The following is a 137,901-nucleotide window of genomic DNA, read 5'->3' on the forward strand; positions in this document are numbered from 1 at the left end:
TGGGGAGGGTAGAGGACTTCTTGGCACAACAGGAGACTGGCAAATGCGAGCTGGCCTGAAGACCAGAATGCAATTCCCAACAAAGGTAGCATCCACAAACAAGCGACCTGACGTAGTGATCTGGTCTCGGGCAAGTAGGCAGTTCATAATAGTGAAGCTGACAGTTCCGTGGGAGGAAATAATGAAAGACGCATATGAGCGGAAAATGGGGAAATATCAGGAGCTTGTGGCAGATTGTCAGGGGAGAGGGTGGAGAGTATGGTGTTTCCCAGTGGGGGTTGGCGTGCTGGGCTTTGTTGGACAATCCTTGTGGCGAGTCGTGAGAGTCATTTGGGTTATTGGGTTGAAGAGAAGAAAGCTCATAGGGCGACTAAGCAGAGAGGCAGAAATGGCATCGCTATGGTTGTGGAGAAGAAGAGATGGACAGTGGGGAAAACAGTGAGAGACGGTTGTGAATGTAAGATCGGTACACAGGCGGATAGCTGGATGGTCCCGGAATGGGAGCTGATCACCCCAGTCAGCGCACCTCTGGAGGTTGTCGTGGACAGCACCGAAACAACCGAGGAAGGAGGATCCACCACCTGATGACGGGATCATCACGCACCTATAAGATGTTTACAGGTACAGTCATAAATAGATGCATGCAAAAGTTTTAAGGAGCCAATCACAATGCGACCTAAATTAATTCTTAGAACGAGAAAAATTAAGCAAGTTGACCTCTTGTCAGTAAGCGTATAAGCAAAGCTGGGCATATTTAATTTACTTGTTAGCATGTATGCATTTTATAACATGCTCGTTTTAAAATCGGATAACATTACTACATTTTGATGAAATAATAATTTACTTCAGATTGATAAGAAACGTTTACATAGAAGATACAATGTAATGCAATGTTTACTTATCGTGTTTTTTTAAAAGCAATAAGATAAAGAGCTTAAAAGTCGGTGTGGTTTTTTTTTAATGTTCCTCGTTTAGGTTTTAAATTTATTAATTTTGTTTAATAAAAATGCACAACTATCTTTTTTAAAAATAGCCTATATTCAGAGGTCAGTATTAAACTAAGCTAGGTAGTCTTGGTAAAAAAAAAATTAAATACATGGGTATATCGCTCTAACTATTTTTAGAATCGGTAGGACAACAAAGTAGTGCCTTTAAGCAAGTGTTTATTTTGAATTATCATTTGAAGAAAAGAATTGAAATTGTATGATTTACACCCTTTCTAAACCTGTGAAATTCCCTAGTACTTTCACTTTCATTTTCAGAGTTTTTCAATACAGACGCATTTTGCCGGAAAACGAACCACGAAACTTTAACAGGAAAGAGACAGTTTGATGAGCTTTCATACAAGAGTTCCCTCGTTGCTGATTGAAAATTAGGGCCAGAGCTATGAACCCTAACTTTAACACTACCGCCTATGGAAAATGCATTAGTGGATTATATACATGTACCCACATGTATATTTCTACCTACGCTCTATTGATTGATATAGTATCAATAATTTAACAGAAGTTAAATAATAAGTTATTCAACTGTGATAACGTGTCAATTATGATTAATGAAGTTCATGTAGTTAATATTAATTTGACGGTAAAGATCAATTGCTAACCAATCCTTTTAGCTCAGAGCAATGCTATTCTACAAAACGTGCCTAAATTCACCGCCTGTATGGCTTTGATGTTGTATAACTGACATACAAAGGATATAGGATTGTTCTTGGAGGCCAAACTACAGCTCACTTTCTTATGTATATCCTAGATCTGTCCTTCAGATCATCTTCTATCAGCAAGGACATTCTTTGAGTTTTAACATAAACAGAAATTGACTTCCGACATTTTGGATGAATAGCAATAACGAGCGATGCACGTGTAACTTATTCAGTGCACGGTTATCGATTCACCAATGCTGTCCCCCGGCAGAAGTGCTTACGATGATAATTTGTTTTTGTAATACAGATGATAATGAGATAGATGCGGTGATTTCAAACACAGACTAGAAAAATGGTATATTTCAAGTGCAGAACAGAAACTTTCATGAGTGTGAACAAATTAAGGAGACATATACGGTTCATACTCCTATGACACGCATACCGGAAGCAGCTGTTTGAGATGAAAGTCAGATCTCTGATACATAGTCAAACCATGACAAATTGGCAATTGTTATAATTCACTATTTACGAAGTTTTTGGTTTTCGCTTGTGTAAGAGGAACGAGGTTAGAATTCTGCGTTCAAGACTTTGGAAAAGAAGCTGATCCTTGCGTCGAATGGGGATGGTATGTTGTATGTTGATTAAATGCCCAGTGTTATTCCTCTCTGATGAATGACCATAAGCGCAAGTGGATATTTCTAAGAAAGGGAAATTAACCATAAATGAAATATATTTTCCAAAAAAAACCCCCTGAACTTTATTTATTTTACAACGATTGATAAACAAGTTAAAACTTATATTAATATTTCTCGTTGGCACGGGTGTTAGCGCGAGGAGGTCATTGATGTGTAAGCTAGAAAGCCGGAGTGCTCGGAGAAAACCCACGTGTCCAAGTTGGCGACCACAATACCCTTTCACATACAACCACTGTCGATCAAGCGGATCGAACTCTTGTCGTGAAAGCGAAAAAAGGAGTTACTTTAAAGGGGAAGATCACGATTTTCAAATTCTATATATCTATCTTTATTATTTACATGCTTCAGAAATGCATTTCTAATGATCAAATGAAATTTAAGAGTCAGTCTTAAAGTTTTAAGTAAGATACAGAGCTCACAAATCTGTGTCATGTAAACAAGGCTCGTGCCCTGTTTTGTTTTTGTTTAGGTTTAAAAACCTTTTCAAGCTGATTTTTCTATCTTCTTATTCATTGTAAGCATAGACAAACAGTTCCTAACGTTTTTAAATACATTCATTTTAGGTTAATTTAGGTTCATTTTTTGGAAATTTTCACTTCAACATTCAAAATGTAAACAAAAGCTTTGATTACATGTCAAAGAATTGTAAGCTTTGTTACTCGCATATAACTCCACGAATGACACTCAAATTTTGTTTGCCTATTAAGAATGCCTCTCTGAAGCATTGTAATTATTCAAATCGGAAAAATAATTTTTGACCAAAATCGTGACCATGCCCCCTTAAAAAGGCGTAATAATGAAAATAAAGGCGTTATAATGCCTTTATATTTAAGAAGGCCTTATAATGCGAAAAAGGCATTATAACGTCTTTCTAGAAGGCTTAAATACGCTTTGTTGAAAGGCATTTTAACGCTTTTCTAAAGGGCGTAATAGAACAATATAAATTCATACATGATAGTAATATCGACATGATTATGTTTCGTGCTTTGGATAATTTGAAAATATCGTTGTCGAGTTAACTTTGCGGGCGCGGGTATTATAACGTTAAGCCATCTTACTCTGAATTCTAGCCACAGGGGCCAAGCCCGTTTTAACATTAATTTCAATGTAACCATAAATAAAGAAAGGGGTCAAACTCTGACCCAGATAAAAAACTACCAGCTCGCTTCAAACGCCTAATAAATCAATTAATTCTTAAAACACTCGCAATATGCATGTATTTTTCAGAAAAGAAATGTATTAGATACACTCATGCCGAATTTCAAGTTGATGGGTCTTAAAATAGTGGAGATATACGTCATTATGTATTTTTACTCGGACATTTACCGGTCCAGGGCTCATGATGGGATTTTGCCTCTGACAACAGCAGTATTGCAACAAGTCAAGAAACATTCGCACTAATCTTTTAAAATCTTACATCAAACGTTATTACGTTACCTTAAGGTGTTATCATGTCTTTTGGGAAGGTGTTATTATGCATTTATAGCCTTAAAATGATTTTTGAAAAAAAAATGTATAACCGTTACGCCTCTATAAGCGAAAATTCGCCTTTCGCGTTATAACGCCTTTTGGCAAAGCGTTATAAAATGCTATAACGCCTTTTTTTCGCGTTGTACGTTATTACGCCATTTATTTTGCAGTTACATAAATGATACTGCTAGGCTTTCGTAGATATTTGGCGTTTCCGGCGTTTTCACTCTCAAATTAAAAAAATATCAAATGATTTGAGCACTTAAGCTAGGGCTATTTATACAATCCGTAAAATTATATTTGAAATAAAACAGGCGCACATGCAACCGTCTTTACTCACAAGAACTAAGACTGTTGCAGTGCTGGTTATGCAGACAGTTGTCTGATTCAACCATTTTGTACTTCTTAAGGAATGAATTCAATATTTATTTGTTTTATACGATATAAAATGGTTTGAGGCAGTTTACGCTTTATAAACCGCGAAGCGGTTTATAAAAAAGCGTAAACTGTTTCAAACCATTTTATATCGTATAAAACTAATAAATATTGAATTCATTGCTTATAATTTAAATTTTTTTTCTCTTCATTGTAGATAAATACGGTCATTTGACCTTTAAAATGACGTAAAACTGTACAAAATTCAAACGTAACGTCAGGCGTATTGATACGTTTTTGACGTTAGTCTTACTATGACGTAGGCAACATTCTTTATACGATATAAAATAATTTTTTAGCCAATCAGAAAGCGCGTTACAACCAGAATTAAATTATCCCCGAGTACCAAAACTCCGTCACCATAATCAGAAAACCTCCCGCGTTTCTCTGTAAATTATTTTTTGTGGTTTTTATCATTTGCAATCACTGAATATAATCTGAAACAATATAATTTATAACATTATTAACAAAAATATTTTTATTTTTATTTAAATAAGCCCTCTGAATACGACGTTCACCACGCGTGCCTATTATATCTTATGAACCTAACTCCGTCACCCACATGCTCTATGATATGACAGGGAATGAAGACCCATTAACAATTTAGTTAAAACTCCATTTGTATCTAGGCCAAGTTATAATAAGTAAAAATGATGCATACAATTTAGATTGTATTTAAAGCTGCTTGGTCCGATTTTTTTGTAATTACAGTATCAAAATTTTTTCCATACAAATCATTAATCTTAGAAAGTTATGGACTTTCTCCTATTTACACCACCAGAATCAGTCTCCTTTCAAAATTAGAAATATTCAAAGTAAATAAAAATAATTTCTCTTTGGGCAAACGAAAAAACAAACCAAAATGCATCACGGGGAAACCGCTTGGTTTCGTACCCCGAATGATTGGGGTTATTCAACCCGCATGCTATGCATCGATTGTAAAGAAAGCAGACTTTGGAAATATTAGCGAACAAAACGTACACATGTTTATTTGTAATTGTCTGATCATTTCGACCTTTATTTAAAGCGATGTCAAAGTCGTAATACAACCATACCCGTCTCGTCGTCAGGGGTGAAATTTAACATGAGGCGAAATAACGCGGTACCTTTTAATGTCGTTTGTTTTGTTAGCAAATTTTGTACGCATTTTTCTTCATTGAAATTTGGCATAATTGACGGGTAAAACTACTGCAATGTCTATTATTATACATATACTAAGCATAGCCATCGTTGAAAAGCGTGCATAAAATTTGATATAAAATCGGACCAAGCAGCTTTAATTTCATCGAAATGAAATGATCGCCAGGATAAAAAATGAGTCCATGTAACAACAATCACAATGGCCTTTTCGGAATGTATGGACGCCGTTTGATTTATGTCCTTACATTTTTCATATATTTTATATCATCAATTAATATAGTACTTATTATATTATTTATTTATTATATTTTTAGAAATGTAGCATATTCTAAATAGCGATATACCGGATATATCTATACCCTGTATAAGGCAAAAGTATCGGCATGAGCGATTTGACGTTATCATCAAGAGTAGTGCATAAAGGCTATTGCGGACTGAAAAAAATGCATTAATTACCTTAAACAAAAATGTTTTACATGTGAAATCTTTCATCTTGACCTCTCTAAACATGGCTGACCACCGTAAATGATCGAATGGGCCCACATGTCAGAAATATCGATATTTTAGTGCACCCGTGAAAAAGTTTTAGCTGATTTCACGCAATTAATGGTGCATAAAATGAACAATGTTTATTTCTGTTATTTTTTGACACATTCTTAATATTAACCGTTGCAAATTGTTGACATTTGATTCAAGATTTTTGACATGTAAAAAATGACGTCATAATCGTTCTTGATTTCAAACGGCGAGGAGTTTCCCGAAAGTGACGGAGTTAGGGTAGTGACGGAGTTAGGGGGCTATGCGATATATAGAAATAAACGGCATGGTTCTACAGAACAGTCGATCTGATTATCTTGGTTTGGCTTCCTTAGTTTGAATTCTTAGAAATCTATGAATATGATTTCGCTGGCTTAATCTTAAACAAAACAATAAATTATCGTTAATTTCGAACAGGTCTTTGAAAAATGACTGATTTCGACTCTCATTTCCGGAAATTAGAGATCATGCGTTTTAGCGGGCAATACGTCATTAAACATGTATACATTCATTAATATCGTATATTGCTCAGCAGTTGCCAGTAATGTGGCTTCTTTGTCCGGAAAATTAAATGCAAATGACGGATAATCCTAGCGGGAAACATGTCATTTGTATACATTAACGTAAAATGGAGGGCATTAAAGATCGGCTCTGTAATTACTTTGCAGATCGGCTTTCTGGTACATCGGATTGCCTTGGGCTATATCCTCTGTCAATGTTGTTTATCCCCATGTAAGACCATATTAAGCAAGTTTAAGTATAATCTGGCTAGACTTAAGTTTCTAATTACTTCTCAAAAAGATCATCTGAAGATATTAAGGAATAAAATGGTTTCTAGCTGTAGGCTGTATGAGCATTCATTCATTTTTTTTTCTTCTTCCATCGATTGAATTTGCAATGCTTCAGTGAAATAGTTGACATAATTGGTGGTTGGCATCGTAGTAGACAATTTTTTTTACTACATAGACAATTGACTATCACGTTTCACGTAAAATACATGTGAATTTCACATGAATGTTATGTTGAATTCAATTGATTTTAAAATGTAAACTTCGCGTGAATTCAAGTTGAGCTTTACTGCGCGAATTTCACTAGAGACACAATTAGCTGTGATTTATTATTTCAGTGTCTTAAAATAGGATAAATCGAATATGAAAAAAACAATATTAAATCTTTAAACATCCTTAAAATTCAGAGAAGTGTTCAAGCTGGGATCATTTGTCGAAAATCAATTTCAGTGGCTAGGTTCCATTATCTGGACAGACTTTTAGTACTCCTGTGTAAGGGGATTGATTTCAATGCTGACAATGCTGATTTATTCCATCATCCTGTTGTAACGCTTCTTCTATTTTATGGCTATAGATCGTTTTTACTAAATATGCACCGCGCTTTGGAGAATCGTATAAAGACTGTTACGAATGGATTGAAGTCTGTAGATTTCTGTGTACTCAATGCTATATTAAATCGACGTTCTGGGACTAAGATTTTCCTCACACTGTGTGAGCACAGTTCGGAGGAAGAACAGATGAACTCTCCTATCTCTTTAAAAACCAGCCCCATTTATCGTAAAACAGAGTAGACGTATAAGCGAATTATTTACTGGAATGATCCGTTCCAAATCAATATACTAGATTTTTTAACCCCTTTGCCAGCCCTCGGTGAGATTTGGTGATATTGGCGAGCTTTGTGTCAGAAGTTCGACCCAATCAAAAACATTCCATCGATATAACAACCCAGAGTCTCCTCGCGGTCTAATTATGGAATATCGACCTTGATCTGACGAAAATAGAAAAGAAATTCTCCTTCGTTTTTTCGATTTTCTTTATATACATGTACATTCATTTTTTCATAGGAAACTTGAAAAATCTACATATGTTTTATGAATGTGATTGCAACTTCCACCCCTCCCGAAAAATAATTAATTTTAAACTAATTCGTACACTGTAGCATCTATAACATCTATGTGATAAAGATGCCATCTTAATGAACATAAAATTGTTTTTTCAAGTAGTGTTTCTTCAAGAAAACATCGAACACAGTTCTGTTAAAATACATGTAACAGATTTAAGCATATATTCAAGATCAATCACCGAAAAATTCCTTGTCCAAAGTTACTCTTCGCGTTTTCCATCTAAATAGTAAACAGGTTGTCTCATTTTGATAAAGTAGCAATATTTCCGTCTACTGCTTTCATAAATAACAATAGTCAGACATTCTTTAATTTCTTGTAATGTCATTATATGGAGAATGCAATCGAATATTTACATATACTAGTCTCATTTCATTTTTAAGAATGATGAAACTTGTACTCGTCAGAGTATGCATATCTCTTATGATTCTTCATAATTGAATGATTGACGGTGTATCTGGAAATTTTTGCTCATATTTTATCTTATAATAATACCGGTGTCGTGAATTGGTTTGCTGAAAACGATCTCTTTTAAATAAATGACAAACTATATTAAGCTATAGGAATTTCATTAAACACCTCGCTATACGGCAATCAATACACGGATTAAGCACAGCAAATGTCATTGAAAGGTCCTGATGGAAATAAAATTCCAGTTGTGTTCTACCCCTCTCATTCGAAATTATGTTGAGACCCAGTTACATGTAATGCAATCAATTGTTAACTTTTAACCTTCACAAGTTTGAAAAAGATGATTGCATTTCTAATCGGAGAAATCCATATAATCTAAAAAAAAATAATAAAACTATGCGAACATGAAAATATTAGTCTTCCTGGTTGATTTTTTTTTTTGGCAATATGATATATATCATTCATTTATCTTGTTAAAGGGGGAATTATTCATTATAGCATTACATAGGAATATTGTAAAACCCGAAGTACACTCGCTATCAAATTGAAGATCTATAATATACCAATGTGGCTATACACACGAAGCTGAAGAAGATTATAAATATTTACCATGGAGTTTCTCATTTAACGTTTCATGTTTGCTTCCGTCAGAAAGAAGCCCATGCCAATCACCGTCTTATCTCTGTTTTCTCTCAAAAGATCATCCTTCCTAGAAAATAACCTAAGAACAAAACACTTTTTTTTTAACAAACGGTACAATTTAATTGGAATAAGCACTGCATTCAAATGTTTACTTCAGTGCGACCGCCTAAGTCTTCTGACGTTTTCTCATTGTCTAAGCTTCAAAGACCAGACCCTGATTCTGCGGAAATTTATTTCCCAATTGACGAATGTTATTTTAGCTTTCGCAGCATTTGAACGTGTTATTTTGGCAACAACAAAGCACGAGAGATCGTTGTTTCTACAGAATAACGCACCGGTTTCTTCTGAGTGCGGCCTGTACCCGGACGGAAGTGGGTTTATGTCCATGATCAATATAATCTATCGTCTTCATTAGTTCCTTGAACAACAGAATAATATGCCAATTGAATTTGGCCGAACATTCCACGTACCCACACTTCCACTGTTTCTTGACCACATTGGCCACCTCTCGCCGGGACAATCCCCTCTCGTCCGCCAAGTCATGTTTGTTTCCCACAACAAATATTGGAACATCGTGCATGTTCCTGCTCTCCAGAATTTGTTCACGCAATGTTTTAATGTACTGGAAACTGTCTTCCGATGTGATATCATACACGAGAATGTACGCGGTCGCGTTCCTGAGTCCATAGCCGCGGAAATCCGTCCATTCGTAGAGAGAGTTCACCGGGAAATAGGGAATGTAGGGACAGTCGATGATTTTGAGGTCATACAGGTGGTCGTTGATGATAATGGAGGGATAGTACAGCTCTCTCTGGTCCGTGGGCTCGTAGTCTTCCGTGAAATAGTTGTGGACAAACTGTTTAGCGATAGAGGTCTTTCCCACCCCTGGAGCTCCTAAGATGGCCAGCTTTATTTTTTGATTGTCTGGATCAATTTGACTTGAGGTCATAATTGGTCAGTGTCTGACCATCCTCTTCACCTGAGAAAAGAGAGCATTGATGACATGTTATACTAGGTAATGTACATGAAATACTAGGTAATACGAGTAATACTATTCATTAAGGGTCAACAAATAGTTACAATTTACATTTTCCATCGTAAAAAAATCGGCAACCTTTGGAATGTAAATTGAAACTTTCTTTCTTATTCGGGTTTTATTTTCTTTCTCTTCACATTGAAATTTTACATGCACATTTTATTCTTCCATAAATGACTTTACCAGAATGTAAATTGCAGGACTCAAATAAGCTCCTTTTACAGACAAAATATTGGAAGAAATTCACATCTGAGAAAACGTCACTTCGCGATTGACGAGTGTTGTCTGACACTTCTACTGGCAGAATCATTCACTGTTACAAACCTAGAGACTATATTCCATAGAATCCCCAATACTTCGCAACCATTAGATCGGGTTGACGTCTTGGACGTGAACTCAATGTAATTAAATCGGTAACAAACTCTAATGAAGAGCCTTGCTTGAATAGCGTGCACGGAAAAGGTTCAATAGGGATGGGACCAATCTCTAATAATCGTTTCATAAAACGATCGCAATCCAAGAGCTTTCACTATTTCAGAACCACCTTCCATCACAAATGGACTCCTCTGTAACTGCTTTTTATTCAAATTCCTTGTCTTTGTGCGCCAAATCGTTTTGTGAATTAGGAAAACTCGAGTGGAAAAAATCGATAAATCAAATTTCCCTAAGAAATAGGTTTTTTTGCTCCCTGAAGATGATGTATTTGCAATTGTAGCATTTTTTACCTATTATAATACCCTGTTTCCTGCACGTTCACGCCCCCGCCCTGAAATCAATCGATTGGAAAATCTGCAGAATAACTTTAAACCTTGCATTCGGTTTTATGTTTGTTTCTGGTTCTTTTAACTTTTTCTAATGGGATATTAATAGATTTTACCATCTTTAAAAGCGAATTGTGGTATCAGTAAATGCATATAGTAAAATAATAAAGAGAAAAGTGTACATCTTTATTTTGTTTCAAAAAAGGTCCAGTATACTTTTTTCCAAATTAGAAATTCAAAGTCGTTTATGTTTCATTTAAAAAAAACCTGACTAATGCGGTGACATATTTTATTGATTAGGGGAGTACAGAGGAAAAAATGTACGTCTCTCGGTGTTGAATTCCTCAGCTTCCTGAATTTGATGCATTTCGTTGTCTGAATAATTCAAGCATATATAGCTGTAATAGTTCAATCAATTAATATTTTTGAGTCGTTGTTTCAGCTAATGATCAAATCATATGTCATTCATAGATAATTTTTTGGATGTAAAATATGAAGAAAAAAAAATCTCCATCATACTTGCGTACTAACTCATGTTATATCGTCAAAGATTTATTGTAATTACAGAAAATATAAAACCACTTTAATTACGGTTTATAATTTATATTAGACAAAACTAGCATATGTCATACGGGCGTCTTTCAATATCAAAAATTATGAAAAAGGTGCGGTCGACAAACATTGCAAAGGCAGCGCAATGATAATGCGAAGGTATTTTTCCGATTTTGTACAAAATACATGCATTTCATTTATAACAAAGATCAAAAAGGACAAATAATAAAGATTGAAACTTATGGTAAATCCCATTCTGTCTGTGAGAGGATCGATTAGGAGAACGGCGTAATATTTGGCGTGCCTGTGCGTGACACTTGGACATTAGTGAGCAGCATTCAGCGATATCGCCACTTCTCACTCAAACTCTCCTCTGCTTTTCTGTTTTTTGAATTGTCTGCTCAGGCACTTTAGCAAATCCCCTAGAAGGTACTCTTACGAATGAAATTCAAAGGATAAGTCGATAATGGCCTATTTTTGATTAAGGCGTGTTGTTTTTCAGTTTTCATTTAAACGAAGCGGCCACAAAGACATGCTCATAAAACACTTTATACTACATGTACTTTGTAAAATTCGTGTCGTTCTCTCTGATATCACGGCAAAATAAAATCAATGAACTCACAAAAATATACATGTACAACATAATCTGTAAAAATATGTCATTTCCTTGTGTCCTTTTTCAATACCCCCCCCCCCCCCAGTTTTAATCCAATTTAGAGATATTGGATTTGGATAAAAATAACATTTTTTATAAAAACTTACTTCATTCATTTGAATTTGTGCATTATAGCGCGGTATAGAAAACCACGAATCTTCTTTCTCACTTTCGTTTCATTTTAATCAGTTAACTGGCACTGTGAACAATTAAGCGCCATCAATTCAATGATCTACAAAATGATATCACAATTAATAAAAACAACCACCGTATTTTGATCTGTACATTAGTTCATGTATATTTGTACATTATATCTAATACACGAGCTCGTAGCAATTCTCGACCCAGCCATTGTCGGAAACCACTGGCCAGTCTTGCGTATAACTAACCGGGGTCAATTCATTTAATTTTCTCCGTTTTTAAAATCATAAATTTATAATTATCAATCCTTCTTTAAGAAAACCCTTTGGTTTTTAGACGTTTGAAAACGATCATAAAAATTCAGTTGATAGAATATTAGTATTAGGCAACTGGTTTGATTCCTTCACAAGAGTGGAAGGAAACTAATAAGACTTCAGTTTAAATTATTCATGAGAACGAGAAAAGTTCAATGAGTTGGTCTGCAGTCATAATGTATATTAGAGATCGGGCTCGAGTTTTCGACAGTGCCATCCATCTAACTACAGGAAAATATAGCAATGAAGCCGTTTCGATGATAAAAAAACATATTGATTAGAAATTTGGTAAGAGCGATTTTTAACTCATGATTGCATGTCAAAACCATATCCAGACGAGGCAACTATAAACAAACAAGGCTAGTATGCTTAGTTCTGTTTACCCATGCGGGCTTTGTTCTACGATTTGGTCAGGAAAACAGTTCAAAGTATTCCAAATTACACTTCAGAAGAAACAAAACGTTTCAACATTCCCCATTTTGTAACAACAGTGATGTCGATGTATGTCTATTGATCATATAATTTGGATATCGTTAAAAGCAAGAAAACTACTCGTAAATGGTTTGATATTTCAGGGTAAGAATGTAAAAAACTCAAAGCAGATACATGTTTTTCAGAGGTTTGTGAATTTATTTTTATTTAGTCTCGAAAAAGGTTCAATGTTTATCATTCAACTGATATCCGTCTAATAATTTATAAACTGATAACATCATTCCTGAATGACATTTTTAAACTCTTTAATCTGTCAATTTTGTTGATTTCTAAGTTCTTGCAATACTTTCGTTAATTTAAAGATTTGAAAAATAAATATTGCATATACAGACATAATTGTGATATATAAAACCAAGAAAACACACTGCCACAAAAGCCTACATTTTTAATTATACATGTATATCAAATTGTATCGAATTATTAATTGCAATATCAATCATAACTGATTGCATTTAAAATTCTCAATTATTATTTAATGTTCTTAGACGAAAAACATTGACTGTTAGAAGTTCCAATCGTTTCCATCTAATTGAAATCAATAGTTCAATTTAAGCATTTAAACTAATTTCTTGTTTCCTGTCTGTAAATAAAACAATGAAGAATTACGTTATTTCCCAGTGATTTATTGAAAAGCGTTCGGAAATTCACAACTGACTCCCAACTCGCGATAGAATGCAATAAACAGAGTTTATGACTATTTCGGTTTATGATAGTCGTAAAAGCTAGAACCCGCAAAATCCCATACAGCACGTTAACAGATCATCTCTCAGAGGGCTTGTTATCCCAAGGATTTGTAGACCAACACGTAATAGATCATAGTTTATAATCTAATATGCCTTCTTCTTATTCAGAACCACGAGATATGGTGATGACCTTTCTATGTCATTTTATGACTTCGAGAGATGCTCATCTCTTGGATGAACTCATACTAGAAACGACAAATCAATAAAAAAAGACCAAGCTTTCTTGGAGATAAAGGCAATTCGGATTAGATTGTTTATATTTTTATGCAGTTATGGTTATTAATGACCAGTTCAGGAAACAACAACTGACAGTCATCTGGTTTGAAGATCTGAAGCCAATTAAGCTTCAGTTTGTTTTGATCAGAAGATTCAATATCCTTACCTTTATCTTATACTTTTGGTTGTACCAAGTCTGGATAGAGAAATCCATTAGCATCAACCGTACTATACAAAGTTTTTTGATATTATGCGATGGACTTTATCAATTTGACAGCAAGAGTGAGCGATTTGTACTGTACTGCGACTGACAAGCGTTGTGTACCCATTTAAGATAGTGACTTGTTATAATTTCCCACAATAACCTCTGACAGCTCAGATATTGTTCATTGAACTTATTGTGCTGTTATTGACACATTGAACCAAAAAATAACAACCTGTTGCGTGACACAGCATGATGCTGAGAGTACTCATCAAGTCCAGCACTTCTGTAGAACAAAACCTAGCCATCAGAACAGACGCAAAAAACAAACCTTAAAAAACCACCACAATTTGAAAATGTCACAACTTACCTTTTTTCTTCATCCGTTCCTGCAGTGACAGATCATTAATGAAGAGAGGTTCACCTCAGTAACCGGCGTGACAATGGACTGCGCGTATGCAATTATTATATTTCGCTCGATACCAGCAACACGTGAAATACCTGGAAGGCTTTAATGAAACACCCGCTTGAACCTGATAAAGCAATATCCCATTATAACAACTGTTAATAAGGAAGTGGCATTACTTAGATCGAGACTTGTATCAAATGGAAAAGTTCTAGCAGCCCTGGCTACCATCACGCCAAAAGAGTGCAGTTTGCTGCGGGTCTATCGATCCGACAAGGCGCGCTCCATTCTCATGGTCTCAGTCTTGGAGGACTGTCTAAGACATCATTTGATGTCAGCTTCTCTGATTTATTGCCCACTGTTGCTGATGACTTGTGCGTGATTGCAGACCACTCAATGATCACCTCTCTCTTTGTTTTATTTCATTGTATTAATCACTTAAAACGATTGCAGTCGAGAACGTTTTTTCGGTCATTGAAAGCTTAGCAAATCTCGCGACACTGCCAACATGTGCTTCAGAGCAGATAAAGTTGTTCATCGGATTAATTTATGTCATTTTCATAGCCGACATCAGCTGTTGTGTATGAAGGATTTTCACAACGTAGTAAAATGATACATAACAAAATAATTTCTGTGAATTTACCCTTGAAGCGAAATTGTTTCCTGTCTGCAATAAACCTAAAAACTCTGAATTATTATGTGGTACGCAAAGATTTTATATAATTCTCTTACTTTAGCACGTAGAAAATAAGGGTAAACATTTGCGCCAAACGAAAAGTTACATGTATGATAATCATTTAAAATATCAAAATAAGTACATCCAGCGATATAAAGATAAGACTGAAATTTTATTACATATTGTACATTTCTTTTATAAAGGGGTTTGCTTCTGCTTATGCAATCGAATAAGAAAGTAACGTTTTTTTCGTATACTGCAAAATTAAAAGATTGCTAAGAGCTACTGTGTCTTTGTAAAGATTGATTTTACTAAGTGTCATTAAAATTCTTGGATCCTGATAATAAGGGCACCATATAAATTAGGATTTGCTGGAAGCAAAGAAATGTTGACATTTCTGTCTTAAGCTAGGTCCAATGAATCACATATATTGTCCTTATCCCAATCAACAACTGTTTTGTTATACTTACAGTCTTAGCTAAAGATATGGGGCTAATTGCAAACAACATTAATTGATTTTGTGTATTTCCTTTCCGGCGAGAAAGCAGCATGTCCAACAATTGTCGTCTTTTTTTCTAACAAAGCTTAACCAATAGATTGATTCTTTTTCGAAATTTGTTAAATCTCCATTAATTCATGTATATCAAATTCATAGTTTTCAGCGAGTGCAAATTCCGATAACCCTTACCACCGGAGTTTTTATATATATATATATATATATATATATATATATATATATATATATATATATATATATATATATATATATATATATATATATATATATATATGTGTATGTATGGCTCGCCAAATTCACAAAAATGAGCTAATCATAGTTTCACAGTCAATATACTAGATTTAACGGTTGTAAACTATAGTTTACTGACAGAAAACTATAGTTAACAACGTTAGTCTCTATTTTACATCTGTAAACTATAGTTAACGTTAGTCTCTATTTTACATCTGTAAATTGTAATAGTTAACGCGAACATCCGTGTTTCAGATCGTGTGTTTATAACTATAATTGACACTGAAACAACCATTAGCGATCGCATGACATAGTTTATCTGATAAATAAAGCTTCATGATTGTGAAATATAGGATAAACAACTCTTAACTATTAAATTATAGTGTAGATTTCAGATCTTAACTAAAGTTTCCATAAGAAATAGAGGCAATCATACTCGGTATATGTAATTACATTACAACAAAGAAATATAACAATGTAATATGCGACGGAATCAAAATATACAACATGTATAATCAAAAAACTCAAGTTAACAGAAACAAGATTTATTATTATATAACTAAATCATCAAAATATGGCATCAACTTTAAAAAGCAATCATTGTGAGATTTGTGATGGATTTGTCAGAAAGTTGGTAGAGATCATGGTGATATTTATATACACGTATCCTCAACAACATGATAAGGAAGACCTTATGGGTCTCAATGTGAAAGGGGTTGGTATTCAGATGGAAAACGGGCGACAAGTAGTGTAAAGGAACTGGAGAATGAACATTTACCAAAATCAATGTAGAAACAGAATGTGTGTGAATTCCACCGAGATAAAATACAATACCCAACAGTAAGCACCCGGAAAAAAATCCGTTTACTTAAAAAACAAGGTATGCTACCTATGCTTGCAATTTTGAAAGACATAACACTATCATACACAAACAAAAACTTATTATTCGAATGGACGATCTTTAGAACAACTGTTTCCGACATGCAGTATACCATTACAGATATTAAACTTTACTTTACGTCATATCCTTTGTTTATCGTTATGAACTTTTCTTTAGTATGGCAGGGGAAGGGTTTTTGCGTGTGACGTACAGGAACACCTACAAACAAATGGACTTTTAATTTTATTTACATTACTCTTATATTTCTTAAGAAAAATGATTGTAATTCATAGCGCTATAGAAACTGACAGGGCTGAAATCTACACGATCTAGTTCTAACCATGAAGTTTATCAATTGGTCGAAACCTTTATAGCAAAAGATTGGCTGTTCGTTCGCTCTAAAACGCGTTCGCCCTTGACGCCGTTCGCTCTAGTTTTCGTTCGCCCTAGGTCCGTTCGCTCTTGACGCCGTTCGCACTGTGTCCGTTCGCCTTAATTTTATATAGGATTAATTTATATATTTTTCTGTATTCTGGTCGATTTAAACATTTTGAAAGATACATATATAATTAATGAAAACAATACCGCCCTTTCTACTTCTACATACATGTAATTATCACCATGGTTGACAGTAGTTTGATACAGTTAAATGTTCCATTTCCGTATATATAGAATATGTGATAATCATTTGCTAAGCTTCTGAATGAGCCAATTAACGTCCCAAATTCTTTAATTGTTCAAAAAACACCAAGCAAATCATTACAAAAACAAGAAGACGGTTATCGACAATTTACGGCAATAAAATCCTACAATTATACCAATTGCGTCTTTTTTGATGAAGGAAAACATATTATATACGAAAAATTAATAAAAGTTAACAAGTTTTAAGTTAAAAGTAAATGAAATAACTTATAATATGGTTTATTTAGAAACAAGGAGCGAACGAGGTTTAGGGCGAACGATTATTTGGGCGAACGATAATTAGAGCGAAGGGACCTAGAGCGAACGGACTTAGGCGAACATGTGGATAGGGCGAACGCACCCGATACCATATCAAAATAAGAAAAATTACGGACTGCACGAAATAATCCTGACGATGCTAGACTCAAATTCAAATGGAGACTTTGCTATTTATTTTATCTAACGTCCTGATGCACATTAACAATAATTTACTTACTTACCATTTATGATTAATTCAATAACTTTATTACAAGAAAGATGTAATATAAACAATAAAATGCTATCTGTGATGATTCATGCGGACTAATTAAGAAGGTAGCGATCATAGCAGAAAAAAATTTATATAACCACTAACGCCGGTTATGTTTTTTTTCTGCAATGTCCTACCTTCATATCCTACATGAATCACAAAAAAACCGGATTTTTTTTAAAACAAGGAAATATTATTATTTAGGGGCATTCATATACTATACAATGAAAGAATTTCAGAATTACATAGAGTGAAAGTTACAATGTTTTCTTCCTATTAAATTGATGTGTTCAAGTTCAAATTCAGTTTATTCACTCAAACCAAATGATAAATACACATTGAATTGTCAAAAGTATTTCATAGTCACAGAAAAATGTACATGTAGTAATAATGGACTTGCATGTACAACAGAAATCATATAAGAAATAAACAGCAGGTTAAAAATTTTATCGGGAAATAAATATGGTTGGTCACGTGATCAAATCCTGTGAAGCCCGAAGGGCTTCTCGGTTGATTTGCCATACAATATATATATAATAGGCATACAAAACAAAATAATACTAGTAACGTTAAACCACATTGTAAAAATCCTTTCCTCTTTCATGTGTAAAAAAATATTGTGTATATTTATATGCATTTTTAAAAATCAATTTTCATTAGATATAATGGTGCCTCAGACTTTTTATCTAAAAAAAAAGTTTTGTTTCGTCACAGAACCCTATTTTCCAGCTGGCTGAAAAGACCCAAAGCCGTTCTGAATACATCGAATACGAATAAGCTTTGGTACGATTTGCCTTGATTCTGTCAAACCGAAAATGGGAGATGAGGCTGTGACTCAAGACGATGGCAACGAAAGATGAATGTGAAAAATTGATGAAAACAAGCTTGTCTAAAGATGAACAGACGGCGTACAATTCTCTTATCGTTTTAAAGAAACGTGCAAACAACAGACAAAACCATTTGTTGATGATACAATGCAGAATTGTCCCAGTCTTCTTTCAACTTTTGGAGTTGGTGGAAGTGAAGAATTTGACGGATCGTCGACGTAAAACTGTTGATCTCTTGTTCAGTATTTTTGGTGATCTATGTAATCTGCAGGAATGTCGGGAAGAAGTATGTATCTATTGATTTTCTTAAATTAATTACTAATTACTGAACAAAAGATGACAATCTGCTTCACAATTATAGTCTCTCCATAGTTATTGCTTCCATCACTTTTTGATGATTTTTTTTATAAAAATACACATACCTGTGAAAGAAATTCAACTAAAATCGATAAAATGTAATATATCCAAGATATCTTCATTGAAAAATTATCATTTTTCACTCATAAAAGTTCACAGGAACGCAAACAAATTTCTTACGAAGATTTTATAATGGGAAATATTTACATCTTTTCTCCATTCGGAACTCACTCGGAATGCATCGCTCAATTTTTCAACGTTATCATCCCGGCTAATTTATGGCTGATGCAATGCAAAGTCCTTGTAGACCTATTTTGGGATATGTATTGAAACCAGAATCGGCAGAGGGGGTGTTTCACAAATCACTGCATAGGTGCATAAACCTAACTTGTATAACTTCATGAAGTTCATGTGTATATAAACCTCATACTACACACATCACTGCACATGTATGTAAACCTCGCATCACACTCATAAGTAAGGTTAAACGGTCCAAAACTAGCGCACAATTTTTTCAATGAGTGGCACTGTAGCTCCCAGGTCCATCCAAATTTTCAGACCGAGAGCTACGGACCTACAGACCTGCAGCTACAACAAAATCTGATACAGTTTCTCTTCTTTGGAGGAGCTGGTATTGTTTATAAACTATCAGTTTAAAAAATGATATTATTATAATAAAATTGGTCCTTCGTTAGTATACTACATGTACTTAATATTACATGATGTCTCGATAAATATAAATTTTGGTTAAATCAATTAATTTTTTTATTTCAGGTTTACAAACATTTGTATGGATTGGAATCTCTTGGTATGAAAAACTACATATAACTTTAATCTAAAAATTAAGATTACACCAAAAACTAAAGTCATGAAGTAGAAGTCAAGTACTGGTAATTTTTTTCATTTTGAATGAACCTAATCGATTAATACTACGTGAATATGAACATATCTTTTTTTCTTTTGATAGTCCTCTACTTTAGTGAATGCGACCATGAAAGCATTCAGAACAGAAGCTGCAGAACTTTAGCCAATCTTGCCAAACACTCTGGACTATGTGAAAATATTCACAAGACAGATTTTATGGAGACACTTGTCTCTAGGATGGAAGCCACTGAAAACATTCACCACCAACAGACATATTGTCGAGCAGTCAGGTACATAAGCATTCATTAAATCATTTGTACATGTATGCAGTATTTGGTGTATTCATCAATAAATTTCATTTTATTGATCATACAGTATACAATGTACATTATTGTATGTCCATATATTGGAATAAAAATTGTATGAATGATTTTTATACCAGTAGTTGTAATTCAGAGTAAGCACGTCTGGCCTGTAAGCTGTAGCAAGCTTAATGGATACTTTGTTGTCCCATGTCTTTATTGTTTGTTGAAACAGTTTATACCTTTGACCATTAACGGGACCCAGGAGGAAGGAAGAGTTAAAAAAAAAAGAAGAAATAGGATTTTTTTAAAAATTGTACACCCCTCTCCTTTCCTGAGCTCAAAGTTAAAAGAAAGTTTAGAATTCACTTGATAACTTTTACTAAGATGATGGGTACATTTGTATATGTACATGTATATGGCCCATTATATACAATTGAGCAGTTCATGCTTTACAAGGAATGTTCTTTTACAGATTACTAGGAAAAACACAACACCAGAAAGACAGAGTATTGTCACACAATGCTTTGTATCATATTGGTAAACTGATTGAATCTGAGGACTCGGCAGTCAGGAAGGAGGTGTATGAGGTGATTGAGGACTATGCCGTCCATAGGTACATATACCCAACACTACCACAACTCACATTAGTCCATAGGTATATATACCCCACACTACCACTACTCACATAAGTCCATAGGTACATATACCCCACACTACCACTACTCACATTAGTCCACAGGTACATATACCCCACACTACCACTACTCACATTAGTCCATTGGTACATACACCCCACACTACCACTACTCACATTAGTCCATAGGTATATATACCCCACACTACCACTACTCACATTAGTCCATAGGTACATATACCCCACACTACCACTACTCACATTAGTCCACAGGTACATATACCCCACACTACCACTACTCACATTAGTCCATAGGTACATATACCCCACACTACCACTACTCACATTAGTCCACAGGTATATATACCCCACACTACCACTACTCACATTAGTCCATAGGTATATATATCCCACACTACCACTACTCACATTAGTCCACAGGTACATATACCCCAAACTACCACTACTCACATTAGTCCATAGGTACATACACCCCACACTACCACTACTCACATTAGTCCATAGGTACATACACCCCACACTACCACTACTCACATTAGTCCTTAGGTACATATACCCCACATAACCCATACCCATATCACTGCACAGGTACATATACCCCACACTACCACTACTCATATTAGTCCACAGGTACATATACCCCACACTACCACTACTCACATTAGTCCAAAGGTATATATACCCCACAATAACACTACTCACATTAGTCCAAAGGTACATATACCCCACACAACCCATACTCATATCACTGCACAGGTACATATACCCCACACTACCACTACTCACATTAGTCCACAGGTACATATACCCCACACTACCACTACTCACATTAGTCCATAGGTATATATAACCCACAATACCACTACTCGCATTAGTCCAAAGGTACATATACCCCACACAACCCATACTCATATCACTGCACAGGTACATATACCCCACACTACCACTACTCACATTAGTCCACAGGTACATATACCCCACACTACCACTACTCACATTAGTCCATTGGTACATACACCCCACACTACCACTACTCACATTAGTCCATAGGTATATATACCCCACACTACCACTACTCACAATAGTCCATAGGTACATACACCCCACATTACCACTACACACATAAGTCTACAGGTACATATACCCCACACTACCACTACTCACATTAGTCCATAGGTACATACACCCGACACTACCACTACACACATTAGTCCATAGGTATATATACCCCACACTACCACTACTCACATTAGTCCATAGGTATATATACCCCACACTACCACTACTCACAATAGTCCATAGGTACATACACCCCACATTACCACTACACACATTAGTCTACAGGTACATATACCCCACACTACCACTACTCACATTAGTCCATAGGTATATACACCCCACACTACCACTACTCACATTAGTCCATAGGTATATATACCCCACACTACCACTACTCACAATAGTCCATAGGTACATACACCCCACATTACCACTACACACATTAGTCTACAGGTACATATACCCCACACTACCACTACTCACATTAGTCCAAAGGTACATATACCCCACACAACCCATACTCATATCACTGCACAGGTACATATACCCCACACTACCACTACTCACATTAGTCCACAGGTACATATACCCCACACTACCACTACTCACATTAGTCCATTGGTACATACACCCCAAACTACCACTACTCACATTAGTCCATAGGTATATATACCCCACACTACCACTACTCACAATAGTCCATAGGTACATACACCCCACATTACAACTACACACATTAGTCTACAGGTACATATACCCCACACTACCACTACTCACATTAGTCCATAGGTACACACACCCGACACTACCACTACACACATAAGTCCATAGGTACATATACCCCACACCTACCACTACTCACATTAGTCCATAGGTACATATACCCCACACTACCACTACTCACAATAGTCCATAGGTACATACACCCCACATTACCACTACACACATTAGTCTACAGGTACATATACCCCACACTACCACTACTCACAATAGTCCATAGGTACATACACCCCACATTACCACTACACACATTAGTCTACAGGTACATATACCCTTTACTACCACTACTCACATTAGTCCATAGGTACATACACCCGACACTACCACTACTCACATTAGTCCATAGGTATATATACCCCACACTACCATTACTCACAATAGTCCATAGGTACATACAGCCCACATTACCACTACACACATTAGTCCACAGGTACATATACCCCACACTACCACTACTCACATTAGTCCATAGGTATATATACCCACACTACCACTACTCACAATAGTCCATAGGTACATACACCCCACACTACCACTACACACATTAGTCTACAGGTACATATACCCTACACTACCACTACTCACATTAGTCCATAGGTATATACACCCCACATTACCACTACACACATTAGTCCACAGGTACATATACCCCACACTACCACTACTCACATTAGTCCATAGGTATATATACCCACACTACCACTACTCACAATAGTCCATAGGTACATACACCCCACACTACCACTACACACATTAGTCTACAGGTACATATACCCCACACTACCACTACTCACATTAGTCCATAGGTATATATACCCACACTACCACTACTCACATTAGTCCATAGGTACATATACCCCACACTACCACTACTCACATTAGTCCATAGGTATATATTTACATTCTACTGTGTTTTTCCATTAAATTCCGTGATGTTTAAATGCCTCTAAATGCAACACCTATTCACCGCGTATGAATTTACATGTCATTTACATAAGTAGTTCTCAAACAGTGATTTCTATGTAATCGGTTAAAAAATGTATTTCATAAATGTTGTCAAAACACCATGTTTTATAATTATTCAACAAAACAGTTGACTTTATTGTTAAAAGCAACATTTCAATAGGTATTTTTCATGGATTATATTTTCATGCTCGTCGATCTCATCTCAACGGTCTCTGTGAAAACCAGTTTAAACCGGTATTACAAATCAGCTGTTCTTGCTGTTACTAATTTACTCCCTCCGTGGTCTTCACTTTATATCGATTTATTTCAGTAAACAATTGATTTCTTCAGTAAGGGAATGTAAATATAAGCATTAAATGATTTATTTTTGACGTCGTCGTGTCAATAACTGCCGTCAGGTGAGCAGACAAATTATCATAACGCGCTAACGCGCGTTATTCAATTTGTCTGCTCACCTGACGGCAGTTATTGACACGACGACGTCAAAAATAAATCATTCAATGCTATAATATACCCCACACTACCACTACTCACATTAGTCCATAGGTACATACACCCCACACTACCACTACTCACATTAGTCCATAGGTATATATACCCCACACTACCACTACTCACATTTGTCAATAGGTATATATACCCCACACTACCACTACTCACATTTGTCAATAGGTACATATACCCCACAATACCACTACTCACATCACTGCACAGGTGCATAAACCTCATACTACACACATCATTGAACGTGTATGTAAACCTCACATCACACTCATCACTGCATAGTACTTATAGTTAATAATTGGTTCACTATCTCTGTGTTCACAATCTTCTTAAAACTGGATATGTTTTTAGTAATCTATTTCTTTTTACTCAGAAAAATATTATGATTTTACAATTAAAGCAAGAATATCATTAAAACAAAACACTAAAGCAATTGATATAACTTTTGGATCTTTTGATCTTTATAGCTTGTTGAATTTTACAATTAATATAAGAATGTTTTTGTAACTCACTCTGTACATCTTTAAGAAATATTTATCAAAATATCAATTTTCTTGATTGATTGATGTATTTCTTTTAGACCAACCTGTGAATTTGCCACCCAATTGATACGATCTGGAGCTTTTAAGGTTATTGTAGCAAAGCTTAGTGACAAGGAAGATAACTCCAGCTTCTCTCTCTTGTGCAAACTGAATCAAATACCCAATATAAGGCCAGAGTTTGGTTCCACCGGTGGATTACAAACATACATAGAAATGTTTAGTGAGGTGACGGATATACCCAAACAACTGGCGATCCTAAATATTGTGTGCTTGTGTTGTAAAGAATCTGTAAACAGAGTCAAAGTAAGAAATTTTGGGGGCTTGAAAATTTTCTGTGATACACTCAATAATGAAGAGTACCATAAAATACATGACCGAGTTATAAGTGCCCTACAGTGTTTTGTATTTGATGAAGCTGGCCTTGATGTGCTCCTTGAACATAACTTGGTTCCTATTCTTATGCATCACCTCAAAAGAGTAGCAGGGTTTAAATCTACGACAGTGAATTTGCTGGATTATTTTGGTACAGAGAAAAATGATTCTTCTCCATCTGCCTTTTCACCTGGCATTTTTGAAAGATTTTACCCACATTTACTTCATAAACAGGAATCTTATGAAAGTAAACAAGACTCAAATGCAAATAAAAATGTGTTCAGCATTGACAGTCCAACCTACGAACCAAAATCAGATTGGAATATGGAAGAATATAGATCAGGGGCTAAGTGTAAGGAGATGTTTAAGAACGGAGACACCAGGGCTTCCTCGGTTACCTCTATGAGTCCACTGAGTACAGTCTCGTTTAACTCACCAAGTCTCTCTTCCGCATCAGACTTCAGTCCCCCATCAAGTCCTGGTGAAATGGCTTCCTCTGCAGTGAACAGTGATCCCAGCTACCCTGTTGTGTTCAGCATGTCTTACAAAACAGATGCCAGCAGCCTAGGGGGCTACTCTCCAGGAAAAAGTGAATGTGGAAACTCTACCATTGAAGCAGAGGTTTACTCTGAGTCAGAGGATGGAGACGAAACAGGTACAACAGTATCAACACCAAAAATCAAGAAAGAAGTGAAGATAGCAGAAAACAAATCAAAATTGAGTGCAAAAGTCCCTAGAATCAACCTTTTCAAACACAAGAGGGCTGCTGTAGAGATGTCAGATGAAGATGAAGAAATGATGGAAACTTCTAACAAGAAGAGGAAATTGATTGCTTTGGAAGAGCCTGTTCAGACCACTGCTGCTTCAGCAAAAAAGAAAAGACATGGAGCCTGCATTACAGAGCAACACATTTTAATCATTTTGTCAAGAATTTCCCAGATGTATGATCCCAGTAAACATTTGATGACATCAGACACAATCTGTTGTTGCCTGGACTATTTGGCATTGGTGGACAAACCAGAGAAAAGAATGGCAAGGACTCTCTGTCGAATCATCTTAAATCCCCTGTGTTTGAAAAGCCTGCTAGATATTCACATGCCCTTATTGATATACCACAAACTATTGAAGAATGTAGCAATATCTTATGGGGAGAAAATTCTGAAGTCATTTCTTAGGTCAAAGCATGAAGGCCTTAAAAACATAGACAGGCGTGACCCGAGGGGTCGATCAAACAGTGTGGACTCCACTTCTTCACAGTTCTCCTTTCTAGACATTGAGGATTCGTGGTTAAATGATTGTCCAGCTACGGATAAAACCCCCGAACCTCAGAAAAATCACGATGCAAAGATGGTCAATACCAGTTCAAGTCCAAAGGAGAAGACTTGTTCTGAGGACTATGAGGACCTGTCTTTTCCTTTCCGAGTGGGACTTATTTTGCTTCAGGACGTCTCCACGCAAGTGGACAGTCCCTACGGACGTGGAGAGGTGGCACACTGCTTTCACAAGATGGACCCTGATGTAAGGAATATAACTATCTTCTCACTTCTCTTCGCCCTTTGGTAAGTAAAGCATCTCTGTTTTTAGATTGTATTTGCCACTGAAACTAGCACATTCAAGGAAAGATTCTCTTAAGGTCAAGATCTAGTAAATGAAAGGTGCCTACAGGTTTATGAAATTTAAGATATAAATTCTTTTAATGATGCTTCATAACAATAGCTTTGTTTGATAAGGTGTACCGGGGCTTAAATATTTGCTAAACACAATGAAAAATCATGTTTTGAAATGTCATTCAGTCAATGAAATATGAAGGAAATAGGTAACAAATTTCGGAGTTTTGTCTATTTTTGACTATAATGAAATATATCTAGAATGCCTAGTTTCTCCAAAAGCAGAATTAAACAAGCTTTTTGTCCCCTCTTTAAAATGATGTCAAAATGAATATAGGTAATGGAATTACTTTTCCAGTGATTTAAATTAGAATGTCAAGAAATTGATACATTTTGTATCTTATTCCTTTAAAGCCTTAAAGTATGGGAAAAGAATTATTAAAATCAATTATGACGTCATAATGGTTCAGCATCAAAAAGACACTCTGGAATCATTTACTAGATCTTGACCTAAAGATAATTATATATTTTGGTTTACTGCTAGGCTACATAATTGAAAATCTTTTCATTTTGTCCAATATTTAGATTATATACCAAAGGTACTTTAATATACCATGTGCTGATTTAATTAATAGTTTACTATTTGTATGAAAGCTACACATAAAATAAAAGAATAAAAAGAAATGAGTTGTAGTATTTTATACCAGTATATGCTTTTGTTCTATCTTTTAGGAATACAGGGATGACCAAACACTACTTCATAAAGCAGAACTTTATGGAAACCATTATGGAGCACTTGACCAGTGATGATAACAGACATTCCAGGAAAGCTTTCATTGAAGCTCTGTGTTTCGTGGGACACATTGTGTTCACATCGTATGAAGAACCAGAAAAGAGTAGTGACAGACCTGATTTACAGCCGGTCAAAAACATATCTACCTCAGATGCAGATTGCAAATTTGACAACATTGAATGCAAAAATATTTCTTTTCGTGTTCAAGACACAATTATCATGGGAAATCAGGAGGTGTTGGTGGAAAGTTCGGACTTATTCAAGGCCATGTTAGAGGGCCACTATTCAGAATCTAAGACACAGGAGATCTACCTGTCCAATACCACACCTTTTGCTGTGAGATTCATCCTTCATTATCTACATGGTTGTGATCAGTCCTGTGATGTTTTAGGATCGGTCTCCAAGGGAGATAAATCTGATGAAGCCCTGTGTAACCTGCTTGATGCAGCTGTTTTAAGTCACAGATACATGCTCAGCAGTGTGGTGGAGTTCTTGCTTTGTAGGCTGATTGATGTGCTCTCTCCAGAAAATGCCTGCCATGTTTTCCACTTTGCTTTGACGTATGATTTTCCAGAACTCATTTTTAGATGTGTTAAATTAATGTTTTCGTCACCTAGTGTTGCTCGAAAAGTGAGTGGATTTCAGAACTTTTTGACTGGACCAGATGCTGAGAATTTCATGAATGTATTATTTGATCTTTTACTAGAAAGAACCTATTGATTTACTTCTGTCTCAGCGTCTTGATACATATAATGCAATATCTATTTCAGAATGAAATTTAACAACAGTTCAGGAATGTAATTGTTAATGAATTTGAATATTCTTTATCTGTTATTTGCTTGTACTGTCATGATCTTAAATTACATGTACATATATTGTTTATGAAATGGAACAAAATTAAATAAATTTTTCAATTCACATGACCATATCTTTAATATTTGTAATTTATATGGTCTACGCTTTATATACGCGTTCAAAACTAATACCAGAGTTATCCCGCATTATTCGTAAAATATCAACACCAACCTAGCGACAAGTCATGAATTTTTTTCAAGGTGGGGTGTTATATCGAAGTAAAGTTTGGGGGGATGGGTGTACCGGAGCATATTTTGGTAATTTTACTACGTAAATTTAAGAAATTAAATCCGGACCCCCCCCCCCCCCCCGACCCCTTCATCTAGATCCGCGCATGACTTTGAAATAAAATGAATTCATCGATAAAGAATTTTCATATTTTACAATATTTGGCAAAAAAAAAGTTTTAAAATTTTTCGGAAATGGGAAAATTATAAAAGGTCCATCAGTATTGAGCAATGCCTTACAGATTCTTGGTTAACCCCTTAACCCATTGTACGCTGTTAGGTACTTGTAAATTTTCATGGAAAAAAAATAGGTAAAGTTATACTTGATTTTACTTGTCTATTTCGGTAGGAAGTACCGCCACAATATGGAAGTGTCCCATCGCGTTTTATTATTGATTTCTAGTAAACAAAGATTACCACTGATTGCAGTATTATAACTTCTGACAGGATACTAGCATAATATCACAGAAACCTGAAGTTATATATTTTCCTCATAACAAAATAATACACCTTCTACCTAATATTATTAGGTAGAGGGTATATATTAATTTTATTATGAGAAAAATATATAACTTCAGGTTTCTGTGCATAATTTGACAAAACAGAATTATTCAATGCTATTACCGGGTACCGGTAATAGTTAACCGATTACGTTGACGTTACATCCTGGAGATATTCAGGGTTGTACGTGTTTGCACAGCAATCGATTTTATTTTACAGCCAGCTCCTTATGGAAAAATAATCTTGGAGTGTCGCGGCGAATCACAATCAATGTATAATTTTACATAGAACAGAACATCCATTTATATATTTTTAAATTAGAGCCCGGAACAGACAAGAAACAATTAAAAAAAATAAAGAAAAGATTTGCCAATGGATAGCTAGCACAACAATTTAAATGATATTGCTCATTCTACCAATGATCTTGTACTGTTTCAGTTAAAAGAAAAACCTTGTATAAAAAGTGTATGACAACTCTAAAACGTTATCTGTTATAAATTTGCATGTATTTAATTGGAAACAGTTCCTTTTGTTACTTTTGTTATTTCACTATCCCACTTTGACCCGCTGATTCATTGGCCACGCGTACAAGGTCGGCCGTTAGCTCCGCCTCCATCAGCTGATGCCAGTATTCTGCCGGGAAATTTCCCATTCCCTTCCCATTGAAATGTGAAAGGGGTCGCGTCGTAGTAGTGCTGGAATCTGCTTATGTAATCTAGTTTATATTTAGAATTTATTTGTTATATTTGGACAAGATTACTACCAGTTATTTTGCCTCCACTCATGTGTTAAATTATCTTTTCTCAATAATTATTCATTTTTGACACGTAATAAAAAATATCAATTTTAACTGGATACACAATGTATAAAGCTAATCGCCTGGCACAAAGCGAGTCCTTGAATTCTTGAACCTAACATGTTCTTTTCTTCCTTGTGTACACACTGATAAATATATCAACGGCCTCTCATCAACGACATCTGGGGAATGCGGCAAGCTCGGGGAGGGGGGTCCTTCAAGACACGCTTCATCTGTTTATTTTTAGAAAGGGGGGGGGGTAGATCAGTCGTGTATGTTGTGCACTGCTTTATGATATTCTTGTCAATGTCTTGCCTTGCAGTACTTACCAAGTTAACCAAAGTTTCACCTCTTAATCATTGTGAACAGAATACTCCTAGCTGCTAGTCTTACGACAAATTAACATTTTATATATTGATTTTTGGGGGATGGGATAAAGGTTACAAATCACCATATATTCAGATCGATACAATTTTTTGACCCATTAATATGATACTAATCGCCTTATGATTCAACTTTTATTATTATGGCATTTTCAATAATCTCGTACCCTCTTATGATAATTCTTGATGCAAAAACGCACAAATAAATGTAATTTTGAAGCGTACTCCAATACAAAGGGTAGGATGTTTTTGGAAAGCATTTCCAATGTCCAATTGCGGAAAATTCAACTCATTGTATATTATTATTCTCTACAAATCAATTCTTAGTACTATGCACTGCAAGTCTTTAATTAGAGCAAGTCGCGCATGATGCACTCTTTTCCTTCCAATCTGCAAATGTTCCCATTGTCGTTCATCTCATTCTTAACAATCTGATTTTAAATTACCCATTGAAATAAGAGGTTTATGCCAAGTGTCACGTGAAATTTCTCGCACGTTTTTTTTTTTTATATATCTCCGCTACAAGACTTGCTCACTTATGGTATTCACACAACAACCTCGAATTAAAACATAATATCTTTTAAGGAATATTTTTTATTCTTTTCTCAATTTTTTCCAATGCATTTTTCACTATTTTTTTTTTTTTAATGTCTTTTTTCAGTTTTCTAATTCATAACAGTAACAACTCTTAAGAACAGTTTGCATGTACAGAATATCAACAATATATACATAGATCTGAACAGGAGACGAAATAAATATACAAATCAGTGAAACACAAGAAATAAATATGAGGGATGATTGGTGAAGAAATTCAATGTAATTGCCTCTTCATTTCAACAAAATGTCTTGTAATACATGTACTAATGAACGCCTATAAAACAGATAAAAGGACGAATTCAATGTAATCACTTGTTCGTTTTAGCAAATTGTCTCATAATAATTGACTTAAAACGGATGAAAGACTGTTTTGGTATTTGAACACTATTCTTAGAGATCTTTTCCTAGCCTATCAATTTCATCAACAACGAAATCCATGTCACTTTTCACAGTGTCCAAATTTGAGATGATCATCCTGAAGAAATTAACAAAGTCACCATCAGGCTGGTAACCGACCATCATGGAGCCTGCCTTCATCATTCCCTCCTTGACCTTTGGCCCCACCTTGGAGATTTCATTCCACCACTCTGGAGTTCTCTCTAGACCACGTAGTCTCTTGGGGATATAGTAGAAACACACGTTGGTGCACTGAGGCTGCAAAATACAAGAAACATCCATTTAATTTTTCTTCTTACATTATTACAGATTTTTTTTAAAGTTTCAACAAAATTAAAACTCTTGGAAAGAAGAAACATTTCCTTACCTCCAGCATAAGCTCGAATCCCTCCCTCTCCTGGACGAGCTGGGCCAGGTATTTGGCACATTCAAACTGATTGTCAATGTCTCTCTCAAAGCCTTCATCTCCCTTGTTCTTCCACATGATCCACAGCTTCAGGACGTCATTCTTGCGGCCACACTGAATGGACTTGTCGCCGGTATCGTAAGAGACATCGTAAAACTTGTCCTGTTGGAACAGGTACGAGGCATTGGCAGAGTGGCACTGCTCGAGCAAACCCTGGAAAAATTAAGAAACCTCCCATTATAATTCATGTTTAATGATTTTTTATAAAATTTTCTTTCCAGTTTCCTTTTTTAAGTGTTTCCTTCTTAAAACATAACTGTACCTTGTGTTTGGTAAAGACGAGCGAGCACTGCTGGGGAACACCCATGAGTTTATGGGGGTTCCAAGTCATGGAGTCGGCCCTTTCCACTCCCTTCAAAAGGGGACTGTAGGTCTTGGACAGGAGGGCGCCACCACCCCAGGCACCATCAACATGCATCCACAGATTGTATTTCTGGCAAATATCAGCAATTTCATCGATGGGATCAAATGCTCCAAAAACAGTTGTTCCAGCAGTGGCATTGACAAAGTATGGGGTCTTGCCCTCAGCTTTGGCCTCCAAGATTTTCTTTTCCAAGTCTTCTGGAATCATCTTTCCATTAGCATCAGTCTTGACATTGATGAGATTGTCAAGGCCCATTCCCATAAAAGCCACACCTTTGCCTATAGAATAGTGGCACTGGAAAAAAATTGCAAAACTGTTCAAGAATTGCTCAGTGCATAGATCTGTTAATTTGAAAAATACTTTATAATAGACAATTTCATTGGCTTTCAACAAAATATTAGAGATGAATTTTTACCTTTTCAGAGGTGAAGGCACATATGTCGGGAATGCCTTTGATCCCCTTCTTTTTGACTTCTGGGTATTTAAAATATCTGGCAATGTTGAGTGCATACATGTTGGAAATAGAACCACCAGGGCAGAACATGGCATCTCCATCCTCAAATCCGATTTTGCCGAGCATTTTGTCGATGACTACTCTCTCCATCAGGGAGAACACGGGGGACACTTCGTAGGTGTACAGGCTGGCATTCATCGTCTCCGTCAACCAACATCCTCCCAAACTGTACTCGTCAAGTCCTCCATACAACTGGTTAAAAAATCGGGGATGGGCTGCAAAAAGCAGAAAACATCAATGAAAGCATATTTAAATTTTATTGCATTTCACTTTACATTTTAATTTTAAATTTTTTTCCCTCTCTAATGCTATACTTACCAACTTTCACGCTGTACTTGATGATGTCTTGGCACAGGCTAAGTATTTTTTCATCAGATGTCTTGCTTCCAAGATCAAAGTCAATTTTCTGCTTTAGTTCTTCAGGATAGGAGAATTCCACTACTTTTTCACTGCGGTCACGAGCCTTCATAAACCCATCTTTTATCATCATTTCGTAGAGTTTGTCCAAGAATTCATGTTTTGCTTTTTCTTGTTTGGGGGCCTTTTTCTCATGTTTTTTGTGGTTCTCACTATGACTTTCTTTAGTCTTAATTGTCACATTACACATACTGTTCTCTTTGTTGGATTTCCTGACGGGCTTGTCAGAGAGCATTGTAATTCTCTGCTTCTCTGTGGGCTCCACTTCGAAGTCATTCTTGTCGTGGATTCTTTTGTGGGCACAACTGTGCACTTTAAATGATTCTGAAGAAAATAAAAATATTTTCAAAACACGTCTATTTCTTTTTTTCATCCTACCTCTAGCTGTACGTAACCGTTCGTCGAATATCAAGAATGTACGGGAAGGACAATACAAAATCAAACAAGAGTTACTTCCCTTATATACATTAGCGAACAGCTTATTTGGTATTATCGAGTTTATGCCGGCTCTGCAGGTTTTAACCGGCTGATTTGACATTAGGTGATCAGAAAGATCGCAATTAAAGTTTTTTGAAGGCAAACACAGTGATTATTAATTTGGGAAAGGGGAGAAGAGGGGAGTCTATGTTAACGTCTGTGTGTTTTCGTCGCTGTCATATGCCGACAGGCTTATTTGATTATCGGGAGAAACCCCCGACCGGAGAAGATCACAAAATTTTCCACGTCAATTTTACATTAATCGGGAAAAAACCCGAGAAACCAGTTATAATGCAGAGTTTGGTTCAGCTAGCGCGTCTCTAGCGGTTTATTGTGAATAATAATTACGAAATGTGGACCCCCCCCCCCCCCAAAAAAATAAAATAAAATCCAAACAAAAAACAAATAACCCTTCATTGATTTTAAACTCCACGTGTTTGGCCTGCGCGTGACGTTTAGGGTTAGGTAGAAGCAGCTGATCGTACACCGTAAATATTATCCTACTATCAGCTTATTAAATACTATATTTATCATGCTTGAATATAATACATAACAATGCGTACGAATATTAAACACATGTATAGGTAGTTATTAATTTATAAAACTGAAACCTTTCATGACAAACGTTAATTAACTTAAGGCCTGTTACAAAATGATGTCTTGCAATGAATATAATACCTGCATTTTGACATGGCTTAATCTTATTAATAATTTAAAAACGTTTCATATGCTACATATTGCAATATATTATATTTTTTAAATTACCAATTTAAAAGGCCATGACATGCGCGGATCCAGAAAATTTTTCCAGGGGGGGTCCGAAGGATAATTGTGTTTGCCAGGGGGGGTCCGAGGCATATTTTCGCGATAATTTTACTATGTAAATTTAATAAATTTTCATTTTCCATGGGGGGTCGGGACCCCCCCGACCCCCCCTCTAGATCCGCGCATGCATGAAATTTAAGCAATATTACATTTTAAACAAAAGTAGTCAATTAATTGAGAATGGTTCGGCGATAAATAATTTGAAATTAAAAAGATGAGTAAAAATGCAGACTCACCTGTCATACAACTGGCCATCTCTCTTCTCAAAAAGTTCTTCTTCTACTTTGTAATGCAATCGTTTGACTACATGCATGCTGAAAGTGTAGCATCTCTTTATAAAGAACGTGCATGGAATAACCTTTTTGACCTTTGAACCCCTGACATAAGGAATTTTTACATATCTTTCGGATATTTTTTCTCCGTTTCGCAGAAAAATACTTGTAAAACATGATTAATTTATGAAAATGAATCATAAAATCAGTCTAAAGTAGTTTTATTTGCTTCTGATCAAGATTTCAACAAATAATATGCATAATTGGAATTACACCACACAGTTGAAATAAATCCGTATTTATCCGCACAGGTGATTTCAAATGCACATGCATTTGGCTGTAATTGACCATCGGGAATTTTACCGGGAAGCTTTCATTGTGCGTATGTATGTAAAACCCCAAGGAAAGTTTGACCAGTGGATTAACCCAAAAATGAAAATAAAAAACAAATAAGAGAGATTTCATTTTTCGAATTTTATCACTAAGAACTGGATTCCTTTCCGATCAAAGCTTCTTGCTGTTTAATACTCTTTGAGTATATTATAATGAAATTAAGTTGAAATTTAATTAATTGTATGAAATTATATTGCTGTAAATTATAATTATTCTAGCAGAGAGGTTGATTATGGGCGTATACATGTTTAAGATTTCTATTACTAGATTTTTAAAATGGACTCATTTTAATTGTGTCTTTCATTAATTAATTATAATGACCCCCATATATCATATATATTTGTATAATGTATGTATATGACTTGTGCCACATGTGGTTTTTGTCAATAAATTGAACTGAATTGAATACATATATATCATGACCACGCATTTTTCTATCTGAGATATCAGTTATTTACCTTAAATTTTACAGCGGCTGATTAGCAGAATTAACCGTCGTAGGTATACATTACAATGATGTTTTGGAAATTATGTCACTCAGAATAAAACCGACGGAGCTTCATATTTATCAACTTTCTTGTGCATGGATCAATTTTATTTCATAATATCAGTTATTCTTTCGCTTAATTAAAAAAAAATATCAGAAGTTTTTTATCTTTCGGCATTCAAACTTGAAAATTTTTATTTTATATCTTTTTATTTCGAAATGTACTCTGACACAATCATACATGCAAATGCCAGGTTTTGTTAATTCATTGATCCAAATATTATAAATAAAATAAGAATTCAACATCAACAAATACACAATCAGATCAACTAGTATTTTTCAAACATCGCAGCTTAATATTTTTTCGAAGTTTGATAACACATTTAAGTATATTATACCTGTAAAAAGAAAACATCTTGAAGCTTGATTAATACCTATGATATTTCATATTCGCTAGCGAAAGCGTCGACTCGTTATATTGTCTTCTCAAAATGAGATTCAAAGGAATAGGATCGTTCACTAGCGAATCGAAGATGCTGAGAAACATATAACTTAATTAATTTGAACAACATTATATTATAAACGCGTTGTGCAGTTTATTCACACTATTTAAGTACGTGTATTTACCGAACTTTGCAAAGTTCACAGCTTACAAAATTATGTGTTCTCTAGCAATATACGTGTAAGGATCTTTACCTCTGATAAAACAGATAGTAATATAGTACATTGTTTGGCGTGTGAACATGTCTACAGCACGAGAAGGTAGTTCGGGAACGGCGTTGTGCCTACATACTATAAAATATATTGCGGCATGCATGCAATAACCCCCCCCCCCCTTCCACCTTTCCATGGCATGCTTCAGGAAACCGCTTTTGACTGGTGGAATACCTTTATCAACCTGTACCGTAGATCACGTGACTTAAGAATGAAATTCCTTTGACCAATCAAACGAGAGAGAATTTTTGCTATTTTAAGATTTTCCCACGGTTATGATCGATCTCGAGAAGCATTGTTTTGTTTCTTTTGATACTCCATGAACTTTGATAATGTTCTTTCAAATAAAATTGTAACAATGAAATATAAATAACTATGGTATAAACCACATCGCTTTGTCAGGCCGTGTATACTAGATATAAAAAGATATATGTTTTGTCTTTAGAACAAAACTATTATTATCTATTTTAATAGATATATACATTTTGTGGTAAGAGTTGTGTTGGAATTATTTTTTGTTTGATTTTGAGTCAAATAAAATGAGATTGTTTGAGCTACATATATATATATGTCCATTTGTCCATTAAATTCCTCCACGTGACATTTGTGTGCATGAGTCCGAAATTAGCGGTTCAAGGACTTGTGACCTCATTTTTATATACTCAGCCCCCCTCTCTCTCTCTCTCTCTCTCTCTCTCTCTCTCTCTCTCTCTCTCTCTCTCTCATGATTGATTGATTACTGTGTATGAAAAAAATATTGTAAATGTTAATTTAAATGTGTTTAACTTGAGAAAAGGATAACCCTTATTTTGAAAAAAAATGTAAAATGATCTTTATTATTTTTTGTGCATATCTCCCTCCCACATTAAATACTATATATAAGTTGTGTCGCATACTAGAATATAGGCGACTGCGCCGCAAAAATATGCATATATCATGAAACAGCTAAAGAATATTAACTATATCTTTAAATAAATATTACAAAAACAAGCATCGGTTTAAAGTTCATGCAAATAACTATAAACAAGTTTGTAATACAGAACTATCCCCCGCGGTGTACACCTCTGAAACTTTTCCATGTAAGTTTCTTTCGCTGTTATATAACATTATAAATCCACGTCTTGTTTTCTTAATCCGATTAACGTAAGTCTGGAACATTACAGCACTCAGGTACTGAATCGGTCTGTTGTGCTGGGAACTTTTTCAATGTTAAGAAGTTACACAACATGTTGTGAAAGTATGGTGTTCCGATGGGGCCACTTCGACCTTCGCACTTTCGCCTTTAGGTCGAGGTACGAGAGTGCGAAGTTGCGACGGCGAAAGTGCGAGAGTGCGACGGCGAAGGAGCGAAAGTGCGAAGATGCGACGGCGAAGCGCGAAGTTGCGACGGCGAGAGTGCGAAGTTGCGACGGCGAAGAAGCGATACTAATATCGCACTCTCGCCTTCGCAACTTCGCATTCTCGCCTTCGCATCTTCGCACTTTCGCCTTCGCCTTTTTATAATTATGGAGCTCTCTATCGTTTAAAGACAATTTTAGCTGTATAAAAGGACATCTGAGGCAGACGATGGACTTTTTAGAATTTATTTCCAACAGCCTGCGCAGATCCATAACTTTTTCTAGGGAGTGGGGTGGATAAATAATTATATTTGTCGGGGGTGGGGGAGGGTTCCGAGACATATTTTGGAGATTTTATTATATATAATTAATAAAATTAAATTTTCCGGGGGGATGAGATCCGGACCTTCTCTCTCCCTTTACTGCATGTGTGAAGTTATTAGTATTGAATTTTCGGGGGGGGGGGACCCCCTCTCCACCTCTAGATCCATAGACCAGCAAAAAGTGTCGCATAATGAAATTAGAATGTTACCGTGTTTGATCTACGGTAAACAGACAGCTGGTAAGTGACAGGAGTCTGGAAGTGCATATGTATACATTATGGCGGACCTTACATTTTATATGGAGTATATAACGATTAGGCATAGCCAGCACTGGTAAACATAAATGTCACATATACACATTAAAATATTTATAAACATCCATACTAAGCACAATGGCTTAGCGCATGCGTACCAATGATATCATGGATTAATCGGAAAACCTTTGCGAGTACGGTGCCTGCATCAAATTCTATGTAATAGACCGAGACTTTCTGAATGCTATCAAAAAAGGCGAAGGCGAAAGTGCGAAAGTGCGAAGGCGAGAGTGCGAAATTGCGAAGGCGAGGGAGCGATAGTAGTATCGCTCCTTCGCCTTCGCACCTTCGCGCTTTCGCCTTCGCATCTTCGCGCTTCGCCGTCGCATCTTCGCACTTTCGCTCCTTCGCCGTCGCACTCTCGCACTTTCGCCTTCGCAACTTCGCACTCTCGCATCTTCGACCTAAAGGCGAAAGTGCGAAGGTCGAAGTGGCCCCATCGGAACACCATATTATGAAAGGGAGGGATTACTCTCTCTCTCTCTCTCTCTCTCTCTCTCTCTCTCTCTCTCTCACTCACTCTCGTTTGGTGATTTGCAGAAAAGTAATGACCGAAATAACTCATAAATCATCAAACTCTTTCGATCGTTCTACCTACTACATGTACATGTAGAATATGATACGACAGTATACAATTATTTAATGCTTGAGCAGTCAATAGACCCGAATATTTTTCCCTTGGTGCAGCAAGGGAAAAAATTCGGGTCTATTGACTGTTCAAGCATTAAATAATTGTTTTATTACCTAATTCCGTTTTTAGTATTTTGTGTTCACATTTATGAATTACCATTATTCATTCAGGTCATTGTTAATCAATACTAAGATGACCTAAAAGATAAATTTTAAGAACAATAGTAAAATAAACATAATAAAGTTATCTTTTAATCTTATAGCAATTAAACTTTTTTTTCTAAAATACGTTGCCGGTCCAATAGATCGCAGTCTATTGACCGGCGGTCCAATAGATCACAGTCTATTGACCGGCAGTTCAATAGATCACTTTCAAACTTAGGTGATGAAATGAAACATTGACCAATACTGTGTGTTACCAACTGGTGTGTTTCTTTATGCATGGTGAATTTTAGATAAATTATGATATATCTATGTTCTGCTTTTTGCGGCATATTTTACAACAAAATCTTGATATATAGTGTTTATTCTCAGTGCTTGTTACATCTTTCAAAAAAACAAAAAAAACAAAACAAAAAACAAAAACAAAAGGCGGTTAATAAGAGCTTTAAACATAGAACATATTTTATACCAATCAAGGGACGGACAGAATTTCTTTTAATAGTATGATAGCAATTAACACCACTAAGAAACGGGCAACATGGTTTAAGTGTATGCAACCATATTTGCGCGTAAAGAGAAATAAATTTGGTCTATAAGATAATGTATTTTTTCCTCAAGTATTGATATAATGAAATCGATTGTAATTCATGCAGAAACTCAGTATGAGCTGTCCTCCTTATGTGTTTATTTTATGATTCTAGCACGGCACCTCACAATAATTTTTTTCACATGATAAAAATTATATACCCGTGTATAATAATACACGCATATTATTAGGTAGGAGATAAAAGCTATATACATGTAATTTTATTATGAGAAAAATACATAACGTCAGGTACCTGTGAATTCTAGCTACCTTCATACCCGATAAATCACGCAAAAAAAATGATTGAAATTTGGACTTAATTCATAAAATGCTGCAAAGCTTAAAGAAATAAAGAATGAATGACAAATCATTACTTTGTAACATAATTGCGTGCACACATTCTAATTAGTGGATCAATATTTAATTGAATTGAATAACAAAATGGTGTATGTAGTCCCAAATCCCGAACCCTTCCTCGATTCAAGCGTAATTGATAAATAGTGAAATTATTTTCATTTATTACGGCAAATATGTTTCAAATGAAACCAGAGTATCGAATAATCATCCTCATATTTATTTGATTCTTAAGAATACTAGAGCAATTAACTTATTTCCTAAAACTAATATCAAGTTGAAAAGATATATAATTATCATGAAAAAAAAGTCGAATTAAGAAATTATTCTTAATTATCGGGTACAAGCGAGATAATCCAGTTATAAGCTGATGAATATTTTCGCGTGACAGAGTAATATACCCTAACGGAACTCTTTTATGTTTGAAGTTACGATGGCGGCTACGAAAAATGGCCTCCAAATCTGAAATCGTTAGGATAACATACAAAGAACTGGAGTCTTCTGTTCAAGATAAAGACAGATCACATCGATATACCGACAAAAGTAGCAATGATGGTAATACAGAATGTTTATGTACCTGTTTTTTGTTCCTTATACAAGTTGAGAGTGCAATTGAGCTACTTTTGTTTTCATTTTAACAGTTTAAATTTCAAACAAGGCTTTTACGCCACATTTAAGAAATAACTTTTAGGTACTTTGTCGTTTTATGTTTTATGCAATTTTTGTAATTTATGCTCTGTTTATGATTACTTTAAGCGATCTTACAAGTGTGTCACCTTTCAGCGCAGTATTTAGGGAATATTTAATAAACTGAACAGCTGAAGGAGTATTCTGTTTTAAGAAGTGGACAGGCATAGCCTACATCCACTTCTCTTCGCAAGCCCTCATATTTTGATTCTGGAAAACGTGTAAATGTCGGAACCGAAGACGGTCTACACTTCGACCCATGTTTCGACTCCAGTTTTCCTGATTTTTCGTAACAGACCTATTATTTCTACATTTTAAACATTAATGCATGACAAAAATGGGGATCAATCTTACAAACTATAGACTTATAAGAAAACTTGCTAACCAAAAGTTGGTGGATTTAAAATGCATTAATGCAGAGTTATATAATTTAATTCTTGTTGTAAAGCGCTTTCTGATTTGCTAAAAAATTATTATATATCGTATAAAGACATAGTAACCTTTACAGAACAGTGATGTTTGCTGCAGACTTGCTGCAAATTTGCAGCAAGTCTGCAGCAAACAAATTTGTTTGCAGGAAGAAATAAGTCATGTTCGCAGATGTTCGCAGCTAGCTGCAACCTTTCTGCGAACATTGCAGCTTTTTGCAGCAAGTTTGCTGCATGCTTGCAGCAATGCCTTTCTCTCATGGAATAAAATTTTAAGTTTTGCTTATGTTTGCAGCAAGCTTACAGCAATGTTTGCTGCAAGCTTGCGGCAAGTATTCGCAGCAAGCCCATTTTTTCGGTAAGGGAAGACTAACGTCAAAAACGTATCAATATGCCTGACGTTACGTTTGAATTTTGTACAATTTTTACGTCATTTTAAAGGTCAAATGACCATGTTTATCTACAATGAAGAGTAGAAAAATTAAATTATAAGCAGTGAATTCAATACTTATTAGTTTTATACGATATAAAATGGTTTTAAACAGTTTACGCTTTTTTATAAACCGCTATGTTATTTTGCCCACTTTTTTAACAATGCTTTTTTTCTACACAAGCCCAGGTGGATAAATGTAGCCTTCTGTTCTCAGAAATAAACATTGATATTCATGCAAATTTAACAGATTAAGACATATGCCTATATGAGAATGGATTTTGATATCTGATAAAGATACCATATGATATCCCAAATTAGATATTTAAACATACAGTGCAAGACAATATTTTCAATTTTATAGTAAAAAAATATATTTTTTGGCAGAGTAAATGTTTATTCCATTTAAATCAGGCCTAATACAATGTATGTACCCAAACAGGCCTTTAATCTATTTTGGGGATTGATTCCAGACTATATAAACCCAAGTTTAAGTTCATTTCATTCTCAATCATGTTTTCCCTGTTGCTTTTTATATTTACATTACAATTCTTTGTAACATGTTTTAAGGTTACAATTTCTATACGAGGAACAAATTACAAGTTTTCTTTGCACATACTTTGAATGTCTACCACATTCAACTAAAGTACTGGGTATATTGACTATTATTGAGGAAAATTTTTTTCTTGTCCCAGTAATCAATAAGTACACTCCTAGCTTTGGCTTTTTGAAACTCCCATGTTTCACATCCATAGATGACAACAGAGCTAACATACATATGTAACATTTTCAAGTGATTATATCAACTAGATTATCCTTCATCTTCTATAAATGTGGTGATAGATAAAGCAAAAGACCCTGTACTAAACAGGTACCCAAGGAACAGAACAGATAATCATTTTATTGAGGAAGAAGAGTTGACACTTCCTTGTTAATATTTAATCCATTTGTTTACATTTTACACTTTCAAGTTTTCAAAATTTAGAATCTTCACAAATCAAAACAAAGATACATAATTAAAAAGATAATTTATAATTTCTTTTTAATGCAGAAAGTAAATACACTGTACATGTAAGTACAGATAGTCTTTTCCTCTTTATTTTTTGTTGGGATGACAGTGTCTAAATTAATGACAATGATTTTTCACAGTTTTTAGAAATGACTGTGACTTTTGAATGAGGAAAATTATTTGATATTTTGGTAAAACAAAAAAGATTTATTGTTTTCAAGTGAAATAAATAAAGGAATGAATAAAAAAATGTTAATGACTATCTGAAAAATAACAAATAGAAGATACAACATCAACTATCAATTCCAAATACTGAATTTTCAGAAGTGTTAGATTTTTTTATGGAGGAGGGGGGTGTACAAGAATGATTGGTGACCAATTCTTAATATTGTAATGAGAGGACCTATATTCTGACTTTGGTCAATAAGCTTTAAGAAAAAAAATCAATGAATTAGTCTTTTTACATCTTTGTCTGACTTTCCTTAAATCATTTATTGTCACCAACCACATCAGACAATGAATGATCTATTAATATGTATATACATGTATAACAATAAGAATGCGCCAAGTTGTATTTTTTGTTTAGAAGCGCAAAAAAAGAGAAGCAAGAGGCCCACAAGGGGTATATATCAGCCTCCAAGACGGTCCCCTAAGGTGCTAGACAACACGGGAAGGGGTTCTCAGGGGGAGAACTGGGATGATGAGGAAATTCCTAGTTCTGCAGAAAGCAAGGAGAACAGCTCTGAGCGAGAGGTGAGAGCTAGGCCAATATTTCTTTACGATGTTTTTTTTTTAGTATAGGTGTAAAGATATATTAATTACAATGGAGAACAACTCGAGGTCTAGGAAATGAAAAGAGCCAACTGATTTCTGAAATTTGAGGTATATCTGTTCATTTAATGATGTTAAAATTAAGAACAATAGTTTTGTTACAGTGTAAATAAGGTGTATTAGAGCATGATATTTAGGTAAACATGGTGTCTTTTAACCTGTCATTTTCAATTAAATATGAAGAAAAATCTGTTACAGATAGCTGTGTGAATTCGTTCCATGTCTGAAAAAATGAAATATTTTTTAAAAAATTTCTATGTCTAACAAATGTAACAGTAATGTGTACTTGTATCTATCCAGATTTTCTTCTGTCTATCAGAAAAAATTAATTAGTATTCTATTTATCTCTGCTTCAAGAATGTATAGATGTCTGGATTACTTAATTTTAATATGATTCCTAGGGGAATGCCAAAAAAATGTATCAATTTCTACATAACTTATGCACAACCAAGATGGATGGGATAAAACAATTCACATAAATGATGATGTTTTGATGGATATATAACCAAAATATTACTGTATCTTATAATATGCATCCTCAGGAAGTAATCTTCTCTTTTCATGCAAGGTTATTATTTATGAATCAGGCTTTGGGGTTTTTTTTTAGATTGATGATGTGAGTTCAAATCTGAAAGACCTACATCTTAGCAGAGAAAATTTTGATCCAAAGAAACAACGGTCAAAAAGGCCCGAAATTCAAAGATATGTCCCTAAGGGCAGGATACTGGAACAACAAACCAAAGATGATGATGTCTCCGAGTCAGAAACTAATGTGGATGTTTCTCCACGAAAAATTGATTTGAAAAATGACCAACAAGACTTGAAAGTGACAGTGGTGGTGAATGAAGGGGCATCATCCCCTGCCCAGCCCAGTGTTGGAGCAAAACCTGAGCCTAAGCTTCCTCCAAATCCCCATAATCCACTGGACAGAACAACTAAGGGGGAATCTCCCAAAAGACTACAGTCAAAGACAGACACTGGAAACCAGTCCAGGGGAGGTCAATCTGGTCCGCAATCCAATAAACCAAGGCATCAGAGAGACAGTGAAAATAAACCAAAGAGTGGTGGAAGGAATTCTGAAGAGAAAAGGTTTGGAGGTGGAGAGGCTGCTCAGAAAAAGGGACCGCAACACAGTGGGCACAGTGGGCCTGGTCAAGGCAAGCAATATGATAGAGGTAGCCGTGATAATGAGTTCAGGAGGGGGGAGTCTAAAAGAGGGGGATTTGGTAGAGGGAGAGATAACAAGAGAGGTGGCTGGCAGGAGGAAGAACCTAAACCTCAAAGACAGCCTAGAGAGAGGAGAGACAGGGTGGCAGAGAGTAGTGGGAGTGACCAGAAGAAAGCGGACAGTGCTGAAAGGGAGCAAGGCATGAAAGACATCATACCAACCATGGTGTTTGAGAGAAAGAATGGGAGTAATTCTCCTGCGGAATCTGAAAACTCCAAACAGGTCCAAGTCACATCAGGTAGTAATAATGGGAATGGTAAGCCTGGATCTAAGAGGTATTCACTGTCAGCCATGAGGCGTCCAAGAGCAGGCAGCATCAGCAGTGATGTAAGCAATACAAGTGATCTCAGTATGGATGAAGAGACCACAAACCGAATTCTGGATTGGAGTGTGGAAGTAGAGAGAGAAATGGCAGAACAAATTCAAGATGAAACTCCAAAGCTGCAGGAATATCTGGATCAGAAAGGTGGATTTAATGACTGGGATGGAGCCATAGAAACAGTGGATAAAGCCAGGCAAGCTTTAGAAAGAGGTCAGCAGATGCAGAGATCTGGCGAGGAAAGAGGCTATGGGAAGCAGGGAAACAGGCAATATGGGAATACCAAAAATTTTAAAAATGACAGAAATTATCAGGATAGTCACAAGGAGTATGAAAATGGTTTCAGACAAAGGAGAAATAGTGATGGGGCAAGGAGTCGAAGGAAAGACAGACACAGGAAAGGATCCAGTGCTGGAAGACGTAGTCGTGATTCCAGTGTGTCCAGCGCTCACAGTGTCAGGAGCTACCACACAGAAGATGATATGTATGGAACAGACACATGGCCCAGAAGAAGGAACCGTAGAAGGGGCAGCAATGCCAGTTTGAAGGAATCTCGCAGCAAGGAAGTTCTAAATGATCCAACCAGTTTAAATCTGAAAGTGACATTTGCAAGGGATGAAAAAAGACAGGTTTTGATGAAGGATAGAGAAAGTCCTAAGGGGAGAGGGCGGGGCAGGGGGCGGGGTCACAGAGAGGACAGAGAGGATGTCAATGTGGGCAAACACTCAGACAATTATCATAGGAAAGGGTTTGAAGATAAGCAGGGAGGACGTAATGGAAGAGCTTCAGGGAATGAATTTCGACAACGAAGAACCTCAGGCGATAAAAGAGATGGCTATGGTCACTATGAGACAAAAGGTGGAAGAGAGTATGACCATAGATATGATCGCAGAAATTTTGGAGGACATCAGACAGAGAGAGAGCGAAGAAAAAGTCCTGAAAGTACTGCACATGGTGGGGGAATAATAAAACTCCCCACTAACACAGACACTTCAGAAACCCATCCTCAAGGCCAGAGCAGTAAACAGCATGTTGAGTTCCACACTTCAGGGCACAGAGGAGAAAGAAACCGACTTGCCCCCAGAGAAACCCATTCTCATGGAAATACAGGGCAGAGAATGTTATTTGATCCTAAAAATCCAGAAAAGATGATAGTGGTGCCAGGACCTGCCCCCTCTACCCCTACTTCTCAACTCAAATTTAAGGACCCCTCTGGTTCAGAATCTCCCCAATCTCCCCCCTCACAGCAACACCCCTTGATGCCCCCTCCTGGAGGTTTTCCCACAATGCCTTCCCAGTATAGAGGCTACCCTCCATTTTATGGAGGCTATGATCCTCGCTATCCGGACCCTATGTATGGGGGAGCTCCAATGCCTGGCCCTCCAATGCCTGGCTATTACTATGGATATCCAGGGATGTACCGAGAAAACCCAATGTTCAGGGAGGATAATGCTGAATTTCCAGGGTAAGAAATCCATTAACATTAGCTTTAGAATGTGACAGAATTGAAAAAAGTAATTATGTTTTTATGAAAGCAATTTAAAAAAAGGAGTGTTAGGGTAAATTTTTTATAGAGTGGAAAATATTTTGTTCCAGGGATGGTGAAATTGACCCTATGTATGCAGGCAGATCTAGAGCCCAGTGCAGGATGATGGCTGAGCACATGTTTCAGGAGGCATGTCATATGGACTCTCAGCTCTCTGAACTTGTGTCCAGACGACAGTCTGCTGACACCTTACAGCATGTGTATAGGCTAAGGTGGGTCAGAAATACTCTTATTATCATGAAGTTTGATAGTTTAACCCTATCAAATATACATACATGTAACCCTATCAAATATACATACATGTATATTTAAACTACAAAATGTTTTATATACAAGTAGATATACACCAAAAAGGTTGATCAAACCTTTTCAATATGGCACAGCTTTGCCTAAGGGACAAGGCAAAACATTTTTTTGCCTTTATGATGTTTTTTTTTAGTAACTTGTAATACAAATTGTACCAGATGAGAAATTTTGAATCATTTACTTGTACCGTATTAACTTGTTAGCTTACGGTAAATGTATTTTTTTGATGATACATGTATCTGCATTTTCTGGCATGCCTCTGACGGTGTTTCAGACATGAACTGCAGCAGAAGTTGGAGCACATAATTCTGCTGGATGTGGAGGTGGCCAGTAAACACAATGCAGAGCAGCTGCTGTGGAAGTCTGTGTACTACCAGGTGATAGAGATGTTCCGGCGACAGCTGTCAGAGGACAAGGAGGGGGAGGGGCCCAAAACAGAACTCTCCAAAATCCTGGACGAGGTATGTGTATCTCAGGCATATCTGTCGAACCTATAAAGCAAATACTTGGTAAAACTGAAATCTTCATCCAGTAACATCATCTCTGATAATTTTGACTAGAACATTGGTTATCCCCAATGGATAAATGATTTTTGCATAGACTTTGATTGAATTATCAGAAGTATTTTCCCAAGGGATAGTTTACTAATGAGATTCTGTGTCTGTTATAAACCAAGCATCAAAACAGGTGTGTTTTAGGCATAAAGCTTTTGTTTGGACATTGGTGTGTGACTGAGTTAGTGTTTTCTTTGCAGGGCACCACATTCTTTGACAAGCTACTGGAGAAACTGCAGCAGAAGTATGGCTTTGATGTGGAGGATTACATGGAGTCCAGCCTGGCCTCTCAGGAGAACCAGAGTCGCCATGTCAAGCTGGCCATCCTCTCCATCCAGAGGCTCATGATCAACCTCGGCGACATCGCCCGCTACCGCGAGCAGATGAACCACAGCGGAAAGGTTAACTATGGGCGGGCTAGAAGGTGAGCTCTCAGCACAGTTCACAATTCATTCTGTTAAATACATGCACTAGCTTAATGTATGTGTTGCTTTGCATCTTTTCCCCAAATTCGATTTAACTGGTATAACTGTAAGTTTGATTTTGAATAAGTATTGTTTTCTTCACTTTCCATAATGCATTTATTCTTGCCCTTAGTTGGTACACCAAAGCTCAAATGTTGGCTCCCAAGAATGGACGTCCATACAACCAGCTGGCAATTCTTGGCCTCTACACAGTTAGTCTGATTGTTTCTGTAACCTACCATTGTTATGTAAGCTGTTATGTTTCACAATCACTGACACACATAATGACTTGCCTGTTGTATTGTAGAGGAGGAAGCTAGATGCAGTGTATTACTACATGAGGAGTCTCGCCGCCAGTAATCCTTTCCTTACAGCCAGGGAGGGTCTTCTCAATCTGTTTGATGAAGCCAGGAAAAAGGTAGTACATGAATAGCCAGGAAGGAAAAACAAAAATCTTTTCTTTTTAGATTTTTTCAGTCTGCTATATAAGTTTTAAAAGTGAATCAACAAGTACTAAACTTTGAAGCATTCAGATTATACCATCTTACTGTAGGTCTTAGCTGTTGAGCAGAAGAAGGAAGAGGAAAGAGAAAAAGTGAAAAAGTTGGCTCCACAAAAACCTCACCATGGTCAGCGAATAGAAATCTGGGTCTCACCAGATGGGACAAGCTCTGAAGGAAAGACAGAGGACAAAGATGAGGATGACCTTGACAAACTGGAGGCTGTAGAGGTAAGAATTTATATTGTTGTAGTGCATACAAGGTGTTTGATAGAAAAAAAAAAGTTTTATTTATACTTTACTATTCAAAAGTTTGAAATGAAATAAATTTAGAAATATATTTGCATGTGTTTGATGTGTGCCATTTTTTTCCAGCTGAATAAAAGATTTAATCTGAGCTTCCTTAATGTCCATGGAAAGCTGTTTACGAAAGTAGGGTATGTATTGGCAATACTATATGAAGAAATCATTGGCATTAATCTTGCTTTCATTTTGTTTAGAAATGTTCATTATTAACATGTAAGTGACACTTACAATGAATCCTGTTTATTAGGCGGGAGAACTTCCCAGAATGCTGTGGACAGATGCTGAAAGAGTTCCAGGCTTTGCTGCGCTACGGAGCTTTGCCACCTACCAGACTTATACAGCTCATGGCCATCAATATGTTTGCTATAGAAAACACAGCACTGAAAGGTAAAAAAATACAACATTTATAAACCATGTATTCGTTTATCAATTGCTTGTCTTATTTTCTACTTTAATAACGAATCTTTCTTGTACTTGATGAAAAAAACCTTCTTCGTTTAATTGTTTCACTGCTGATCTACTTCTGTAAACAATTCACATCTCTGATCTTCTGCTGCAAAGTATCTTTGGGCAAGTTTTCTTTCTGCAAAGACTGTCTTATTAAGTTCCATTACTTTTTCTTTAGGTGCATATCAATTGAGCATTCTAAATGTATCACACAGTATAAAAACATGAGTATATAGTTCTGAAGAAGCAAGGCCAGTCATTTATTTGGCATTTTTTAAGCGAACTTTCTTTCATTGATTAGAAAATAAGTTCATCTAGTTCAGTTTAAAGTTTAATTTCTGGTGTTGACAGATCCGTCGATGGCAGAAGATTTCCGATCAGAGCTCCAGGAACACGCAGTACAGTTAGGATTGGACATGTTCGGGATTCTCCTGGACTGCTGTGCAGGGGAGTTAAATAAGCACTTGGCCTCTTCTGACTACCCCAGCCACATGTTTAGTCGGGAGCTTGAGGAGCTGATTCCCGGGGTGAAGAAGTGGACCGACTGGATGCTGGCCAACCTGAAGCTGTGGAACCCACCCCCTTCTCTCAGGGACACCGCACTTGGGTAAGGCTCACTATTGGAAAAACATTGACTGGATAGTCCAAGAACTCTTCCAGTTGCAATACTGTATATATGATCATTTTCGCCATGGTTTTTTCTTTTAATTTAAATGGTTTCGCCCGGTCTTGAATTCACCTAGACGCAGCTAATGATAGTACTCTTCCTGATTAATACAGCAATATTAAAATTGTTTTGAATTCACCTAGTCTTCAGGTGATATGGGACATCTGTTGATATTAATGGGGATATAGGTACATTATACTTAAAATACTTTCACCAGTTAAGAATTTTCAAACTTTGCAATATTTGACCAAAAGATATGTTTTAGAATTTTTTGGAAAGGTAAAAAATATAAAAGACCAAACAGGATTTGAACTCATGACTAGCAGAGTACTTAATGCTTTAACCCATTGCACTATGCTGTTAGGTAACTATTATGGGAAAGAAAAAATAATTGTTTATATTAGTAGAAAGCCTGTTACAATATGAAGGTGTCCCATATCACTTAAATTCTCCCACTGACAAAGAGGGCAAAAGGGGGAAAATATTTCCCCTGTTTGCGGTATTTTAGATTGAAATACATAATGTCAAATCTACGTAGTACATGCATGTGGTTTATTTTAATTGTAATTGGATTGGATTTTTATCTAGTGAGTGTTTTCTCTCACTTAGTGTTACAAGTAGAAATGCAAGGGGATTAAATGCATATTTTATCACAAATTCTAAATGAATCTTTGATCACATGTCCAATGATTACTGATTTTCATCATCACAGGTTTTCATTTGATCTACCATATCATACCTTGGTGTTTTGAAAAGCCAAACTACTGTTATGTAAATCTAAACTGACTTGTGATAGATTCATTATTTAGTGCATGTATAGGTTTGTGTTTGTTTTTTACACAGGCCAGGTGTGGATGTGTGGAAAGTGACTGCAAAGTTTGCCAACATTCTGAAAGATGTGGACGTCAGTCATGTCAAGTTATATGAGGACAGGAGAGAGGGTAGGACTGGCACTGCCACAGTACTGTACATTTATGGTCTACTTCTGTTAGAAAAGATTTATTAAATCTAAAACTCCAGCAAAAATCAGAATTCCAGATTATTTCATTGGTTTTGATTGTTTATTCTTTTTTTACATGTAGTTGTTAACATTGAAAATGTATTTTAAGGTCTTTTATTTTCAATTTTTGATTATTTTCAGGCTGTGAGCCGGTTGTTTTGTTTGAGGACACCATGCTATCTGGATTTGTTCCCCTCATGAGTGCCCCATTAAAACTGGCTTTTGTCCATAGCACTGTAGACAAGGTAATACTATTGTTAGATATTGAAATTCGATGTTTGTTAATTCCATTCGCAATTGTAGTGAAGAAGTGATATTTTCCAATGTGTAAACGACGGTACATATCTGTTAATAAATCTCTGTCTTTGAGAATTTGGAGTTACGTCCAGTTTAATTATAGCAGATAACTAATTGACTAATTTTTTTTACCTGTGTGTTACTTTAAAGGAAATGTTAACCATGTAGAAGTATAAATATATTTAGTAAGGCTAGTATCGTAAAGGGGTTTAGAACTTCATATCATTTGTTAGCAAGTGTCATCATCCAGATAAATAATGACAATAATATGCTTAATTATTACAATATGAATACCAGGGAACACTATAATGTTGTATCTTTACATTTGAAGAAAGATCTGCACTGTGTTATATAAAAGGACTTAAAACATGCATGTACAAAATTGCTAATTGCTAATTATTCATTTCACATTTATTTTTTCATTTACAATTATTCGTACTTATTGTTTTATTGAATACCAGTAAAATACTGTTTACTTATAGAATTGAAATACATGTAGTTGTATGTAAATAATTTGTTGGCATTGTGCATTATTCCATCAAAGTAAAAAGATTTACAACTTTGTCGCATGTTCTTTATAAAATGCAACTATTGTTTTGACAGAACAGCGACTTTATCGTAGGATTTTTGTATAAAGCAGCCATGATTTATTTGTTTTGACAGGACATAGCCAGGGACTGTTTGCGTATTCAGGTTCTACAGGAGTTTGCCGATTACCTCTGTGGGGTGGAGCCACCTATGCTGGAGTTTGATGTGGCCAAGAAAGAGTACTACTCAGTGGCACCCTCTACCGACTATAGCGAGGCTCCCCATGGGGACCTGCCATCAGATTCAGACGAGGTAAAAATAAAATGTCATATTGCTCAAAAGTCTATGATACCACTATTCTTTGGTTTTGTATAAGAAGACTATATTTACTGAGTGTACGAGAAACTTTTAGGAAGCTGAAGTGATCGTTGAGAGTGAGGAAGAAGTTGCAGAGGAGGCAGAGGGAGATGAACATGTACGTCACCTGAGGCAGAAGAAGGAGGAGCTCAGTAAGAGGAAGGAACAGAAGCTGCGAGACAAGGAGAACATTCAGGTACTGAGGCAGTGGTAGAGGACATATTGCTCCATAACCACACATAAGTACGGATGTTTTGACATGGGTTTAGACTGCAACATCTGAGATCTGTCTATGCATTGATTTAAAACTTGTGATGATCGTATTGAATAGATAATGGAAACTGTAATTGAAATGCTATCCCACTCGGACTTGACTTTCTTTTCACTATATTTGTTAGAAATTCCTCTAATTAAGTATTTGTAGCTATCTAGAGTAATCATGTGATAGATTTCATAAAATCACCATAAAAAAAATACAATGGTGTACATTTTTAACTTTTCAGAAACTGATAGAAAAGGATCGGCATCGCTGCATTGAGCTCGAGATTCATCCTATTTTCTTGATCCCAGACACCAATTGTTTTATAGATCACTTTTCCAGTCTCAAACAACTCATACAGTTGAAGAAATATACAGTGGTTGTACCACTTATAGGTAATCTTATAGTGTTGGACACTGAAAGACTTATCTTGTAAACATTTGTAAAGTTCTTATCATTTTATGATTGAATGTGTTGTTTCCTTTAGTTATCATTGACATTTAGCTAAAGTGTCATTAACCATGTTGTGTTTCTTTAAGTTATCAATGAATTGGATGGCTTAGCAAAAGGCAGCAAGGAGGGGCAGTATGACTCAACAGAACAGGCAACCAAAGTTAGAGAAAGATCGAAACAGACAGTGGAATTTCTGGAGGAAGAGTTTGAAAAGAAGAATTCCCATGTGAAGGCTCTGACCTCCAAGGGAAATGTCCTAGAAACAATTTCATTTAGGAGTGAGGAAGGGGACTCGAGTGGGGTAAGGATCACTGCTGTACAGTAGGCAGCTTTCTTTTGGACACTATCTGTTCTGTCATACATGTGTAATCTGTCCTTCAGTGTACTTACCCTGATGAATTATTGCATCGTATGAATAGATAATTAATAATGCATGTTTTAAATCTGACAAACACATATTAAGTTATCTGTGTATAAGTAATACAATTATCTTATTTTTGATGAATTTTCTGGAATTGCAATGGAAAGCTTGCAATTCCATCCAAATGTTGGTTAATTCATCTTCATTATTATTAAGGAGTCTCGGGGGAAAATGTTTCAAACATACAATTTCCTTTTAATTTTTACAGTGAAAGGCCAACTTCTGAGTAAAGTATTTGCAAAATATAAAGTTAATTGACCGGATAGTTTATCTGTTTGCCACACTCAAATTTTGGTCGTATGTCTGAATCATCCCAAACATTTTATATAGAATATAGGAAAAAGGGGTTTTCATTTTCAATTTCATATGTAAAACATTACAAACATATGATTTTCTTTTAATTTTCAGCGATGGGAGGATAGCTCATAAGTTAACATCTTATTAAACTAGAACGAAATTGACTTGATATTTTTTATGCTATCTGCACTCATAGTTTGGCAGCCATTTTACATAAAGAAGGCATTGACTCTGACATTGATAACGTCGATTTTGAAGAAGTGGCGAAATGATTTGAATACTTCTTAACATTATTCTAATCAAAACTATAAATATTTTTTTTTTTATAAAAACGTTACATGAAAACCTGTATATTTGAACATTTTACTTTGCATATGTGTTTTACGACAGTAATGCGCAATACCCTGCGCATTATTTAAAATTTTAAACCCGCGACCGACCTTAACAAGTATTTTATCGATCTATATAACTGTACATCAAACTATAATCTTAATTTGAGCAATTCAGTATTCAAGTTGATGTTGTTGTAGGGAATCAATGACGACATCATCCTATCTTGTTGTCTTCACTACTGCAAGGACAAAGCCAGAGAATTCATGCCGAAAGACAAAGGTAAAACTCAAGTAGAATCCATACTGTAGACCAAATTCGAAAATGTGTCATATTTTTAAAAAAATTTATTCATTCACATGAAGTAACATGAATTGGTTAATGAAATGGTGTCTCCAGCAATGCATAAATATGTAGATAAGATAAGTGGAGAGTGAATAGTTTGTATTTATGTCAGTCTGTTGATTTGCATCAGTTGCTTGTACCCTTCAGATGCCCCAGTGAGGTTATACAGGGAAGTAGTGTTGCTGACAGATGACAGAAACCTCCGACTGAAGGCCCACACCTGTAATGTACCTGTGAAGGATGTCCTGTCCTTCCTCAAGTGGAGCAAGATCACCTGAAGAGAGCACCCCAAGGATTGAAGCATGAGCACTGATGGGAGACCATCCTCTAGAGAATCAGTCTAGTTGGTCAGCTATGACCGTCGACTAACGTCCTTTATATAGTGTGAACAATTTGTCTGTCCGGCTTGTGTTCAATGTCACAACAGCCTACATCAGAAACATAATATTTGGAGCAGCTACGTAATACTGAACGGAAATTTTGTCTTTCCCCAGCTTAACCCAAACCAGTTTGAAGGAATACCTCAACGCGGGATGTTGATTCTAATTTTACATAGAGAAAGCTGTAGCTCGAGTGAGGCTTTGAGGATGTGATTGATTCCCTCGGCTTTTTTTCTGTTAACTGTGAATTATTTGAACTGATGTGACAGTGAGTGTTTAGACTGCATGGACAGTGAGTTTCATATTAAACTGAATTCTATTGATAAAATGTGACACTTGTTATTTCCCAACTAAAAGTTGCAAATATTTCAGTGATAATGGGAATTTATTCTGTGTTTGATTTCAACAAACTGGAATATTTCAACCTTGAAAAAGCCATGGGAAAAAAAAGGCTTTTATATCTTGAAATTTTTTTTTTCAGAACTACTAAGTAGTTTGGAGTGAAATATTACCAGCAATGTAAACAATTCAAGTTTTAAAGATTTTATCTTTTTGTAAGTTAAAGCTTTAAATTTCGTTTTATGGGACTCAGCTTTGTAGCTTTAAGTGTCATTCTTTTTCAGTTCTTCATAGCTCATTGTAGATGGTTTTACTTGTATCTTTGTTAGTTGAGTTGTAAATATTTGTGGTAAATATTTAATTTAAAAATGTGTACTATTTCATAAAGGTACATCTGGATATTAAGAGAAGAATTCTTTGTTATGTAATGTTAAAACATCGGACAAAGACGAGCTAGAACGATTAGTTTCAGAGGAACTTGATAGTTTTTAATGGAAGAAAGCAACAAAGCCTTTTCACTACTTATGTCTGCTACAAGAAGAGTTTCAAATGTAGAGTTAATGATTTGGTTTGTTACAAATCTTGCTGAATTCATCTCTACCTAAGTGTTTTGTGTTTAATAGCAGCTTGGATCAGTTGTTAAGAGTTTGTAAAGATCTTTCATCATACAGTGAATACATATAGCTTTATCATGTGAAGGGTGATAGGTCAGTAAAGTCAGCAGCCTCTATCTCATTACAGACATTGTATTGTTGCAGTATAAATTTTGTTGTTTTCATCATTGACTGGTTTTGTGAATTGATTAGTAGACAATTGGTTTTCATAGTTGGATTGATGATACCCACTTGCTATTAACGGTTTTACTGTACTTCATTGCATTTTTAATAGTTTTGACTTTGTGTGTAGTGTTTCTTTGTTTCTACATAGCACCCTCATTTATTTCAAACAGTCCTGGAAACTTGGTTTGAGATTTCTGTCTGCCATTTGTAAATTTTAGATGAAGGATTTCTTTCATGAAATTTATAATGGAGGGTCCCTCATCCCTTGCTGTGTCTGGTGTTTTAATTGTTAATGATAGCTCTTGGTTTCACCTTCCAGTTCCATGTATTGCACCTCTCCACCATCTCCATGTTATACCAAGCCTTCATGGAGGAACTTTATATATTATTGCACCGGATTGTTCCTTGATATTACCTCATGAAACGGTTACCTGTACAATTTTTGTTTTTTAACAAATGAATATTTTTTTAAAACTTCATTGTATTTTAATGTCTGGAGACAACATCAAACCTTTGGAACATACTTGATTGCAATGCTATTCAGCAATCTGTGTCTAAATTCTATGAATTTTTTAAAAAATACTTTGAATATAAAGTTTAAGACCAATAGAATTGCTTTCTGTACAGAACGTGTATGAACGAACACAGCAGTCAGTAATATCCTGACACTGGTTTTTCAGTGAAGTGCTACTGATCTATATTATCATTGTTTTTCGGTTTTCATTAGTTTTTTTGTCATTTAGCACATATCATATTGAACTTAGAAATGATATAATCATAATGAATAAATCAAATGAATTATTTCGAGTTTTATTTTCTTTATGTGTTGATTTATCATATACATGTAAATATATGCATATTTTTTTTAAAAATCCATTTGAATGCGAGGTTTGAAGGTTATTTAATAAGGTATATTATTTTAATGTTTCAAGAGTTGTGATCGCTATTGAATATCCACCAAAAAACCAAAAAATGAATTTTTGCGGGGAAAAAAATGAGGAATTCACCCCCAAGTGTCAAACAAGTTGGAATAGGTATCGCGGTCCAACTTCACGATCTGAATTTTCCCATCATGCCCGGCGATGAGGAGTCGTGATGAGGCCACGTGATAAGACATCCAGCCAACGTCCTCCAATTCGGATTCTCCTATCTTCCCAATCAGTTTCCCTAATGTGTTCAGCTGGAATATTTCGCCGTTACTTAAGAGAACTAAGAATTTGTTTTCGACCTCCACGATCCATTTCACAGGATGCTTGAACTTCCTCTCCCACATCAGTTCCTTCTTCCAAGATATACACAGAAGTTTCCGCTGGTTATGATCTGGAAACAGAAATTTGTTGCCAAGTTTGTTTTCCAGAAAGCACTGAACGACACTGTGCCCTCTGATGTGAATAGAAATATCAACCGGCCTGCTTCTCTGGAAACGTTTTTCGTATAGAGTCACTTTATAGTTGTTAAGTATGCAGACTTTCGTTCCATTCAAACTCACTAAGCGACCCTCGGAAGGCAATCGTCTGCTGTCTTTTTCTGTGATATATGTTCCAGTGTCAGTGTCTACCACTTTGAATGTGACGAGAAATCTGCCCGACATCACGTACAGGCTATCGTCGGGGCGGACAGCGATGCTGCTCGGCTTCAAGTCGTCACCTATCAGACACACGCTCTGGATATCGTTTCTCTTATTGAACAAAATCAGACAATTATTGGCCTTGTCCATCGCTAGAATTCGCCCGTCCGACATAAATGCTGCGCCACAAAGCTCACATTTCTGTTTCTCATAATTTGTCTTGCATTGAAACTCTGTTAAGAACGAGGTTCTCCATAAAACTTCGAACTCTGAACCTTCCACTTGATACACAGAAGAATCTGTTGGAGTGCTGACATCAAAAAACCCTGAAGAGTTTTTCCCATGAATTGCGTCGTTCTCTGATTGCCTGTTTACTGCTGGAAGTGGTTTTGGTTTGTCGTCTGCTTTGGGTTTCTCGTCAAACAATTCAGCAACGAGCTCCACGTATTTGTGGTCTTTCGTGGAGCGGAACATCCGGTGGACATCCCTACAGGCCGAGCAGTAGAACTGTCTGCAGTCGGTACATATGACCGCGGCCAACACTTTCTGTCCCTTACCTTTACACACTTCACACAGTTCTGGCATTGTTGCAGAGTGCGCTTGTCTGCAGTTTGATTCCTTTCACTACTGATGACTAGAACATATCACAAGGATTCTTCACTTAAAGTTTTCCGTTGTCATTATAGAGGTGTTAACTGTCTTCAAAAACCCGGATCGACTCTAATGTTTTATCTCACCGAAATCATTTCCAATGCGTCAACAAGTGTATCTGGGCCAAAATGTCACGTTCAATAGAAACGAACAATTGCGAGTAAACGAAACTGATAATGTAATGCTAGTAAAGTTTAAAGCCTATGTCTTTGTTCATGTTCATTCACAATTTGTTTGGCGTTGGTTAACAAAGATACTTAGTGATATATTATTGAGTTCCAAAATAGTTTTGTGCACAAATACTTGTATATAGATGTTATTAACACTATTTTTCGTACATGAAGGCATCATCAGATTTGCATACAAATATTTATTTCAAACTGGATTTATCGTAGCTGCAGGTCTTTTGAAAAAGATTGAATTAGAAGGGAGAAACCTATGTAGCACGAACTGTGGTTCCTCATCAGTGCGCCGGGTTCCCTGCAATCTGTGCACGAAGTCACATGTTCCACCAATCCTAAATTCCTGCTGTCATCAATGCACGATGTCTCGGGTTACGATTTGTACACGATGCCTCAAATAATTTCCCGTGTACATGTAATTGCCTTGAGCGTTGAGACCACGAAGCATTGCACGTGGTTAAACTGATTGTTTCTTGTGTTTTTATTTTGAGAGGACCTTGCCAAAGGTTTACCAAGGTGAAAAGCCAATGTCTCAGTTAAATAGTGTTTATTCACTGAGTTCTGCTTTCATGGTACCACAAAAATAACCAGATGATTAGGTCAATATCCTAGTTAAATATTGTTTATCTACGAAGTTTTAGTTTCATGGTACCACAATAATAATAATGATAATTTAGGATGATTATTGAAATACCAATTTAGTTATGTCATCATATAGTAATTGCTGTTTTATCTCGGGAACCTTTTTAAGAAAAGTATATATTTATAAGTATTCGTCTAAAGACAAATTGCCTTTTTTATATCGTAAAATGCATTTCCATTTAAAAAAAACTACTGTAGAAGTATAAGGGAAAACAAAATAGACGAAGTTGCCTTAAAATGAAATTTAAAAATGTTGGTCACAGACGATGAAACACCAATATGTTTCAGGTATTTAATTAGTTAAATTTCCCAAAATCGATATTTTATCGATATGATACATCGATACACTGGAAAGGACTCATTTATATATATGAGAAATGTCAGGTTTATTTTTCGCGCACTTATACTTCGGAACTCGCTGAGTAGTAGCTGCTGTTCAGCTGAGCAATATGGAACATAGGGCTGGTACTGAACATGAAGTATTACTATACTTTCATGTTAAATACTGAAATCTGATTTGTTTAGACGCAGTTGGTAATCCGTTCTATTACCCTCAGCGTTAGCAACGCACTTGGCAACGGGTAACACAACGAATTGTTACATGCGCGAATATTATGCGCGTACGGTTCGCCATAGAATTCACTGCATTTTTATATAAAAGCAGTTAAATTTCCTCTTAAATTAAGACATTCAGTATAATAAAATAAATAGTGCCTGTTCGGGAGGGTAACTGTTGAAATTGACACCCCTCGAAAACCATTGTCAACCTCTGCTTCGCGTCGGTTGACAATAGTTGTCTCGGGGTGTCAATTTCAACAGTTACCCTCCCAAACAGGCACTATTTATATAATTTCAACTATTTTACATCTCGGATAGAAAACAACAGTTTAACTCATTGTACGTCCCTTCTTTTGTACTGTCCATGTATTGATCTATCTATAGACAAAGGAAACGGATATATATTATACATGGCCATATTGTAAAAGATAAACCGGAAATCGTTCGCATGTCTCCTTAGGGAAAAGTCTTTAGCAAAGTTAATATTCACGGTATTACCTTTACATGTGTTTTGTTATGTTTTACCATTTGTTTCCGAGTATGAATAGTGTGCTGCAGTAGCAGGTATGATCAAAGCACACAAATTACGGAGTACTGCGTAGTATGCAAATTTAAGAAGTATTTAAGACATCTCCCTTCGACTGTTTATAGAGTTTAAAAAAAAGTATAATTATTTAGTATTTCTGTTTAATCATTGTGTTTTATACATGTGACAAAACAAACAATTCAACAATCTATATAAATAGAAACATAACGAACAAAATAACAGTATTTAACAACAAGCAACAGGGACTATTTTCACTGTGTTTAGTTTTCTTGGGTCGGTGTACTGTTTGGAAAAGATATTCTCAATTTGGCGCCTGGCTGTTGTTTGTTTTTTGGTGGCCCGCCGATTTTACGGATTGGTGATCCATCACGGCTGAACAAGGGGAAATAACTCGGGGAATTGGTCGTTCTTTGGTACGCTGCAATGGGCTCCCCCGCCTGTTTTGGGTACGTAGTCGGGTATGATGGTTTTGTTGAGGGTTTCTCTTCCGAGGGAATATCGAACTGTACCTTGAGAGGGCTCCGGGAAGTGACAGTCTTTGGTTTCCGGTCCGGAAGGTTGCTTGCGCCTAAAACATTCTGATACTTTGGTATGGAGTCGTTGATTGGCCTAGTTCTTGGCGTTCTGGCAAAGTTCTCATAGTTAGACATGTCTATGATCTCTTTATCACCCAACACTCTCTCGAACCACTCCTTCTCCGCGTTCCCTCCGGGGAAGGTTGCCGTCTCCGATGTGCCGGTTTTTCTGTCTCTCTTGGCTCTATCACCCATGATTCTCGGGTCTGATAAATAGTTTCCAGTTATGATATCTAAAACTGATCTAGGAATAGGTTCTGTTATGTGTTGACTAGAATGTCCGAAATTCACCTTTTCGAGGCCTTTCTCGGAATTGGACGAGTCTTCGCTAAGACAAGATGACCTTGAATCGCTTCTATCACTGACCTGTGAAGAATCGCGCAAATCGTTCGTAGAAAAAGACACCACTCTTGATTTACTTAGAGGTTGTTTAAATGGTAGTAATCTAGGCAAGCGAGATTCACATCTTTTCTCAGAATTATTTTTCCCGTCCCCAGTTTCAAGTCTCTTCTGTTCCTCTACTCCATCTACCCCTGTAGCCGGTAAGTTTTCGGTGTCGGTGGAAGTAAGTCGTATTGCACTGTCTTCTCTATTCCGTACACTCTTCAATTTTCCAATTGGAATGATATCATCACTTTTACTCACTGTCCCTAGGGGTCGAATCTTTCCATTTTTCGTCGGTGACTCGATTCCAATTGGAGAAATTTTTGGAAGAAATGATTCGGCTTTCTCATTTTTGGAACTCAGTTCGTGGTCAGAATGGCTTCTCTTTTTGTTCCTTTTTATTCGGAATGGAATGTTGGGCAAGCTTTTTACTAGAGACCTTAAGACTCCCCTATTCTTTTTATGGTACGACCAAATCTCTTGTCTTTTATTTTGTCCCGAATCACAAGGGTTGTCGATCAGACAAGTCCGGATTCTTGCCCAGCCTCGCTCCGGTGATTCTCTTTCCGTCGCATACCCGCCGACCTGGAACCGAACTATCGACGGAAGTCTAGTTGTGTTAACACCTTCCATTGTCATCGGAACCTCGTGCAGCACCGCACACACAACATTATCTGTGTGGAAGATGGATATCAGTGGGTTTTAAATGGAGGCGCTGATCCCAGAGAACCAATGCTGAAACGAGACAAATGGATGAATTCATCGCTCATTGACATGCGTTTTACATTTAATACGTAACTCGATCAATACCCAGATCTCTATACCAAAGACAATAGCGTTTTGGCATTCTGTTACAAAATTAAAGATAAGGGTTTGATACCATGCTGGGCCGAAAAAAGATATTACAATGAGATAATGACTGCGATTAATGGATTTTTTCAATAAGAGAATGTTAGTTACTGTATTAAGTAAAATGTCAATTGTCGCAGCCAGACTGATACCTACTAGTATTTGGACGTCGATAGCTGATTGTTGGGGTCCATTGTGTACTGAATGTTGAAGTCGACACTTGTGCTAGAGAACTTAACCAGAGTACCTCTTTTGTAAATCAAACCAAAGAAAAGAAATCTATATTTTTTTCTTTTTTTGTCATTTTTGTAACATCCGCGAATCGTTAAAATATTTTGATAAAATGAGTTTGAAAGTGAATACTGAATTGCCGTCTTCATTCAATGACTTTCATACTCAATGTGTCAATTTGATAACGATGTTTGCAGACTTATTCTGCATTCAAAGTACTAACTCAGGAGGAATCATTGTACATAAATCGATACCTAACTTGGTGTATAATTCATAAATAAGCCCATTTATCTGTAGATTTCATCTGCAATCCGTAGCTGAGCCATGGATATAACAATTTAAAGACGAATTTAACGAGCGATCGATTAAAGCAGCCTTTTAATCGAGAAAAATCAGCGGCCACTGATCGATACATCTAGGTCTGGTCATCGAATCAAGCCAGATATTGTAAAGAGACCCCACCATAATGTATTTAATAGTGCATGGGGCACCTGTAGTTTTATATGTAATATGGTAACCTTCGATTATTTTCTTTTTAACTCTTATTTAACAACAAACTTTCAATTAGGTTTACAAATAGATTTGTACTTTTCGACTTCGACCTGCATAATGAATGATTCTGAAACTGAAATGAGAGAGAGAGAGAGAGAGATTTTAATTTTGAAAGAGACAAATAAATACCACATAAAAATTATGTAAAAAGTGCCACTTTCTCGCTTTCTGTAGAAATTAGACTTACCTTATGACGTTTGTCCCCGAGGATTAAGTGATGACGCCCACTCTGACTCTCTACTGTCATTCTACCAGAAGCTGGGTGTCTCCCGATACTGTTCACGTAAAGAGAGAAAAATCAAGATATCAAAACCTAAATTAAAACATAATCTCATAATCCTTAACTCGTTCTAAAAATTACCATAATCCCCTGTACAGCACGTCCTAATTCACATGATTCTTAATATCCTTCAGAGAAAATATACTTGACAACCTGACGAAGGGATAGTAGGTGAATTCTTCTCTGGTCCCTATGATGTTTTTCATTTTAATTTGTACTGGTCATTAAACCAGTATCTTGATCCTTTAAGCTGCTTCACAATTACAGATCTCACACCCAAAACAGAAATGAAATGGCAACATTAAACTCCATACAGCCTATTTAATAGTTCAACTTACGTTTCAAATGCTAATTTCATAGTTTGAGCGTATTTTACAGACTTGGAGCTTCCATTGAATTGATCATCGTACGATCACTTCAGCGGCAACGGAGTTCTTTGGACAATGTTTACATATTTCAATTACCGTCTCCCTGTCACATGTAAGACCAATTTTAATTACTGTCACTAAAGAAATGGGGCCAAAAACGAAATGGTCAGGCTTTGACAATTGTTTGTTCCTCTTAAAGCCACTTCTTATAATGCCGACTTTTCACATGTCTAAAATTCACAGAAATTCAGGAAACTTAAAAATGCAAGTTGTTTAAATATGCTTTTCCATTGTTTGAGAGTTTCGTTGGGTCCCCCGTCGACTTTAAGTAGAAAAGCTAATACATCAATTTTTTATGAGGGAAAGTTTTATCTATGATTGTCTAAAAATCATTGATGTTTACATGTACGTCTGAAAAGAAGAGAAATAAGCTTTCAACTTGTTTATATAATTAACCACATTATTATGCCTAAGGAGATTTTTTTCTTTTAAATCTGTAGATAAACACATTGTTAAATTCATCCTTGATTCAAAGTGAAGACATTTTATTTTTCACAGATAAAGAGATAAAGTTTTTACAACAGACCCTAAAAATTAATGACTTGAAAAAACATTTTCTAAACAGAATTCTTTTAAATCGGATTAAAAACATAGCTAAATGAAAACTATTTTAAGCTTTACCTACCTACGACTCTACGAGAATGGGTTTTGCGCACATTATGAAGAATCAACGGTTTATAAGTACACCACTGTACTTTAATTAACTTGGTTTTCTGCAAGTAATTTATTATTTATTTCATTGGGCGGAATCACACGGGGAAATTGTCTTCGTGTGCAAGAAATAAAAGCCAAGGGTGCTGTTAAATAGTTCACGGAAATAAACACACAGACTTATCTAGAATCCAATTAGGTAGAACTTTTCGTCAACTTTTACTTGCGTGTTTATTGGTTTTAAAGTAAATGATAATCAAACATAAACGTGAAATAGGAAACCGAAGTAAGTTTTTAAAGCCTTAAAGTTTATTTTACCTAGACAAACGAGAGAGAGAGAGAGAGAGAGAGAGAGAGAGAGAGAGAGAGAGAGATTACAAGATTAACATTTGTAATAATATAAAAAGTATCGTTATTTTTAAATACAGTTTTAATAAAATGCTTTATAAACCACTGACCTTAATACGCTGGCCTTAATTACATGCCTCTATATACAGGGTGACCAATGCAGTACTGAAAGCGATAAAACTTGCGCCAAGATCTGTAATCCCCTGCCCATTTTATCACTTTTACACATTCATTCTCATTTTGTGCAAACAAACACTGATTATCGACTCTTATTCTCCCTTCCCTTAATCGATGAAATACTAAGTATATTGAAATAAAATATCGATTTACAGTCAAATGAATTGCATTCGATTTGTCCCACAGCTGTCGAAAACTGCAGTTCTCTGTCATGAACTTGATGTGTTAAGACAGTCGGAAGCCGTGACAGGTGCCCGGAGGTTTTCTACTTATATGAGTTCTGCAAATTACTTTTTCGCGGAGCTTACTTTCTTCTTTTGTAATGTTCTTAAAATATTTTAAATGAGTTTTTATTTAAAATTTTTGATATGATTTTAGATTCTAATTACACCATGAAGTTAACTCTGCATCTAGTACTCCAAAAGAAATTAAAAAAAAAAGACAAAATGAGATGTCTACACCAAACCTTTAGAGAATTGAACATGAACGAATACATTCTTCGCATATACATTTAACATTTTGACACACCTTCGCGCTATTTTGCTGATTCAGTTTAAAAGCCTCATCATTCTTGGATCATTTGTCTTTTCAGAGCCATGATAAAATATCAAAACGACATCGAGGGAAAAAACCACAGATTTGAATGCTACAAGAAATAGGTTAATTACTTTATACACTCGCATATACTAGAAAAACATCATTTTTTTTTTCAGCAAAACAAGACATTAAAGTACTAGGCTTAGTTTAAAGAGTTAGAGAGAATTGAAGGAGTGTACCTTGAAAAGCAGCATCCTAAGAATTAACCGAGGCATCAAGAACAAAGCATCCTACTTGTGTTTCTGTACAAATATCTACGCTACAGATAATCCTTTCTCAAAGTAACACAATTTGAATGGATCGCAAACAGTCGTCAGATCTTTTATCATTTATTTGCTCAGTTTGCTGTTCTGGATATAATGTTTAAATATAACACAGTTTTTCTAATATATATATATATATATATATAAAGCCCTTATGTTAAATTCATGTACATCCTCAATTCCCTTTTGTTAAATTCATACACATCCGCAATTCTTGAATAAAATTCAATTGTAAGTCGTATAGTTAATAAAAAGTTAAAGCTAGATCGATTTAAATGATATTGATTCCTCCATTGATAGGTGACACATTTCCCATATCTTCGTTATATGAGAGAGAGAGAGAGAGAGAGAGAGAGAGAGAGAGAGAGTACTTACACACTAAATGCCTCCTAACCTTTATCCGCTCCTATTCTAACACTTTGATATTGCTAACATAATTTCAGTCAAAATGTTGTGTCTAAAATCAAAACAAACAAGACACAAAGAACTTCAAGTGACCCGATTAGACTCGCAGAAAGATAATGATTGTGTGGACATTTATATGGATTTAATATTAAGTGGATGATATGCCATCTCCGTTTTAAATCTGATTTACATGTCAATGAATGGCCCGGCCTCTGACGGTATTTGTTCTTTTTGTAAACCAAACACTTTAAATTCATCAACCATCCCCATATCCGTTCTGTAGACCCGTTGTACGGTTTTTATTAAACACATTGGACATATATGTATATAAAAATACAAGGGGAGGAGGGGGTGTCAATTCCCCCCAAAATGTATCACTGGATATTGGCGAATTTACTTATATAGACACATTTATTTGTGTTTTGTCTATATGCATAGGAAGATATCTGGATATGTCTATGCAACGTTTGATTGTGGTCGTTTATTATGGTAGCGTTGTAAAAGTGACAATGACACCTAGAAATCATCCAGGGTGCCGGGTTGTGTCAGAAACGAAATTCCAATGTTGACTTGAATTCAATTTACACCATTTATTTTAGTCCAGTTTTTTAATACATAATTATCAATGCACACACAAGCATGAGCTTGATGATACTTTTGGCACAGTGGCATAGGTATATTTTAGGTCATTTCAGTAATTTTACTTCGTTTGTCAAATAGATTAGTTCCATTACTCGATTTTCTTGCTACTCATCACCAATATCTAATTCCTTGAATTCTGCTTAAAACACACAGCACTGTTTATACTTTATAATACTCCATTTATATAATAATATTACATGAATAAATAATGATATTAATAGTAATAATATTACTAGAACCCTTATCAAGAACTAAACTTTGGGCATGCAGTACGCGTCTTTGATGAAGGCGGGGTATACTCATCGTTAACTGTCCAGTCGTTGGCTAAAAATATCAATACATTGAAAACAACGACTCTTCTCTTCTAATCGATATAAATTTAACAGTTTGTTTTTGATGAGCAAGCTAGATAGTTTACAACCAATCGAAAGTCCAAGCTTTTGTTAAATTGCTCTATATCATATCAACAACTATTTTCAATCAAAATGCAATAGGATAAAAAAAAAACCTCAAAATAAAATGAACATTTTTTTCTGAGATTTTATAAAATTAGAAATAAATTAAAATGCAAACATTGAGGGTAAACAACAGTTTTGGAAAGCGATCACAACGTAATGTAATTACCATAGCTCTGGCACATCTACCATGATGATGCATATTATCGCATCAAAAGCCACGCAAGTAGAACAGTTTTAACACAGTGACCATTGAAAAACTTAGATGTGTCGAAGCAACGTAAGTTTGTTCCCCCTCAGTCGTTTAACTGTGAGATGTTATTGATGATAGTATGCTGACATAAACCAATAATTAGGAGTCATTGAATTTTGATTTTTTTTTATATCGCTCTCTCCCTATTAACTAACGACAATTTTTTTGCATGCACGAAAAAATGTACAAATGAAAATAAATGCAACGTATAATTGCAGAAAAAAATTACATAACGCGGGTCCGGTATTTTTTCTGCAATGTCGCTACCTTCATATCCCGAATGAATCACCAAAGAAAGCATTTTATTGTTAAATGTACTCCACTATATACATCGAAATTGTTGGGCTGCGTTCAAAATCGTATATAACTGCTACGTAGGGTTACGTAGTTGAACGGTAAGCTAACCTAATCGCTACGTAGATATTCGTAGCCTAAATATTTAATGCTAAGCATCAAATTCAAGATGGCCACCTTAGTTACCACTTTGTAACAAACATAAAATCTATTTATTGATATTTTGATCATCGTTTAAGTTATAGTGAATTTTAACATGTATATTTCCGCTTAAAATTAACAAATTATGTCGATGAAATTAGTCTTTAATTGAATATTTCCAACTTCAAATCTGATACCTAGCGGCTAACCAATAGACCTAGATATCTACGACCTATAGCGGCTAGACTAGCTGCTACGATCTTGAACGCAGCCCATGCAGGTGCTAATACATGCTTAGCACAAGAGTGCTTGGTAAAATATTATATGACCCTTACCTTTCCACGTGTTACTAAAGGGCCTATCAACAATTAATATCGTATATAAATAAGTCACAATTCATCATGCAGGCGGGATGAAGCATGGAGTGAATTACATTGTAAACCTCACTCTCGAAAGATTGACATATGGATTTTGTGATGTACGTAACCATACAATAAATACAGAAAAATGCAAATGATACAAATACTTGGTTGATTATTTTTGTTTACAAATTGTACTTAAGAAAACCAATACATGTATATATAGAATTCATTTTCCAGGTTTTTATTCACTGATTCAGCCGCAAAATATAACTATACATGACCCCTCCTTCTGCAGACATATCATGACTAACTAACTGAAGGAGTGAACGAAATATCAGGTAAATGAAAAAAAAATGAAAAGTTAAAAATAAATGTACGCATGTATAATTATTAATTAGCCTGATATAAATCATTAAATGAAGTAATAATTCCCATGACATCGATGACCGACTATGCTCTTATTTCCAAATATATTAGATTTCGCCAGCTACATGTAGTTATTATCGTGACAAATTATCCACGTCCTTGTGGGAAGTCCCTGGCAACATTTGGGGATATCGTTTACAGGACAAGGGGTAAGGAGAGACGTTACCATGTTATGTGGCTCCTCAGATCCTGGACATAGGAACACGATCAGGGATAATGCAGCGGCCTCGTTGGTTTCTAAAGTCTTACCTTGGGGAAATTGATGGTCAGCGAAAAAGGACTTGACTTAACCATTTCATTCTCTCTTAAAAAACGAGTTTATTTTATTCAATTAGAGGACATGTAACCTCAGATAGAATAAGTATAGTCCAAAATTCCAACCAACCTTTTTTTAAAATAAATTTTGTCAAAATCATGATTATACCCTTTTTTGTCAATGAAGAAAAAATATGTTCAAACAGCTAGTACAGTATCATAACTTCTACGTACACAAGTTTCTTGAAATACTTATGATATTACTAATAAGTAATAAAATAATTACAGTTTTTATATCGTTAAAGTGACTTTTACTACTCGATTCAATTCAATTTATTCTCTCAAACCATTATCATGCAGTGGTATATGAGGTACAATAACATATTTGCATTAAATTGTGATGTCAAGGGTCTAATAAATTGTATATTATATTTTAATGCAACATAGTAATACATGTGTCAATAAGCATAAGTAAGAGAGAAAAATAGTAATAATACAAAAAGTGGTAGAAAAAGTGGATGATCATGTAGAATACAGAGTTTTATTGGTAATCAATACGCGAAGAGTAAAAGTAAGAATATGATAATATAGTTTAGGCTGGACAGCAGACTTGCTCCTGAATATTAAAAATAAAAGAGCTTAAACTTTTTAATGTTTTGATGTTTGTTGTCATCAACAATTCCCTAAATTTAATGTACTTGGTTTTTGAAAATACCTGGTGTGTAGAAATTGTTTACATAAAGTTAAGAAGAATTTGCACTCGAGGAAAAAAAAATGAAATTCGTCCGCTAATTTACCACTATTACATAACTATCTGTTATATACAGGGATTCCATACCATCTACCGGTTTCAATCGGTAAACGGTGATTTGTTGTTCTGAATTTAATAAGTGGTTTCCAAAATTATTTTAGTAAGAATGCTTAAGTATTTTTTAAATCCAAAATTTTGTTTATAAATTTTTAAATATTTGAATTATCTATATAATTTTCCCATTTCTGAATAATCTGGTCCTGCAATCTTTCTTTGATGGCAGCAGAATTCGTAGTTAAGACTTTTTCATGGTATTGATCGCTTTTTAACTCAAGGTCGTACATGTAATTGCTACTTTTAATCTAGTCGCAATGTTGCGACTCTTCATCTCTTACTTATTTAGTGTTCTGAACATTTTCATTTTGACTTCATAAACCTTAGTTTGGTAATCATAAGTTTTATTACCCCTGACCAGGTTATGCATTTTTATTTTTTAACTTTAAACGTGCAGTATTCATTATATATTCATTACCACATGAACCCCAAAGACAGATACTTACACACCATATATGTCACAAAAATCAATTAAATTATACAACTAGACAGCCTTTTACCGGCTTACTATGAGTGATAATAATTGTGCTTTAAAAAAGAAGATTTCTATATAAAGATATAGTAAATCATTGAAATTTCAAAGCTAAAATACATGGAATGTTTTTTTTTCTTCACAAAATGATATTTTACAGCAAATATTAAGGTCAAGATCTACTAAATGATTCCAGAGTGTCTGTTTGGTGCTAGAACCATTATGACGTCATAACTGATTTGAAGAATCTTTTTACCGTACGTACTTTTAGGATGACGTTTACTCAGAATGGAAAAAATCCACTGGTGATAATGGAAAGCCATATATCGTGTGTTATATTATTTGCTTGTAGTGTTATTTTTCACTTTTAAAAAAGTAGGTCAATTACCTACTTTTTGAGTAAATGGCCATTGAATATTTTGGGAAAAATCAAGAAAAATCCCATACAATTTTACTCTACAATTGAGATTTTCTTAATTGTAAAAATATTACAAATAATAAAACACTTTAAAAAAGATACAGTTTATGAATGGTAGTGGCACTGAATAAGTACAAAGCTTTAGGATTTTAGCAACAATTTTTGAAAATATTCTAGTCTGAATTTCCTCTATCAGTTTTCAAATCCCTACCCATTTTTGATCCAATTTTACAAAAAATTGAATGATGATAATGCAAAAACATTTAAAGTATTGAACTACTTATATTGACCTTATTCTGTTTGCATACAATTTATATGAGGTGAACGATCAAATTTTTGAGATATGGTGTCTTTTATCGTTTTTAAGCCTGTTTCAATATTTGTGCATTTCGTGCCATAAGATTATTTTAATGAAAAAGTGAGGTAAACCAACAGAAACTATGCAGAATTACATGACTAAAATAAAAAATCTAAACTTGAATATTAGAGTACTGCCAAATTTCAAAATCTGGAAAATTTACTCCAAATTTCCTCTATTCTTTTGTTTGAGCCTAATCCCATGATAAAGTAAAAGTATCGAATGTTTTGTCAATAATTCATTTTATAAATACTTTATGTTTAGAACAAATTTTACTCATTACATTGCATTTATAACAATCCGAATTTGAGAACTCAGACCCTGAGTAAACAACACCCTTAAAGGATTTATGTACAAAATTAAACAATTTCTTGGAATTTTATGTTAAATGATGGCAAAATTAATTCCGGTATCTATATTCAATTTGACATCATTTTAAAGAGGAAGTCACGAGCTTGTTTAAGTACGTTTTTGGAGAGACAGTAGGTATTCTAGTCATATTTCATTAGTCAAAAATGGACAAAACTCCGAGATTTGTTACTGTAATCATTAATAATTTATAGAGAATGGTTGTTTTAAACACGAACTTTCATTGTGTTTACCAAATATTTAAGCCCCGGTACACCCTATGAAACAAAGCTATTATTATAAAGCATCATTGAAAGAATTTATATCTTGAATTTCATGAATATGTAGGCACATTTCATTCACTAGATCTTGACATTAAGGCAGATCCGAAGGTTAGTTTGTTGACCACCCAGCCTCCTGAACAAACGATGTATATGTTGTATTGTTTTTTGAAAATACAGGAATATATTTTATAAAGGCCTACAACAAATGTAAAGCAGTAAAATTAAAGCTAAATCTTACATGTTTGTGTATCATTTTTATATGTATTTCTTTTTTGTTTTTAATACATGTTTCTGAAAATCAGAATTATTTAAATCAAGTCTTTTCTAATTTAAAGGTATTTTACGCCGTGCCATGCAAATATAGACATACGAGTGATATTGCAATATAGAAGTGGCATTTTCCCCTCGAGATGTGCAATAGATGAAAAGCCAATATATAATTATCTGACTTTTGAATTTTTAAATTATACGTTACTTAGCAGAAAATGCAAAAGAACATATACATATATACTAGTATATATGTCATATCGGGCCTAAAATGGACTCCTAAAATGAAAATCATCAATCTACTGTATCTATTTGTTTTCTTTGTACATTTATAAATGTAGTTTTTTTTCTTCAAAGTTTTCATTTTGACCCAAATGCAAATAATATATGACATCATAGAGTTAACCTTTTCCCACCATGTTTGTATTTTTAGCTTAAAAGGGCCACTATCTCCATCCAAGACTTACAATTGAAGAAATACTTTTCTTGTTCAAAGTGTCGTTCTATATTTCCCATTCAAAAGAAAATAAGAAAAATGTCAATTTTTGACTGATTTTAATTGAATTTTGATTTACTGTTAATGAGTTACTGTTAATAAATCAATCAAACAAATAGGAACAAACTATCTTCTAAAAATAACATAACAATTTAGGTACCTGAAAGACTTAAAAACTTTCATATAAAGTTCTTTTTTGGTATATCTATAGTGGAAAAAATTATGAATGGCCAGCAGATTTCAAATTTACAACTCCCAGATCAATAGCTTACGCTTTGATTTACCGCGAAACCTATTTTGAAAAATAGAACGAATCTTATTTTAAATGTTTGGAATATTTTGAGAAAAAAGTACGTCAGGTTATGGATTAGTCCTATAGTTCTTTAACTGTTCGTTTTGTTTATGATTCAAAGATGTTGTTAAGTTATCATGAAAAAAAAATGATAATTTTGGAATATTTTCCATTTTATTTTTAGTCATCAAAGAGAATGCGACTTGCTAAGGGAAATAAGTAATTGCAGCATCTCCGGAATGAGCTCTAAATCCTTTCACACGTATATGCCGCTTTGATATCGGCGGATGTTTACGTATGTCAAATACTTTTAATCGGGCATTCATTTTTGTTTTTTTCTTCCGTGTACTAGTATACGTTTTTACGATATTTAAGCGAAATGATTCCAACGAAAACTTATTTTACATCTCAGGCTGATCAATGACAAAGTATGGAAAAGGTAAGAATTAGCTTTTTCTTTTACCTAAAGTAAAACCATCTACGGTATTTTTTTTTATTAAACTTTGATACCTTAATACCAGGTGATTCTGGAATTGTTTTCTCAATATTGGAAAAAAATAGCGTAAAGAACCCCGTAAATATGACAAAAGTTATATTATAGAACACTCTGATTTGTTCTGCACACTGTGCTGATGTTAAAAAAAGAAAGAAAAGAAATTCCAATTCATTGATGTTAGGTACCAGTGCGAGGTTACTTATCTTACAGGTAGGTACTATGTTCAAAGGACTTTGTATGATAAGAGTCAAATTTGGCCCCATTGATTCAAGATTTTAGAACATGTTTCAGGTATATCAAATTGTTTTGCTATTTTGAAGAAGATTTGGTTTAAATATATTTTTCATCTATTTATGGAATTCTATTTCACTCGCTGGCAAGATATAGTGTCAGAAGTGACGCTATATTAAAATTAAATCAAAAATAGTCAAATATTTGCATTTTTCTTATCTTTTCGAATGGGAAATATACAGCGCAGTTTTGAAAAAGCAAAATCTTTTTGTCAGGTATTGGTCTTTTTTAGATAAATCTTTACTGAAAATATTTTGTTTGTTCCAGCATGCACACAATGTTTTCAGAAAAAAAAACTACCTCAAAATAAGCCGTTTTAAGCCAAAAAATAAAATGAAAAACGGCGGGAAAATTATTTGTACAATAAAATATTATCTTCTATTTAAGAAAAATAATTTCTAAGTGTGGTTTCCCCCCCCCCCCCCCCAAGAGCATTGCCAAGAAGCAATTTTTTTTTCATCCCTATATTATAAAATTGAATACAAAAGATGTTAATGCCATTAATGGCATCTAAGTCATACACGTACATATCATGGTCAAAAGAATAGCCAAGGTAAAAATCGGTACTGGCTGTTTGCAAGAGCCTTTCAGACTCATGAACGTAAACATTGTAATTAAAGTGTTCTTTGGTTAAAATCACACTGTTGTACGCATCGAAAGGAACTAAGCTCAGAAGGCCTTTGCTGGTAATACATTGTATCTCAAAATGAAAATATATATATATATATATATATATATATATATATATATATATATATATATATATATATATATATATATATATATATATATATCATAATTTATCAGCAAATATGCATTGTACTATGATTTATCCGATAAGGCCGCGGTGAGACTATTAAAACTGTGAACAATAATCAATATTTAAATGTAACTTAATGATTTTGTTCATGATATGATTGTATTTAAAAAATTCAAACCACAATTTTTACAAACATTGTTTTTTCAAATAAATGTTATCAATATACGATTCGACTTAAGATTGGTCAATGTTTACGTTCATGGGGCTTAAGATTTTCTATGTTTGTGCTTGAACCTCTAACAATCGATCCATCAAAGTGGTTGCTTCCAAAATTAGATGTTGGTATGTTTTGTTATTGTTAATTTCTTTGCTGTTTAAATCGTACACAACATTTTTTTTTCTTAATTTAAAACCCTATACAAGTTTTGTTTTATCGAAATATAAAGAGACTGTTTAAAAAACAAAGAAACATGGATTAGAAATCAAATGAAATCATGCAATCTTTATAAGAGATGAGTTTCCTCTGTTCACCTCCACGCTAACAACACCACTAACCAATAGTAGGTTCTTATTCATGTGGTTTCAAGTTTCACATCAATGATCTTAAATAAAAACAGTATCAGTTGTCTTCAGTAACTATTCGTTGTAATTAAATGGATAGATTTGACTTGCATGATTAGCATAACCATCCTACAAGATGGCGAATTACGTAAATGATAGTATAAAATAACCGAGATCTTTCCCCATTACCTGTGTGACTTGTTTGTGAATTACACCAAATGTCAAATATCAAACTTTGAAAAAATCCTCTCGAATATGGTAAGTAATATTTTTTTTTATTTCATTAGCAAATAAAATGATAAAAATTTTTGTACGAGTTTCACAGCAAATTCGAGAAATTGGAATGCATAAAAATTTAAATATTTTAAGTAGAACTTATTTAATGATTGATAAAAAAGGGCCATAAGTCCATAGTATAATGACAAACAAATATTTGATTTTCTAACAACATTGCAACAATTAAGAAACATTTTACAATGTATTATTTTTATCTAGTATCTTTTTATAAATTTTTACATCAGATCTTTTTTATTGTTAATTTGGTGTTTCATGTATCAATAAAAACAAGCTACCGAAGCCATTTAAAGTCTGTGCTAATTTCAAAAGTAACTTTTTCATAACTTTTAATCCTCGTATAGCCTTTCTTTAAGGAGTCAATTCTACTGATGTAGACTACTAAATTATAGATATACAAACATCGACAGAACAATTATTATTAGTCAAAGTCGACAGTGAGAAATGATTTGAAAACATGTTGCGAATTATTTTTTTGATGCTGTTATGGAAACACACCAAGGGGCTGCCGTCAAATTTGTCTTTGCGTGTGACATCTTTTTCTTTAAGATATCGCATAATTTAATGTTTGAATCATTTTGAAGCAAAATGTAAGTTTTAAAAAATACTCTTTTTATCAGGCATGCTCTGTGATACGTAATTACGTACCAATGTGAAAAGTCCAACTCCAGAAAAAGGAACATGTTTTTCTATCTTTAGAATAATATAGAAGTACATTTGTATAGCATACGTTATTTTATATACATTCCCAAATACACTTATTTTAAAATATCTATTGATCTAAAGTTCACAATTTGGTTACAGTCAAACTCTTGCCACAGGTATATAGGTTTAGCATTCCATTTTAATTAAGAATATATGATATCTTTGAAACATTGCTTCATTATTTAATGCGCCCACCTACCATGGATCTAATGAATGAAAATGTACCCTTGAGCGAAAAGTTCTGTGATCTCGACTGCTTATCAATATTGGAAACCTACGAATATACCAGAAGGAAAATGTTAAGGTTTTATTTGAAATTTAAGACCAGGAAATGGTTACCCTGTAATTGAAAAAAATTAATTTGAGCAAACAATTTTTGTTCTTTAAGAAATTGTGATTAAAGTACATATAAAGAAAGACTAAAATGAACACAATGGTTCGTTAAGGGGAGACCGGACATTGGTCATGTGACTTTTATTGACAGTTCTTAAATTAATAAATATAATTAGCGAAAACTTCCACCAAATAAATTAATTGCAGAAAAATAAAAATTTAAAAGAAAATCATATTGCAAAAAAAAAGGGGGGGGGGGGTGTACTATCAAATTATCTTTGCCGGGGGGGGGGGGGGGGGTAATTCATATCAAAATGTCTCCTTTGCAAGGTAAGAAAATAGTCATGAAAATAATATATGTTGTAGGGGACATCTTAATGTTGATTTGCCTAAAAAGCAGTAAAAAAAAAATACATTGGCAAATAATTTTACACTGCAACGTCCTGTTCCCTTAATACGTTTGATATTGGAAGACATAATTCATTATTCATTTCAAAACATCCATGCAAAGTTAATATGTCCATTAATAAATAAATACATAAACAATCGCCTCATTTATAGCTTTTGAAGATTCTTTTAATATCGTACTTAATTTTGGACGTGACCAACAGTGCACCTGTATTAGATTGATTTTTTAGGACTGGTTACATTCGTTAACACATAAATGTATATCTAAATAAAAAGAGATTCAGTATTCAGCATTCAACAGATTTTTATCACGTTGGCACTCTTTCTACCATTTAGATCTTCTTTGCTACCTGCCACAAAATATCACAGATGGTCAGTTGCCATCTGTATCGTTGAAAAGGTATTCAGTCTGGCATCTTCAACTACCTCTCAGAGGTAGCAAATTGCCAAAAAAAAACCCGCTCTTTAGAGCATAGAAAATGCATATATTATATAAGAAATTTGATAAAAATATACAAATTTTGAATATTTTTCTTTGTTCGCCAGAAACATTTATTATACGTACATTCACGTTTCTTTTCTTTTTGGTTAAATTTAAAAAACAAAATATGCATACATATTTACTCTTAAAACTTATTGAATTTTTTTAAATTGCAGGAAAAATGGATATTAACATTAAGTATTTTCTTCTTCTTGCTTGTATCGACAAACTGCCAGCATTGTTCACACAGACTTAGCGACGATGAGTTTGAAAGACAACTTCAGCACTTACACTTTGAAGCCCGCGGAATAGAAGTTCTAAACAATACATTTAGTCAGCCAATTGACAATTCGCGGTGCCTTAACCCATATCTAGATGCATCGCCTGTGTTTCTAAACGAAAGATCTCTTTGTCCCTGGGATTTGGTTGAGGACGTTAACGAAAATCGGTATCCCCAAGTTCTTCACTTTGCAAGATGCAGATGCAGCAGTTGTTTAGATGGGATGGGAAATTATGAATGTAAACCAGTGTCTTACCGGATTCCCTTGTTAGAGAAGCGATGCGTTGACGGTGTTTTTCAGTACGTGAAAACATACCTAGACTTACCTGTCGGATGCACGTGCACAAAACCACGAGTCATCCAGGTTTCCAAAAGAATTCAAAATCTGCATATAAAACGAATGAATTTCCAAACGCTACGACAAAAAATTAAGGGAACTTACTGATCATTAAGTCATAAATACTGTATATAATGGCAAATAATCACGATGGTTTTAATTTCACTATGTTCGCGATTAAATATTTTCCTGCGAAATTAAACCCATCGTGAATACTATCATTAGTTTTCAAAAACGTTTCAATGCTTATATATTCTGATCAACTGATTTTTAAACAGCGTGAAATTAAAACCATCGCGATTGGTACTTTAATAGTAATCGTGAAATTTTAACACCGTAGAATTAAAACGACTTACAGTATTAGTTAAAAAAACATATTTTTCTTAACCCATGGCTTTAGCAATTTGATTTGTCTGAAAAATTGTAATAAAAAATAATCATCCGAAATATAAAAGTTTATTAGATATCAAAGCACGTTTACAATCACATTTTTTATAGATTATTATTGTTCACTACTTTTTGAGATGAATAAACTTCTGCAATATTCGGATGTGTTTATCTTCTGAAGTTTTTTATGCCTTTTTTTTTTTAATCGTTACTATCTGTGTCATACAATCCTCCTCCTTTGTTCGTAAAATAACATAAGGATACCATACACTTGTGTTTATACGATTTTCCTTTTTATTGTCTTACCAACATATCATTTTCATTTTTTTTCGGCTCATCAATAAAAGAAAATTATAAAAAAAAAAAAAAACCCAAACGATAGTCTTTTTTATGTTAATATCTAATATTGCATTAAGTGATTTAATTACTAGTATTTAAACTCATACATACAGTGACCTAAAACCAACATATTATGGTTAAAATAAAACACAATATATCTGTAAAAAGAAAAGAAAAAGAAATCAATAATACTTGATCTCTGGAAATGTATGCAATGTAGAAGAATTAGCAAAACAAGTACAGAGCATTTTACTGTAGTTGACGGAGCATTTAACCAATCTGTTTCTAATCAAAACGACAAAACATTCAAATAAAAGTGTAGTAAAGCATAAAAAAGTATTTATTACAATTATTCTTGCAGAGACAATAAAGGTATCAAATTTCAACATATATATATCAAATATTAAATGTCAAAGGTATAATATCAGGTGGTAAATGTTAAAGGATTTTTTTTTCTTAACCAATTTTGCTTAATTTTTAATAAAATACATACAGACTTGGTTTTTAATGATATACAATGAAGTGTTTCTAAATGACGATATTCTAACCGACCGAAAACTTCCCTAAGCAAATAGTGACGTATATTATACGTTTTACCTGATCAGCGTTTAGACCTAATTGTAGATAATGACGTGTAAGGTCTGTTAACCATATTCTCATTTGCATATCTACTATGTTGGCTGACGTCAGTATAAACAACTTCACCCTGATCACTGATGGAGATCTTTTTGCCACGTGTTTTAGGCATGTTGAGGTCCTTGGGTTCTACGTACTCGCCGTTCTCCTGATTCATTGTATCCCCGCCTCCCGGGTTATACTTTGCAGTGATTTGATCAATGGGTAGTGTGACAGCTGGTAATACAGTGTAATCGCTTGAATCTTTGTCGTGAAGGGACACCGGGGTAAGGTATGAATCTTGTCCATTTTCACCAGCAAAGGAAGGGGTAAGATACTCATCTTTGGAATAACTTCCAATATTACCATTATTCTGTGGCCCGTTCCTGTAGTTAAGGTTGCTGACTTTAGACGTACGATTTTCGTCCTTTATTTCGTCGTAAACCTCCTCTTCGTGGAGATGGTGGTTATGGGGAAATGAACGGTATCGATCGGCCCGGAAACCAAGTGGTGGTTGACCATGGAAAAAATCATCATGATGGGCTTTATCTTTTTTATCCTTTTTGTTTCTGCAAGGGGATCAATAGTTTATGATGTGAATATCTGCGTGATACATTATAATGTTGTGATAAGAAAATAGACTACGCATTATAAAAAAAATTGTTATTTCGATGAATACCACTCATTTACATGAAGTTTATATTAGTATATTGAATAACGTTTGGACAGGACATTTTATTCTTAATTCAAGATAATTTTGGTACACATATTTGAATAATATTAAGTCATTTTATTTTGATAAAGTCTTAGTTACATGTTGAACATTACTCACTTTTGAAAGAGGAGATAAATAACTCCTATAATGACAAAGAAGGTCACCAGACCCCCTGGTATCCCGGCAATCAGTGGAAGGTTTTCTGCAAGAAAAATCACAGGGAGATCATAATTCATCTGCTTCTCGATAAAAATTCATTACGATTTTCATAACACCATTACTGACAAAGTATCAACTTTCAACAAAGATAGCTGGTTTGGAATATATTTTGTTAGCCTTGAATAAAAAAGCCCAAAGTATAGAATGCTATCGATTTTTGGTTTCATTTTGGGGGAATAATTATAATGGACGTTTCAGGATTTTTTTTTAAAATACAAATCAACAGATTGTTAACCTAATTCTAAGTGTTTATTTTACTGAGAAGACCAATATATGTATATCCATATCAAAGACAAATAAAACATTTACTGTTTTTAACAAGATATCCTTTTGTAAATTCTGTAAGCTATTAAAAAGTTGATCTATATCGATTCTTTAATGAAAGATGAAAACATATCATTATTCGAATAAACTTTATTCAGAATGGCGTAAAAAAACAGAATGTTTTGCTTTAAAATTCAATTTTTCACGTTTCCTATTTTTAGTTGATCTGATGATAAGCAAAAAAACCCCAAAAACATAAATTAGAGCATGTATTTAACTATCTTCGGAAACCCACGTCCATATCAAATACTGTTACAGACCGTGGGCCATCTTGCTGAATTTTTCTCGTACTCATAAAGTCGTCGTTTTATACATTTACCTCAAAACATTATAGTGTTTCGTTTTATCATTGGTGATTTGGGAATGATATATATATTATGAAAACAAAAAAGATGCAAGACTGAAAGTGGGATTCCGACTATGGTATCTGACCCCTATTAAAGACTGAAAATCTGTAAACAGGTCTAATGAGCAAGGTGTACACAAACCTTTGAAAAAATCTGACGTCTGAATTGTCTCTGTTGTGGTGGCCCTCGGTGATCCCGAGAACGTTGGTGAAGTATGAGTCACTGTCAGACTTCTTGTAGTCTGTGGCGGATGACTACAGTCTATGGAAAAATGGATCCCAAGTTGCTAATTTTTAGATTTATATGTTTTTATTTGTTTAACAAAAAAAATTTGTAAAATCTAAGATTTTGACAATTCCAATAGGTTATGCATAATTTCGTGTAGACGCCGTAGTGTTGTAAGAAACCTGAACCTACTGTTTGTTACGCAGGTTGATCCGGCTTCAAAGACACGTATGTCGTCAATTCCAATGATGCTGTAAATCCCTATGCCCCGTAAAGCGTGAATTCTAACCTATTAAAAAAATTTAATCCAGACTGTATATTCTAGCTTTTTTCTTTAATTAATTAAAAGTGAACTGGTTTTTTAATATACAATTATATAATATTAGAGAAAATACAAAGTATGAAAATTTGATTAAACTTCAATTACAGAAAAATGTAACTTTTTGGTACCTTCAGTTTTGTGTCAGTGTTAGGAATGGAAGGTAGTTCGATCCCATTACAGTGCCACATGTTCCCTAAACTGCCATTAAATTTTTTCACAGTTTCCCACGAATTCGCTGTTGTCTTATAAACTTCTATCTCGAGGGACCCCATCTGACTTCCCCACATATGATAGGCCAGAAACAAACAGTTGTCGTTGCTCTCTTGGACTGTAAATTCTAAGATTGCGCCACTTTCTTCATTTTTTTCCTCATAGAAAAAGGCATAGAACTCTACGATGCAAAATGTACATTGCCATAGCGATTTTTATCTATATTAACGCACTAGTAGTTTGAAAACACTATATTCATTTACTCCTATCTTGGTATATGGATATTAATAATCTAAGGAATAATGTTTATAAAGTTACATAATTCAGATTCAATGCATCTAGCCAATGATAGTGTTTTCTTTGTAAATACAAGCTCATGCAAGTATCTAATTGTGATTCAAAGAACAAAACCAGTGACAAATTAAACTGTTGTCATACAAACCTCCTTCAAAAGCCTTTTCTGGACCAGACAGTTCTAAATTGCTTTTAAACTTTGACATCGTAAAGTTCTCATTTTTCCAACCACATGCATCACCTGACTCGAAGTTGCATGATACAGTTTCCCCTAAAAGTAAATAACATGTGTTTATTTCTGTTCTTCCATTGTCGTTATAATTTGACTCCACAAAAAGCATTTACGTGATTGTTGCCATTCATCTTCCGGCAACACTATACGCTTTTTTCAGCGCAATGGCTTCAATTACACAAAATGGCTGAAGTTTTGTGTAGTTTTCTTTACAAACACCTAACATGGATGTTATCTGAATGTTTTCTTCATATTTGCAAATAACTTTCCTTACAAAACTTAACGAAAAACAAGACTGTTTATTTCTATGTTAACTGATTTATCAATCTTTAAAGAAAATATAATGTCTAATCAACAGAGTATTGACAAAAAATGTATCCCTATTTAAAATACCCTATCCTTTTTTTTGTAGAAAGAGATTGTCAATTTTTCATTCATACTTAGTTTATTGAACAACATAATATTAAATACACTTACCTTTCTGTGGAACTTTCCAAATAAATATCAAAAACCACAGATATAACTTCAAGGTTGTCATCTCGAAAAGAGATACTGGTGTATGTCAAGGTTCGATAGAGGAAAACGACAGGGGAAAATCAAGCAGGAAGAAAAATAACAATACAGAGGAGGTGTGCATCCAATCATTTTTTGTACATTACTATAGATAATATCTTGATATGTATTCAAATACATTCGTTCTGAATCACTGCATCCAGATTTTACTGACAAAAGCTGATTCAACAAGCATTCTGAGAGTATTGCATAAGCAATACACGTTCCCAACCGGTTTGTGGAAAGGACTATGTGCGGTTTGGTCAAATATCTGCCCCCGATTTCGACCAATTTTTAAATAGTATCGTATAAGAATGAAATCTTCACAAATCATTGTAAAGAGGATGCCTATAACTTTAATCTTGATTTTAATCGTTATTGCTCACTGGCTTTTTATCTATGACGTCATCTAAATGACCTAATTCCCGCAAAGTTGCAAACAAATGAAGATATTCTCATTTTAGCTCTATATTTTGCATTCGGAAGTATAGAGCGCAGGTCTGCTCAAGTGCAATTTTAACATATGTTTTTCTTCAGATAGTTATATATATTATACTAAAAAATGGTACTTGAGCAAGCCTTCGCTCGATGTTTCCCAGTCGGAAAACCATCGGAAAACACCCATATTTTGCTACAAAACATCAATTTCAGGCACGTAGCATCAGGGGGGGGGGGGGGGGCAGGGGGGGCCTGGCCCCCCACTTTTTCTCGCAGCAACAAATTTTTTAAAATTTACATATAAAAAATGGAATTATCATTGAGTTGGCCCCCCCACTTTTTTGGGAGTATGTAAAGCCCCCCCCCCCCCCCCCCCGGATTAGGATTTTGAAGATTTTGGGAAACGTAACTTTTTCCTTTTTTTTTTTTTTTGCTTGTCAAGATTTTTTGGATGATTCTGGCCCCCCCTCTTTCAAAAACGATGCTACGTGCCTGAATTTATCAAAATAATGCAATATTCATGACGTCATTTCTACGTTATGACGTCACTGTGGTGATAACCTTTTACACCTTTATTTCCAATATGATTTTAACTATCTTTCATCTTATTTTAAAGCTCTTTCTAAAACTTTGATTTTGGGGGGCAAAAATTGCATAAAACCGCACTTAGTCCTTTGTGAAAACAATGCACTGTTATGCAGAATATCGAACCCGAACATTAAAAAATTGGAATATAAAAAATTAATTTTCTCGGAAATATGTCAACCAGACGCTACAAAAGTGTAAGCTTGATCTGTTGACATTTTGAAGCTGTTTAGCAAATTTCATATTATTCCTCAAACGCTTAAAGAAAAAAAGTGTGGAAAACTGAAGTTGGATAGACAGACGGACGGACGGACGGATAGACGGACGGACGGACGCAGAGGAAAGCTATAGTCCCCTCCGGTGAAAACCGGTAGGGGACTAACAAGCATTCTGAGAGTATTGCATAAGCAATACACGTCCCCTACCGGTCTGTATTATTCTATGAAAGCTTCGAAGCATACATATTTCAAAACTGTTATAAACGAGATGTTATGCTTTAATTAGAGAAAAAAGAACAGAGGAAATTCAAACTACATCGTTGATATGAAAATGAAATAAAAAATGGGTAAAATACTCTTTATTTTATCTCATGTAATTTCGCCAAGTCCATTAAGTATTTGCTGATAGAAATTTGTGAAAACAATGCACTGTTATGCAGAATATCATTTCTTACCGTCTTCTGTACCCCGAATAAAGAGACCAACCCGAAAACGAACCCGATTGTAATAATACAAAAACACTGTCGATTAAATTTACAACACAATGCTTGACACTATTTTACAGAACTTATTTGTTTGTTAGAAACAATAAAAGGAATGGTACAAGTAATGCACGATATCATTACTGACTATATACTTTCCCCGTTTATTCAATACACACCGAACCCGATAACGAACCCGAACATTAAAGAATTGGAATATAAAAAAATAATTTTCTCGAAAAGATGTCAACCAGACGCTACAAAAGTGTAAACTTGATCTTTAGTTTGACATTTTGAAGCTGTTCAGCAAATTTCATATTATTCCTCAAACGGTAGGGGACTAAAAAGACTGGAACAAATCTTTTCTGCAGCATTTTCAGAGGTACTTTAAGGGGTTGTATATTAATTAGGCTAAAATGTTTATGTTATTTCGGACATCTTTCTTATCTTTACTTGACATTGTGAGAGCTTAACTGCAATTATTTTCAACTTTTTAAGAAGATTTATTCCATTATACGCTTAAGTCATTTATTCATTCCAAATCAATGTTTATACACCATCAGTATGGGTGTTCAGTGATATCAAAAACACTGTACCTGCTCTTTTGCATTTTATAGAAATTTTCTACTATTAATCTACTATTTCCTTGCCAAAATTTGAATTTAAATCTCGGAAAATCGTGTTTAAAACTTACAAAACTCTCGGTTTTGTAGATTTCTGCCTCAGAACCAGGGAACTGTCCATTTCTATGCCAGTTTTATAAGACTCCCGTTTGCATTTCATGTTTACTGATTTCAGTTTTTATATTCTTAAAACATATACATTTATATTATATATTTGATTATAAAATCAATAAAATTATTTGCGGTATGTCAAAAAACACTTTAGTTACCTAATACACAGCAGATATCCATCGATGGTGTTGACGTCATGGACATCGCACCACCGCAATGAATAATTGCCATCACATTTTACACAAATAAAATAGTGTAATTACGCTGTCTTTGCTTATATAAAGCTTTGTAAACTTGAGAAAAAATCAATTGAGTGTGCGACAATAGGTGTGTTAGTCTTCTTTTACCATACTTTTTCTACTTTTCCCATGATCTCGTGATACCATGTTTTGGAAAGTCCGGTCAAGTTCAGCTGTTTAAAATGTAAGAGATTATTTTAGAACGGAACGAATTTCCATAGTATTCTTACACAGCAGTGCGATAGGACCGTTTGACAAAGGCAAATAAATGATGAAAAAACCCAAACAAAAGCCATTTTTTTAAATTTGGTAATTATAATAATCTTTATAGATTTTTTAACCGATTGTTATAGTAATGAAGAAATTTAATAATAAGAACAATAAACTAGACACGATCTCATTGCGAGCAACGAGGAGGTCTTCCGTGCGATTTTTTTAAATGTTACGTGACCTTGACTTTGATATTTGACCCTTTATCTCCTTATCGGGGCAACAACAAAAATTTTATGGTTGAATATTGTTAGGAACATTATTCTCGGCATTCTTATTCTATATTGATTTTCAAAATGATGCTTTAAAACATATTTGTTCTGTTTGAGTTATGTTATCAAAGTTTTGGACTTCTGGCCCCTTAAAACCCCTTAAAAAATCCCTAATTACGGAACACATGATAAAATAGTTATAATTTATTGTTAAATAAATGTGAGATGAACATTATTGCTTCCTAAACATATAACAAAATATTTTTCAGTGAAGTGCTATAAAAGAAAGACTTCAAAGCCTTTATGGCCCCTATAAATAAAAAGATAGGTCTTTATAAATATATTTTGTTCAACAAGTGTTTAGAAATTCTTAGCCGTTTTTGAGCTATTTTGTAAAGACCGTTTTATGGGCCGACCCCTTATCCCCTTATTGGGGCCATGTGACAAAATTTCGATGGTTGAATATTGACAAGCGCATCATTTTAAGCATTTATTATTCAATATTGCTTTTCAAAATATTACTCAGTAAAGTGCTATTGAAGAAAGACTTTAGAGCCCTTTTGGCCCCTAAATTGAAGGGCCAGCCCCTTTTTCTTGGCATTATATGAAAGGTCTTCTGATATCAAACATATTTTGTCCAACAAGTGTTTAGAAATTCTTTGCCGTTTTTGAGATATCTGGGATAGGACGTTTTAGGGGCCGACCCCTTATCTCCATATTGGGGCCAGATATCGAAATTTTTATGATTTATATATTGTTTAAAACATTATTCTAAGCATCTTTTATTCTATATTGCTTTTCAAAATATTTGTCCTTTTTGATATATAATTGATCGAAGTTGTGGACTTCTGGCCCCTGAAAACCCCTAATTACGTAACGCATGATAATTTTTTTTATAATGTATAGTTTTATAAGTGAAAGATAAACAATTTGCTTTTTAAACATATTACAAAATATTTCTCAGTAAAGTGCTATAGAAGAAAGACTTTAGAGCCCTTTTGGTCCCTAAATTGAAAGGCCAGCCCCTTTTTCTTGGCATTATGTGAAAGGACTTCTGATATTAAAACATATTTTGTTCAACAAGTGTTTAGAAATTCTTTGTCGTTTTTGAGCTATCTGGGATAGGACATTTTAGGGGCCGACCCCTAATCTCCTTATTGGGGCCAGATAAATAATCTTTTATGATTTAGATATTGTTTAAAACATCATTCTAAGCATCTTTTATTCTATATTACTTCTCAAAATATTTGTCCTTTTTGATATATAATTGATCGAAGTTTTGGACTTCTGGCCCCTTAAAACCTTAATTACGTGACGCATGATAAAATTTTTATAATGTATAGTTTTATAAGAGAAAGATAAACATTTTCGCTTCTTAAACATATTACAAAATATTTCTCAGTAAAGTGCTATAGAAGAAAGACTTTTGAGCCCTTTTGACCCCTAATTTGAAAAACCAGCCCCTTTTTCTTGATATAAAACGAAGTCTTGTAAATATAAATTTTATTTGCTCTATATGTTATGGTAAAATTTTTTCAGGAAAGGAGATAAAGAACGAAAACCATTCAAAATCACGTCGTTTTTTCAAAAAACTCGATTTTCGGGTCCAGGCGAGCTTCGACGCCTTTGAAGCAAGACAACCATAAATGCCTTTAAACACATCTACAATCTTTCGTCTACAATCCCTGAAAATTTGAATTCCATATCGTTTTTCGTTTAGGAGGAGATAGCCGGACAAACTGACCCTCTAAAAATCGCTAAAACGTCGATATCTCCCGAACGGAAATGACGTCATTAAAATAAAAAATTATAAATAAAGTTTTAATCAATATCTACAAGATCTTTAACTTTCACGAAAATCGGTCAAGTCGTTTTCAAAAAATCGCTTGTACAAAAAAGCGTAAGAAAAAAAAAGAAAAGGGAAAAAGAAACAAAGCAATAACAGTAAGGTCTTCCGTTGGAAACGGAAGACCTTAACTATAATATTTACTTGAAAACAATTAAAAGAACGCATCATTTGGGCTGTAATTTTTTAGAAAATTAGGTTGGAATCTAATTTATCTTGTAGATATCTGCATTGGAGCTTAATTTAGATAATTTCATACATAGTGTACATAGATAAGTTATCACTAATTTATATCATTTATGTACATGGATACAGTAACTTGAAATCCGCTAATACATCATCAGTTTCAGTCACATATTGGAACAGCAATACATGCCACAGGAACTCGCTCTATGGTCTTTTTGTTCAAAACTGTCACCTCAGTATCCCTATAAACAGGGCGACAGACCAGGCCTGCGACCACAAGGGGGCGTTCAAACATGCATTCTGCTTGTTTTATTCTTATTGGCTGTCGAAATCGGTTTTCCTCAATAATCATCGTCCACGGGCAGAGAGAAACGTCCCCGATATCCATAAGATTGCCGCCATTATCGCTACAAAGATTTCTTTTCGGGTGTAGTTTTGTTAAGTTCTTCCGACTTGTATTATCAGCTTGAACACTCGTATCGTTCGTATTCAATGCTGACGTATTCATCTCTCTTGTGAGGTATGTCAATAAATAAAGAATGAATGTACCCTGAAAATAAAGAGATTTCTTAACAGTCAAAATCAATTAAAAATCATCTTTTTGTTTGATGTAATTTAAAAATTTTCTTTGAAATGTTGTACAGGCGTCATCTATTGAATATCTAAACTAATCAGATATACCCCTTGTATTTTATCATTTTATGAAATTTCTGATCACATAGTATTCCAAGTCAGTTTTATTTTCATTTTGATAATGTAAAAAAGCCCAAAAGGTTTAAGATGTTTTGAAAATTTCCCAACGCAACAAAGATCAATTTAAAAAATTTGCTTTTAAAAAACATTAAATATATTGGATTTTTTCAAACGCAAAGATTTCCCTTTAATCGTTTTTAACAAAATTTACAAAAGCACATACCAAATGCATATCTTAAACATTTGTTCACTTTGACACTTTTTTGTAAATAGAAATTGCCATGTGTTATTGTCTTATGTTCTCTGTTTATTCTAGTCACAATACTGTGTTATTTATCTATGTTTTATATATGGAGGATTGTTCCTCTGATTAACAGTATTGTGTTTGTTGTAGTTTACATTGTGGCATCTTTATGTTGTATTTTGTACTTTGTCATTTATTATATTATTTAATAAATGACCATTATTATTACTTAATCAATGTCTTCAGTTGTATTGTGTCAAACCGAGCACCACAATATCAGTTATCCATAAAGAGATTGGGTCATAAATTGTTAATACATGATTCTTATCTTATTTTTGAACAGTAAAACTTATTTGAAATTTATCAGGCTGTTTGCAAAGTATAATGCACTATGATTTTTAAAATAATAAATATGCAATATAAACAAATCAATATTACAAAAATTTATATATATATTTGAACAATAATTGATACTATACTCACATTTACCGCCATTGTAGATTATTTGTGGCTATTGTGCACGCACGATTGTTTATGTAAAAGTTATGTATTTAGGTATTGAATTTTGTATTTAAACTGTTTCATGTTTTTGCAGAATAGGCACCTAAAGGCGGAAAGTATCTCAAATTTGACACTTTTCGTAGATACAATATGCCAAATTATCAGGTCGATTCTAGTCACAATACTGTGTTTTTTGTTTTTGTTTTTTTTATAAATTGTATTTTTAGGACTGTGGCAACGTCTCATTGTTTATAAGTCACAATCCCTTCCAACTAATTATGATATTGTATTGTTTTGTTTGTTGTACTCTTCACCGTTTAACATTCTTTAAGCATAAAACTTTGTCATGTATTAATGAATTACCATTCCAATTCCTCAAACAATCTGTTGTGTTGTATTTTGTAAAACGGACCACCCCTTACTTAGCTATCCATAAATGTTATTCACTTACACTGATTCACCTTTTTCGTGATTGTTAATTTTGATTAACATTTTGTTATCTCACCAACAGGTACATATAATAATATTTTCAAAAATAATTCAATAGATTTCGCTCATATTATTTAAAATTACCTTCGTATTGTTCATGGAATGAATTGTAACCGGGTTATCCTCAAGATGATTTGATTTTATGTTAAACAGTTTTGTATATATATACATCAACTGAAAATTTTCTAATGTGAATGATTTGTCCGACAACCGGGACGGTATCATCAGGGGAATTACATCTCATATTGTTTGGGGAAAAATTATGTCACATGAAAAGATACATTTTCACGTGCAAATATCAGCTAAGTTCATATTGCTAAACAAAGATTATAAACAGTAATCTGAACCCAGTATAACGTATTTATCTTTTTATTTGTCGTTTATGTCAGATAACTCACATGTTATTAGTGGGTGAAGGAAAAAGTAAAAAAAACAACGATAAAACACATATTTTAAACTTTCATCTTCCTACACAGAAATATCAATGCAAAATTCACCCGGTAAATAACCGATATCTAGCGACATGAAATATTATTCATTTACAAATATAGACAGTTGAAATATGCTTAGTTCTATTTATAGCACATCTTTAATATCCAGTATTACACGTAATTTTACTCATTTTCAGCCACAGACAAACGTTTAGATTTTTTTTAATTTTAAAAATGCATAAAAGTTTTGATCAATCTTTCAGTACCAAAAACAAAAGATATTTTTACTTCACTGGGCTACTGAACCGCGACAATTTAACCTTTCTACATGGCAAGGCATAAAACATATTCATCCTTTTCTTGATAATTTATTTTGCTTTTATTTTTTTTGTAAGTCTTAATTTTTTTAATTGTTTTGTGTTTTAATAAGCATTATATTATAATATATTATATACATTATACGATATTTTAAACGATATTAGAAAAAGGGAAAGATAGTAATTACTAGTAATTGATAAGTGCAGCTGTTTGAGGAAAATCAGAGTTAAAAACTATAACTACTTTTCAATCAATTCAACAGATTAAAAAAGAAAATATCAATGTCATTCAATTCAGTTCATTTATTCACTAAAACTCTAAATAAATGATTCATTGGGTTATAAAGTTATAATAGCATTTGTACATAATCACATTCATTATGAATGAATTTATTAAAGGGGCATGGTCACGATTTTGGTCAAAAATTATTTTTTCGATTTTAATGTGTTCAATGTTTCATTAAGGCACTTTTAATAGGCAACCAAAATTTGATTGTCATTTGTTGAGTTATGAGCGAGTTACAGAGCTTACAATTCGCTATGTAAACAAAGCTTTTGTTTACATTTTGATTGTGAAGTGAAAATTCCAGTTTTAGACCTCAAATGAATGTGTTAATCGTTAGTAACTGTTTATTTATGCTTAAAATGAATAAAAAGATAGACAAATCAGCTTGAATTTTTTTACTGGTATATTGAACCTACGTAAACAAAAACAGGACACGAGCCTTGTTTATATGACGAAGAATTGTGAGCCCTGTACCTTGACTGGCATCCAAATTTCATTTGATCATTAGAAATGCATTCCTAAAGCATTGTAAATAATAAATACAGAAAAATAAAATTTGACCAAATTCGTGACCATGCCACTTTAAACATAACATTCGGGTTTTTTTATCGAATTTAATACATTACATTCTAATAAATTGTAAAACGTATCCCTTATTCCAGTAGTACCACATTATCAACACATTCGTTCATACCTAGCATATTTGATAAACCAACCCCATCCTTGTTGTGTTATGAATATTTTGCATGCATACTATCGTTTAAGTATGATTGTCCTTTATCCAGGTACATGGAGTAAATAAGACGCTTTCTATTGATATACCAATTAAAATAACATTTAACTTAATTCTAAATTGTCATTCTTTTTATTACACTCTAAAAAGTTGTTAGTAGTCAAAATAAACACCATAAGCAACTTGTTCATTGAAATGTTTATTTTATGAATGTATACACGAGGGTTGTCTAATACGTTCGTGGACACGATGCAATTTCTTCCTACATAACGACGCAACTTTCAGGAAAGTATTATTCTATTTCATATAGACTATGAATTAAAATACTGCAAATATTAATAACTTAAAACTCTTAACGAAGTTTTGACAATTTTTACACTACTTTACGCAACCCTTTAAATACGGTAAAATTTTATCATATTTTTAGAAAAACATTAAAAAAAATCTCTAGTTTGATTTTGAATTTTGTAACAAATATTTCGGTATGCAATTAGTATATACATAAACTTACAATGTATTCAAAATGACAGAAACGCGAGTGTCTACGAACTTTTTGGACAGCTCTGTAAGCTACATTAAAAACATTTTAATTTCTGTGATAAATATAAATTTTTAGATATAAATGTTTTTAAACAAAATTACTATTTTTTCTTATTTTGGATATTATTTTTCATATCATAAATGTAAATCTATGTTTGACAAAAAATTTAAAAGTTTTACAGATTATATACATTGAAACTTGGTTTGAAAGTTTTTACTTTTAAAACAATCTTTATACTCACATTTTTAAAATTATTCAAACGGAGCTCAAATGTTTCCGGAAATCCGTAAAATAGCAATATCTTAACGAAAAATTTGGTTAGATATATGTTTAAAGTAAATAAATTACGAGGAGAAAATAATAAGAAAAATATAAAATTGAAACACATTACTAACCACGACATATGCAGTCCGTATGTCCACGTATGTCTCCTGCATTGGTGTTTATAAATGTTATATCTTATTTTTGTAAAACAAACACTTAATTAATGTAGTTGACTATGGTGTCACTAAGGGGATGTTTAGTATGTATATAAGATACTATGATAAGTTAAATTTCAGGGGGATCCCCGTAGAGTTTGGACGTTTTGGAGAACTCCCCGAGAACAGGATCGGTCGGACGATAAACAAAAAATTCCCCAATGATAGAATGTCTTGAATACATAGGAGTAAGGTTAATGTACCGGTATTTACACCAGAATTAAGATTAAAAGATTACTTTGGGCATTAGTTAAACTTGTTTGTTAAATCCTTCTCCAAACCATAATGCATACGACGGGTGCTCATACCCAGTTTCCGTGGTGCTAAGCAGATAAAAGTCATTGACTTTCTCTGTATGGGAAACTATGTGCATTAACGGACACAAACATTTTTTACCTCAAAAATTTTTATTTAAAAAATGCAAATGATATATATTAAATATGCAATAAAAACATAAACAAGGCAAAAAATGTAATTATACATATTATCAAAACAGTCCTGTAAATATAAATTAATAAAATATTATAAAACAGTTTAAAATGGCACATTTGAGTATTGCAAAAATGTTCTGGGTTATCTCTTAGGAACTGCAGTCTGGTAAAGCTGTACAAGCCACTGCAATTCTCTCGAAGCTGTGTATATATTTCATGGTTCTTATATCCAGTAGTTTAACAGCAAACGTCCTGTAGACGGGACGACAGACTAAAGAATCGGAACCAGGGATACGCGGTTTGTCGCAATCACACACAGCTTCTTTTATTCTTTTAGGTCTTCGTAGCCGGTTAACATTAGTTTGCATGGTCCATGAGCAAATTGAAAGTTTCCCTATTTCATATGAATTACAGTTTTCAAAGACTGGGCTACAGATTGTTTGCGCGTTTCTTTTTCCCAAGTTGTAATGTCTACGAGTTGTTGTAGAACGGAAGAGAGCGTTGATGCCATTTGGTGACGCAAAAGAGGCTGTGATGCTAATAATCACAACTATTTGTAATAGGATGAAACCTGGGTTGAGAGGAATTGCAGATACCTAAACCAAAGAAAAATATTCGTAATGTATAAAGCAAATAAAAGACTCAAATTCATAGTGTAGCCATATTATAAATATATGAAGATCTTCTACAGAAGGACTTGCATTTAACAATGATTATACATTTTGAAAGGTGGAAAGCATACAAACCATGTTTTAATAGCCAGTAAAATACTATAGAGAAAGAAAAGATGAGGTGAATATATATAGCTTTGTCGAAGAGTCATTTAACCTTTCAAAATTCCCTTTCACTTTTCTAGCAAAATAGTTAGCGATAAGAAAGCATTTGATGAAAATAACAAACGCTATTTCATTTCCTTTAGAAAAACTAGGAAGTAAAGTGTTGAGGAATTTGAAGACAACGTACACAAAGCAATCAGAGGAAGGAAGCATGCTAAAAACTGTAGATAAACCGAGATTTATCACGTGTTCAGAAAGAAAATTCTGATCGTGAACTTTCTATACCGCCTATTTTGCACCCCTATAGCCAATAGATTCATACAAACTGTCACCGAAAGAAGTAACTCAATTGGAAAGAGATAGAGAGGACATTTTCCGGAAGGTATACCACCTCTAAGTTACAATCTGCATTTTCTCATCTTATGCTTGAGTGTTATCAATGAATTAAATAGCAGCAGTGTCGTGTTGTAAACACGCCATTATATACTGCTTTAATATATAGACATAACTAAGCATTCTTCAAGGTCCCCTGATATCCGATTAAAATGAAGTAATTTTGAAAAAGAAAAGAGTTTAAGTGTGAAAGGAGAGGTTATGTTGATGCAAAATAATTTGCCCGAATAAGACAAAAAGAAATGGTTATTTTTTTTTTAATAAAATTCTTCGTTTAAATAGTATTTTTACCGTATTTGGAACACCTGCTTCTTTAGCTTACATATGAGACAACGTTATGTATACTAGCTATTTCTTTTACAAGATATTTTCAAGAATTTGTTGGCTGAATTAAAAGAGGCTGAATGGTCAACAAATTTCCAATTATATCTACCTTTAATTTTTACTTGTGATTTTTGAAACTTTTAATTTTTATTTGATTACGAAATCTTTATATTTTTGCCTCAAATTTGAATATATTACTTAATCTTTATGAGTAGCCTTTTTTTCTCTCAAGGAGATAAAGTTTAGTTTAAAATGGTCAAATCCATCTAGCCCTTTACGTTCAATTCACTGCCGCTGGACAAAATCGTGGTATTATAAGCGAGAGATATTTGATAGATGTTGTCATAATACGAATTGCTTGTTACCCAATCGTCGATTTAAGTTAAGTATTTGCTAATTGAAACAAACATTAACATTATATTCTCATTTATATACATGTATGTGTGAATACTTTTATGTGTTGACATTTTAATGTGGATCAATCATTAGTGTAAAACCTATTAAACGTATGATAATGTGATCAATAAAATGATTTATTTCAACAAATCATAAATGCACTGTGATAAGGTATATTGCTACTCAGAGAAAAGTACTGATTTTAGTAAAAAATGAATATAAAGCCATTATGCATTTCATCACGAAGCTCTGCATGTGATTTTATTTACAATCAAAAAGGAATCCTCGTAATTGTTAAGACAATCCCAAGTTGGCGATAAACTGTCTTCCTTGTGCAGTTGAATGCACTATCACTTGTGTAATTAACTAACTCTCCAATCACAGTCTGTGTCGCACTCCCTAATTAATTGATACAAAGGGCACAAAAAAATCAGTATGATCTACTGCAAATAGGTGTTTTTGACGGATTTAATGTTTGTATTCAATGGAATAAAATAATGAATTTTGAAAATGATTCTCTTTGAAAAGATGAAGCAGAGTTTTATAATTGTGACAGTAAAATCCAATATTTAAACAGCTATTGTTAAGAGGTCTCGGTTATCGTGGCCATTTTTAGACGGTATTGATCTCCTCTAAAAGAAGAACTCTCTATATGAAAATATAGGAAAATACCCAAATTTTAAAAGATAAATAATTTTATTTTTTATTTACTGAATTAAAGTTTAAAACTGAACAATTCATATCTTAAAATTTTAGGAAGATCTGTTCGTTAACCTGTTGACCATCTTGCCCCCATAATGTAATCATATACATGATTTTGCACATACCTGTGTTTTGAATTATGAATTTTATAGACGCAATATTGTTGATTCTTCTTTATGTTCCTGAGATATACGTAAAAACACACATCATATTTTCTTTACTTGTAAGAGTTATATAAATGACAGATTTATCGATAGATCGCCAAGTTGATTATTATTGAAAAACATCTTCTATCATTTATAATTATGCATGTTCCCTGTATATTTTTTTCAACAACAGTTGTGTATTATTACATTACATTTCTAGGATAAGAACTCGTACGTTGTACGAATTTGTTTCCGATCCTTTTGTATCTTACAATAAAAATTTTTGTTGAAAAGTGTGTTACAAATAGAAATCTTCTTAAATTGATATACTTGCACGATATGCCCTATTACTTCACTTTTTGCAATTATGTGTAACTTAAACAAATAATGATTTTGAATATATACTGGCATATCAAATGTATACAAAAGTAAATTCAATGTCTAATTTCATCAAATCAGAAAATAAATTAAAAGTTAAGGTGTATGGGACACTTACATGTTGTGACGTATTGTTTATCGAAATGAACAATAAAATGAAGTGCAGTTATATAAGTAGTTTATTTCCTAATATTGTCATCTAACAGCGTAGCGCAGTGAGTTAGAGGGTTTACTACGAATCTGTAAGTCATGAGATCGAATCCCACTGTGGGTTTTACAATTTTTACCTTTCAAAATATTTTAAAAGCTATTTTTTGGTTAGATATTGTAAAAACCGGTGAAAGTATTTCAATTATAATGTACTTTAATCCACATTAATATCGACAGATGTCCCATACCACCTTTTTTAACAGGTGATGAATTAAAATTATCAATTACAACAAGGTTATGTATATAAAAGTTAAAGATTCGCACAATTTACATTTATCAATTATCTTTACGGGACATGCTAGACCTTATCTTATCTGTGCTACATCATCTTGAGTGCACCAAGATAGCACAGAGCAATGAAAGATCATTGCTGTGTATAGCTGTGAATTCCGTTTTTGATAACAGTGTTTTTATCACAGAGGCTCCAATCCGCCCAATAATAAATAAACCGATGCTTCACTATAGCCTTTTTTATAGTGTTGAAGGGATAAATAGCAACATAGGGACAGGCTCGTTTGTTCTCGTCTATTGGTTAATGAAGTGACGTTACGTTTCAACTGCTGACCAGTCTGTTTTGTTATACAAAATAAAATGTATTTGCGAGGAAGTTACAAGACATGCATATCACCTTTTAAGTTTTGATTGTAAAAGATGAGACATCAACTATAAAAAAATGAAAACAATTATTCAAATAATGTTATTAAATGCAAGATTTAGAAGTACACGACTACTTATAAATGTATTATTAAAACAACTTTTATCCATACATAATTGATGATGTTCAAAACAGACAATTCCTTGATATACCATTATTCGTAGCATATTTCCATGAAATAATTAACCTCTATCTGCTCGAAATTAAACATCCTGAGCCCTTCACCTTTATAAAGTAAAACTTCTCAAAACAAATATATATGTTGCACTCTGCCACTTTTGTGACTTTATTATTTAACAAAATTCGGTTTGAAATAATCAGGAAAATAACAATAGATGATTATATATCAATAATTATTAAGTTTTTAAAATAAATAGGTTTATAAAAATTATGGAGAGGGCTTACATAGGCATTGCCTGCTGCCTAATCCATTTATGTAAATGAATATTTGCATAATAAAATATGTTCAAATCAAATCAAGTTTATCAAATCAATCATAAAATAATGAATATTTGATTCTTTGTGCCATAATATTTTACAACTAAAATAATCCATAACTCACATTACTCATGTAATCATTGATGTGTTCGTGCTTGATGTATGATAAATCCTATATAGTGAATTTTACATCATATTTTTCTGTACTTAATGTTTCCTAGTTCGTATGTATATGTGCATAATACCCCTTTAATTTTGATCTTAATTTTTTCAGTTTCGGAACATGACATCATAAAGTCAACCTTTCCTGCCATTTTCAATTTCTTTATAAAAAGGGCAAATTCTATGGCATTCAGAAAACGTTGAGCGCATGCTTGAACAAACAAGATATTTGTAACAAATATTTGCCCATCATAAACTTATAACTTTAAAAAATATTTTACTTGTTAAAAGCTGCGTTCTATATTTCCCATTTGAACAAAAATTTGCATTTTTGACTGATTTTGATTGAATTTTCAATATAGCGTCACTTCTGGAGTCATATACAGTGTTAAAGTGAACTAAATGAATGAAATGAATAGATGGGAAGTACATCTTATACCAACTCTTACACGAAATAACAACAATTTGATATATCAGAAACACTTTTTAAAATGATTACTCATGAGGGCTAAATATATTAATGTTCCTTTTTCTTGATTGTAAAATATTTCTGCATAATACAGGTAAAGCATTAACAGGCATTAGTTGCGTTCAATATATAAAAGCTTTCCCATCAACCGTGTACAAAAAACGTATTGATCTTAAGAAGGCCGAGTACGGTTCGAGTACGCACGCTTTATTGTGACGTCATCGTTTTGCTTGGTTGACCCTATGGCGTTATGATTTCAATTGTAGACATTCAACGAAATTTGTCGAAAATAGCTTGTTTGAGGCGTAAAATTAATATCATATTGAAAAATAAACATAAATACCTTGAAACATAAGGTATAAAAAAAATGACAAGACCTCGGGGACAAACCAGGAGGAAAAAGGTTTTTAAGTTGATAATTCGATGCCTTTTAGTAATAACTTTCATATGTGAAACAGAAAAAAATCCCTAAGGCAGAAGTTGTTCATACATTTCAAGCAAAATCCCTTAGGGTCCTACGTTAAAAAATAACAAACTTTGAAATGACCCCTAAACAAACGATGTGGTAAATGGCTGATTATTTTAATCATCTTAACATAATAATAATATCAGAAAAAAAAATTATGTCAAAAAATCATTAAAAAATCAAAACGGAAAAGAAGAGCTTGGTCTTTTTAATTAAATCGAAATATTGTGTTATATAGAAGATCTCACAAATATATTGACTTATTTTTACAAGTCAAATCATTTACCATTTTTATGCATGCATAATATATTCAAAGGGCGTACACTCTTAATAAAAAAAAAATACTGGAGTGGTTGCTTTACACAAAGTGTTCGACAGAGATATGCCAGTACAACATAGCCATGAACTATAACTACAAGCCTCTAATTCAGTAATTTGTATATTTTGAAAAAAAGGATATACTTCAGTTTATAATTCAACACAATGAATTTTGGAAGATTAATTTGATAAATAGAAAATCTTCTCCTGTCTCAAATGGTCAAATAAAAAATAGAATTGAAAAGAATTTTAAAGGTACTCTTCTGAAAATATTTCATAACAAAAAGGTAATTTCCTTTTGAACGCCACACAATTTTGTTATCTCTATTTGTTTTTTGAAAATGTATTTGATGTATTTGTTCTTAAACATACCAATACTATATAGTTAATCATTTTTATATTATATATTTTAAATTTTGTTTATATTTTTGTTTATTTTGTGCAGCACTCTCAAACTATATTCTAAAAAAGGAAGACGGAAAACGGCGGTAAATTATTAAAAGTTAATCAGTCGTTATACTATGTTCGAGTACTCCACTTAGCATAGCTACTGATTTGAAGCATGGAGGGTACTTGTAAATGTAACCAATGATGTACCCGGTCGGGTATCTAAAAGTGATACAATACTTCCCTAAACTGACTTGACCGGGTATATAAACTAAAGACAGTATAAGCTCAAAAACGACAAGATAGAATAGTTAAACACATAACAGAAACAAAAACAATGGTAAGTATTGTATTGTTGCTGTTAAAGTACCACATGGATCAATGCCTTTAAAAACTCTTAATCACTATAACATAAATAAATCAAGTATAAATTTTAAACCACTGTAGAAAATTACACAATTTTAATCATTAAAAAAAATCATAAAAAAAAAGTTTACTTTGCAATATTTATAGCCTGTTGAATTTTTAGTCTTTTCTGTGTGAAGACCTAAAGTATAAACTTTTTTGTCACGTAATATGATTTGAGTGTTATGTTAGGAAGTAAGTAAACTTCTAAGGGTTATTTTGTATCCAATTAGCCTTAAATGATAAAAATATATCTATATATTATATAATAATTAATATCTTGTAAGATGAATATCACCATATTCTACATTTTTTTCTTCAGAAAACCTTCTTTTTTCACGTAATCATGGCAATATCTGTGCTGTCGAATAAATCTGTCGCAAGGAGGATGAACATCGAACAACGCCCAGTCTCAAACTTAATTGAGAGAAGATTTCTCCATCACATAATCAAAAGAGATGCCCAGCAATGCGACCTTCTTCAACAATACCACGAAACAGGCTACAACATTAATTCTGCCAGCATATGTCCTTGGGAAAATGAGCTAAAAAGCGAACGAGGTCAATATTATTATGAAGCTAAATGTCTGTGTGAACGACCGAGTTCCAACTACGTTAACAGTGATAATATTTGGTGTGAGAAGGTATACAAATCTATCAAATTTGAGAAACTCACGTGTGTTAATGGGTGCAGAATAGAATACATCGAAAAGGAAGTAGCTGTGGCATGCATTCCTGTCTTAAAGTAGATCTCACGGACAGAGTCGGAGAATCTACTGCCAGCCATAATATATCTATTTCCAATACCTCTGTCTTTCAATTTGCTTCTGAACTATGTTTTATATCGAAATATTTACTAAACGTGTTTTATCTTTGATTTACAATTTAACACACATCTGTTTAAACAATGTTTGTTCAATGTAAGTGTTTTTTCTATGTTGTGGTACAACTTTTCTATATTTAATTATTGAAATAAAATTGGTTTATCTAGATAATTAATTTTGTTTATAATATAATATTTTGCAATGGGTCGTATATATACATGCACTTCGTGAAGTCTTTGTCTGAATTTGATTTTCTGTGAAACCTTATATGAATTAATTGAATATTGTCCGGGAAATATATGGACTCTATTCATTTTTACTTTAAAGAGTGTATAGTGTAATTACAAAATTGATAGTTTAAAATCATTTCGGCAATTACAATTTTACGATTTTGATAATACAAAATATGTCAAATTGTATCAAAATTTAAAAAAAAAATCATCGCGTTTCTGTTCTTTATATTTTTCTGCTTAAATTAGGCATTCAAAAAAAATTGAATGATAGTTTTAAACAAGCTTATTTTTGAATATCTTACCGATGCAGTTAAAAAAGTGATTTTATTATCATATTGTTGATTAAGTTTTAAAAGCGAAAATCTAAATATATATGGTAAAAATATCCAGTTGCAGGGACAAACGTTTGGTGCGGAAAACAGGAAACGTAGAATAAAAATGATTATTTAAAAAACATTTATTTATTGAAACAAAACAATTTGTAAATCATGAAAAAAGTGAATAAATATGAACAACTTAATAATGTAACCACATAAAATGAATAAAAATCGGTTCTATGTAAAGTGTCTTGTCCCTAAAATCAGTAAATAAAAATAACAAAAAGGAGATGAAATATATATATATATATTATATATATATATATATATATATATATATATATATATATATATATATATATATATATATATATATATATATATATATAAAACACAAATTAACAACCAATATAAAAAAAAATTAAAAAACCAAAAACAATCAAAGGCATTAGATAAATAACAGGAAAGGAATTACGTACAAAAAAAAACAACAGTACGTCGGATTCTTCGAAATTTCTCCCCGTTTTTTTATTGTCAGCAGGCAAGAACTGGAACACAAGCTACGTTTATTCTTTCTGATGACCAGATCCAAGAATTGTTGTGTAGACGCTTCACTGGCATTACCTGTACGACTGGACGACAATTTATCTCAGCAGAAGTTTGACCCGAGCAGGAATTTGAAGCGAGGCAGGTGACGTTGTTCATTCGTCTAGGCAGACGATATCTGTCGCACACGGTTGTAACAGTCCACGGGCATAATGACGTACGACTGATGTCATTGTCATGGAGTTGTAAAGTAGTTGTTTGACAGGGCAGAGCCATAGTGCTTACGAAGAACACAGAGAACGTGATCACAGCAAAAATGATGTTACTCTGTTCAATTATATAAAGAAACCACCATTAACTTTTAAGATAAAATAAATTCATCTAGTCAGATCTTTAGATTTTGTTAATTTCTTACCATTGTGTAACAATTCTGCAGTGCGTTTGACATAAACCTTTAAATGTGTTTTAGTAGATTAGGTAAAAATTTAATTTATATACTGTTTTAATTATTTATAACCAATTGAATTATAAACTGTTATTCTGATCTAGGGGAATCAAATTAAGATGGGGTGGGTCGGCAAAAAGAAAAAAAATCCCCCAGACGTTTTGACCACCTGTAAACTGTCTGTCCATGGCAAGCATTGAGTGGACTGACACAGGAAGGTCATATAGCCCTGACTATCAGGGCCTCTTATCTTCTTTGATAATGCGACACTGCGTTCTACACACATTTGTACCTCTAACGGTACAAGCTATGTACGAGCTGTTATACAGTGTGTAATAATCAAATGCAGGGCATACTATGTACAGATTTATTTCAAGTTAATAAAATGAGCCCCTTCTAACTCCGTATTCATTGTCAAAAAAAATCACAAATAATAAAAAGACCTGGTTCGGGCCCCCATTTTTTGATTTGGAAAATCTTAGCATTTTACAATACAGGTGTATCAGATTTACTATGGAGATGAATCGCTGTTTTTGAATTTATTCACTATCCTTATTTAAAAAAGTAAAGCCATAGTGTTGATATTTTAGATACCCGTTCAACGTATGATTTTGCACTGCTTTCAGTTTCAACTTAGATAAACAACTTTGGTATCAGAATTTTGGTATCTTTGTCATGTTTGGGTCGCTAAGCTAAAATTACTATATAGTTTAGTACACAATCTTTATTTTCTAAATATTTTTTTCAAAATCTGTGTGGTTTTTCTTTTGTTGTTGCTCTTTGTTTGTGCAAAGATGTTTCAGAATTTTCTAATTGGTGAAGTGCATTTAATTTCATTGGTAATATAATTTTCTACCACCATAAATATGTCAATTTCTTGCTTAAAAAAATCCTAGAAGTTGGTTTGATTTTTTAAGTTGTTTTCACTTTAACCTTTATCTTGATAAATGGAGATATAAACTAGAAAAAACAGTCAGAATGCAAATGTATTTTATGCCATAGTTTGCATGCTTAAAAAGTTAAAGTGTTTCTTTGAAGTAGATTGATAATCTATTTTGGTACGTAAATGGCGCTGATCGGAGTTGGAACGGACGTTCAAAAATTGGTGTGATTGTTGATCAGTAGGTATGTTTACTTGAAGGGAATCCCTCTAATTCCATATTTAGAGGGGGCAACAACTGTTAGAGTGTACGTAACGTCATTAGGGTTTATGTCATGAAAAATGACAATAACAAACTGTCTCAAAAATTCATAAAGCGAAATACAAGTTCAAAGAGCAGCACGAACCTCTAAAAAGATAGAGGTGGGGTCAGGTGCTTAGGAGGAGTAAGCATCCCCTGCCGATGGTCACACCCGCCGTGTGCTAATTGTCAAGGTCATGAAAAACGAAAGAAACTGTAGTCAGTCCGGTTTATAAATAACGTTCTAACAAGTACTGTATGAAAAACGTCAGTCAGCATGTTTCTTTATGAAATATGGTGCTTGCTGACAAGGTCATTGTATCGACCATAGAATTTGCGTAAAGATGATTTTAGTCGAGGTTCTTGATATTCTTGTTCTAACAACTTGTCTGTGAGTAGCTTGCCTCGTTTAACAGATGATTAATAGTATTGCTTTTGCATAACGAATAAGCTGAGATACATAAACCCCATAGGCAGGTGATGACAGTATATTGCTACATAAATAAGGGAAGTTGACGATAGAAAATTTAAAATCGTTTTTCCTTTAAGGTAAACTTTTGATGGATCACGAAAAGTTCTTTGCATAGTAAACCCAAATGTGTTAAATAAGACACACTTTTAGACACCATAAAGCAATGTAAGCACTATATCTATATGTAATTGAGTAAAGCTCACAAAATGCACTGAACATTGTTCGATAATAAATCTGAAAGACGGTGATACATTTGTATGTATAGACTATGTTCGTGCGTGGACAAACTAATTTCAATTTTTTTTATGGTATTTCGGTTTTTGTCAGTAACAGTGTGAACACAGAATTATTTCTGCAGATATTGGGAGAAAAGAATATGATTATGTGTTTTGATAACGTGTACTCTACAAATAAACACGACCGACTCAGTGAGCGGTGTACTGTTTAACCATCGAATCTTACATAATTTGTCTGACCAAATTAAAACCCTTTGATTCCACTGCAGTTCTTATCGCGTAATAAGCACGAGATCGATCTGCTGATAAAACCGTCCCTTACACTCCACGCCAAACAGTTTCAGTTCGTTCTCTAGAAATGTTAACCCTTGTTCTTACTTTCCTGTCGGTCCCATTGTTCGGTAAGACATTTAGAAAAACTGCAGTAGCATTTTGAAAATAGAACAGTATCGTATTGCTATTGTTATCAGAATGTACATGTAATACAATTCCTCGGTATATAATTTTGTAAGATAATCTTAATTAATTTTCTTAGTTTTTCACAGGGTAGCGTGTGGTTCCATATTCTTAAAAATGTATTGTAGTTAATGCTAACCGCCATTAATAAATCACTAATGTTATGTTTGAAATACAAACACTAATATGTAAATGGGATATTTCGTTTGTTGAATATAGAAAACATATCGCTTGATTACAGACAATGCTTATTAATTAAGTAAATTATGTATATTTTATATTTGGTGCTACTCACAACGGAAGAGAAACTGTCAGTAACCAGAATTATCTTTTTTAAAAAAGTGCAAAAATCACAAATTGAAAAGAAACTCTCACACTTTTGTGAATATTGGTAGTAAATTATAAAAAAGTGAAAAATTACAAAAATTGCGTTTGTGTTTCTATGGCAACGCACCATGAAAGGCATAAAATATTGTACTTTTAACATTTTCAAAATATCTATTGGTATACAATATCAAACAACTTACAAGGAGATGAATTTAAAGAAATCAATCATTTTGTTTATATCTATCTTTAAAAAATACAAATTTCTTTCGTTATTCTTAAAAAGCATTATGGATTTTTTTCCAGACATTATTTTTTCTGAGGCATAACAAGGTTGACATTATTTATTAGTTTTCTGTAAAACCCGAGACATTATACATTTTTTCCTTGCAAAATGGCTAGGTTTTTTGTAGCTTTTGTTACTTACTTTTTTTAGAATATTTGGTTTGTTTGATTTCTGCTTTGTTTATAACACATATATTTTGCAATGGACAGATTATGAGTGTTACGGTTTTGTTATTTGACTGTGTTCGGACCTGACTGTTCCGGACTCCCTGACGGAAACTATGAGTGTTGCGGTTCTGTTATTTTATAGTGTTCGGACTTGACTGTTCCGGACTCCCTGACGGAAACTATGAGTGTTATGGTTCTGTTATTTTACAGTGTTCGGACTTGACTGTTCCGGACTCCCTGACGGAAACTATGAGTGTTATGGTTCTGTTATTTTACAGTGTTCGGACTTGACTGTTCCAGACTCCCTGACGGAAACTATGAGTGTTATGGTTCTGTTTTTTTTACAGTGTTCGGACTTGACTGTTCCAGACTCCCTGACGGAAACTATGATTGTTTTGGTTCTGTTATTTTACAGTGTTCGGACTTGACTGTTTCGGACTTCCTGACGGAAACTATGAATGTAATGGTTCTGTTATTTTTTCAGTGTTCGGACTTGACTGTACCGGACTCCCTGACGGAAACTATGAGTGTTATGGTTCTGTTATTTTACAGTGTTCGGACTTGACTGTTCTGGACTCCCTGACGGAAACTATGAGTGTTATGGTTCTGTTATTTTACAGTGTTCGGACTTGACTGTTCTGGACTCCCTGACGGAAACTATGAGTGTTATGGTTCTGTTATTTTACAGTGTTCGGACTTGACTGTTCTGGACTCCCTGACGGAAACTATGAGTGTTATGGTTCTGTTATTTTACAGTGTTCGGACTTGACTGTTCTGGACTCCCTGACGGAAACTATGAGCTGGGATGTAAATCGTACGGTGTGTGTACTGGAGGTGCCGTAAAGCTAGTAAACTGCGACCCTGGACAGGTTTATGACGACAACTCAGGAAGTTGCGCAGAGTAAAAACATTCATATCTACTTTCTAGTTGCAAATACATGTACATGTATATCTTTGCTTGAAGGAGGAAATCCTTGACTACAATTCTTTAATTTTAACATCAGTCCTTCCTCTGTAACTGGAATCTGTAGTCAACGTCGTGACTGCTCTAACAAAGCTGACGGTTTGTATGCCGATACAGAAAACCACTGCAAAACTTACTACACGTGTTATAACGGCGAGTTCAAGGGTCATAACTTCTGCTCAAAAGGTATGTGTAATCGGAACCTTTGTTACTATTAATACTCTTTATGACTCATTTGTTATGGCGGTTAGATAAATAAGATGCTTTATTTCTCTTGTAGTAACGGTGTTCGATGAGGTACAGCAGACGTGTAACTGGCCGGGAGCTGTAGACCCACCATGCGGCACGAAAGGCCAGGCCACTACATCAGCAACCGGTTAATCCGATTTATATTTAGTCTTTTTATTCAAATTAAATTACATTCAAAGACTGTTGGTGCTCTCACTTATATTAACACATATCGGTGTTGGCTTTTGAAAAGCTTTCGATAAGTACGTGAACTATATACCTGTATGTACAAGACGTATACTTTTTTTTTAATTTTCAGAACAAAAACGGGGCCCATAGGCCACATCGCTCACATAAGAAACAATTTAATTAACTTGAATCTACTCTAAGAATGTTTCCAAATAAGTTTCAGCTTTTCTTGCAGATTGGTTTCTGATAAGAAGATTATTAAAGATTTGCTCTATATATTCCTATGTAAAAATTCGACCCACATTGTGGCCCTACCTTACCCCCAGGGAATAATGATTTTCACTACTTTGAATCTATACTATCTGAGAAAGCTTCCACATAAGTTTTTAAAGATCTACTCTATATATTCCTATGTAAAAAAATCTTTCCTAGCCATATGGGTCTTGAGAAGAAGATTTTTGAAAATATCTCTATTAAATTTTCAGTAATTCCTAATTTTCAATAATTCCTACTTATCCCCCTTTAAAAAAGGATGTGGTCTTTCTCCTCACAGCTTTGAATCCCTTTTGCCTTTTAGAGCTTTATGCAAAGTTTGGTTGAAATTGGACAGGTGGACCTGGAGAAGATGTTAAAATGTGAAAAGTTTTCGCACAGACGAACAGACAGACAGGCGACTGACAAAATGTGATCAGAAAAGCTCACTTGAGCTTTCAGGTCAGGCGAGCTAAAAAGGCGAGACTAATATTAGGATTTGAGACCTCTTTTTATCATACAAAGTTCAAACAAACATCAATGATAAAAAGTACTTCCAATAAATGGAACAATATATTAAGACTTTGAATAATTTGGTTTATGTGTGAGTGTGCAATGTTCTATTCTTTCAAAAACGATGAAATTTTAAATTACTGAAAGATATATAAATACCATGGATTAAACTTTGTACCAGTTGTAGTATACAAAGACACAACACTTTGTTAAATTTTAAAATCAGATCTAGATGTATTAATTTTGCCACTATATCCATCAGAAAACTAAAAATTATGGCATCATACGATGAACAAAAACATGATTTATAAATGCAGGGTAAAAACTCACTACAATCATGTTTGCAATTGGTTCAACATATGTTGTAATTCTAGATGTGGGCGAAAAAATGTTCTACTGATTAACTGAGCGTTTTCAATGTCACCAGACGACAGTAAGTTGCCCCGTGCAATACAATACTTAAACGGCAACAAGACTCGACGAGGTCTGTGGTGTGGATGTATGTTTCAAGTCCATGATGGAACAAAATTAATACACGCTCAGTATGCATCAAATGACAACTACCCGTCGTGTTACTTTGTCACCTAAAACATTCTAATTTCAATGCTTCAGTAATGTAACGCTACAGAAAGATTATGGGGCAAAGTTCTATGTAATTTAGTATTCGGAGGTTTAGACAGAGTATGTTGATGCTTACAAAAATAAAGCTAGTAAATGCATTAGTGTATCAAGAAGCACATGAAGCAACGTATGTGGCAATGCATTTTGAAAACTTACGCGTTTTGAAAAAAAAAATTCAAAGTGTGTTAAATTTTGGACCAAGTTAAGCCACTTCGAAAAATTTTTTTCAAAGTGCGTTAAGAAGGTACATTAACATTTTTTAGTATCGAGACTCATAACGCACTTTGAAAAAATATGTATAAATAACAAATTCTCGAACTGAATTTCTAATTTGCTGATAGTATGATGATTTGTTAACACTTGTGAATCTTTTACCGTATTTTTGAACGGGAATTGAATTGAACATATTTTATTGATTAAATCAAATGGATTAAACACAGGTTCTGATTAACTTAGGTAGTCTTCTCCTAAATTCTGTCCCAAGATATTTTTGCCGCATATTTCCTTAAATTACTCGATATATATAAATACCTCTTGGTTCAGAAGATGTTCATTCAATAGTATGAAAAAATCCTAAGAATTCCCCTTTGAAACGCCCCCTCTAGCTTGTCGGGTATTCTCGCACTGATCTTCTAAAATATCATATTGTTTTTGATAAACATAACTAACGTATCCTTTTTTCACATCATGTTTGTTTAAAAACACATGCAATTAGCCAGTTGAAATATGTTATACATTGATCTCCATTATCAATAAACATAAATCATATTCGTTATGGCAAAGCCCAATATACCAGATAAGAAGTTAATTTACTGCACATTCAAAAAGGAAAATGCAGTTACTTAGCGATGAAGTTCATTTCATATTTGGATAATTCAAACCTCAAAAAAAAAAAAACGAAAGGGGAAAAAATCTCATCTAGAAACTGTTTATCAAGTTAGCTGAGAATGCAATGGGTTCTTTTTCTAAACAAATCACATTAAGTTAAACAAGGATAAAAGAATCATTAATTGTATATAAACGTATCATTTTGACTTAACCCTGAATTTTTTTTCAAAGTGCGTTAATATCGACAATATCAACGTACTTTGAAAAAAAAAAATTTAAAAGTGCGGTGAATTGGACCCAAAATTAACGCACTTTGAAAATGTTTTTCAAAGTGCCTAATTTTTCATAGTGCGTTGTAACAGACGTAACACTGACAGAATCAAAATGTGAAAAACTGGTAATATAGCTATAATTAAAACAATTGACTGTTTTATGGGCAATGTTGATTACAAACATTTGATTGTATAGATGTCAATACAATATCAAAACATTAATACTGGATACCAGTATCATTGATCGAATAGCAAGCTAGGCAACCGTAGGCGTAAGCTAGCATCTCTATGTCCGAACTTTTGTCCTGTAGATTTCAAGGTCATAGTGCCACAGAGAAGTTTAGTTCAATATTCAAGGGTTCCGAATGATGTAGGTATATAGAGTATCGCTCTCTGTCTGTAAATTTGGTTGGTTCAGGCTCAGTCGTCTGTATTAGTCGGTAGATATCCCTCGTTCCGTGTTAGCCGCCGTGAACTCCCGAAATTGTTGACACAAAGATGGCTATCGTGTAGACGATTGATTCACCAAACTAGGAGCTGGGTCTGGTCTTAAATAGTTTCCGCATTCAAGTTTAAGGTGTTGTATATAATTGAATGTTCAAAATGATTTGAATTAGATTCAATATCATTCAACGCTGTGTTATTCAGCACAATGCTTGCAGTAATGGTAAGTTACGAACATGGATTAAAATTATGTAAATCAAAATACTGACATGTAATTTAGAAAAACTTTTATGGGTGAATGGATTTTTTTCCTTCAGCTAACAGCATTAATTTAATGAATTTAAATCTCTTCAAACGATTTGTTTTTACTTTATTAATATCGAATGTCCTATATGATTGGTTGGGTTGAGGACTTAAATTTTCTTAACCATTTATTAGTAGTATTAAATAGCACAGATAGATATTAATAAAGGGTTGAGGCCCCAAATTGTTAGAGAAAAAATATCCAAATATGATTTCGTGGTATTTCACTGGCAGATTATATGCACAGTTTATTTATCTCAAAGCATACAGAGTATTTTTTGATGCAACCTCTTTGAGAGCCTGTGATTTTTTTTGTAGAAATATCAAGTGTTCACCACTTTTCTTCTGTGCTTCTTCTTTCCTCCTCTGCATTCCCGTCATAATTTTTGTCCACGTAGCGTGTACCAGCCTCCATTCTCACTAAGTCAGATGGCACTGTGTCCGTGGAATGTGACGCAATCGTGTGACGTCACAAGAGATCCACCAGTAATTTACTCTGTTGAGTGTCCTGAGAGACCGGCGTCAAGTTTCTGTGGAGACGACAGGTCAATAGAATGCCAACCCGTGTATCAAAACATCAACGTAAGGTTTAGACACACTGTTATGACGTCACAACAATACGTTGCTGTCGCCTGCGTGGCTGTTCCAGTGATCAGAAAAAAATGACCAAGCAAACACTTCAATTTGATTAACCATTTTCTGACTGATTAACCGGTTGATAATAACAAAATTCTCTATATATAATTCATTCGTTTGATGTTTATAACTGTCTTCAGGGGAGACAGATCACTGGTATCGGGGACTTTTTTTTGTCACATGACATTATAGAATACAGCAATTAATGAATGTGAAAGAAGCATTACAGATGTCGAGTTGTTGGAATATTGAATATTATTCATGTATATATTTGAAAAGAAATTGTGTCACAAAAATTCAAAAATATCCACTTCTTTTTCTCATGTAAATATACTATATCAATAATGATTTTAAAAATACATGTGTATAGATATATTTCTAATACATAATCAGAAATAATTTTAAAAATATATATATAGGATATCTCATGGTTTGCGATGGTATATGGTAAATGGAGTTATGTGTTTTCTATCCCCGAGCCTTGGTGTAGTATATCCGTTGAATGTCAAGAAAGTGACATTAACAATTTTATCACACGCATAATAACTTTGATGCAAAATATTTTTTTAGAAAATTGTAGTGAGTACTTATTTTTTGTGCTGTCAAATTCTGATCGTATTTTGAATAAGACAATAAAGAATTGAAAAGTGCAATTCATGATCAGTCTGGTTAAAATTAGGGGCTAATTTTAAAAAGACAAATGGTATTCATAAATTTTTTTCTTAAAATCTTGGTATCATCATGTAGAAGTGCTAATACATGTACAATGTATTGTTTTTGATTTTTATTGTTATATTAATCTTATTACTTTTTCTAAAATTATCGAATAAAATTTGCAAAACCATTACATGAAATCATTTTCTATTGCAGAAAAATAAAATTGTCAAAAAAATTAATAATACGGAAAAAGGGGTAAATATTAAAAAAATCTTCCTTGCAAGGCAAGAAAGTAACCATGAAATATATATATATATATATATATATATATATATATATATATATATATATATATATATATATATATATATATACACCGGTATTGCAGAGAACATCTTACAGTATACAGAGAAATATTCGCCCCTGTTTTATTTTCGCCCTTGTTGTAAGCGGGCGAATTTAAGACTTGGCTAATTCCAGTGTCTCTAATTATTTCTATGTATGGGCGAATTCAAGACAGGGCGATATTGTTTGCAAGTGTTGAAGGGTGAAAATTACATGGGGCGAAAATAACCTTGTTGCAGTAATTTTAATGTATCAAAAAGTTAAAAAAGAAAAGAAAAAAGTCTCACTAGGAATAAGCTTACACTATACCATCCCATTCCTCCCTAAAATAACTCTACAAAACACGACAGTACAGTTATGCTATTTTTGTTATCTGTATATGATATATATATATTTACTATTTTAAATCAGTTATCCGGAGGTAGTTGAAATTTAAAATCAAAATAAACGTTATATTTTAACGCAGTTGACTAGAATGATTTTCTTGATATCGAAATTCACAACTTGTAAATTCAATAACTAAGGCTGAGTTTGTCAATGTGAATAAATAAAGATTATTGATATTACAAAATTAAGTCATTTTCCATCTTATTCTGATTGACAAATCTTATGTAATGTAAAATGTTACTCCTACACTTAGGATAAACATTTTGAATACGATATTTTCATCCCCATTACGCTTTCCTCGCACCTGCACGGTCCATTCATTGTGCAATATGACAAGATTAATAAAATCCATGAGTCACTGTCATAAATAACACGTTATATATCGCTGACATCCGCATTGATATAATAACCATAATCATCATCGTTACGCAATTTATTATTTGAAAGCTTGAAAGACCACTTCGCTGTTGAATGCTTTCATCGACAGCATGTATTGTCAGATTATTTAATATCAACCTACCTCCCAAATTTAAGCCAGTGTAGTCAAAGTATACAACCTATATTAAGTTCATAATTATAAGACAAACCTTTTAAATATTACAAATATTTTTTTTATCCATTCCAATAGTAAAACCCACTCATTAGTCAATTACAAAACCATAAGCCATACCTTTGCTTTATTCTTTTCATATGCAATTGTTTTTAAATCACATGCCTCAAAGATCTAGAATTCAGCATGACCCCAGGACCTGAGATGCCTGATCCATAAAACTCTTGGCCTGATCTTACATGGAGTTACAGGGATTTGGAGGTCACCGCTATGTTTACCATCAAAGCCACACCCTTCTTACGGTTAACAAAACTACACGAACCATTCTTTAGTAAATAGGAATATACATGCCAACTTGTCATGCTGCAATTTTTGTATCAAATTATGTGTTAACTAGGGAGACAGATTGAACGATGCAATAAAATATTAAATATGTCTTTTAAAACAGAAAAACATGTGTTTTCATAACGTACTATATGACCAAAATGGACAACAAATTGAAATTGATGTATCATCCCGACAGATTGATCACTGCAAATTGTTTATATCAATTTTAATCCAGATACAACTAATTAAACTACATATACCATTACGACTGGTATCAAATCGACGCAAAGTTTTTATTTGCTACAAAGTTCAGCGCACACAGTTGTAGTAGTCTTTTAACAAACATTGATAATTAAGATGATAATTATTCGTCTGTTAGCGAAGAGCTGACACATTCCATTCTGACGCAAATTGGTTATAACAGTATTAATTGTATTGTTGCAATGAAAGCATAGCAGTTCGATATATACTGTCATCTCTCTTATATGGCGATAGAATACATCGTTCAAGGAAGAGGGTGACAACCTTGTTATGTATTTCTGGCAGGAAAAAAAATCGGTTTCGGATTTCTTAATTCTTCAAATCCAATCAGCAAAGCGAAAGACATTGCAATTTCATACAAGCAGAGACTGATATGATCTTGAGTAACAAAGACAGAATTTCATAGGATCTACAGGTAAGTCAAGCCTAAAATCTATGCTTTATCGCTTTAACATTCAATATTCATTGGTTTCAGGTATTTAGCAGGTAAAGTAAAGATTTTTTGTATAAAATCATTGGAATCCATAAGTTTCAAATTGACATTACCAGTTTATGGTCCAGTTTTCATATCCCGCATGAAAGGAAAACTGCTAATTGTCAACTTCTTTATCCTGCCTCTGCATATATGCCTATTTTGGACAAATGAACATATTATTATAGTAAGTTTATGAATGGAAAAAACCCAGTTTCATTCATGAATTTGGTGACAGCCGTATATTTTTCTTTCCATCGTTGGAGTATGTGTCAGTCTTTGTTTATCTCCGCATCGAAGTTTCATTTTGTTTAAAATTGTAGCATACAGTGTTTCCAATAAAATCACTTATATTTCTTTCAGTCCTAACCACTCCTTGGCAGGTAGAGGAAACAGTTTGGAAACCATGGTTCAGTGTACCAACTGTACAACGGAAGTCCAAGAAAGAGAGTATGATTTAGAACCATTCGTGTTCATCGTCCTCTTGACAGGGCTAATCTGCACGGGTCTCAATGTGCTGGTGTTTTCTATATTCTTGATTAACAGGAAATTGAGACAAAATCCTTACCACTTTTTGGTTCTTCTCCTATCATTTTGCGATCTTCTTGTCGGGCTTGGGTTCATCGTGTATGCGATTCGAAAGCTAGATGAAGTGCTGATACACTCCAAAGTTCTATGTATCGTACAGATGGTCCTGTTCACTAACGGGATACTTTTGTCACTCTTCCAGACATTTCTGATTAGTCTACAGCGGTACCTGGTTATCTGCAAGACATCGTGGAGTAATTTACTGTTTCAGAACAGTCGAAAGTATATTGTATGTATTTTGAATTGGATGATTATTTTCATTTTTACGGTTGGGTTGATCTCTCCTCCAAAGGATGACAAAGGAAACAAGGAAATGGTATGCAATGTCCAATATGTGTACAACAGAAATCAAATCATTTTAGAAGTTTTTGCTAGGTCGTCCGTTGTTTTCCTTGTCATGACTGTCGTTCTTTATTGCATCACCATTAGTCACGTGGTGAAAATGAACAAAAAAATAGTTCCAAAGAACACCAGTGCAAGTTTACGCCAAGACGTGCCTCGTTCCCAACAAGTTGCTAGTAACAGCAGCATGGTTCAACAACATAGACAGGTAAGGATAGCCTGGGAGTCTAAGAATAATCATCTGCCGCAAAAGGAAACTTCAACTTGTAAAGTCTCACAAGTTCCCAGGAAATCTGTCTCGTCGCAGGCCATTGAACACGAGCAAATCACGATCCTAAGAAAAAGAAAAATCATGAACACCATTGTTTTGGTGGGAATACTGATGGGATTTTTGGTTTTTTTATCGGGTCCTTTGATTATCTCCCTTGTTGTTCCGTATGTTCCTCCTCTTTACCTGATAGTTGCCTCAGTTCTATGTTGCCTGAATTCTTTGGTGAACCCATTCATATATTGTTGGAAATTGCCCGACTTAAGAGAGGCCTTGAAATCATTTTTTGGAAAGGTTTTCTGTTGTTTATGAGTGCTATTTGCATTTTCATTCTGCTATATGTATTGGACATTAGTAAGAACGTGAACTCGAGTGTTTGGGGTACTATAGTCTGTCCCAAGTTATTGCTTCCATCAATTTTTGATGATTTTTAATAAAAATACACATACTTGTGAAAGAAATACAATTGAAATCGATGAAAGGGAATATATCCAAGATATCCTCATTGAACAATTATCCCTTTTCACTCATAAGATTTCACAGGAACGAAAACAATTTTCTTACGGAGATTCATAATGGGAAATGTTTACATCTTTTCTCCATTCGGAATACACTCGGAATACATCGCGCAATTTTTAACGTTATCATCCGGGCTTAATAATGGCTGATGCAATGCAAAATCTCCGTAGACTTTCAATTTTGGGATGTGTATTGAAACCTGAAGCGGTAGAGGGGGCATTTCAAAACAGATAATCTGGACATTTTTCATATTAGTGGATGAACGTTGTTTGAGCACAAAGGTATTTACTATTATTGGAATATCAAGCAAAAAGTGGTGGAAGCAAAAACTCGGGACAGAGTATAGTACTTCATCTACTGTGGGTTTTTTTCATTTCGTTTTATTAATACCAAGATATCGTCATTTATTTTAAGAGACTATCGCCAAACGCTGGCTGCAGAAGTTCGAAAAACACAGCTTTTCGCACATTTAAGTTGCTTATCTTTATGAATGTATTTTATTTATATTTTTTTTTTGTGTGTGTACACATGTCGAATTTTTTCAGACGCCCATAATTTAATGAAATTAATCATAAACAAGTAAATACTTTATGTATATGCACGGTGATGTGTGAAATTTATGAAATGATTAAAGATAGATAAATTATTTCTGAATTTGTCATATTATAATCATCAGTACTATAGTTCTTGGCAAACAACATTTCCAAAGCATATTAATGTTACATATACGTGTTTATTGTTTACAAACGTACTAATCATTGCGAATTAGTAAATACCTTTTGTTATTTACCGGAACCTGAGAACAGATGTACATGATTTATTTGTCCTATGTCTTTTGAAATGTTCACTAACTGCGACTGTTACTCAATGACAACGTCGGGTATGACGTACATGAAAAAGGAACAGAACATCCAGGACAAAGCAATATAATGAGGAAGGTGGTGTTTCGATCAGTTAAGGAGGCTGTATGGACAACAAATCGCCCATCAGATCTACTCTACCTTTATATTTTTCATATGACTTTTAACCTACACCTCATGATTAGAGAAGAAGAATTGAGTATTTTCCTCTTAGTATAACGCTCTCACGTAGAGCTTTGATTTAGACCAATTTAAACCAACTGAAAAAGGTCATGGCCATACAACCCTCTTAAAGACAAATTTCATAGAGATATCTTTGTTGCAAAATATTATTTGTATAAATCTCCCCTTTTTTAAAAATTAAGGATTTATTTCAAACAAATGTATATCTACTACAGCGTTCATTTGTATGTTTGTAATTCCCCCACAAACGCACTGATTTCTGTTCATTGTCTTGTCTTGAAACTTCAAAGAAAATAAAATGTACAGTGACATTGTTTTTACCTTTTTTTAATAAGTTCGTCGTCAAAAAACTTTGATATGGATGATTGCCAGTGACAAAGCAAATAAAAAAGTTGATTTTAAGCTGGGCTTTGCTTATCTACTGTTACTATAAATAGCACGACTGAACAAGTAAACAAAAAAAAACCCGAATAACCTCAAATTAGACGCTTCCGCTATCAAATTAGTTACACAGAGGGCAATGCTCTATTAGGAATTTTGTTCGGAAAAACAGATCCAACTTTTATTTGGGTGATACAAATTTTCGTAAGGTATCCAAGAGCCTCGTCCTTGCGAATATTTTTCGATTTGAACCTGACCCCAAATGTATCCGATACTTTATTGTCCAGATAATCTACATTGATGTTGCTTGTAGTCTATACAATATCAATTGCACATGTTTGGGATTTTTCTTATTTATAACAATGTACCGGATAATTTTGCCATGCCAAGGTTTTTAGCGCTCGCTTTATCAAAATTATTATCATAGCCACTATGGTCTTTGTTATAAAATTGATGTTTCCCGTCAGCAGATAAGATAATTGCCTTTGAAAATAAATTCCTATGGGAAAATAATTGTCCTATAGGTTGTAAAAAATTCGACCGGATTTGATATACTTCCTACAGGAATTTCAATTCCGTTGAGATTTGAACTGATTTCTAATAGGATTTTAAAATCAATTTTTTGTACGAAATGCTTTTATCCTATATAAAATATATAATTTCTATTGTGTTCCTGGTTTTATAAACATAGGGAAATTATTTCTTCTCAAGGAATTATTATTTTTCCCATTGGACATTACACTTTAAAGGTAAATATCTCACCTGTCATGTGAGATACATTAAAAACAAAAATGGTTATAATGCTCTTTAGAGTATTTAAAATATTGCATTACTGGTGCTTCCCATATGAATCAGGGAATCAAAAATTGCATCCCTAATCTATTTTATAGTAAAACTATAGTGGTGTATGTTTGTATACAGTAATTTAGAAGAGGGTAAACGGAGAGCCCATTGAATTCATTTTTGTAGGTAAAAAAAATTGATTTATCCCGAAAAAAAAAACGCGAAAGTTTCGCGAATAACGCGTAACTTTTTCAGATAAACGCGTAACTTTCGCGAATAAACGCAAAACTTTCGCGATATTTATAACGAGAAACCTTTGCGTAAAGCGTTAAAACGGGAATCTTTTGCACTTTGTAAACAGTATGGGATACAATAAAATGCATTTCCAATCAGTATTGCATGTTTTTTTGTTTTTAAATTTTTGTTGTTTTTGTTGTTGTTGTTGTTGTTTTTTTTTGGGGGGGGGGGGGTTACGGTGCTCATGATCAAGTAAATAAATAAAATTAAAAGGGGGAAAAAAGTAGAATTAAGCTAATTTATTTGAAGTTTTATCAGATTTATTTTACATGTTTTATTTTGGTTCACTTATCGAAATGTATTTACAAAGCAGCGTGAATGGGAAAATGTTATATCTAGTCACTCATCGTTCTTAAAAACGGTTCTTAAATAAAATAAAAATATAAAGCTTCGCGTTTGTTCGTGAAAGTAACGCCTTTATTAGCGATTTTTTTTCTACAAAAATGAGCTCAGTGGGCTTTCGTAGTGGTGTCTCAGGTGAAATGTGTGTTTACATTGATTTAGATGGTAAGTGTCTGTTTCATAACATACAGCGTGAACTATTATTGTTACACGCTGATTCTGATGATGATTTTTACCATTCTGCTCACCTAAAATATTAAATAAATTAAATTATGAAGCCCATAACCGTTATTCAGTGAAATCAAGAAAAAATCTTTAACCCAATCATCAGTGGGTCGAATCGACTGGTAACCGCTACCTGAAATTCACAGAAACAGTTATGGTACGAGTTATCTTTAGAAACAAAATGGGGGCAAAATGAACGAACCGATCCGACGCCCGGAACAAGGTTCGCCAAGATCAAGTCCCAGGGGGTCCCGCTCACCGGCATACCCCCGTACGGACTCCTCGGGGACATTGAAGACAACAATAAGCCTTGGAAGAGTTCCATCTGTCATTCACTCTGGACCATTTTATCTCGTCAAAGACATCGGTCCAGCACGTACGTTACTAAACCACCCAAAGTGAATCTTGTTTCTTGTCCAAGAGTTCTTGTAAGGAGAAGATATTTTACCTTGTAATTTAAACATCGAATATAAAAATGATGATATTGAGAAACTATGTTTACTATCGTTTACATTTTCTGAAAATAAATGAGTTTAACAGATGAACAGGTCTAGCTCATACAGTATAACGTTATAGATTGAATAAGCTATATAGCTGTAACGGGATGGGAGATATAATGACGGACCAGACCAGGATTCGAACCCGGGCCCCCTGAATCTCTAGTCAGGTGCTCTACAAACTAAGCTATGATATCTGGCGCCGGTATTCGAACCAGTCTGACCATCACATGGCTTTATTAAGCCATTCAGAATACTGGTAGCTTGATTTAACTTTTTCAGATGCTGTTTGAATAGTCCATTGTGCATATGCGAAGAATGACAAACTTGCGATTTTGTCAGTTGGGGAAAAATACGTGGAAAATAGCTTTAAATAAAGGGGCATGGTCACAATTTTGGTCAAAAACTATTTTTCCGATTTTAATGTTTACAATGCTTCAGTAAGGCATTTTTAATAGGCACCCAAAAGAGTATCATTTGTTGAGTTTTAAGCGCGTTACAGAGCTTACAATTCTTTGCCATTTAAACAAATCTTTTGTTTACCCATGTAAACAAATCTTTTGTTTACATTTTTAATGTTGAGGTGAAAATTCCAAGTTTTTGACCTAAAATAAATGTGTTAAATGTTAGAAACTGTTTATTTATGCTTAAAATGAATAAGATCGACAAATCAGCTTGAAAAAGATGTTTTACTGGTATATTCAACCTATGTAAACAAAAACAGGGCATGAGCCTTGTTAACATGACCAAGAGTTGTGACCCTCTTATCTTGCTCATAACTCTACGACTGACCCTCAAATTTCATGACCAAAATCATGACATGCCCCTTTAATAAAAAGCTGAAAGTTTATTTAAGCCTTATGGCTAGATCCAGAGATTGTACCATACATGAAAAATGCAATTTAAAATGTAAAATTTATTTATAAACAGATCCGTCTCACTCTGGCATTACTGGCAGCACCAACCTGATGATTCACTATGGCCTCCAGAACTCATATAGCAAGTTTTGTAAAAAAGAGGGCAAGGAGGAGCTGAGTGCATTTCTGCCAAATCTTCCAGGATATATAGATACTCCAGGAATGCAGGATAATAGGTCTGGTCTCCTTTAATTATTTACTTTTTTAAATAAAAAATTAAGTGAATTGTGCAACAGTATGATAAATGTTATGTAAATCATTCAGTGAAATAAAACTGACACCACCCATAGATTAAGCAATATTGGGAACAAATGAATCAAAACTCTGCATCTATGAAAACTATTGATGTACTAAACATATTTAAGAAGAAAAGTTATTTTGAAAAGAAAATGGGTGGATAAGGCGTGTAAAATGCCCATACAACTGAAAAATCAAAATATCAATAAATCTGATATTTTTTTTTTTAAATCGTTTAAAACAATATATATTTAACATATCATTGACTTTTAACCTATAAATATATTCAATACTTGAAATATGTTGACTCAAACAGGCGTATACGTATCAAAACCTGCAAATACTGTCATTTTTTAAAACTTCAAGGCATTTTCGTTTATGGAGTGGGTCTGTGCTCCATATTTTTCTCTTAGTCTAAGTAAGGTCTAATGGAAAACAAACTGATTTCAATCAACAAAAACGTGGAGAGTTGTCCCACTTTACATTAAAAATAGCATTTTGTACCCCAACAATTCAACGTTCTGGAAAAATAATACAAGTCCGTAAATTCATGGCTTAAGTCACACATAATATTTAAACAACTTATTTTGTTGTCTGAAATGACTCAGTGGTTAGAGTAACTGACATAAGCTAACCCTATATATTTAGGGTTTTTATGTTATGAGTTTTTTTTTATCTTTTGTTAAATATATTAAAAACTGAATATAGTTAGAAATTGTGCTTTTGCAAACTTGTATTATAATATATTTGGATAGATTTAATTGAAAAAAAAATAATTCAAAACTGTATTTCACAACTAAACCGAATGGGCATTTGCGCCATCTTATTCTCCCATCTTCTTTCATTATTTATGGTGTAATACATGCATGCACTTAAATAAAAAACAAATCTCAGGAAATGTTTTGGAAAGTATGCATCTCACAGTTGATACTTCAGTATATTGGGTAAATTGGTACTATATTTTTGATGCACAAAATTGCAATTCTGGAACATGATCCTTGGATAAATATTCTTTTTGATGGGAAACTTTTTACTCTTGTAGCTCCTTAAGATCACTTATAGAAAACCCACCAAAGACAAGCAAGGAACTTGTACCTTTGTCAGGCCCAGCACTTCAAGGATTCCGACTTCACCCTGGACCAGTATGAAGAGAATTTATGCCTTTTTAACCTTTAAAATCATCCAGATAGTTTTGACATAACTCTTTAAAATCAATGACAAAATTCAATTATATTTAGTCTCTATCTTATTCTCTTGTTTCCTTTTGTTTTAGCTACCTGAACAATATAGATTTATGAGTCATATGCCCAGGAAGAAGCACAAACTTAAGAAAAAAGAAAGAGAACGAGAAAAGCCAGGAAACATGCAGGATGCTCAAGGTAAAAACAATAGATTCCCTATTGCATATCAGAGACACATATCAGTCTCTTGTACAATGTCAATGTTATCTATGATAAATTAAAACAAATGAGGATATTATTACTTCTTATCATTCTATTTTTAGATAATTCACCTGAAGTGAAAACCAAGAAAGTTAAAACAGAGGAAAAGAAGAAGAAAAAGAAGAAAAATAAAAAGAAAGCTAAAGAGAAAGATGATGGTAGTTTATTCATTTCTATACCTCCAACTTGATGAAATTTTGGGGTATATAAATATAGTATTTCCCCTAAGTACTTTTGTTCAGCCATTGCTTCCATTGTCCTAAGCACTTCAGTCTGCATGCAAATTTATGTCTTGGAGAGTTCCTAATGACTTTATCAAAACATTCTGATATTTTAAAGTTCAAGTTTGGTCAACATTAGAAAATTAACAAATTCAATCTACACCGGCCACCCAATATAAAGAAAAATTACCTTGCATTTGTGCTGAAATGCCTCACAAGGACATGTCTCACAAGTTTGGAAGGCCATATAGTTTAAAAATTAAAAAAAGTTCTTAATTACTTTAAATATAAATGAATATAGGTAATACTTCACAGAAATATATTTCTGTTGTAGATGATACGAGGTACATGTTTGAATTAAAATGTCAAGCTTGTTTTGGTCTTTAAATCAATACACAGACCCCTGTCATTTTTATTCACTATCAATCAATTTGTGAGACAAGAATACATGTTAAATAAACAAGTATAATTAATACTCTGTTGTAAGCATCTGTTGAAGGTCAAGGTCACTGCTAGCCTCTAAAAAGTTAAGCTTTCTTTTAAGTCTCATTAAGTGACAAGTATTGTACATTTTGTTCATTGAGAGCTCATTATACAGTTATCCTTCAATATTTACATTAGCAAATGTTTCTTTATATGAACCTAAAGAAGAACAAAAACATCCATTTGTGTGCTCAAATCTTATGATAAGCCATCTGAGCTTCAAAGGATTTGATCATGTGACCAACCAAGTTCATATCTTGGTGAACTTTTTAAAATTGCTGTTCATTTATGAAATAAACCTAGCTTTACGGTAGAAAATCTGTTTTTACTCAATCCATTTAAGTAAAAACAGTTGAAAATTGCTGTTGTGCTTTCATGTTATTAAAGTTTAATGCAATCACAACTTTAAAATTTTCAGATGGCCAGTCCTGATATTTCTAAGTTAAAGGATGACTATGGCAGCAGTACCTCAGTGTTCTCTATTCAGTGAACCGTGAGACTATAAATCTGTAATATGTGTGACAATGTGTGAATGAAATTTATTTGTATGAATGTAACCTATTTGAATGCTTGAATAAATGATAAAGACTTGCTTCTTTTGTGTGTTTTTTTTTACAATTAATTACATGAATGTCTAATTATACTGGGAAGTTGAAACTGGAGTCAGTTCAAAGAACAGGGGCGTACAAGGCGTGGCATATCCCCCACTCTGAGCAATGAAGACGAAAGAATTTCAATTCAAGTTTAAAAGAATTTTAATTTTTGACTTGTATCCAATGTTTTCATTATAAATTTCACAATGGAAGTCAATATTGTGCTTTCATTCTATAAACACAACAGGTATTGGTTTTCTAAATTAAGCTGCACATCGTTTTTTGCCTAACTCTTGGATCATTCACTGTTCTTAATTGCAAAATTCGGTATGATTGGGTCCTGACTCCATCCTAAAAGTACTTTTATTTAAAGAATAAGTTTTTTTTGATTTTTATTATTGATTTATTAAAATGGAGAGGGTGTTCGAATCGTATAGATGGCGTTTTATTTTTAATTTATTTGCCTTTAAGTAAAACGTGTTTTGCTTTTTTATTGATTATGAGAAAAATATCTAATATCATTTATATAATGACAACAATTACGTAATGTTCATGTTCTGCACATTCAATGTCGGATAAAAATAGCGCTAGCCCAGCACGGGCGCCTGTAAAGTGCGAAACGAAATCGAAACCGAACTAAACGAAACCAAACCAATCGAAACGAAACGAAACCAAAAATCGAAACGAAACGGAATTAAACAAAACTAAAAACCAATTATGACAACATAAAGGTGAAAAAAATTGTTTGAAATAAATTTTTTAATCATAAATACATGTACAACGTATAAAAACCTGTAGGTGTCAAATACTTAAGCCGATTACCTGGAATTTGTAAAAAAAAAAAAAAAAAAAAATCCAAAAACAACCAAAAAACACATAATAAAGTAAAAAACTGATTTACATTATAATATCGATATCTTTTTGTACGCACTCAAGTTTGGAGAGAGAGGGTGATTATACTATGAACGTTTTAAGAAACTGTCTTTAGTCCTTAGGCTGTGTATTCTATTTTGCGTTTTTTGGCGGAAAACGGCGTCCGCAAAATCAAGTACATAGCCAAATGTAAAATATATAAGTAGATAAAAAGGTAAATTCAGAAATGCGCTAAATCAAATCCATGCTAACTTGTACACCCTAAATATAGTACGTTTACAGTATTTACAGAGACATTACAACCACACGATTTTTTTTATATTGATATGAAATATTGTAAAAATGAATCAAATACAATGTGCGTGCGTGTGAAAGGGAGAGAAAGAGGGGATTATGTTTGATTTAGGGTAATACACAGGTAAAAAACCTCTTTATAATGCAAGTTCATTTTGTCAAATTACGACGTCCAAATTCGTGCTATACATATTAAAACAATTCTTATTGTATGTTAGAAACTGATAGCCAATCAGTATGCTCTAAATCACATTGTATTCGATCGTTTCATTTTTACAATATTTCAAATCAAATTGTTGTTAGAATGTCTCCTTCAGTATCATCATCATCATCATCATCATATCTCTCTCTCTCTTTCTTTCTCTCTTTCTCCCAAACTTGCGTATATACTTTGCTGTGTGATGTCGCTGATAAGTCTAAGGCATCTCTCTCTCTCTCAACGTCTGAATATCATTTAATGAAATAAATTAGAAACATTAAAACTTAAAGGTATAGGAATGTACATCAATTATTTACATAATTATATAATTTTTGCAAATTTCGGATAATCGGCTTAAAAATTTACAGCGGCAATCTGAAACACACAGGTAGTTATATTTTATGGTTCAAAAATTTATTTCAATGAATTTATTTTAACTTTTATGTAGTCAAAATTGATGTTAGTTTTGTTTAAATTCCGTTTGGTTTCGTTTCGCACTTTACAGGCGCCCATCATGCTGTAATGCTTAGAAAGCATCAAATAAAACAATTAAAGGAGATAAGTACCAAGTACATGTAGTATTGTATATCATTTATTTGTCAGAGAATGAAGTTCTATATTATACATGTACATATGTACTGATGCAGTTTCAAATGTAAAGATTTTTTATATGTTCATAAGCAATTTCAAAATCCTGGGAACGGGGGGACTTGTCAGGCTCTTGTCCTTTCTGTTGTTGATGATTTGAGTTGCAAACTGTTAAGGCCATGTTTTTGTTAACATTTTTAAGCTAATTTGAAGAACTCTTACTGGTATATTGAACCAGTGTAAACAAAAACAAGGCACAAGTCTTGTTTACATAACAAACAATTGTAAGCTCTGTATCTTGCTTGTAACTCTACGTCTGACACTCAAATTTTGATTGATCATTAGAAATGCATTACTAAAGCATTGTAAACAATGAAAATAAATTTGACCAAAATTGTCGCCATGCCCCTTTAAACATATCGGTATAATGCAGCAGTGTTAATGCATTTTGTGATAATGTCTACGTTGACTTTTTAAATTTGCTATTTGTAGATTGAACACATTTTTAGTTACATTAAACACATGGAATGCACAGAAATGCATCACACTAATATGTACAGTACATGTTGACAAAAATTAGGGCCCTTCTCTATGGGTGCCCAATCGATCAATCTGTCCATCCAACATCACTTGTCCAAAGCATTTTTTTCCTTAGCCCAGTGTGCAGTGTACTTTTATAAAAACCCAGTTATGTCAAGGGTTAAGATCATAGCTAACATGCAAATCCTTGTCCCAACCATATAGTCTCTACCCTTGGTCCAGTCTGTTTCATGCTTATAACCCTTGAGAGTCTTTTAATGAAGGATGTGCAGTGACCTTGAACCAAGATTGTAGGTCAGTCATTAGAACTCTGAAAAATCCTTGTCTGGAACATATATTGAACCCTTGGTCCTATCTGGCTCATACTTAATAGCAGAAAAAATTCTTGTAAGTAAAGGATATGCAGTGATCTTGAACAAGGGTTTTAGGGCCAAGGTCAAACCAAATCTTTGGAATCCAGTTTTGGGCCACAAGTTCTCTCCCTTTTACCTAATCTACTTCATACTCCATCATAAGAATGTAAGAAGTGTACAGTGACCTTTAATATAGTTTCTTTGTTGAAAGGTCAAGGTCATAGCAGACCATTAAGCAAAATCCTTGTCAAGACCCATGTTTTGTTCCTCTTGGTTTTATCTACCTCATATTACACACTTCCATAATGCATGCAAGATCTAGAACTTAACTTTTAAGTCTGAGGTAAAAGTCAAGCAAAATCCTTTCTCTTGCAAGAGCCTTTTGAGATTGGCACCACCTCAATGATGTCTACATTACTTCTGGGTGCTTTTTATTCACTTTCTTGCTTTAATAAAATGAAATTCATGTGATGCAGGTGAAAATTCAGGCAGTGCAAGAATACAGCAATTTAGCACTGCTAATTTTTCTATACAGCTTGGTATGCGATTGGACTGCCAATATCCAAATATAAGCATTCAATGCTTGTATTTATTTTGACTTATGTTTGAATGAAAATTTTTTGTATTGTCACTTTAAAGTCATATGCTCTTTGTCAGGAACATGAATAATAAATGGAATAGCCATAAATCAATAAAATCATGTTATTTAATGCACTTCCATGGCTAAAAATAGTGCCTGAAACTTTGTTGGGAAAATTCTTGAAATCCAATACTGGTAGATTCGATTTAACTATTATTTTTAAAAAATGCATATCAAATTGGTCATGTAAGTGAACATTTCATTTAATCTTACAATAATAAATCTATTCAAAATGTGATGGTTTACTTGAACACAAACGCCGTGATCAGAAAATTGAACATTACAGATTTCCAATGCAAACATACAGGGGAAATATACATCGAATGTAAATATTGAAATGTAGAACTTGTAGAAAAATGTAGGAGGGTTCAGATTAGTGACATATGTGTCCAGAAAGCTTCCACTGCAATTCTGATAAAGACTCGAACAAAGAAACAAATCCATGATTTTCTGTCAGTTATTATTTATTTAATTAGAAGACCATTTTGTGTGGGTACTGGCGGCTTCCAAGAGAAAACATGGAGCCCAGGTAACCAAACAACAACTTTTTCTCTTTATTCTTGCGGATCACATCCAGAATTTGTTTATCAACAGCCACTTGGTCTTCTTTCCTTTCATCACTGACAGTGTACACCTATTGAGAATTAAAAACAGAAATCGGACTTTATATTTATATGACAATTTTCAATTTCCATATATACATTTACAACTTTTTACATTCTTATCATACAGACATAAAATGGGAACAGGGAACATGAAATTATTTAATATATTGAAAATGCAAACATATTTTTTCGCCTACTTCTTTTATTAAAATAAAATATCGCTTATATGTTGAGAAAAAAAGGAATGCATATTAAACAATATACATGTTTCATTTTGTACAAAATCTAAACGTTTGAGTGCCATCATTATGAATTGTGCACTATCAAAAATACATGCAGGCTTAATGATGAGTTTCAATATAATTTCACCCCCACACTTAATATACTGCATCTACATAAAGTAAGACACTTTGCATTTTTAAGTTCAAATGTAATTTTTTTTTCGACATAAAGTAAAAAAAAAAGATGAGCTACAATAAAGAACATACCTCCTTTTTGGTGTCAAAGATTTCTCCTTCTGTGTGTCGGGGCTTCTTGAGCTGTTTACGGTTGAAATATTTGTCATTCAGGCGTTCGGGCAATTTAACACCACCGATGTCCAGCTTTGTTTTAGTGGCAATAGTGTAAATTTGGTTGATTCTTCTCAGAGGGCAACCATTAAGATGGAATGGACCTGAAATATGTAAAATGAACATGAATTTTGGATGTGTATGACACTGGGTTCTGTTTAATGTTATCAAAAATTCAAAATGTTTTGAAATTATTTTGACAAATGAAAGCCAGCTTGCAATATATTCAAGAATGATCATCAAATACAGTGTAATATGAGCTGGGAAATTCTGAGAAATATCTTCGAATTATTTTTAGCCAGCTAATGCTGAAACTTTCATATTCAATCACAAGATGCTGTTATTAAGGCCTAAAAAAAAAGTTGTGTGTTTAGGGTAACCCGACCTAACTTACAAAAATGCCCCGATCCTACCATTTTTAGATGTCTGTTTTTATCTGATTGTGAATTTTATATTATTTCTATTAAAAAATCCGTTTTTAAATATGACACAAACAAAAATTCTTAGGATTCATGCAGAAAAAAAATATGATAAAATAAAAAAAATCCCTACAGGGTCTACCTAACCTAATTTTTTCATCAGTGTTACCCTAAACACACAAATTTTTTTTATAGGCCTAAATGATAATACACTGTAAACATATTACATTTGGCTGTGTATTATATTTAGTGTTTTAGCAGAAAGCTAATTCAAGTACAGTGTCTATCATTCATACTGTGCCAAACAAATATTCTCCCAAATTACCTGTAACCAACAGTAATCCAGAATCCAATTGTTTCAGGAAGACAACTCTCTGAAATGAATAAAAATAATGGTGTCAACAGTAAAATTTACATGCAAAAATATAGAAGCAACTTATCAGAATTATTTTCTGCAAATAATATACTGAAGGTTATCTTTCCATTATAAGAGCTTATTGAATTTGGGAAAATAATATGTATTTAATCTGTGGTTGTCATGCTGCAGGGCTGCGTTGTAGATCCTAGCTGCTACGTAGGGCTTCGTAGTTGAAAGGTCAGCTAGCTTAGCCGCTACGAAGATATTCGTAGCCTAAACATTTATGCTATGCAATATGCATCAAATTCAAGATAGCCACCTTAGTTACCATTTATAACAAATATTTACTTAGTGTCATTTTGTTTATCCTTTAAGTTATATTGATTTTTAACATGTATATTTCCACTTGAAATTAACAAACTATGTTGATGTAATTAGTCTTTAGTTGAATATTTGATTTTCCAACTTCAAATCTGAGACCTAGCATCTAACCTAATGGTCTGTTTAATACACCTAGATAACTAGCAGCAAAGATAGCTGCTACGATCTTTAACACAGTCCAGATCACCAATATCAGAAATTCATTGGTTCAAAAGTATAGAGAAACTCCTGAATTGCATTTTATGAGTGCTTCAAACTGTAGACTCCTTCACTATCACTGCGATACTGCTCTTTTTTAGTGCAAAATGACATAGTTTGGTGAAATAGGATGTAATTTCAATTGTTTCATTTAAATCATTTAATTATCTACCTTCTAAAACTTTGGCAAAGTATATCAATTTGCCCTGCAAAAGAGCAGTACTGCAGTTATTGTGAATGGGTCTCTTGAAAAAAGACTGTACTGGACAAAAAATGGATGGATAAAGACCCAATACATTTTGACGATACAGTCCAACTTTTGTCAAACATCTTTACTAGTCAAGAATGACGATCCACTGTTTTTCTCCATTCACCATTAATGGATCATTATTTTTGACTTGTGAAGAGGTTTGTCAACAAGAATATTCAAATAACTTGAACATGATGTGAAAATTTACCTTTCCCTTGTGACGACCAGCCACTAGGATAAGAACAGTTCCTGGGGTAATTGATGACCTCAAGCTGTGCTTGTGCTTGGAGAAAGCTGTCTTCCTTGACCTCAACTTTCTTGGCTTGTCTTCTGTAGGGTAATAACGGGACTGAAAAAGCAAAACATACATTTAATAAATCCTTCAACTATAAACTATCATTTGTATTGAGTTTGTATTTACAGATAATAAATCAGATTGATAAATAATCATTCACATTCAATTGCTATCTTTTGGGCATTTGTGACTGACATTCAGATTCATTTGATGGCTGGTGTCTACTAGCTCCAGTTGGTAGAGCATCTGACTAACAATTTAGAGAGCAGGGGTTCGAATCCATTTATTATTTATCCCATTTCTTTACACATTAATCAGATACCACTGATTTGTGAAGAATTTCATAGATCATATTTGAATTGAAATACCTTACCATTCGTGTTTTTCTGACAAGCCTGTGTCCACCATTTTTGTCTCCACCAATGGTTTTCTTGACCAAACGTGCTTGGGTCTGTTTCTTGGCAGCAGGCTTAGCAGACGCAGCCTTTGGCTTAGCTGCTTTAGTCTCGGCTTTCGGTCCCATCTGAAAATCGAGACAAGGTGAATAATTGAAAAGGGGCAGCATACAAAGAGGTAACAGAAAAAATTCCGATAAGGCAAATTCTAGTTCTAATAACATTTAACAAATGTGTTGCATTAAAAATTGTATGAACTGTCGATGTCCATCATTATAAATTTAGGATATACATGTAGTGGTTCCACGTTTGTTTTTAACCACAATTATCTATCAATAACAAGTTACTATAAGTAAATTAACAATGGCCCTTTGTAGAATAATGATTAATCAATGCATTTTTATTTAGATTAAAGAAAATCCAGACATGATTGCTAAGATATTTGACGGATTTTCCAATATTATAAACAATTTTCGTTCACTCACATCGACGGCCGGAAGTAAAAGAGAGCACAAATGTTGGTGACGTACAACTCAGAAGAACACAACTTCCTGTTGAAAATAAAGGCCTTCTTGTGAACTACTGACAATGATGCCACTTGCAGGTGGTTTGATTCTCTATTTCGTAGTATTTCATTTTGCTTTTTATCTTCTATGCTATTATATTTTGCAAAAAATAAATAAATTGAGGACATCAGTCGGATGTCAAACATTTTCAGTGATCATTGACAGGTGAGACTTGAGAGTGAAAAAAAACCCCCGAAACTAATAATGCTAGACGTAAATGAATGACATAAACTGTTCGTTACTTCTTTAGGCGTTCCATCCATGTCCGCGTTGTCTGCATGTTAGAACATTTTTTAACCATTTCCTATTTCATTTTTTCTAGATGCACACATTGCAGGAGAGCATCAAATAGATTACAAACAGAAGTACAAGACATTAAAAAAGAAGCTAAAACTTCTTGTTTATGTAAGTTATTATCAGAGACATAAATAACAGAGATTGGCAACTCCGCCATTAGCGGGTTTTGTTGTTGAAAAATGTTACGGGACCAACATTACTTTGACTGCTGTTTGAGAACTTTACATATTAGTAAACTAAGATAATGATCTTAAACCAAAAGTATATTGTTTTTATGATAAATGTGCATAAGTTTTAGACGTTTTATTGAAACAAAAAATTGAAAAATAAGGTGAATATATAGAGAATATATTGGCCAGCCTTAAAACATCAGCGAAATCTGAATGACGGGTGGCCAACTGCCTCCTAAAACTCCTATTTTAATATTGTTTATAAGACATAAACTCATGAAAGTATTATATTTTAAATGTTTGGTAATAGGGTTTATCTGTTTATATTTCGATATAATTGATCATGATATACTGATTTAAACTGGGAAGACTTTACAACAGGGACCGCGAGATTTCTATCAGTTGCCAATCTGTTATTTATGTCTTTGGTTATCATCAATTTGCTCACTTTTGCATTGCACACAACATTGAGGGGTTTTGGTTTGAGCTATATTTTATGGTTATAAGAACAGTGAAGTCGCCAATTCCAGGTCACGTCAGACTGTTTTGTTGATATTTTGCAAGGTTGTTCATTTTATATTTTATGCTATATATGTATTGAAAGTACAATTTGTGATTACTAGGAATTAATCTTATAATCAATTCATCAGCCAAATTTAAAGTACGGTAAATGCCACATGCTCGGTCTACAATTATGACATCATATTTCATAAGTATATGTCTTTGGAAACATCCAAGCTGAGTGAAAGTGATTTCAAGAATTCCCATGAGCTGGAAGAATTTTTTTTAGCTGTTAGATGTATATATAATTATACATGTTACCATTGAGTCTTGCTTCAAGAGGCTCTCACTGCGTTCAGTATTCGGTAGTATTGTGTAACATTAGCTGAAATGTTGTTCTGGCATCAGTTATGGCATTGAAGAATGAATAATAATGTTTAAACATACTAGCTAATCAAGCTATATTTATAGCTCTGGCCACTAACTTGCATTACTCTGTTTGAGAATTCCATTTCTGTCACTTTTTGTCATTTTTGTAACAAGGAAAGAACAAATGAAATTTATAAAATGAAAATACATAGAGAAATCATCATTGACATGACATTCATAAGAGAATAAATAAAATACAATGTAATACATATTCATGTTTCTTAATTAATGAATTCATCTTTTATTTCCTCTAGGAACAAGAATGCTTTTTGGAAGAATTAAGGAAAGCTCAAAGAAAATTATTAAAGGTCTCTCGAGACAAAAGGTAATGTTTATTCTATAGATACCATGTAGTTCAGTTTTAATATGTAAAATTTGTAACTATAACATCAAAAGTAAAGATTTAAAAAAAAGAAAAGAATTAAGGTGTCGTTAAATCTGATTAAGCCTTACTTCATTTAATTTAATAGTCTAGCAAACTCTCTCTCTCTCTCTCTCTCTCTCTCTCTCTCTCTCTCTCTCTCTCTGATATTGACATACATTTACATAAAGTCATTCAAAATATAAGAATACTGTAGACGTACTATTGTCCGCGTGGTATTAATTTACGCTATGAACGCGGGCACAAATTTTCCGCGGAATTTTTTCACCGTGTACTTAAAGTGCATTTTGGAATGACATTTTGAAATTGCATTACATGAATAAGGATAATCGGAAGTTACTACATTATATAACACTTGCATATACGTGTACCCAATGTATATCGTTTTTATCTATGCAAACTGTCAAACTTTGTATTGAGAATTCACATAATAAATAATTTAATCTCCTAAAGATTTGAATTTTCTGTAAATTTACTTGCATGAAATTTAAACTTCTCCCAGCCTGAGATAACGGCACGTGTCAGACGACAAATAGCCCCAAGCGGGTCTGTCCTTCAATGACCCAATTAACTACCCGCTAAGACCCGTGTTTTTACTGCAATTTTTAGATCCCTTCGGCTCTGACTTTTAATTGATAAAACTGATCAACTCATAATTTAAACGAAATGTGAACCCAGAAAACTGATAGTTAATTAAAGATGTGGTGTTTCACAAGACGATTTTAGCCAGCGTCGTAACATCTTAACGGCTAACTAATGACTACTGATCAGTGCACATCTGATAATCACTGTTCACTGTGTACAATTTAAGTCCAAAGTTGGACAAATTCTAGGTAATGAAAATCGCTCAGAACTAAATTTAATAATTATCATTCAAATATTTTTTTTTCATTCAAAGAATCCACGTAAATTTTTACCCGCGGATTAAATTGATATTGTGATTCCGCGGAATTATGACCCCGTGGAAAAAAATACGTCTACAGTACCCGTATATCAGGTTTTTTCCGCGTGTATCCAATTTCCGCTTTGTTTGCAATGATTTCTGAATCGCGGAAAATAAATCAGCGTTAATTTGATACAAAATTTTGTTTTTGTAAAAGAGTTCTCTCTTTCCTGATAAAATAAACAGGTAAGTAAAAGTACGGTGTACTGTGTTCAGGTAGTTTAGTTAGAGGTACAAATTGCGGGATCGGAGGACAAGCACCAGATAATAGATTTGTAAGCCTCATTGTTTATTTGATAATCCATTGACAAGCTAATTAGAACGATCGCTTTCCTTGCATGAACAGAAGTCTAATTATACCTGAGCTACTGGTATATGTAACAGTACATGATCTATTTATCTATGACTGTTTGCGTCTCTGAAAATAACTATCGGTAATTATTTCCCATTAAGGAAATTGTGTAAATGGTTTCATTGTCCGAATTTTTCATTACAAAGAGCGACAATTTAGATATGTTTCTCCTCTTTACTCACAGATTTAAACAATCCTGTATTATATTTTCAGTGCGACTTTGAAATAGTGAAAATTTGATTCGCGTAAATTTTATATACCGTTCTAGGCTCTGATTCGGCAAAAAAACCTGATATACGGTAATTTCAAATATACATGTATTAGAATAATCAAGGAATGATGGCAGCATGTCTTTGATGCTGGTGAAGTGACTGACTAACTGAATCTAGCAAGTGACTGACGTAAACATCGAATTTCACCAAGTGGGAAAATTGTCAGTTTTTGAAACAAGCTCTAGCTAACTTGATAATAAACAGAATAGTTTGTAATATACCTTTTTTTGGTTCCTTTGCAGTTTTCTCTTGGATCGTTTGTTGCAGTATGAAAAAGTGGAAGACTCTTCAGGTGATTCTGATGTGACAGCATCAAGTGACAGTGAGGCAGATGGACATACGTCTGGAAAAAAGTAATCAATGTTTCTTTGTTTACATGTATTTCTATAATTAATCATTTCAAAGCCTTCTATGGAAGAAAATATGATAAAATTATTCCAAATGAATCTTTTTATTTTGGCGGGTTACATTTAGAACTATTTTTTAATACTTAGAAGAAAACTGAGCCCTGGCCAGTCACAGTTACCATTTGGATCTGAAGCTTCAACCATATTTGGAAATATTGGCATGGCTGGTTTGTTTCAAGCTGCAGTGAGTTGTTTAATACTTCATACACATACTATAAGCTCAATTTGTTAAGCGTTGTTGTCTGTTTAAGTGCAGTCACACGATGCAATTTTGCATCCAATTTTCTCATCCGATACACTTATGACTAAAATCTTAAAGTGTGACCAACTAAGTCAAAAGCAAAGTCTGAAAGTTGATTGAAAGTCAGGTGAAAATTAGAGGCGTGTTCAACAGAGGGAGCTTACGTGCTCGTCAAAATTTGTGTTGCGGGTATAGGGAATTTTGGCAAGTGCTTGCTCTGTTGAAGTTGAACACACCTAAGAAGTGTATCCACTTTTCAGTTGACTCTCTGGTGAGAATTGTGATGTCACAATGACTTTTTCCCCATACAATGATAATATTTGATAACTTGAAAATCAATTGCAAAATTATATCCTGTGTCCACCTCAACAATCAACTCCAATCGACTTAACTGAGCAAGTCAAAAAAATTTGATGAAAAATTGCATCGTGTAACCACACCTTTAGGGTAATTTTTTCCATAGTTTCCCTTATCAACAACTAGAGAGCCAAATACTATTGAACATTGTACAGAAGTTGGCGAAACTGGGTAAAAATCAACAATAACTTTGAAGGGGAAAATCTATTTCTCAAAAACTACAATTCTGCAATTTGTGATACATGTACTATGCTACACATATACGTATATTCTAATTTGATATACTGTAAATTTGAATTTGATCAGAGCATAAAACTTTAATGGAGCCCCAAGAGGGCCCACTTCTTAGTTTTTATAATAAATATATAGGAAGAAAACTGTTTTCTTCTCAAGAACAGCAATGCTATAACTAAATGTCATACATGTATTACAATGTAAATTTCCTGATGAAGTGAAAATCAGTATCTTGAGGAACAATTGAATTAGAACTCATTCAAGTTAAAACAATTAAAGAAATATTAATGCTTTTTTATTTCAATGTTAAAGATTCCAATTCATTTAAATCATGACCTTGCAGAACTAGGGTATGGCCACAATGGAAATTCACAGTTTAATGAAATAGTATAGAAATACAAAATTGACTTTAATTAAATTTCACATGGGTGGGCAACGGGCCCATCGGCCTCTTGCTTATTCATATATTTATGAACCAATCTCAATTTAAACTAACCAGTCAATATTAATGTTACAGTTAAAATGTTTGCATGTACATTTGTAATTACAGGTACTGGTACATGTGCTATGTATGGTTTGTACATGTATTTTTTTACCTTAAATTTCAGGGAACAAGTGCAGAGCCAACCAAAAAGCGCTCCAGACCAAGCACAAAAAAATCAAGAGGTACAATTCTATATGCGATGTAAATCATTTTGAGAATATTGAGAGAAAGAGAGAGAGAGTTGAAAATCTGTATAGTATATATATATTAACTTCTTTTTCTCCCAGCAAAGTCAAAAGCAGAGAAAGCTGAAAGTCACATGACGAGGGAGGAACTGGAAAGGCATTTGGAATCCAGACAACATTCATTCAAGATTGAGAAAGCTCCGGCCATGTTACCAATGGAAATATTCAGCAATGACAATTCCAATCCAGACAGGTTTGTATTCTAAATATGTATGACTGATAGCTTTTTGAAGACAATGGAATTAATATACCATGACATGAGGTAGTCAGATTATAAAATATTGCTCATCCATTTGTCTGTCATGACAATGTGTATACTGTGGAATCATTAGATTTCGTGGTGGCTCAATTTTCGTGGAATTCGTGGGTACCTTTCATCCACGAATTAACATCCTCCACGAAATAATAAATTAGGATAATAAAGTCATATTTCCTCTGTAGGTTTAAGAGAATACACGAAATTACGTCCCCATGAACCTGTAAAATTTTAGCAATCCACGAAAATTGGCCCCCACGAAAATTAATGATTCCACAGTATATCCAATTTGAATCGTACAGCTGAACATTGATAATGACATTACAGATCAAGTTTATTGAAATAAATTAAAATGCACCAGCATTTGACCTTATGGCATTATGTAATAATAATAATTGAGTTTGAGAAAATAAACATTATAATTTTTGTTGTTGGCTATGCTCATCTTAAGTGGATCTTCTTCACACTCTAAAACACAAGTTATACTGATTTGTGATGTGTAGCCCTTGCACAACATTCTATGCAATACATGTACTAAAGATGCCTGCTGGTTTGGCATTCATGTTCCAATACTCAGATTTTTTCTGGACATTTTCAGTGAAACAGCCAATGATACGAACAAGGAGGATTATGATTCTGACCTCATTATTGATGCCAGCTGAGTGTTAGTGAAGGACTGCAGGATGAGTGTATCAACGAGGAATGAAATCTGGTTACAAACTCAACATTGTGAATGAGAGCTTTATGTTTGTACAGAACAATAGGCATGGGATATATGATTATTTACATGTACAGATACATATATACCAACTTTTGTGGAAATGTGATTACCTTTAAATAGACAATAAATATCAGCAATGGCTGCTTCATTAAATATCATTCAGTGACATCAAAGAGAAAATGATTTTTTTATATGCATACAAGAAAGATAGACACTTTCATATTCTGCACAAGCAATATTAGAAATGAACAAATGCACTGATATAATGTTGAATGGACACTCAAGCTGGTACAACTTTATGCACTTGAATGTACCGGTAGTGTGATAGCAAGCTTCTCTACAGACCCACAATCTTAATGAGACATGTACAGTATGCTTTCTATGTTGTTCATATTTATCCAATTAGAATCTCGTGTCATTGTGCTGCCATTAAAGTCATCAGTCTGGTAGAATAAAGAGTTAAAAGGTGGACAAATGTTTGTTTTCAGTGTCTTCTCCAGGATATATTGTGTACTGGGGTTTTTTTTCGACCTGTGAAATTTTCGTCCTTCTACACGTGTAAAGAGTTTCGCCCCGTTTTGAATTCGCCCAGACACAGATGTGTTTAAAGAGAGATTATTTGAGACGCCGGTGCCCAGTCTTAAATTCACTCGCTGGCAACAAGGACGAATATTTCTCTGTAAATAGTAGTTTTGCTACAACGTTAGCAAGTTTTGCTTTTTGCATCATTTTGACATCCTTTGAAACCAGACATGTTCCTCTCTATTAATCATTGGTTTCTGACAACACATTTTGGGGACTTAACTGATTTTCACCTGGTCTTAATGTGGTCTATGATCTTTTTTGTTTTTAGCTCACCTGAGCTGAAAGCTCAAGTGAGCTATTCTGATCACATTTTGTCTGTCGTCTGTCTGTCCGTCTGTCCGTCCGTCCGTAAACATTTCACATTTTCAACATCTTCTCAAGAACTACTTGGCCAATTTCAACCAAACTTGGCACAAATCATCCTTAGGCAAAGGGGATTCAAAGTTGTGAAAATTAAGGGCCATACCCGTTTTCAAGGGGAGATAATTAGAAATTAATGAAAAATTTCGAGAAATTTTCAAAAATCTTCTTCTCAAGAACCAGAAAGCCAGGAAAGCTGAAACTTGTGTGGAAGCATCCTCAGGTAGTGTAGATTCAAAGTTGTGAAATTCATGACCCCCGGGGGTAGGGTGGGGCCACAATGGGGGGTCGAAGTTTTACATAGGTATATATAGAGTAAATCTTTAAAAATCTTCTTCTCAGAAACTAAACAGCCAGGAAAGCTGAAACTTGTGTGGAAGCATCCTCAGGTAGTGTAGATTCAAAGTTGTGAAATTCATGACCCCCGGGGGTAGGGTGGGGCCACAATGGGGGGTCGAAGTTTTACATAGGAATATATAGAGTAAATCTTTAAAAATCTTCTTCTCAGAAACTAAACAGCCAGGAAAGCTGAAACTTGTGTGGAAGCATCCTCAGGTAGTATGGATTCAAAGTTGTGAAATTCATGACCCCCGGGGTAGGGTGGGGCCACAATGGGGGGGTCGAAGTTTTACATAGGAATATATAGAGTAAATCTTTAAAAATCATCTGCTCAGAAACTAAACAGCCAGGAAAGCTGAAACTTGTGTAGAAGCATCCTCAGGTAGTGTAGAATCAAAGTTGTGAAAATCATGATCCCTGGGGGTAGGGTGAGGCCACATTAGGGGGGGGGGTGTTAAAATTTTACATAGAAATATATAGAGTAAATCTTTGAAAATCTTCTTCTCAGAAACTAATCAGCCAGGAAAGGTGAAACTGTTGTTGAAGCATCCTCAGGTAGTGTAGTTTCAAAGTTGTGAAAATCATGATCCCTGGGGGTAGGGTGGAGCACAATGGGGGGTCGAAGTTTTACATAGGAATATATAGAGTAAATCTTTAAAAATCTTCTTCTCAGAAACTAATCAGCCAGGAAAGTTGAAACTTGTGTGGAAGTATCCTCAGGTAGTGTAGATTCAAAGTTGTGAAAATCATGATCCCTGGGGGTAGTGTGAGGCCACATATGGGGGGGGGGTGTTCAAGTTTTACATAGGAATATATAAAGTAAATCTTTAAAAATCTTCTTCTCAAAAACTAATCAGCAAGATGATTCTTTATCATTGTTAAAACTTTGGCTCCAGGACAATTCTTCGGCCTCACAAGAAGGTTCAGAGTTTGATGTAGCTAAATATCCCATATATATATACTGCAATACTCAACATGTGATATGACTATAGAATTGAAGCAGGCAGCTATTTTTTCATTAGAATCTTTTTGTATTACTGTATTGAGTTATTGCCCTTGATTTATTGATTCTTGATTATTTTAATTAATGCATCCACTGTTAACCAATTATTGTAATGATTATTTTTATACAATAATAAATATTCAATGTATATAAGTTGTTCTGCATAAGAAGTTTTGGGTAAGGCCAGATTATTTTGTTTATTTTTGATTTCCAATTTTTAGA

The 137,901-nt window shown here is 33.9% G+C and overlaps 11 protein-coding genes and 1 long non-coding RNA gene across 22 annotated transcripts; 6 read left to right on the top strand and 6 right to left on the bottom strand.

Annotated features, from left to right (window-relative positions):
• Positions 1-7,709: 7,709 nt before the first annotated feature.
• Positions 7,710-15,146, bottom strand: LOC128186574 (ras-like protein family member 10B). 5 transcript variants are annotated; one of them, XM_052856394.1, is made up of 2 exons: positions 14,367-15,146; positions 7,710-9,863 (listed from the first exon to the last, which is right to left on the bottom strand). In XM_052856394.1, exon 2 carries the CDS (start codon positions 9,831-9,833, stop codon positions 9,204-9,206), a length of 630 nt encoding a protein of 209 aa, XP_052712354.1. In that variant the 5' UTR covers positions 9,834-9,863; positions 14,367-15,146; the 3' UTR covers positions 7,710-9,203. The 5 variants fall into 5 exon arrangements, with proteins under 5 accessions (XP_052712354.1, XP_052712355.1, XP_052712358.1 ...); XM_052856395.1 differs by lacking the exon at positions 14,367-15,146 and adding an exon at positions 13,961-14,244; XM_052856398.1 differs by lacking the exon at positions 14,367-15,146 and adding an exon at positions 11,996-12,091.
• A 3,471-nt stretch (positions 15,147-18,617) lies between these two features.
• LOC128190139 (uncharacterized) lies at positions 18,618-28,465 on the top strand. The gene is made up of 6 exons (XM_052862055.1): positions 18,618-19,029; positions 19,875-19,908; positions 20,068-20,254; positions 20,742-20,882; positions 24,814-26,706; positions 27,487-28,465. The coding sequence occupies exons 1-6, from the start codon at positions 18,760-18,762 to the stop codon at positions 28,265-28,267; spliced, it is 3,306 nt and encodes a 1,101-aa protein (XP_052718015.1). The 5' UTR covers positions 18,618-18,759; the 3' UTR covers positions 28,268-28,465.
• Positions 28,466-30,887: 2,422 nt separating this feature from the next.
• Positions 30,888-34,726, bottom strand: LOC128190349 (cysteine sulfinic acid decarboxylase-like). The gene is made up of 6 exons (XM_052862371.1): positions 34,602-34,726; positions 32,965-33,387; positions 32,548-32,861; positions 32,031-32,426; positions 31,670-31,921; positions 30,888-31,560 (listed from the first exon to the last, which is right to left on the bottom strand). Exons 1-6 carry the CDS (start codon positions 34,618-34,620, stop codon positions 31,297-31,299), a joined length of 1,668 nt encoding a protein of 555 aa, XP_052718331.1. The 5' UTR covers positions 34,621-34,726; the 3' UTR covers positions 30,888-31,296.
• A 5,630-nt stretch (positions 34,727-40,356) lies between these two features.
• Positions 40,357-56,245, top strand: LOC128187966 (telomerase-binding protein EST1A-like). The gene is made up of 20 exons (XM_052858696.1): positions 40,357-40,492; positions 43,078-43,244; positions 43,930-46,334; positions 46,466-46,627; positions 46,996-47,182; positions 47,476-47,699; positions 47,873-47,951; positions 48,047-48,157; positions 48,293-48,469; positions 48,614-48,675; positions 48,792-48,931; positions 49,343-49,598; positions 50,502-50,599; positions 50,800-50,903; positions 51,619-51,795; positions 51,896-52,036; positions 52,344-52,494; positions 52,639-52,853; positions 53,801-53,882; positions 54,093-56,245. The coding sequence occupies exons 1-20, from the start codon at positions 40,387-40,389 to the stop codon at positions 54,221-54,223; spliced, it is 5,175 nt and encodes a 1,724-aa protein (XP_052714656.1). The 5' UTR covers positions 40,357-40,386; the 3' UTR covers positions 54,224-56,245.
• A 3,468-nt stretch (positions 56,246-59,713) lies between these two features.
• LOC128190457 (uncharacterized) lies at positions 59,714-65,439 on the bottom strand. 5 transcript variants are annotated; one of them, XM_052862515.1, is made up of 3 exons: positions 65,301-65,439; positions 62,369-62,456; positions 59,714-61,284 (listed from the first exon to the last, which is right to left on the bottom strand). In XM_052862515.1, the coding sequence occupies exon 3, from the start codon at positions 61,186-61,188 to the stop codon at positions 59,851-59,853; it is 1,338 nt and encodes a 445-aa protein (XP_052718475.1). In that variant the 5' UTR covers positions 61,189-61,284; positions 62,369-62,456; positions 65,301-65,439; the 3' UTR covers positions 59,714-59,850. The 5 variants fall into 5 exon arrangements, with proteins under 5 accessions (XP_052718475.1, XP_052718473.1, XP_052718478.1 ...); XM_052862513.1 differs by lacking the exon at positions 65,301-65,439 and adding an exon at positions 63,999-64,199; XM_052862518.1 differs by lacking the exon at positions 65,301-65,439 and adding an exon at positions 63,515-63,535.
• A 12,224-nt stretch (positions 65,440-77,663) lies between these two features.
• On the bottom strand, positions 77,664-81,924 carry LOC128190840 (uncharacterized). 2 transcript variants are annotated; one of them, XM_052863053.1, is made up of 7 exons: positions 81,611-81,924; positions 81,050-81,172; positions 80,526-80,734; positions 80,268-80,364; positions 79,992-80,111; positions 79,078-79,162; positions 77,664-78,814 (listed from the first exon to the last, which is right to left on the bottom strand). In XM_052863053.1, exons 1-7 carry the CDS (start codon positions 81,669-81,671, stop codon positions 78,232-78,234), a joined length of 1,278 nt encoding a protein of 425 aa, XP_052719013.1. In that variant the 5' UTR covers positions 81,672-81,924; the 3' UTR covers positions 77,664-78,231. The 2 variants fall into 2 exon arrangements, with proteins under 2 accessions (XP_052719013.1, XP_052719012.1); XM_052863052.1 differs by having other exon boundaries at positions 80,526-80,788; positions 81,611-81,922.
• Positions 81,925-86,980: 5,056 nt separating this feature from the next.
• Positions 86,981-91,641, bottom strand: LOC128189789 (uncharacterized). The gene is made up of 2 exons (XR_008244279.1): positions 91,526-91,641; positions 86,981-87,445 (listed from the first exon to the last, which is right to left on the bottom strand). It is a non-coding gene; the product is annotated as an uncharacterized LOC128189789 (long non-coding RNA).
• Positions 91,642-103,200: 11,559 nt separating this feature from the next.
• On the top strand, positions 103,201-105,545 carry LOC128189807 (uncharacterized). Its single transcript, XM_052861572.1, has 4 exons — positions 103,201-103,319; positions 104,908-105,052; positions 105,156-105,301; positions 105,396-105,545. The coding sequence occupies exons 1-4, from the start codon at positions 103,277-103,279 to the stop codon at positions 105,494-105,496; spliced, it is 435 nt and encodes a 144-aa protein (XP_052717532.1). The 5' UTR covers positions 103,201-103,276; the 3' UTR covers positions 105,497-105,545.
• Positions 105,546-112,051: 6,506 nt separating this feature from the next.
• Positions 112,052-115,464, top strand: LOC128189509 (5-hydroxytryptamine receptor 7-like). Its single transcript, XM_052861144.1, has 2 exons — positions 112,052-112,343; positions 112,764-115,464. Exon 2 carries the CDS (start codon positions 112,807-112,809, stop codon positions 113,908-113,910), a length of 1,104 nt encoding a protein of 367 aa, XP_052717104.1. The 5' UTR covers positions 112,052-112,343; positions 112,764-112,806; the 3' UTR covers positions 113,911-115,464.
• A 1,878-nt stretch (positions 115,465-117,342) lies between these two features.
• LOC128187099 (mediator of RNA polymerase II transcription subunit 19-like) lies at positions 117,343-121,577 on the top strand. Of its 2 annotated transcripts, XM_052857268.1 has the most exons (6): positions 117,345-117,564; positions 118,616-118,778; positions 119,882-119,981; positions 120,113-120,218; positions 120,344-120,439; positions 121,404-121,577. In XM_052857268.1, the coding sequence occupies exons 1-6, from the start codon at positions 117,381-117,383 to the stop codon at positions 121,415-121,417; spliced, it is 663 nt and encodes a 220-aa protein (XP_052713228.1). In that variant the 5' UTR covers positions 117,345-117,380; the 3' UTR covers positions 121,418-121,577. The 2 variants fall into 2 exon arrangements, with proteins under 2 accessions (XP_052713227.1, XP_052713228.1); XM_052857267.1 differs by lacking the exon at positions 121,404-121,577 and having other exon boundaries at positions 117,343-117,564; positions 120,344-121,397.
• A 3,934-nt stretch (positions 121,578-125,511) lies between these two features.
• Positions 125,512-128,687, bottom strand: LOC128187101 (60S ribosomal protein L6-like). Its single transcript, XM_052857269.1, has 5 exons — positions 128,514-128,687; positions 128,054-128,194; positions 126,984-127,032; positions 126,159-126,343; positions 125,512-125,699 (listed from the first exon to the last, which is right to left on the bottom strand). The coding sequence occupies exons 1-5, from the start codon at positions 128,661-128,663 to the stop codon at positions 125,538-125,540; spliced, it is 687 nt and encodes a 228-aa protein (XP_052713229.1). The 5' UTR covers positions 128,664-128,687; the 3' UTR covers positions 125,512-125,537.
• Positions 128,688-128,834: 147 nt separating this feature from the next.
• LOC128187102 (uncharacterized) lies at positions 128,835-135,337 on the top strand. Its single transcript, XM_052857270.1, has 8 exons — positions 128,835-129,139; positions 129,424-129,506; positions 130,753-130,823; positions 132,690-132,800; positions 132,942-133,038; positions 134,295-134,352; positions 134,458-134,608; positions 135,270-135,337. The coding sequence occupies exons 1-8, from the start codon at positions 129,124-129,126 to the stop codon at positions 135,331-135,333; spliced, it is 651 nt and encodes a 216-aa protein (XP_052713230.1). The 5' UTR covers positions 128,835-129,123; the 3' UTR covers positions 135,334-135,337.
• Positions 135,338-137,901: the final 2,564 nt, after the last annotated feature.

This window comes from Crassostrea angulata, chromosome 6, assembly GCF_025612915.1.
Source record: "Crassostrea angulata isolate pt1a10 chromosome 6, ASM2561291v2, whole genome shotgun sequence".
NCBI lineage: Eukaryota > Metazoa > Mollusca > Bivalvia > Ostreida > Ostreidae > Magallana > Magallana angulata.

Bases quoted from the DNA above. Each gene is read 5' to 3' on its own strand.
- LOC128186574 (XM_052856394.1), bottom strand. From the start codon at position 9,833: ATGACCTCAAGTCAAATTGATCCAGACAATCAAAAAATAAAGCTGGCC.
- LOC128190139 (XM_052862055.1), top strand. From the start codon at position 18,760: ATGGCAACGAAAGATGAATGTGAAAAATTGATGAAAACAAGCTTGTCT. The intron at 20,883-24,813 runs GTACATATACCC...TATTTCTTTTAG, and splicing joins GAGGACTATGCCGTCCATAG to ACCAACCTGTGAATTTGCCA. The intron at 26,707-27,486 runs GTAAGTAAAGCA...TCTATCTTTTAG, and splicing joins TCACTTCTCTTCGCCCTTTG to GAATACAGGGATGACCAAAC.
- LOC128190349 (XM_052862371.1), bottom strand. The intron at 31,922-32,030 runs GTACAGTTATGT...TAATTTTTCCAG, and splicing joins TCGTCTTTACCAAACACAAG to GGTTTGCTCGAGCAGTGCCA. The intron at 31,561-31,669 runs GTAAGGAAATGT...TGTATTTTGCAG, and splicing joins GATTCGAGCTTATGCTGGAG to CCTCAGTGCACCAACGTGTG.
- LOC128187966 (XM_052858696.1), top strand. From the start codon at position 40,387: ATGGCCTCCAAATCTGAAATCGTTAGGATAACATACAAAGAACTGGAG. The intron at 50,904-51,618 runs GTAATACTATTG...TTGTTTTGACAG, and splicing joins TCCATAGCACTGTAGACAAG to GACATAGCCAGGGACTGTTT. The intron at 51,796-51,895 runs GTAAAAATAAAA...AGAAACTTTTAG, and splicing joins TGCCATCAGATTCAGACGAG to GAAGCTGAAGTGATCGTTGA.
- LOC128190457 (XM_052862515.1), bottom strand. From the start codon at position 61,188: ATGACAATGGAAGGTGTTAACACAACTAGACTTCCGTCGATAGTTCGG.
- LOC128190840 (XM_052863052.1), bottom strand. From the start codon at position 81,671: ATGACAACCTTGAAGTTATATCTGTGGTTTTTGATATTTATTTGGAAA. The intron at 80,112-80,267 runs GTAGGTTCAGGT...ATTTTTCCATAG, and splicing joins ATCAACCTGCGTAACAAACA to ACTGTAGTCATCCGCCACAG. The intron at 78,815-79,077 runs GTGAGTAATGTT...ATCCCCTTGCAG, and splicing joins ATTTATCTCCTCTTTCAAAA to AAACAAAAAGGATAAAAAAG.
- LOC128189807 (XM_052861572.1), top strand. From the start codon at position 103,277: ATGTTAACCCTTGTTCTTACTTTCCTGTCGGTCCCATTGTTCG. The intron at 103,320-104,907 runs GTAAGACATTTA...GTTATTTTACAG, and splicing joins CCTGTCGGTCCCATTGTTCG to TGTTCGGACTTGACTGTTCT. The intron at 105,302-105,395 runs GTATGTGTAATC...TTTCTCTTGTAG, and splicing joins TCATAACTTCTGCTCAAAAG to TAACGGTGTTCGATGAGGTA.
- LOC128189509 (XM_052861144.1), top strand. From the start codon at position 112,807: ATGGTTCAGTGTACCAACTGTACAACGGAAGTCCAAGAAAGAGAGTAT.
- LOC128187099 (XM_052857267.1), top strand. From the start codon at position 117,381: ATGAACGAACCGATCCGACGCCCGGAACAAGGTTCGCCAAGATCAAGT. The intron at 117,565-118,615 runs GTACGTTACTAA...ATTTATAAACAG, and splicing joins CAAAGACATCGGTCCAGCAC to ATCCGTCTCACTCTGGCATT. The intron at 120,219-120,343 runs GTAAAAACAATA...TTCTATTTTTAG, and splicing joins AAACATGCAGGATGCTCAAG to ATAATTCACCTGAAGTGAAA.
- LOC128187101 (XM_052857269.1), bottom strand. From the start codon at position 128,663: ATGGGACCGAAAGCCGAGACTAAAGCAGCTAAGCCAAAGGCTGCGTCT. The intron at 128,195-128,513 runs GTAAGGTATTTC...TTGCTTTTTCAG, and splicing joins TTGTCAGAAAAACACGAATG to TCCCGTTATTACCCTACAGA. The intron at 127,033-128,053 runs GTAAATTTTCAC...TATTCATTTCAG, and splicing joins CTGGTCGTCACAAGGGAAAG to AGAGTTGTCTTCCTGAAACA.
- LOC128187102 (XM_052857270.1), top strand. The intron at 129,507-130,752 runs GTAAGTTATTAT...TATTTCCTCTAG, and splicing joins AGCTAAAACTTCTTGTTTAT to GAACAAGAATGCTTTTTGGA. The intron at 133,039-134,294 runs GTGAGTTGTTTA...CTTAAATTTCAG, and splicing joins CTGGTTTGTTTCAAGCTGCA to GGAACAAGTGCAGAGCCAAC.